The following is a 133,975-nucleotide window of genomic DNA, read 5'->3' on the forward strand; positions in this document are numbered from 1 at the left end:
AACTAACATCGCGCGCCACTGGGCTCACCTGCAATGTCTCTCTCGGTGTCGTTGGATGTCGTGAAGTGAAATAAACCTAAAAGCAATCATGGATGGAAAATATTATTCACTAAATCAAGCAGAACAAATTATACATCTTGCCACAATCCTCACAAACCAAACATCGGTTGCACTTATTTGCACGTGATATGACATCATCGGTTTTGGCAAAGTGCATGTTAAAAAATCGGCAATGAAATCGTACCCGCATGTTTATTGCCAGCTTTTAAGATATGCAATGATCAGCTACCTACCTTGACAGCCTCAATGGTGAGACACTTGGAACTTTCAAATGGATTCGCCCTTATGGATTCTGTTTGTCAATCATTGGATTTCACCTATGTTTACCTAGATGACACACTGATTGCGAGTTCCTCGTTAAAGGTTCACCGCACACATCTCAAACAACTTTTCAACGACTTGCAGCCTTGTCATTAACGTGAATAAATGCGTTTTCGGAAAAGCACAAATTGATTTTCTGGGACATCGAATTGATTGCAACGGTGCTCAGCCACTTCCTGACAAAGTTTTTGCCATTCAACGTTTTCCGCCCCCAACTACGATTAAGGGCCTACAAGAGTTTGCTGGTATGATTAATTTTTGTCATCGATTCATTCCTGCGGCTGCTAAAATCATGTCCCTAATCCATAAACAATTTTCTGGTTAAAATGTACAGCTGCAGTGGACACCTGAATTAAATGCCTCCTTTGAAAACGCAAAAATGGCTCTGCAACGTGCAACCATTTTGTGCCATCCGCAACCACGGGCTCCAACGGCATTAACCATCGATGCGTCAGATAAAGCTATTGGCGCGGTATTGGAGCAGCAAATCAATGGAATTTGGAAGCCGTTGGCTTTCTTTAGCAAGCATCTGCGATCCGCAGAAACAAAGTACAGCACTTTTGATCGTGAACTCTTGGCGTTGCATCTTTCTGTTCGCCACTTTTGATATTTTCTTGAAGGTCGAAAGTTCACCGCGTACACTGATCACATGCCTTTAACATTCGCACCGAAGAAGCAGTCGTAACCGCATTCTGCTCGACAGCAACGCCATAAACAAATAGTTGTTGCAGATGCATTGTCCCGGTCGTTCAATGCCTCTGCAGACCATGCACATATTGGCCTTGATTACAACGCCCTCGCTGCTGCTCAACAAAGCCAAGAAGTACAAGTATAGCGCACAGCGCTTACCAACTTAAAGCTTCAGGACATAAAGTTTGAACCCGGTTTAACGCTTTTATGTGACATGTCAACCGGTTCCCCTCGACCAATCATTCCACAACCATGGCAACGTCGTGTATTTAACGTGATTCACGGGTTGGCGCATCCTTCTGTTCGAACCACACAGAAGCTGGTATCAAGTAAATTTGTCTGGCATGGCATGAATAAGCAAGTTCGCACATGGGCTCAATTGTGCAATGCTTGTCAGAAGGCAAAAGTTGGCAGACACACGAGTGCACCATTGAAGCATTAGACTACAGCTGCAAGCCGTTTTCAACACATCAGCGTTGACATTGTTGGGCCTCTTCCACAACGCCAAGGTAACAAATACTTATTTACAATCGTTGATCGGTTTACTAGGTGGCCTGAGGCTATACCTATGCCCGATGCTACAACAGAAATTTGCGCACGCACTCTTATTCACCATTGGATAGCCAGATTTGGCGTTCCATCTCAAGTTACCTCCAATAGAGGTTCGCAATTTACATCGCATCTGTGGGCGACTCTTCCAATGTTATTGGTATTAAGCGCAACTGCACAACAGCTTTCCGCCCTCAGGCAAATGGTCTTGTGGGACGTTTTCACCGACACTTAAAAAGTTCCTTAATGGCCAGACTCAACTCTTCAAATTGGATAGATGAGGTGCCATGGGTGTTGCTGGGAATCAGAGCCATGCCGAAAGATGATCTTCAATCCTCCAGCGGTGAGCTGGTATATGGCGAACCGATCGCTGCACCGGGTGCTTGCATTCCGCACACCACCACTGCCGTTGAACCTCGCAATTTCTTAAAACGCTTCGCAGTTCCATTTCCCGTGTTCTACCAGTACCAATGTCCCGCCATCGAACTTATCGTACTTTTGTTCCTGATTTGCTTTTTACTTGCGAGTATGTGTTTGTTAGGATAAACGGATACCGTCCTCCTTTAAATTCACCATATCAGGGACCTTTTCATGTTGTAAAGCGTAACGACAAATATTTTGTGTTAGATATTTCTGGAACTCAGCACACAGTCTCCAATGATCGCCTTAAGCCGACCTTTATTGATGCAACACAGTCAGTTCTTACACCAAAGGCTAAAAAGAGAGGCCTAACTCCAAAAAATGAAAAACCCGCTTCTGGGGAGAAGTAATGAAGCGACATAATATGTTGTAAAGATGTACCGTCGCGGGTTGTGTTAGTTTCAGTGCGTGTTGCCTTTGTCTTGCGATTCTCTCACGTGTCATGTGTCACGCCATGTTCGCATCATTCGATTTACTGCGAATAAAGAGCAAGCACGCCACAGGTTACACTCATTTGCATGTGATATGACATCATCGGTTTTGGTAAAATACATTTTCCACTCTCTCTTTTCCATTCTGCAAATGCTTTCTTTGCAGAACTTTTTAAATTCATTGTTTTTCAACCCGGTGTCGAAGTACGGAAATCGTCGGATTGTCAGCATTACCCTTGGGTTGAAATTTACAAATCAATTATTATATTTTCATTAAAATCAAACCACCAGCATGAAGATCTCTTGATAACACATCGTCTCATTATCTTGAAAGAATAATGCGACACACCTGGAATGTGATTTTCCCATAACCTTCTTTGTTTGTTTAAGCAGTAAGACTGAAAATGACCCCAATTCATGCTCAGCATTCTCCTCAACCCTTCTTAGTGAAGCTGAAATTACGTCAGCATTCCAATTCGGACGTCTTTACTTTGAAGGAGAAGCAACAAAAAATCTCAACAAACTCAACACTGTCCTTAAACACGTGCTTTTGAGCAAAACATTTGCGTCGTTTTGGTTTCGTTTCCTATGCATTTTGCCTCATTTTTCCTGCTATTCTCGCAGCCTTGCGAACTTCTTGCAAAGAGACGGCGTAAATCCCACGTAACACAAAGAAGCGAATTTTCAAAAAATATTTTTGCTACAAACGTTCTTACGCAAAAGGTTGTGTAATGTCGACCCTGATTGACAACACGCACGTGGTTAAACGCACAGTTTTCATGCCGGGTCAAATTTCCTCACAAACGTGGTGACTTACTTTTCTTGATGTACTTCAAAACACACTTATCCCTCATCAATCGCTAAAGTACGCGTTGTAATTTCCCGTTCGCCCGATGCCCTGGAATGGGTTTCGTTGAAAATAAACACGTTGTATCGATTGTGTTAAGGTCGCTGTAAAAGTCACGGTGTAAATACACGAACGTACCGCGCGATCACTTTGTGTTCGTTTCAAAGATTTCAAATGACTGAAGTAAATCAAAGAAACCGAGAACCTCTAGCGGCCATGGTTTGAATATGAGGTTGGACGGCATTGCACGAAATTGCCTGAATATAATCTTGTGTCGGTCGCGAACGTGTTTCGCAAAGCAGGCGGAGATTTTGGACTTCTGTGATAAATGCAATAAAAACATTCAATTACAGTTAATAAGGAAACTGTCTTACACGAGGTCGCTCACGCTTAACGCATCCGCTAACGTGGTCCTGTTTCGCGTTTTTGGCTTTGACAAGCCTAGATTAGTCATCGCTTCACTTTATCGCCCGGTATTGGATTCGATTGCCCCGCATGCAGGAAACATGTGACTTTGATTTGGTTCAAAGAAGTCCACAACGTAGCGAAGTTGGTCCCGAATCGTGTTGTCCGAAGATGAAGTCACGCTACGTTAATGAAAAACCCGGGAGCTTTACCTCTTTGGGATTCGACTACTGATGTCGGTACCCGGTGTCGCACTGTCAGGCGTCAACGGGCAAACGCGAAATCGTTTCGCTGCACCCACGCCCCCAATGTGTTACAAAGAGGAAACAGGAAAATCACGATCAACTTACATCGCGCGCTTATGCGCTCAAGCGCGAACAAATTAAACGTACATCTTGCCACAGGTCTCGCATACCGCACATCGGTTACACTCATTCGCATGTGACAGACGTCATCGGTTTGGCAAAATGCAAATTAATTATTACTTGTTTGATTCATGTTTTCAACTTATTGTTTTTGATATCACTTATCTGTGTTGTTATTCACACTTTGTTTAACATTGATATTATTTTTTTCAGCTGAAGAAGCTCAAACTCTCCTACAACGATACAGAAGACCATGGTGCGGTTTACGTGGCCGACTGCATCCACACCATTGAACAAGTGGAACTGCATGGATGCCGCCTGACAAGCGCTGGTGCCAAACATCTATCCGAGAAGATTAAACTGTTAAAGAAACCGGTGAGTGATTTCATGTCTTAGTTGAATTATCAATGTAAAGCATCGAAATTAAAGCAACAAACTACGTCAGTTCAATGCTGACAGTATTCATGTCTCCATGTAACTTCTGACTGTAGTATTTACACTTATACCGAGACTAATAATGGACATTATATGACTCCCAGGACACTTAATGTGATGTTTCTAAATTAAAACCTGGAGTTTCGGTAAAAATGGTCGAAAAATGTTGTTGACCATTTGGCGCAGCAGTAACCACAATCGGCGACTTTAAGTTTGAAATTCTTGAGGGTGAAATTTACATTAGTATTTTACAACATGTGAGACGTGAAGCACACGTGGGTCGCTTTATGTATTTCCAGGGGTTACAATTGAGGGTGAATTTTTGCCCAAGATTTAATCAAAAAACTATAAAATAAACTGGTTTTAACAAAGACGGTTCTACATACGAAACAGGAAAATCTCGACCAACTAACATCGCGCGCCACTGGGCTCCCCTGTCTCTCTCGGTGTCGTTTGATGTTGTGAAGTGAAATAAACCTAAATGCAGTCATGGATGCAAAATATTATTCACTAAACCAAGCACAATCAATTAAACGTACATCTTGCCACAATCCTCACAAACCAAACATCGGTTGCATTCATTTACATATGATATGTCCTCATCGGTTTTGGCAAAGTGCTTGCCACAAAATCCGCAATGAAATCGTACACGCATATTTATTGCCAGCTTTTAAGATATGCAATGATCTGCTACGTACCCTGGCTGCCTCCGTGGTGAGACACTTGGAACTTTCAAATGGATTCGCCCTGATGGATTCTGTTTGTCAATCATTGGATTTCACTTTTGTTTACCTAGATGACATACTGGTTGCGAGTTCCTCGTTAAACCGCACATATCTCAAACAACTTTTCAACGACTTGCAGTCTTGTCATTAACGTGAATAAATGCGTTTTCGGAAAAACGCAAATTGATTTTCTGGGACATTGACTTGATTGCAAAGGAAATTTGCGATTAATTAGCGCACATTTTGCTACAAATTTTCCAGCGCAAAACGTTGTGTAATGCCGACCCTGATTGACAACACTCACGTGGTTAAACGCACAGTTTTCATACCGGGTCAAATTTACTCGCAAAACGTGGTGAGTTACTTTTCTTGATGTACTTCAAAACACTCTTATCCCTCATCAATCGCTAAAGTACGCGTTGTAATTTCCCGTTCGCCCGATGCCCTGGGATGGGTTCAGATGAAAATAAACACGTTGTATCGATTGTGTTAAGGTCGCTGTAAAATTCACGATGTAAATACACGAATGTACCGCGCGATCACTTTGTGTTCGATTCAAAGCTTTCAAATGACTGAAGTAAATCAAAGAACCGAGAACCTCAAGCGACCATGGTTTGAATATGAGGTTGGACGGCATTGCACGAAATTGCCTGAATATAATCCTGTGTCGGTCGCAAGCGTGTTTAGCAAACCAGGCGGAGGTGTGTGAGTTCTGTGATAAATGCAATAAAAACATTCAAATACAGTTAATAAGGAAACTGTCTTACCCGAAGTCGCTCACGTTTAACGCATCCGCTAACTTGGTCCTGTTTCGCGTTTTTGGCTTTGACAAGCCTAGATTAGTCATCGCGTCACTTTATCGCCCGGTAATGGATTCCATTTCCTCGCATGCAGGAAACATGTGACTTTGATTCGGTTCAAAGAAGTCCACATCGTAGCGAAGTGGGTCCCGAATCGTTTTGTCCGACGTCGAAGTCACGCTACGCTAATGAAAAACTCGGGAGCTTTACCTCGTTGGGATTCGACTACTGATGTCGTTACCCGGTGTCGCACTGTCAGGCGTCAACGGGCAAACGCGAAATCGTTTCGCTGCGCCCACGCCCCCAATGTGTTACAAAGAGGAAACAGGAAAATCACGATCAACTTACATCGCGCGCTTATGCGCTCAAGCGCGAACAAATTAAACGTACATCTTGCCACAGGTCTCGCAAACCGCACATCGGTTACACTCATTTGCATGTGATATGACATCATCGGTTTTGCCAAAATGCAAATTAATTATTGTTTGTTTGATTCGTGTTTTCAACTGATTGTTTTTTGATATCACTTATCTGTGTTGTTATTCACACTTTGTTTAACATTGATGTTTATTCATTCAGATGAAAATGCTCATGCTCTGGGGCAACAACATAGAAGACCGTGGGGCGGTTTACGTGGCCGACTGCATCCATAACATTGAACAAGTGGATCTGACGAGATGCGGTCTGACAAGCGTTGGTGCCAAACATCTATTCGAGAAGATTAAACAGTTGAAGAAACCGGTGAGTGATTTCATGTCTTAGTCGGAATAAAAAAGTAAAGCATCGAAATTAAAGCAACAAAATGCATCAGTTCCATGCTGACAGTATTCATGTCTCCATGTAACTCCTAACTGTAGCATTCTCCCTTATACCGAGACTAATAATGGACATTATATGACTCCCAGGACACTTGATGTGATGTTTCTGAATTGAAACCTGGAGTTTCGGTAAAAATGGTCGAAAAATGTTGTTGACAATTTGGCGCAGCAGTAACCACAATCGGCGACTTTAAGTTTGAAATTCTTGAGGGTGAAATTTACATTAGTATTTTACAACATGTGAGACGTGATACCCACGTGGGTCGCTTCATGTATTTCCAGGGGTTACAATTGAGGGTGAATTTTTGCCCAAGATTTAATCAAAAAACTATAAAATAAACTGGTTTTATCAAAGACGGTTCTGCATACGAAACAGGAAAATCACGATCAACTAACATCGCGCGCCACTGGGCTCCCCCGCAATGTCTCTCTCGGTGTCGTTTGATGTCGTGAAGTGAAATAAACCTAAATGCAATCATGGATTCAAAATATTATTCACTAAATCAAGCAGAACAAATTAAACATCTTGCCACAATCCCCACAAACCAAACATCGGTTACATTTATTTTCATATGCTATGACCTCATCAGTTTCGGCAAAGTGCATGTTACAAAATCCGCAATGAAATCGTACACGCATGTTTATTGCTAGCTTTTAAGATATGCAATGATCTGCTACCTACCATGACAGTCTCCATCATGAGACACTTGGAACTTTCAAATGGATTCGCCCTTATGGATTCTGTTTGTCAATCATTGGATTTCACCTTTGTTCACCTAGATGACATATTGGTTGCGGGTTCCTCGTTAAAGGTTCACCGCACACATCTCAAACAACTTTTCAACGACTTGCAGCCTTGTCATTAACGCGAATAAATGCGTTTTCGGAAAAGCACAAATTGATTTTCTGGGACATTGAATTGAATGCAAAGGTGCTCAGCCACTTCCTGACAAAGTTTTAGCCATTCAACGTTTTCCGCCCCCAAAGGGCCTACAAGAGTTTGCTGGTATGATTAATTTTTATCATCGTTTCCCGCAACCACGGGCTCAAACGGCATTAACCATCGATGCGTCGGATAAAGCTATTGGCGCGGTATTGGAGCAGCAAATCAATGGAATTTGGAAGCCGTTGGCTTTCTTTAGCAAGCATCTGCGACCCGCAGAAACAAAGTACAGCACTTTTGATCGTGAGCTTTTGGCGTCATATTTTTCTGTTCGCCACTTTCGATATTTTCTTGAAGGTCGAAAGTTCACCGCGTACACTGATCACAAGCCTTTAACATTCGCACCGAAGAAGCAGTCGTAACCGCATTCTGCTCGACAGCAACGCCATAAACAAAATGTTGTTGCAGATGCATTGTCCCGGTCGTACATTGCCTCTGCAGGTCAAACATATATTGACCTTGATTACGCCCTCGCTGCTGCTCAACAAAGCCAATAAGTACAAGTATACCGCACAGCGCTTACCAAGTTAAAGCTTCAAGACATAAAGTTTGAACCCGGTTTAACGCTCTTATGTGACATGTCAACCGGTTCCCCTCGACCAATCATTCCACAACCATGGCAACGTCGTGTATTTAACGTGATTCACGGGTTGGCGCATCCTTCTGTTCGAACCACACAGAAGCTAGTATCAAGTAAATTTGTCTGGCATGGCATGAATAAGCAAGTTCGCACATGGGCTCAACAGTGCTATGCCTGCCAGAAGGCAAAAGTTGGCAGACACACGCGTGCACCATTGAAGCATTATCCTACAGCTGCAAGCCGTTTTCAACACATCAACGTTGACATTGTTGGGCCTCTTCCACAATGTCAAGGTAACAAATACATATTTACAATCGTTGATCGGTTTACTAGGTGGCCTGAGGCTATACCTATGCCCGATGCTACAACAGAAACTTGCGCACGTGCTCTTATTCACCACTGGATAGCCCGATTTGGCGTTCAATCTCAAGTTACCTCCGATAGAAGTTCGCAATTTATATCGCTTCTGTGGGCGACTGTTACCAATGTTATTGGTATTAAGCGCAACTGCACAACAGCTTTCCGCCCTCAGGCAAATGGTCTTGTGGAACGTTTTCACTGGCACTTAATAAGTTTGAGACTCAACTCTTCAAATTGGATAGATGAGGTGCCATGGATGTTGCTGGGAATCAGAGCCATGCCGAAAGATGATCTTCAATCCTCCAGCGGTGAGCTGGTACATGGCGAACCGATCGCTGTACCGGGTGATTGCATTCCGCACACCACCACTGCCGTTGAACCCTCGCAATTTGTTAAAACGCTTCGCAGTTCCGTTTTCCGTGTTCTACCAGTACCAATGTCCCGCCATCGAACTTATTGTACTTTTGTTCCCGATTTGCTTTTTACTTGCGAGTATGTGTTTGTTCGGAAAGATGGATACCGTCCTCCTTTAAATTCACCATTTCAGGGACTTTTTCATGTTGTAAAGCGCAACGACAAATATTTTGTGTTAGATATTTCTGGAACTCGGCACACAGTCTCCAATGTTCGCCTTAAGCCGGCCTTTATTGATGCAACACAGCCAGTTCTTACACACCAAAGGCTAAAAAAAAGAGGTCGACCTCCAAAAAGTACAAAACCTGCTTCTGGAGGGAGTAATGTAGCGACATAATATATTGCAAAGATGTACCATCGCGGGTTGCGTTATTTTCAGTGCGTGTTGCCTTTTTCTTGCGATTCTCTCACGTGTCATGTGTCACGGCATGTTCGCATCATTCGATTCATTTCGAATAATGAGCATGAAGCACGCCACAGGTTACACTCATTTGCATGTAATATGACATCATCGGTTTTGGTAAAATACATTTTCCACTCTCTCTTTTCCATTCTGCAAATGCTTTCTTTGCAGAACTTTTTAAATTCATTGTTTTTCAATCCGGTGTCGAAGCTTTGCAATCGTCGGATTGTCAGCATTAACCTTGGGTCGAAATTTACAAATCAATTATTATATTTCCATCAAAATCAAACCACCAGCATGAACATCTCTTGATAACACATCGTCCCATTATCTTGAACAAATAATCTAACACACCTGGAATGTGAATTTCTCCCAAACTTTTTTGTTTGTTTAAGCAGTAACACTGAAAATGACCCCAATTCATGCTCAGCATTCTCCTCAACCCTTCTCACTGAAGTTGAAATTACGTCAGCATTCCAATTCGGATGTCTTCACTTTGAAGGAGAAGCAACAAAAAATCTTAACAAACTCAACACTGTCCTTAAACACGTGCTTTTGAGCAAAACATTTGCGTCGTTTTGGTTTCGTTTCCTATGCATTTTGCCTCATTTTTCCTTCTATTCTCGCAGCCTTGCAAACTTCTTGCAAAGAGACGGCGTAAATCGCACGTAACTCAAAGAAGCGAATTTTCGAAAAATTTCTTTTTATTTCAAATTTTCTAACGCAAAAGGTTGTGTAATGTCGACCCTGATTGACAACACGCACGTGGTTAAAAGCACAGTTTTCATGCCGGGTCAAATTCACCCGCAAAATGTGGTGACTTACTTTTCTTGATGTACTTCAAAGCACACTTATCCCTCACCAATCGCCAAAGTACGCGATGTAATTTCCCGTTCGCCCGATGCCCTGGGATGGGTTCAGATGAAAATAAACACGTTGTATTGATTGTGTTAAGGTCGCTGTAAAATTCTCGGTGTAAATACACGAACGTATCGCGCGATCACTTTGTGTTCGTTTCAAAGCTTTCAAATGACTGAAGTAAATCAAAGAATCGAGATCCTCAAGAGGCAACGGTTTGAATATGAGGTTGGACGGCATTGCACGAAATTGCCTGGATATAATCTTGTGTCGGTAGCGATCGTGTTTCGCAAAGCAGGCGGATATTTTGGACTTCTGCGATAAATGCAATGAAAACATTCAAATACAGTTAATAAGGAAACTGTCTTACCCGAGGTTGCTCACGCTTAACGCATCCGCTATCGTGGTCCTGTTTTCGCGTTTTTGGCTTTGACAAGCCTATATTAGTCATCGCGTCACTGTATTGCCCGGTAATGGATTCCATTTCCTCGCAGGCAGGAAACATGTGACTTTGATTCGGTTCATAGAAATCCACAACGTAGCGAAGTGGGTCCCGAATCGTGTTGTCCGATTTCGAAGTCACGCTAAGTTAATGAAAAACTCGGGAGCTTTACCTCGTTGGGATTCGACTACTGATGTCGGTACCCGGTGTCGAACTGTCAGGCGTCAACGGGCAAACGCGAAATCGTTTCGCTGCGCCCACGCCCCCAATGTGTCACAAAGATGAAACAGGAAAATCACGATCAACTTACATCGCGCGCTTATTCGCTCAAGCGCGAACAAATTAAACGTACATCTTGCCACAGGTCTCGCAAACCGCACATTATTTTATTCAGATGAAGATGCTCGACCTCTGGGGTAACAATATAGAAGACAGTGGGGCGGTTTACGTGGCCGACTGCATCCAAAACATTCAACAAGTGGATCTGCGTGAATGCGGTCTGACAAGCGCTGGTGCCAAACATCTATCCGAGAAGATTAAACTGTTGAAGAAACCGGTGAGTGATTTCATGTCTGAGTCGGAATAAAAAAGTAAAGCATCGAAATTAAAGCAACAAACTACGTCAGTTCAATGCTGACAGTATTCATGTCTCCATGTAACTTCTGACTGTAGCATTTCCCCTTATACCGAGACTATTAATGGACATTATATGACTTCCAGGACACATGATGTCATGTTTTTAAAATGAAACCTGGAGTTTCCGTAAAAATGGTCGAAAAATGTTGTTGACAATTTGGCGCAGAAGTAACCACAATCGGCGACTTTAAGTTTGAAATTGTTTAGGGTGAAATTTACATTAGTATTTTACAACATGTGAGACGTGAAGCACACGTGATGGGTCGCTTTATCTATTTCCAGGGGTTACAATTGAGGGTGAATTTTTGCCCAAGATTTAATCAAAAAACTACAAAATAAACTGGTTTTAACAAAGACGGTTCTACATAGGAAACAGGATAATCACGATCAACTAACATCGCGCGCCACTGGGCTCCCCTGCAATGTCTCTCTCGGTGTCGTTTGATGTCATGAAGTGAAATAAACCTAAAAGCAATCACGGATGGAAAATATTATTCACTAAATCAAGCAGAACAAATTAAACATCTTGCCACAATCCCCACAAACCGAACAACGGTTACATTTATTTTCATATGATATGACCTCATCAATTTTGGCAAAGTGCATGTTACAAAATCCGCAATGAAATCGTACGCGCATGGTTATTGCCAGCTTTTAAGATATGCAATGATCTGCTACCTACCATGACAGCCTCCATCATGAGACACTTGGAACTTTCAAATGGATTCGCCCTTATGGATTCTGTTTGTCAATCATTGGATTTCACCTTTGTTTACCTAGATGATATACTGGTTGCGAGTTCCTCGTTAAACCGCACATATCTCAAACAACTTTTCAACGACTTGCTTCCTTGTCATTAACGTGAATAAATGCGTTTTCGGAAAAGCACAAATTGATTTTCTGGGACATCGAATTGAATGCAAAGGTGCTCAGCCACTTCCTGACAAAGTTTTAGCCATTAAACGTTTTCCGCCCCCAACTATACGATTAAGGGCCTATAAGAGTTTGCTGGTATGATTAATTTTTATCATCGATTCTTTCCTGCGGCTGCTAAAGTCATGTCCCAAATCTATAAACAATTTTCTTGTTAAAATTTACAGCTGCAGTGGACACTTGAATTAAATGCCTCCTTTGAAAACGCAAAAATGGCTCTGCAACGTGCAACCATTTTGTGCCATCCGCAACCACGGGCTCCAACGGCATTAACCATCGATGTGTCGGATAAAGCTATTGGCGCGGTATTGGAGCAGCAAATCAAAGGAATTTGGAAGCCGTTGGCTTTCTTCAGCAAGCATCTGCGACCCGCAGAAACAAAGTACAGCACTTTTGATCGTGAGCTTTTGGCGTTGCATCTTTCTGTTCGCCACTTTCGATATTTTCTTGAAAGTCGAACGTACATCGCGTTCACTGATCACAAGCCTTTAACATTCGCACCGATGAAGCAGTCGTAACCGCATTCTGCTCGACAGCAACGCCATAAACAAAATGTTGTTGCAGATGCATTGTCCCGGTCGTACATTGCCTCTGCAGGTCAAACATATACTGACCTTCATTACAACGTCCTGGCTGCTGCTCAACAAAGCCAAGAAGTACAAGCACACCGCACCGCGCTTACCAAGTTAAAGCTTCAAGACATAAAGTTTGAACCCGGTTTAACGCTCTTATGTAACATGTCAACCGGTTCCCCTCGACCAATCATTCCACAACCATGGCAACGTCGTGTATTTGACGTGATTCACGGGTTGTCGCATCCTATTGTTCGAACCACACAGAAGCTGGTATCAAGTAAATTTGTCTGGCATTGCATGAATAAGCAAGTTCTCACATGGGCTCAGCTGTGCTATGCTTGCCAGAAGGCAAAAGTTGGCAGACACACGCGTGCACCATTGAAGCTTTATCCTACAGCTGAATGCCGTTTTCAACACATCAACGTTGACATTGTTGGGCCTCTTCCACAATGCCAAGGTAACAAATACTTATTTACAATCGTTGATCGGTTTACTAGGTGACCTGAGGCTATACCTATGCCCGATGCTACAACAGAAACGTGCGCACGTGCTCTTGTTCACCACTGGTTAGCCCGATTTGGCGTTCCATCTCAAGTTACCTCCGATAGAGGTTCGCAATTTACATCGCATCTGTGGGCGACTGTTACCAACGTTATTGGTATTAAGCGCAACTGCACAACACCTTTAAGCCGGCCGTTATTAATGCAACACAGCCAGTTCTTACACCAAAGGCTAAAAAGAGAGGCCGACCTCCAAAATGTGCAAAACCCGCTTCTGGGGGGCAGTAATGTAGCGACATAATATGTTGTAAGGATGTACCGTCGCGGGTGATGTTAGTTTCAGTGTGTGTTGCCTTTTTCTTGCGATTCATTCGATTTACTGCGAATAAAGAGCATGAAGCACGCCACAGGTTACACTCATTTGCATGTGATATGACATCATCGGTTTTGGTAAAATACATTTTCCACTCACTCTTTTCCATTCTGCAAATGCTTTCTTTGCAGAACTTTTTAAATTCATCGTTTTTCAACCCAGTGTCGAAGAACTGAAATCATCGGATTGTCAGCATTAACCTTGGGTCGAAATTTACAAATCAATTATTATATTTCCATTAAAATCAAACCACCAGCATGAAGATCTATTGATAACACATCGTCTCATTATCTTGAAAAAATAATGTAACAAACCTGGAATGTGATTTTCTCTTAACCTTCTTTGTTTGTTTAAGCAGTAACACTGAAAATGACCCTTGCTCAGCATTCTTCTCTACCCTTCTTACTGAAGCTGAAATTACGTCAGCATTCCAATTCGGATGTCTTTACTTTAAAGGAAAAGCAACAAAAAATCTCAACAAACTCAACACTGTCTTTAAACACGTGCTTTTGAGCAAAACATTTGCGTCGTTTCGGTTTCGTTTCCTATGCATTTTGCCTCATTTTTCCTTCTATTCTCGCTGCCTTGCGAACTTCTTGCAAAGAGACGGCGTAAATCGCACGTAACTCAAAGAAGCGAATTTTCGAAAAACTTCTTTTGTTACAAATTTTCTAACGCCAAACGTTGTGTAATGTCGACCCTGATTGACAACACGCACGTGGTTAAAAGCACAGTTTTCATGCCGGGTCAAATTTACTCGCAAAACGTGGTGACTTACTTTTCTTGATGTACTTCAAAACACACTTATCCCTCATCAATCGCTAAAGTACACGTTGTAATTTCCCGTTCGCCCGATGCCCTGGAATGGGTTTCGTTGAAAATAAACACGTTGTATCGATTGTGTTAAGGTCGCTGTAAAATTCACGGTATAAATACACGAACTGTACCGCGCGATCACTTTGTGTTCGTTTCAAAGATTTCAAATGACTGAAGTAAATCAAAGAAACCGAGATCCTCAAGCGGCCACTGTGTGAATATGAGGTTGGACGGCATTGCACGAAATCACCTGAATATAATCTTGTGTCGGTCGCAATCGTGTTCCGCAAAGCAGGCGGAGATTTTGGACTTCTGCGATAAATGCAATGAAAACATTCAAATACAGTTAATAAGGAAACTATCTTACCAGAGGTCGCTCATGCTTAACGCATCCGCTAACGTGGTCCTGTTTCGCGTTTTTGGCTTTGACAAGCCTAAATTAGTCATCGCGTCACTTTATCGCCCGGCAATGGATTCCATTTCCTCGCATGCAGGAAACATGTGACTTTGATTCGGTTCATAGAAATCCACAACGTAACGAAGTGGGTCCCGAATCGTGTTGTCCGACGTCGAAGTCACGCTAAGTTAATGAAAAACTCGGGAGCTTTACCTCGTTGGGATTCGACTACTGATGTCGGTACCCGGTGTCGAACTGTCAGGCGTCAACAGGCAAACGCGAAATCGTTTCGCTGCGCCCACGCCCCCAATGTGTTACAAAGAGGAAACAGGAAAATCACGATCAACTTACATCGCGCGCTTATGCGCTCAAGCGCGAACAAATTAAACGTACGTCTTGCCACAGGTCTCGCAAACCGCACATCGGTTACACTCATTTGCATGTGATATGACATCATCGGTTTTGCCAAAATGCAAATTAATTATTGTTTGTTTGATTCGTGTTTTTTAACTTATTGTTTTTGATGTCACTTATCTGTGTTGATATTCACACTTTGTTTAACATTGATATTATTTTATTCAGATGAAGATGCTCGACCTCTTCAACAACAATATAGAAGACAGTGGTGCGGTTTACGTGGCCGACTGCATCCACAACATTGAACAAGTGCATCTGGGTGCATGCGGTCTGACAAGCGTTGGTGCCAAACATCTATACGAGAAGATTAAACTGTTGAAGAAACCGGTGAGTGATTTCATGTCTTAGTCGGAATAAAAAAGTAAAGCATCGAAATTAAAGCAACAAACTACGTCAGTTCAATGCTGACAGTATTCATGTCGAATTATGAATCTGACGCTCTTCTGGTGGAGAACAACAAATATACACCTTTTGTTTAAAAAAGATTGTATTTTCTGACGTTTCGCCTGTACGTACGACTAGGCTTCTTCAGAGAATAAAACAAACACAGTAGCGAAGCGAACCCACAGGGCAAAGAAATTGAGCGACGAAAAACAAAAGGGCGTAACAGCTAAAACACAGCGGGACATAATTCAATGGACAACATCGATCATGGGTCAAACGGCCAAACATGGGAAACAAAAGTCACGAATTGTTACGGGCGAAATTGCGGAACACGGGCGAAAGTACTTTTCCATCGTTCCGATTTAAAACATTCGGTAGCGAATTAATATAATAATTTTCCACAACCAACCGTTTTGCCAAAATTGTTTCATGTTTTAATACTTTTGCTTCCTTCCTATGTAATGGTGGGAAACAAAATTGGAATTTTGTAAACGAATTTTGTAAACGAATTTTGTGAACAAAATTTGTTGGTCGACTTCCAGCCACATGATGGGGTAGAGGGCCATATTTGAAATTCGAAGCGTTACGCAAACGTGCTGTAACATATTAGGGAATAAAAATGCCATTTTTTCAGGGTCTACAGAGCTATTTGAATCAACACTATCGGATAAATTGGACAATGTGGGTTCAAACGTGAAATAGTGGGGCCGGGGATATAAAGGACTGTTCCAAAATCTTTAACAATTAATTTATCAAACTAAATCCGTTGGGACATGTCACAGGAATTAATCCAAAACACACTAGATTTTCTTCCACTATCATACGAAACAAACACTGTGTGAAATACGAGTAAATAAGTACGGCATATATTGAAGCAAAATGTTTTTTGACTTACGTCAAGTTCAAACGCCTCAGTAATTGTAGGTTACGGCTATATACGTCTATATACCTATATTCTGTGAAAACTCAAAGATCTGTTCAAAGATGCAAAAAGTTGCATAAAAGCAATATAGCATGAATCAAAATTTGTTTTCGAAACAAAATTCGTTCACAAATGCCTTCGGTACGTCACTCACTGTGTTGTACATAGTATGAAACAAAATTTGTTTTCGAAACAAAATTCGTTTACAAATACTTTTCGCAAGTCACTCACTATGTTGTACATAGTATAAAACAAAATTTGTTTTCAAAACAAAATCCGTTTACAGAGGCCTTTGGTAAGTTACTCACTATGTTGTACATGGTGGGAAACAAAATTTGTTTTCGAAACAAAATTCGTTTACAAATGCCTTTGGTAAGTTACTCACTATGTTGTACATGGTGGGAAACAAAATTTGTTTTCGAAACAAAATTCGTTTACAAAGGCCTTTGGTAAGTTACTCACTATGTTGTACATAGTGAGAAACAAAATTTGTTTTCGAAACAAAATTCGTTTGCGAATGCCTTTGAACCGTCACTCACTGTAGTGACCATAGCGGGAAAAACAATTTGTGTTTAAATCTTCATGTCTCAATTGATTTCAAAAAATATAGCAAAGTTGGCCAACCATTACAATTTCACAGTGGACATCATACCTTAGCAACCACCGTTTCAAATATGCGTTTTCGCCCAGAAATAAAAAAATACAGGACATAAGCTAATTTGGTTTTCACTGCCCGTTTTGTAGTGGCATCTAGTATTTTGGTGCAAAATATCAATTGGCATGAATTGAAAATGTCAAAATAGCAGGCGGACAAGTGGCAAAATTAGTTAAATCCGCCCAACTATGGCGCCATAGTTTAAAACATGCGTTTTCGCCCAGGAATTAAAAACTAAAAGATATACGCGAATTGGGTTTTCACAGATCGTTTCGGACTAGGCTCTAATATATGTGTGCAAAATATCAAGTCGCTCAATTTAAAAATGTTCAAATAGCAGGCGGACAAGTGGCAAATTCAGTTAAATCCGCCGAACCCTAGCCCGATATAGTTTGAAACATGCGTTTTCGCCCAGGAATTAAAAACTAAAAGACATACGCGAATTGGGTTTTTACAGCTCGTTTCGAACTAGGCTCTAATATATGTGTGTAAAATATCAAGTCGCTCAATTAAAAAATGTTCAAATAGCAGGCGGACAAGTGGCAAATTCAGTTAAATCCGCCGAACCCTAGCCCGATCTAGTTTAAAACGTGCGTTTTCGCCCAGGAATTAAAAATTAAAAGACATACGCGAATTCGGTTTTTACAGCTCTTTTCGGACTAGGCTGTAATATATGTGTGCAAAATATCAAGTCGCTTGATTTAAAAATGTTTAAATAGCAGGCGGACAACTGGCAAAATTAGTTAAATCCGCCGAACCCTAGCCCGATAGAGTTTGAAACATGCCTTTTCGCCCAGGAATTAAAAACTAAAAGACATACGCGAATTCGGTTTTTACAGATCGTTTCGGATTAGGCTGTAATATTTGTGTGTAAAATATCAAGTCGCTAAACTTAAAAATGTTTAAATAGCAGGCGGACAAGTGGCAAATTTAGTTAAATCCGCCCAAACCGAGCGTCGTAGTTTAAAACGTGCGTTTTCGACCGGGAATTAAAAACTAAAAGACATAGGCGAATTCGGTTTTTACAGCTCGTTTCGGACTAGGCTGTAATATATGTGTGTAAAATATCAAGTCACTTGATTTAAAAATGTTTAAATAGCAGGCGGGCAAGTGGCAAATTTAGTTAAATCCGCCGAACCCTAGCCCGATAGAGTTTGAAACATGCCTTTTCGCCCAGGAATTAAAAACTAAAAGACATACGCGAATTCGGTTTTTACAGCTCGTTTCGGACAAGGCTCTAATATATCTGTAAAAAATATCAAGTCGCTTGATTTAAAAATGTTTAAATAGCAGGCGGACAACTGGCAAAATTAGTTAAATCCGCCGAACCCTAGCCCGATAGAGTTTGAAACATGCCTTTTCGCCCAGGAATTAAAAACTAAAAGACATACGCGAATTTGGTTTTCACAGCGCCTTTCCGACTAGGCTCTAATATATGTGTGTAAAACATCAAGTCGCTTCATTTAAAAATGTTCAAATAGCAGGCGGACAAGTGGCAAATTTAGTTAAATCCACCGAACCCTAGCCCGATATAGTTTGAAACATGCGTTTTCGCCCAGGAATTAAAAACTAAAAGACATACGCGAATTGGGTTTTCACAGATCGTTTCGGACTAGGCTCTAATATATGTGTGCAAAATATCAAGTCGCTCAATTTAAAAATGTTCAAATAGCAGGCGGACAAGTGGCAAATTCAGTTAAATCCGCCGAACCCTAGCCCGATAGAGTTTGAAACATGCGTTTTCGCCCAGGAATCAAAAACTAAAAGACATACGCGAATTCGGTTTTTACAGCTCTTTTCGGACTAGGCTGTAATATATGTGTGCAAAATATCAAGTCGCTTGATTTAAAAATGTTTAAATAGCAGGCGGACAACTGGCAAAATTAGTTAAATCCGCCGAACCCTAGCCCGATAGAGTTTGAAACATGCCTTTTCGCCCAGGAATTAAAAACTAAAAGACATACGCGAATTCGGTTTTTACAGATCGTTTCAGATTAGGCTGTAATATTTGTGTGTAAAATATCAAGTCGCTAAACTTAAAAATGTTTAATTAGCAGGCGGACAAGTGGCAAATTTAGTTAAATCCGCCCAAACCGAGCGTCGTAGTTTAAAACGTGCGTTTTCGACCGGGAATTAAAAACTAAAAGACATACGCGAATTCGGTTTTTACAGCTCGTTTCGGACTAGGCTGTAATATATGTGTGTAAAATATCAAGTCACTTGATTTAAAAATGTTTAAATAGCAGGCGGGCAAGTGGCAAATTTAGTTAAATCCGCCGAACCCTAGCCCGATAGAGTTTGAAACATGCCTTTTCGCCCAGGAATTAAAAACTAAAAGACATACGCGAATTCGGTTTTTACAGCTCGTTTCGGACTAGGCTCTAATATATCTGTAAAAAATATCAAGTCTCTTGATTTAAAAATGTTTAAATAGCAGGCGGACAACTGGCAAAATTAGTTAAATCCGCCGAACCCTAGCCCGATAGAGTTTGAAACATGCCTTTTCGCCCAGGAATTAAAAACTAAAAGACATACGCGAATTCGGTTTTTACAGCTCGTTTTGGACTAGGCTGCAATATATATGTGTAAAAAATATCAAGTCGCTTGATTCAAAAATGTTTAAATAGCAGGTGGACAACTGGCAAAATTAGTTAAATCCGCCGAACCCTAGCCCGATAGAGTTTGAAACATGCCTTTTCGCCCAGGAATTAAAAACTAAAAGACATACGCGAATTCGGTTTTTACAGCTCGTTTCGGACTAGGCTGTAATATATGTTTAAAAAATATCAAGTCGCTTGATTTAAAAATGTTTAAATAGCAGGCGGACAACTGGCAAAATTAGTTAAATCCGCCGAACCCTAGCCCGATAGAGTTTGAAACATGCGTTTTCGCCCAGGAATTAAAAACTAAAAGCCAAACGCGAATTTGGTTTTTACAGATCGTTTCGGACTAGGCTCTAATATATGTGTGTAAAATATCAAGTCGCTTGATTTAAAAATGTTTAAATAGCAGGCGGACAACTGGCAAAATTAGTTAAATCCGCCGAACCCTAGCCCGATAGAGTTTGAAACATGCCTTTTCGCCCAGGAATTAAAAACTAAAAGCCAAACGCGAATTTGGTTTTTACAGATCGTTTCGGACTAGGCTCTAATATATGTTTAAAAAATATCAAGTCGCTTGATTTAAAAATGTTTAAATAGCAGGCGGACAACTGGCAAAATTAGTTAAATCCGCCGAACCCTAGCCCGATAGAGTTTGAAACATGCCTTTTCGCCCAGGAATTAAAAACTAAAAGCCAAACGCGAATTTGGTTTTTACAGATCGTTTCGGACTAGGCTCTAATATATGTGTGTAAAATATCAAGTCGCTTGATTTAAAAATGTTTAAATAGCAGGCGGACAAGTAGCAAATTTAGTTAAATCCGCCGAACCCTAGCCCGATAGAGTTTGAAACATGCGTTTTCGCTCAGGAATTAAAAACTAAACGACATACGCGAATTCGGTTTTTACAGCTCGTTTCGGACTAGGCTGTAATATTTGTGTGTAAAATATCAAGTCGCTAAACTTAAAAATGTTTAATTAGCAGGCGGACAAGTGGCAAATTTAGTTAAATCCGCCCAAACCGAGCGTCGTAGTTTAAAACGTGCGTTTTCGACCGGGAATTAAAAACTAAAAGACATACGCGAATTCGGTTTTTACAGCTCGTTTCGGACTAGGCTGTAATATATGTGTGTAAAATATCAAGTCACTTGATTTAAAAATGTTTAAATAGCAGGCGGGCAAGTGGCAAATTTAGTTAAATCCGCCGAACCCTAGCCCGATAGAGTTTGAAACATGCCTTTTCGCCCAGGAATTAAAAACTAAAAGACATACGCGAATTCGGTTTCTACAGCTCGTTTCGGACTAGGCTCTAATATATGTGTTAAAAATATCAAGTCGCTTGATTTAAAAATGTTTAAATAGCAGGCGGACAACTGGCAAAATTAGTTAAATCCGCCGAACTCTAGCCCGATAGAGTTTGAAACATGCCTTTTCGCCCAGGAATTAAAAACTAAAAGACATACGCGAATTCGGTTTTTACAGCTCGTTTTGGACTAGGCTGCAATATATATGTGTAAAAAATATCAAGTCGCTTGATTCAAAAATGTTTAAATAGCAGGTGGACAACTGGCAAAATTAGTTAAATCCGCCGAACCCTAGCCCGATAGAGTTTGAAACATGCCTTTTCGCCCAGGAATTAAAAACTAAAAGACATACGCGAATTCGGTTTTTACAGCTCGTTTCGGACTAGGCTGTAATATATGTTTAAAAAATATCAAGTCGCTTGATTTAAAAATGTTTAAATAGCAGGCGGACAACTGGCAAAATTAGTTAAATCCGCCGAACCCTAGCCCGATAGAGTTTGAAACATGCCTTTTCGCCCAGGAATTAAAAACTAAAAGCCAAACGCGAATTTGGTTTTTACAGATCGTTTCGGACTAGGCTCTAATATATGTGTGTAAAATATCAAGTCGCTTGATTTAAAAATGTTTAAATAGCAGGCGGACAAGTGGCAAATTTAGTTAAATCCGCCGAACCCTAGCCCGATAGAGTTTGAAACATGCCTTTTCGCCCAGGAATTAAAAACTAAACGACATACGCGAATTCGGTTTTTACAGCTCGTTTCGGACTAGGCTGTAATATTTGTGTGTAAAATATCAAGTCGCTAAACTTAAAAATGTTTAATTAGCAGGCGGACAAGTGGCAAATTTAGTTAAATCCGCCCAAACCGAGCGTCGTAGTTTAAAACGTGCGTTTTCGACCGGGAATTAAAAACTAAAAGACATACGCGAATTCGGTTTTTACAGCTCGTTTCGGACTAGGCTGTAATATATGTGTGTAAAATATCAAGTCACTTGATTTAAAAATGTTTAAATAGCAGGCGGGCAAGTGGCAAATTTAGTTAAATCCGCCGAACCCTAGCCCGATAGAGTTTGAAACATGCCTTTTCGCCCAGGAATTAAAAACTAAAAGACATACGCGAATTCGGTTTTTACAGCTCGTTTCGGACTAGGCTGTAATATATGTGTAAAAAATATCAAGTCGCTTGATTTAAAAATGTTTAAATAGCAGGCGGACAACTGGCAAAATTAGTTAAATCCGCCGAACCCTAGCCCGATAGAGTTTGAAACCTGCCTTTTCGCCCAGGAATTAAAAACTAAAAGACAAGCGCGAATTTGGTTTTTACAGATCGTTTCGGACTAGGCTCTAATATATGTGTGTAAAATATCAAGTCGCTTGATTTAAAAATGTTTAAATAGCAGGCGGACAAGTGGCAAATTTAGTTAAATCCGCCGAACCCTAGCCCGATAGAGTTTGAAACATGCGTTTTCGCTCAGGAATTAAAAACTAAAAGACATACTCGAATTCGGTTTTTACAGCTCGTTTCGGACTAGGTTGTAATATTTGTGTGTAAAATATCAAGTCGCTAAACTTAAAAATGTTTAATTAGCAGGCGGACAAGTGGCAAATTTAGTTAAATCCGCCCAAACCGAGCGTCGTAGTTTAAAACGTGCGTTTTCGCCCAGGAATTAAAAACTAAAAGACATACGCGAATTCAGTTTTTACAGCTCGTTTCGGACTAGGCTGTAATATATGTGTGTAAAATATCAAGTCGCTTGATACAAAAATGTTCAAATTGCAAGCGGGCAACTGTCAATTTGAGTAAAAATCGACGAACCTTAGCCACCATAGCGTCAAACATGCGTTTTCGGTCGCGAATATAAAACTAAAGGACATAGGCCAATTTGGTTTTCACTGCTCGTTTTGTACTGGCATGTAGTATTTGTGTGCAAAATTTCAAGTCGCTTGATATAAAAATGTTCAAATTGCAAGCGGGCAACTGTCAATTTGAGTAAATTTCGCCGAACCTTAGCCACCATAGCGTCAAACATGCGTTTTCGGTCGCGAATATAAAACAAAAAAACATAGGCCAATTTGGTTTTCACTGCACGTTTTGTACTGGCATCTAGTATTTGTGTGCAAAATTTCAAGTCGCTGGATATAAAAATGTTCAAATTACAAGCGGGCAACTGTCAATTTGTGTTAATTTCGACGAACCTTAGCCACCATAGTGTCAAACATGCGTTTTCGGTCGCGAATATAAAACTAAAAGACATAGGCCAATTTGGTTTTTCTTGTTGGTTTTGCACTGGCATCTAGTATTTGTGTTCAAAATTTCAAGTCGCTTGATATAAAAATGTTCAAATTGCAGGCGGGCAACTGTCAATTTGAGTTAAATTCGACGAACCTTAGCCACCATACAGTCAAACATGCGTTTTCGGTCGCGTACAAAAAGCTAAAGGACATAGGCCAATTTGGTTTTCACTGCTCGTTTTGCACTGGCATCTAGTATTTGTGTGCAAAATTTCAAGTCGCTTGATATAAAAATGTTCAAATTGCAGGCGGGCAACTCTCAATTTGAGTTAATTTCGCCGATCCTTGGCAACCATAGTGCCAAACATGCGTTTTCGGTCGCGAATAAAAAACTAAAGGACATAGGCCAATTTGGTTTGCTCTGCTCGTTTTGTACTGGCATCTAGTATTTGTGTGCAAAATTTCAAGTCGCTTGATATAAAAATGTTCAAATTGCAAGCGGGCAACTGTCAATTTGAGTTAATTTCGCTGAAACTTAGCCACCATACAGTCAAACATGCGTTTTCGGTCGCGTATAAAAAGCTAAAGGACATAGGCCAATTTGGTTTTTATTGTTCGTTTTGCACTGGCATCTAGTATTTGTGTGCAAAATTTCAAGTCGCTTGATATAAAAATGTTCAAATTACAAGCGGGCAACTGTCAATTTGAGTTAATTTCGCTGAAACTTAGCCACCATACAGTCAAACATGCGTTTTCGGTCGCGTATAAAAAGCTAGAGGACATAGGCCAATTTGGTTTTTATTGTTCGTTTTGCACTGGCATCTAGTATTTGTGTGCAAAATTTCAAGTCGCTTGATATAAAAATGTTCAAATTACAAGCGGGCAACTGTCAATTTGAGTTAATTTCGACGAACCTTAGCCACCATAGCGTCAAACATGCGTTTTCGGTCGCGTACAAAAAGCTAAAGGACATAGGCCAATTTGGTTTTCACTGCTCGTTTTGCACTGGCATCTAGTATTTGTGTGCAAAATTTCAAGTCGCTTGATATAAAAATGTTCAAATTGCAGGCGGGCAACTCTCAATTTGAGTTAATTTCGCCGATCCTTGGCAACCATAGTGCCAAACATGCGTTTTCGGTCGCGAATAAAAAACTAAAGGACATAGGCCAATTTGGTTTGCTCTGCTCGTTTTGTACTGGCATCTAGTATTTGTGTGCAAAATTTCAAGTCGCTTGATATAAAAATGTTCAAATTGCAAGCGGGCAACTGTCAATTTGAGTTAATTTCGCTGAAACTTAGCCACCATACAGTCAAACATGCGTTTTCGGTCGCGTATAAAAAGCTAAAGGACATAGGCCAATTTGGTTTTTATTGTTCGTTTTGCACTGGCATCTAGTATTTGTGTGCAAAATTTCAAGTCGCTTGATATAAAAATGTTCAAATTACAAGCGGGCAACTGTCAATTTGAGTTAATTTCGCTGAAACTTAGCCACCATACAGTCAAACATGCGTTTTCGGTCGCGTATAAAAAGCTAGAGGACATAGGCCAATTTGGTTTTTATTGTTCGTTTTGCACTGGCATCTAGTATTTGTGTGCAAAATTTCAAGTCGCTTGATATAAAAATGTTCAAATTACAAGCGGGCAACTGTCAATTTGAGTTAATTTCGACGAACCTTAGCCACCATAGCGTCAAACATGCGTTTTCGGTCGCGAAAAAAAAACTAAAAGACATAGGCCAATTTGGTCTTGATTGTTCGTTTTGCACTGGCATCTAGTATTTGTGTGCAAAATTTCAAGTCGCTTGATATAAAAATGTTCAAATTACAAGCGGGCAACTGTCAATTTGAGTTAATTTCGACGAACCTTAGCCACCATGGCGTCAAACATGCGTTTTCGGTCGCGAAAAAAAAACTAAAAGACATAGGCCAATTTGGTCTTGATTGTTCGTTTTGCACTGGCATCTAGTATTTGTGTGCAAAATTTCAAGTCGCTTGATATAAAAATGTTCAAATTGCAGGCGGGCAACTCTCAATTTGAGTTAATTTCGCCGATCCTTGGCAACCATAGTGCCAAACATGCGTTTTCGGTCGCGAATAAAAAACTAAAGGATATAGGCCAATTTGGTTTGCTCTGCTCGTTTTGTACTGGCATCTAGTATTTGTGTGCAAAATTTCAAGTCGCTTGATATAAAAATGTTCAAATTGCAAGCGGGCAACTGTCAATTTGAGTTAATTTCGACGAACCTTAGCCACCATAGCGTCAAACATGCGTTTTCGGACGCGAATAAAAAACTAAAAGACATAGGCCAATTTGGTTTTTATTGTTCGTTTTGCACTGGCATCTAGTATTTGTGTGCAAAATTTCAAGTCGCTTGATATAAAAATGTTCAAATTACAAGCGGGCAACTGTCAATTTGAGTTAATTTCGCTGAAACTTAGCCACCATACAGTCAAACATGCGTTTTCGGTCGCGTATAAAAAGCTAGAGGACATAGGCCAATTTGGTTTTTATTGTTCGTTTTGCACTGGCATCTAGTATTTGTGTGCAAAATTTCAAGTCGCTTGATATAAAAATGTTCAAATTACAAGCGGGCAACTGTCAATTTGAGTTAATTTCGACGAACCTTAGCCACCATAGCGTCAAACATGCGTTTTCGGTCGCGAAAAAAAAACTAAAAGACATAGGCCAATTTGGTCTTGATTGTTCGTTTTGCACTGGCATCTAGTATTTGTGTGCAAAATTTCAAGTCGCTTGATATAAAAATGTTCAAATTACAAGCGGGCAACTGTCAATTTGAGTTAATTTCGACGAACCTTAGCCACCATGGCGTCAAACATGCGTTTTCGGTCGCGAAAAAAAAACTAAAAGACATAGGCCAATTTGGTCTTGATTGTTCGTTTTGCACTGGCATCTAGTATTTGTGTGCAAAATTTCAAGTCGCTTGATATAAAAATGTTCAAATTGCAGGCGGGCAACTCTCAATTTGAGTTAATTTCGCCGATCCTTGGCAACCATAGTGCCAAACATGCGTTTTCGGTCGCGAATAAAAAACTAAAGGATATAGGCCAATTTGGTTTGCTCTGCTCGTTTTGTACTGGCATCTAGTATTTGTGTGCAAAATTTCAAGTCGCTTGATATAAAAATGTTCAAATTGCAAGCGGGCAACTGTCAATTTGAGTTAATTTCGACGAACCTTAGCCACCATAGCGTCAAACATGCGTTTTCGGTCGCGAAAAAAAAACTAAAAGACATAGGCCAATTTGGTCTTGATTGTTCGTTTTGCACTGGCATCTAGTATTTGTGTGCAAAATTTCAAGTCGCTTGATATAAAAATGTTCAAATTACAAGCGGGCAACTGTCAATTTGAGTTAATTTCGACGAACCTTAGCCACCATGGCGTCAAACATGCGTTTTCGGTCGCGAAAAAAAAACTAAAAGACATAGGCCAATTTGGTCTTGATTGTTCGTTTTGCACTGGCATCTAGTATTTGTGTGCAAAATTTCAAGTCGCTTGATATAAAAATGTTCAAATTGCAGGCGGGCAACTCTCAATTTGAGTTAATTTCGCCGATCCTTGGCAACCATAGTGCCAAACATGCGTTTTCGGTCGCGAATAAAAAACTAAAGGATATAGGCCAATTTGGTTTGCTCTGCTCGTTTTGTACTGGCATCTAGTATTTGTGTGCAAAATTTCAAGTCGCTTGATATAAAAATGTTCAAATTGCAAGCGGGCAACTGTCAATTTGAGTTAATTTCGACGAACCTTAGCCACCATAGCGTCAAACATGCGTTTTCGGACGCGAATAAAAAACTAAAAGACATAGGCCAATTTGGTTTTTATTGTTCGTTTTGCACTGGCATCTAGTATTTGTGTGCAAAATTTCAAGTCGCTTGATATAAAAATGTTCAAATTACAAGCGGGCAACTGTCAATTTGAGTTAATTTCGCTGAAACTTAGCCACCATACAGTCAAACATGCGTTTTCGGTCGCGTATAAAAAGCTAGAGGACATAGGCCAATTTGGTTTTTATTGTTCGTTTTGCACTGGCATCTAGTATTTGTGTGCAAAATTTCAAGTCGCTTGATATAAAAATGTTCAAATTACAAGCGGGCAACTGTCAATTTGAGTTAATTTCGACGAACCTTAGCCACCATAGCGTCAAACATGCGTTTTCGGTCGCGAAAAAAAAACTAAAAGACATAGGCCAATTTGGTCTTGATTGTTCGTTTTGCACTGGCATCTAGTATTTGTGTGCAAAATTTCAAGTCGCTTGATATAAAAATGTTCAAATTACAAGCGGGCAACTGTCAATTTGAGTTAATTTCGACGAACCTTAGCCACCATGGCGTCAAACATGCGTTTTCGGTCGCGAAAAAAAAACTAAAAGACATAGGCCAATTTGGTCTTGATTGTTCGTTTTGCACTGGCATCTAGTATTTGTGTGCAAAATTTCAAGTCGCTTGATATAAAAATGTTCAAATTGCAGGCGGGCAACTCTCAATTTGAGTTAATTTCGCCGATCCTTGGCAACCATAGTGCCAAACATGCGTTTTCGGTCGCGAATAAAAAACTAAAGGATATAGGCCAATTTGGTTTGCTCTGCTCGTTTTGTACTGGCATCTAGTATTTGTGTGCAAAATTTCAAGTCGCTTGATATAAAAATGTTCAAATTGCAAGCGGGCAACTGTCAATTTGAGTTAATTTCGACGAACCTTAGCCACCATAGCGTCAAACATGCGTTTTCGGACGCGAATAAAAAACTAAAAGACATAGGCCAATTTGGTTTTTATTGTTCGTTTTGCACTGGCATCTAGTATTTGTGTGCAAAATTTCAAGTCGCTTGATATAAAAATGTTCAAATTACAAGCGGTCAACTGTCAATTTGAGTTAAATTCGACGAACCTTAGCCACCATACAGTCAAACATGCGTTTTCGGTCGCGTATAAAAAGCTAAAGGACATAGGCCAATTTGGTTTTCACTGCTCGTTTTGCACTGGCATCTAGTATTTATGTGCAAAATTTCAAGTCGCTTGATATAAAAATGTTCAAATTGCAGGCGGGCAACTCTCAATTTGAGTTAATTTCGCCGATCCTTGGCAACCATAGTGCCAAACATGCGTTTTCGGTCGCGAATAAAAAACTAAAGGATATAGGCCAATTTGGTTTGCTCTGCTCGTTTTGTACTGGCATCTAGTATTTATGTGCAAAATTTCAAGTCGCTTGATATAAAAATGTTCAAATTGCAGGCGGGCAACTCTCAATTTGAGTTAATTTCGCCGATCCTTGGCAACCATAGTGCCAAACATGCGTTTTCGGTCGCGAATAAAATACTAAAAGACATAGGCCAATTTGGTTTTCACTGCTTGTTTTGTGCTGGCATTTAGTATTTGTGTGCAAAATTTCAAGTCGCTTGATATAAAAATGTTCAATTATGTTTCCCACTATGTACAACATGGTGAGTAACGGATCAAAGTCATTTGAAAACGAATTTTGTTTCGAAAACGAATTTTGTTTCCGCTATGGGCAACATAGATAGTAACGATCCAAAGGCATTTGTAAACGAATTTTGTTTCGAAAACGAATTTTGTTTCCCGCTATGGGCAACATAGATAGTAACGATCCAAAGGCATTTGTAAACGAATTTTGTTTCGAAAACGAATTTTGTTTCCCGCTATGGGCAACATAGATCGCAACGATCCAAAGGCATTTGTAAACGAATTTTGTTTCGAAAACGAATTTTGTTTCCCGCTATGGGCAACATAGATAGTAACGATCCAAAGGCATTTGTAAACGAATTTTGTTTCGAAAACGAATTTTGTTTCCCGCTATGGGCAACATAGATAGTAACGATCCAAAGGCGTTTGTAAACGAATTTTGTTTCGAAAGCGAATTTTTGTTTCCCGGTGTAGACATCATGGTGAGTAACGAACCAAAGGCATTTGTAAACGAATTTTGTTCCGAAAACGAATTTTGTTTCCCGCTATGGGCAACATAGATAGCAACGATCCAAAGGCATTTGTAAACGAATTTTGTTTCGAAAACCAATTTTGTTTCCTGCTATGGGCAACATAGATAGTAACTATCCAAAGGCATTTGTAAACGAATTTTGTTTCGAAAATAAATTTTGTTTCCGCTATGGGCAACATAGATAGTAACGATCCAAAGGCATTTATAAACGCATTTTGTTTCGGAAACGAATTTTGTTTTCCGCTATGGGCAACATAGATACTAACGATCCAAAGGCATTTGTAAACGAATTTTGTTTCGAAAACATAATTTGTTTCCCACTGTTTACAACATAGTGAGTAACGTACTAAAGGCATTTGTAAACGAATTTTGTTTCGAAAACAAATTTTGTTTTCACAGTTTCATTTTTGATACTTCAAAATTTGGGCATTTCAAAACGGTCTTTGATTTGTTAACAAAATTTGTTTACAAAAATATGTTTTTGAATACTGACGTCATTATATTAAATATCAGCTCTTTGTTTCCATCAAGCGATATTCACTTTTAAAAAAAAGTTTTTACAAAAAATTTGTTTCGAATTTCGTTTTTGACCATAACCACCTTTTCTGAAATTCGTTTTGAACTCTGTTTCGAATTTTGCTTTTGGAAACAAAATTGATTATTTCAAAACAAAATTTGTTTCGGGAAAACGAAATTCGAAACGAATTTTTTTTTCTTATGGAAAAATGTATAGGCCACCATATCCAATTGATACGGTGGTCGGTGTTAAGCATGTGGGCACATAGGGCAGATTTATTGGGTTCCATATTGCGTATGGCTGCCTTGTGTTCTTTAATACGGGACGTTAAATTGCGCTTAGTCTGGCCAATATACACAGTGTTACAATCAAGACAAGGGATTAAGTAAACTACACCGGTCATTTGAAGCATGGGAATACGGTCTTTAGGTTTGGGAAACATGTTTTCTAAAGTACATACCGGTTTCATGGCAACTTTTACGCCAGTGGCGTTGAGTATTCTTGATATCCGCTCAGAAATTCCCTGTACATATGGTATGGAAGTGAATGCTGTGTATGTTTGTGTGGGTTTGTTGTGTGTGTGGGGTGTGAGATTTAGGTTAGTGGGAACTCCTAACTGTAGCATTTCCCCTTTATACCGAGACTAATAATGGACATTATATGACTTCCAGGACACTTGATGTGATGTTTCTAAATTGAAACCTGGAGTTTCGGTAAAAATGGTCGAAAAATGTTGTTGACAATTTGGCGCAGCAGTAACCACAATCGGCGACTTTAAGTTTGAAATTCTTGAGGGTGAAATTTACATCAGTATTTTACAACATGTGAGACGTGAAGCACACGTGGGTCGCTTTATGTATTTCCAGGGGTTACAATTGAGGGTGAATTTTTGCCCAAGATTTAATCAAAAAACTATAAAATAAACTGGTTTTAACAAAGACGGTTCTACATACGAAACAGGAAAATCTCGACCAACTAACATCGCGCGCCACTGGGCTCCCCTGTCTCTCTCGGTGTCGTTTGATGTTGTGAAGTGAAATAAACCTAAAACCAATCATGGATGGTAAATATTATTCACTAAATCAATCAGAACAAATTAAACATCTTGCCACAATCCTCACAAACCGCATATCGGTTACACTCATTTGAACGTGATATGACATAATCTGTTTTGGTGAAATACCTTTTTCACTCTCTCTTTTCATTCTGCAAATGCTTTCTTTACAGAACTTTTTAAATTCATATTTTTTTCAACCCGATGTGGAAGTACTGATATCGTCGGATTGTCAGCATTAACCTTGGGTCGAAATTTACAAATCAATTATTATATTTCCAATAAAATCAAACCACCAGCATGAAGATCTCTTGATAACACATCTTCTCATTATCTTGAACAAATAATGCGACAAACTTGGAATGTGATTTTCTCCTAACCTTCTTTGTTTGTTTAAGCAGTAACACGAAAAAATGACCCCGATTTATGCTCAGTATTCTCCTCTACCCTTTTTACTGAAGTTCGCAAGTAATTAGCGCACATTTTGTTACAAACGTTCCAACTCCAAACGTTGTGTAATGCCGACCCTGATTGACAACACTCACGAGGTTCAACCCCACAGTTTAGGTTTCTTCCATGTATTCTGGCTGTCCCTGGTTTCTCTCTTCCCTGTTACGTGGGACTCGTATCTCTGTGTTTACGATAAAAGACATCAGTTGTAAGTTTGAGTTTTCATGCCGGGTCAAATTTTCTCACAAAACGTGGTGTCTTTCATTTGTTTCTTACTGATTTCATAACTACTGCAGCGTTAACAACGTTAATTTTCACAACTATTCACTTACAATCCACAGCTACGTCACGCTATTGTCACGTGATTGGTAAAAATCTGAGAATTCTCCACATTATTCTTTTCCAAGTTTGACTCATTTTGCAAAACAGGGTTTTCTATTTTTATTTGGTTCTCGACGTGTTTTTTCTTTGGTTTCGAAGATTTTTGGGGATTGAATGTTTTGAGTTGCATGCGTCAGTGTTTGTACCCCTAACAATCGTGAAAACAATTGTTTGTAGTTCTAGAGAAAAGCAGATAACAGTAATTTGAGTTACAGAAACAGCGTAAGTGTAACGGATATTTTGCTGTTCTCTTTGCATTCTCTCGCGTTTTTAAGCGATTTGCAGAATGAAGAGCAACTCGCTTCACTGTGACGAGGAAAGACACGTCACGAACACTCCAAGTTAATAGCTTGATGTTCTGAGTATACGTGGATTTTCTTTGTTTATTTAAACAACGCCCAGCATTATTCCCTTGCTTTCACGTTTTCCATCAAAAAAGTTTACACGTTTTATAATTTTTTGAGGTAAAACAGATATTTAGTGAAATCAGTTCGAGGTATTTTTGGAATAAAAACTGCGAGATTCGCTTAATGTCGGTTGTTACGCGACAAAATAAAAAGAATGGAAAGTGAATACTTCACATTCCACGACTTCATGACAAATTTTCATCACGAAGCAAACATAAAGATCATATGGACGATCAAAGCTGGACGATTTTACACAGATAAAAAAGCTCACAAAGTAACCCTGAATTTTACTGTAACAAGTTTGACTCAATTATTAACAAACCATTGTCTACATGCAAACAATGTCAGTTGTTTTGAAACAATGACCACTATTTCCAAAATCCTTGTGATTCTCTTGGTGACAAATATTTGAACCCAATGTTGTAGGCCGCATCTCTCAATTAAATCCTAAAAATTGAGTTTTAGAAGTCATTTGTTATTGTGCACCTGGTTACAGTTTCTTTTGTTTGCCAAAAACAATTGCCGGGTCTGATGACTCATGAAGGGGGACTACTATTGCTGAACAGAAAAAAAATTGATTGCAGTTGCATTAAGACAGCACATTGGGGGGTTTTGCAAAGGCTAACTGCTAAATTGTCAGTCCTAGGGGGTGTACAAACAGCCCCGGTGGGGCCCCAAGACAATTACAAGACATCTAATTCTTCATGAATTGTGTAGAGGAGGGTTGGTGGCTTCACTTAATCGCAAATGGAGGTAACTTTCTGTGATTCATTTTTTCATAAAACAAACCTACACTTTTTTCTGCTTTTTTGGCCAAAATAATGGCCAACAGAGGGTCAAAATGCCCCCGGGGGAGCAGTTTAAGTAGTTATTTCCATTATAAATTTGGCCACAATTCCTTGCCAAGGGTCGGCACTAACAGAAAATCACAAATTGAACATACTTTCTGTGATTCATTTTTTCACAAAATCAACCTCAATATTTGGGTAGTTTTTCAGCTACATGTACAACAGCACCCTCTACCAATTTACTGCCTGACTAATAACCCTGAAAACCAAAGTAAAACTGCCCCAAACACGCTGAAAATCGCCCTGGCAACAGCCTGTTCATCTGCGCTCATTCAACCAAAACACTGGCGCCCATGCATGACCCATTGCATTGTTACACACAATTTTACTCTGTTACGCAGGAGTTCGAGAAGGGCATTTCCCAACCGGGAAAGTCTTTTCCATAGAAATACAGAGATGCGGCCTGTAAACAACGATGAGATCACTGACGTAATAATCTGATGAGAAAAAACTTGCCGTGTTGATTTTTGACTTTTTAGTTTATGTTATTACAAATCCACTCTGGCCATTTTACAACAACATAATTATATATTTACGACCATAACATGATCCTAACCTCCAAGCTTAAGTTATTTTGTTGTTTAGATGGAGTTGCTTATTCTGTCTCAGAATAATTTGACGGATGAAAGTGCTGAGTCATTGGCTGCATGTGTTCACAACATTAAGAGGTTGCGTGCTTCTTATTGTGGCTTCACACAAGCAGGGGAGGATCTCATCAAATCAAAGTCGCGAGGAAATGTTTTCATGTTGTAACTATCAATTCTAGCTTGCAGTTCCTTAAGTTATTTCCGATGAAACATTTGATGTACATTCAACTGAATATCGTGACGCTACGCTAATTCAATGACACGTGATGCAATGTTAACCAGGATTTGATGAGTGTTGGTCATATAACATTGTACCGCATAATTAAACCTGGTTCCATTAAACCTTTCTGTGATTTCTGTCAATTTTTGTTTGTATAAACTTAATTCGTCATTTCTATGATTTTTTTTGGCGGTTGTTGAAAAAACATGATAAATAGAGGAAAGGAAAACAACATAGTGACAGAATGGCAATTATCATGTAGTTGTTAATTGACCCCCGATCTCCAATTATTCGTAGTTTGTTTTTGTTGATTACGGCTTGAATGGATTGTAGTCGTATAATCTGTTCCTTTGGTTGTCATGCCAACCGATGTAGCAGTACAGAATAATTATCTCAGTAATATTTTGTGCTGATTCTTTTACTGAATTAACAAAATTGAATTGTATTGTGTGATATGAAATATTATGGAATAAATACGTGTTGATGAATTATGATGTCATTATTACGATATCCGCTATATCCCGTCATTATTTTTTCGTTTACACACGAATGGATTCCTTCGGTTCTCAGTTGCGCCACAAGTTTGTTTATTGTTACGTCAGAGCATGTTCTGCATGATTAACTGCACGTGTTTAGAGCATAGAGCGAGGCGCATCGGGCGCTTGATCGATGTTGCCTTAAACCACTTTTTATGTTTTTTTTTTAACACAAACACGCGCTACCACAGTACAGGACACGATTTACACATAAGGAAAATGGAGCAAAGCGAAAAGATAAAACAAACATGACAAATTACTTTCACATTTCAGACAGTAAACGACCATTTAGTTTTATGCAAGTCCAAAAAACATTGTTCAGAAAACTAACAAATTTCGTATAGGTCGGGTTTGTTTCCGCGTACTTGGTCATGTAAATAACATATCTTGCACATAACATCGCACAATTTTAAAAACGTTTGCTTGGTATATCAAAAATGAATTCTAAATAGTTTTTCCGCATCTGTTAAATTTAGATTTTGTCGTATTCTAGCGCTTAAAAATGAAATAACATCTTCCCAGTACACAATGACGATGAGGCACGAACAAAAAGATGACACACAGTTTTCATCTGCTCTTTGCAAAAAACGCACATGTTACTATCTATTTTCCCAAAGGAATGCAATTGCAGGTTGGTTTTCACGGCATTGAGGTTCAATTTTAATTTGGAAGCTTCTTAATTTGGTTTCTATATAGGAAAGCAGTTTCAAAGAAGCTTTTAACGAACTTAACCGCTTTGGTAATTATTCAGGGTGTTATGTGAACATGGCAAAATCCAATGCAATGTAACTGCATTAAGAACTGCATTAAGAACTAATTAACTGCATTAAGAACTAATAAAGTGAATGAATTTAAATTGAAATGGACTAGTTTGTAATTTAATGTTGATGTGTGTAGTAGCGTATGTTTCTTGAGCTCGTGTTTTGTTTCTCTTTTCTCTGTCGTTGTTGTAGTTGTTGCAATAATAATAAAAAAAAAAAAAAAAGATAACCGATAATGTAAGAGCTGAAAGAATATTGAGAAAGAACCCAAATTTTTCACAAATAGAGAAAAAAGGAAATATGGTAAAAGGAGGGGGGACCATTCTATGGGAAGTTGCGTTTGTGAATTTTAATCCGCAACCTTGCCAACTGTGATATCGTTGATAGCTGTTATTTGTTAAACCATCAAATATGAAATAGCTTGGCTTTGTGACATTGGTGTAATTAAACGGTTTCACAGTTGTTTTTACTTGGAAATTTTGTCGTTTCTTTTTTAAAAAAGTATAAAGTTTATGACGAAATGTGCTCCCAAAATAGAATGTAGGCATCTAATTTTTTTTGGTTGTGTCACCAGAAGGTAAAATTTTATGTCTTTTTTAGTACAATTATCTCCTTTTTTTCTGTTTCCTCGCTCTAGTTGTTTTCGAAAAGCTGTTTGCAGTTAGATTGCTTCAATAGTGCAAAAATTTGTATTGTGAATTTGCTTCATCTCTGAATAGCACTGTAGTGTTGCTAAATTTGCAGCAGTTTCCTTCGTATAATTTTGTCATTTTTCATCTAAGATATGACGGTATGTTTGTCTACCATCCGTTTTTCAACTTATGCATCAAACATATGCAAGACAGAGTAAAAAAACAATGAGGTTTATTCTGGAAATGTATATTTACAGATTACAATTTCAAGTAAAAATGAAAATTGATTTAAGGAACATGATGATGGACATATGTTACCATTTAGCATGGGACCACAAACCATTTTTAGCGCCATGGGTCACCTTCTTGTCGCCTAATTGCGTCAAAATTGTTGTGTTAAATCAGAGTGGTGAGAATAAACTGGAACTTTTTGAAACCTTTCAAAGCAGACACAATTGTTTTTCCTCAACTTTGTTTTGACATTCAAGAGTGGTCAATACAAGTCTTAAAGCGATTTTGGGCGTTTAGCGAAAGTCAAACAATTATGCCGTGTTTTATCCCAGCGTCAAACAATTATGCACAGTTTATCTCAATTGGTCATGTTTGCACTAATGGTCAACTTGCATTAAAGACGAACACTATTACGATGTCTTAAATTCCGTGGCATTGTAGTTTCATGCATTTTTGCATTCCTTCCAATAAACATCGTTATCTAAGTAAGAATTTGTTATATAGGGTGTTTGTTTGCAAACATTCTATCCCAAAAATTCTTTTGGTTTGTAAATGTGCTGTTAAATTTTACAAAACATCACACTTAATGTTTTTGCTGTCTTGCGTAATCAAATAAAATTTCATTTGGACCCAAATCACTATTTCGAAACCAACGTCAACGAAACGCTGATTCTGTGAAATATTCAAAGCTGGAAATTACTCATTGTTTTTGCCACTTTATTGAAGTCGTTCTTCGAGGCAATGTCGTCATCAACAACAATGCATTTAGTTGGCATTCCCAGTCGTTAACGAAACAAGGAAGGAAAAAATCTGCTTGCCTTGACTCCTTTTTCAATATAACGCCAGTAAGTGCTGTTTCATAAACGGGCTATCAACGCAACGGTATGCAAAGTCTTGTTGAATCATGCATGAAGAAAATAAATACGGAAAGTGGTATTTTGTTTTACCACCAACAATTATTAAATGCGAGTGATGCAGAACAACATTGTCAGGATGATCATGGGGCAAGGTTAGCAGTTTTAAACACAAGACAGAAGTTTATGGACGCAGTGAGTCACATTCCATCGGAGAACGTGTGTACTGCTTTCCCGAATGGAAGAAAATACTATCGTATTGGACTAAGGGAAAATGCAAGTGATGTAGACTTGATTTGGATTACTGGAGAGCGATTTAAAAAAGTAGTGGAATCCCAGGAATTCGTGAAAGAAAGAGCAACAAACTTAAAGAACAATTACGGGGAAATCAAAATAAATTCACTAAAAATTTGGCAAGGCGACCCAACACAATCAAGGGCATATTTGCGTTATAAGCCACACAGCATATATTCGAAACCGTCAACCAATCAGGATTATACATTTACCAATTCCAACCCTACGGAAAGTCTCAACTTTCATCATTGGAACTTAATAGTTGCCGTTGCATCAGTTTTAACCACCTTACTTCTTGTTATTGCTGCTTACTTTATTTACAAGAAAATGCGAAGTTGGTCAACCAATAAGAAACATTGGTCAAGTTGTTGACGTTGCAGATCATTCTCACAAGGAAAGGCAACCTGAGCAAAGTGACGTAACCAACGAATACGATTACATTGTACCTCGTAAATTCAAAATTGAGGAACAGGAAGATGGATATCTGGCACCATCAACTTCGCATCTGGCAAAAAATGAAAAAATGGGATAAACGTAGCCTACAGTGTTTCGTTGTAAATACGTCAAAATAAGCATCTTCTTTGAAAGACGTCTTCAAATTTGTTGTACATATATTTTTACCCGAAAACGACAAAAGGGATATATATATATATATATATATATATGTATATAATCTGTCCTATCACGCTTGTATGCCAAAAGTTCTGTTACTTGTATCAACAATATTTGTAAGCCTATATATGTGCAAAAAATTTTGCGATAATTTGTAAAATTCTGGTTAAAAATGTCTTAACTATTTACTTCCGCATAATGTAGTTGCTAATGTTAATTGCTTTAAATAAAAATTGATCATATTTTTGCTTAAAATTGTAAATGTCAAAGTAATAGTGGATAAAATAAAACTGATGTTAATTTAATTCTATGTGTCAACTGTACATGCAGAGCTATTTGAGGTTGAACTACAACCATAGCATAGCCTGGTAATTTATTTGATTTTAACTTTGTGGCTTCACAGATGAAAGTAGTGTGTAATGTATGTCTACGCTGCAAGTTGCTCGTTTGGGAGTTAAATATTCTTCGAACGTCACAATTTCCTCCAATTGTTTCAACGTTTTGTTCGTGTGGTGAATCAGTGTGGTGAAGATAAGACGGAAATTTGTGGATCCAGATATTCAGGAAATGAGATTCTATGAAACGTGGATAGAGTTTGAACGGGTTAAAATATTTTTTATTATAAATCCTCGTGCGCTTGTTTATTACGTATTAAACGGATCGAATACTTTGAGTTTAACAGTAATCTGTTTGTCCGATAAACGGCGGTGTTATTACTTGTGCAGACGTTTTAAGAACGCCCCAAAAAGTCAAAGATGAAAGTGAAATGCGAATTAATGTTGTGGGGGTTTTATTTTGAATTGATTATTTTTTTTAGTTTTTTTTTCACATCATTAACGCTGTGTCGTTGTGCGTTGGTATAGGGGTATTGAAAGACATTGTATATATTTTATCATGTCTTTGGAAGGGCTTAAAAGTCGTAAATAACACAATAAAGCGGTTGATGCTTTATTGCAAGAGTCAAAAGAGAGCGAGCAACACAAAAACACGAGTATATAAGACAACAACCGCGACACGAGAAAAAGGCAATAGCACGCTTTGATGCACAGGCGAACACTGCAGTTCGGTCGCCACAGGACTCCCTCCAAAAGCGGGCAAGTGTCACGCTGAATGACGTTGCGGTGGCCGTTCGCGGTCTGCCTCTCCCAGGGGGTACCGCAACCGGAACTGGTATCGTAAGGTTGACGTGAGCCGGCTTAAGGCGGTCGACTGTAATCGTTGTGGACGACCTCCGGCAGTCAAAGTGAAAGTTTTGCCTGACGCCTGCAACACCTTATACGGGCCATCGTATGGCCTGGTCAGCGGAGGTCTATGAACATCGCGACGAACGAATACATATGGGCTGGTTCTCAACGAGGAAGGGACGAACGCCCGACGGTTGGCGAGACGTAACATCGGCTACGGCAAAATTCTTTGCAAAGTTTCCTGCGATGACGTCAAAAACTTGACAGTGGAGTCGCCTGCAGGGGCAATAAAATCACCAGGAACTTTCAGTGGTACCGTAACAAGCTCAGCGGAAGAGGCTTGCAGGTCATCTTTGGGTGCGGTACGAACACCAAGTAACACCCACGGTAACTCATCAAACCAATTTGAGTCGGTTAGACAAGCCATTAACGCTCTCTTTAAATGGCGACGAAAGCGCTCCACCAGGCGTGAAGACAGATACCCAGCAGTTGACCAATTGTTGTCCACAGTTCGGACGTAAACTGAGGGCCACGGTCTGGCGAAACGTAACTGAGAATGCCGAACCTCGCACCCCAATAAAAAACAAAAGCACATGCACAAGGGATGGTGGTGGCATCATCGATTGGTATCGCTTCCGTGCTTTCATGGTGTTTAACTGCTAAATTAGTACAAAGCCTCTCGATGAAACACCATTGTGGTACAATCCAAGTTACTTTGCGATTAAAAATATCCAGCTAGGTTTGTGTCGTCGATTGCGAAATCGAACTCTAGGAAATCAAACTCTAGTGTGCACGGTTGAGTGGACAAATAATTTTGGTGTAAATTACAAAATTATGTAGGTAGATTTTATGGCGTGTATACAGGACGCAACATACATGTAGCTTTCTAGTGATGCATATATTCAGTTGAGGTCAATCCTAAACCTGTTGCGTTGTTAAAATATAGAACGCGGCCTAACCACGGAGTACATTATACTCAAGCAAGTTAAACACTTTCGCGCTTCCCTTTCGCGCGAGAAGCTTTCGCGCGAGTAATGAAAGATTTTATACACCCTGTATAAAAGACGTTTACTTGTGAATAATTTTGAAACGTTATAGTTTTATTCAAACATCTAAGTAACGTCAAGTGCAAGTTTTACGTGTCAGTGTACACTGTAGATACTATCCCTATTTAATGTATTTTCCATTTGTAACCGTTGGATTGGTCGTGCGACTCTCCTACGGATCGAAAAAAATTCCATATAACGTAAAGTTGATATGAAATCTGTTCCATTTCTTCCAGTATCCACAATGCAAACGCTCGTCCACTTTATGCAAAGCCCATAATTGCAGCAATTCTTCGCAAATCAACAAAGAGATTCTCTATTGATGAGGTACAATAAGCAAGCAAAGGCATGACAACGAAACTATATCACTTTGTACTATCAGCAACTTCGTCCTTCCGCAAGTAGCGACAGTGCACAATCGTTTCAAAAGCAATCTATCGAAAAAACGCTAGACACTACTACTTTCAAATTTAACGGCCTTTACATATGATCCTTCCTCCAGGTCTCTCTCTCGTCCCTTGAAAAGCGTGTGATGTGATTTTTTGATCGCGGCGAATTGAATTTAACAACACGATCCTAATTTTTCCCACAGGTGGTTGCTGAACTTGCTTTCAGCTTTCGTTGAGGGGTAGTGCTCCTTCATGCGAAAGGCAAGATTGCGCGTGGTTTCGCCAATGTAAGTGTCCCTACAGGAGAAGTTGAGTTGGTACACAACATTACAGCGATGGAGAAGCTGTTGCTTGTCTTTAAAGCTGAAAAGTGTTACGAATTTTCTTTCCTTCACGTCACCTTTCACTTTGGTTAGTCATTGTATCTATTTCATTGTTTTCACCTCTCTTGCTGGCACCTTGTAATTTCACTGTTTTCTTTCGTTGTAACCACTTATTTATAAATTATATCGCTTCTCTCACTTCACTTTCACCACACTAGTTTATTACATTCGTCTCCCCTTTCCTATTATTTCACGCTCCGTTTATTTTTGTATGCCCCGGATGTGCCGCGTGTCGGCAAGGCGCATCCTGATTGGTTGGCGATTGCATGTAACGAACGATTTCCCTAAAACGGGCGAGTCTTCTTCTGGGCGTCGCGTGGTTAGCATCTCTGTTACAGTGTTGTGAGTTATTGGGAACTTGATTACTGGCGTTTTGTATTGTTTTTAATCGTTTTAGTTTAACACGACGTCCAATAAGTTAAATCAGCCTGGGTTACTTTGGCTTTGTGGTGAGCCGTTATTGCAGGGTTCTGGGCAGTATCAGAATTAGGGAGGCAGCTTTGTGAAAAGTACCGAATTAGGTAGAAGGGTTAATTGGGGGATAACATCGCCACCCAAAAACATCTGACCGCCGAATTGCAAAGCTGCCGAAATAATTCCGTAACAACTTGGCGAGCACGCCAGGACCCTGTCACCACACCCGGCTGGTTTTACTGGGAAGACTCCCTACGTGTATTTTGGTTTTATGATATTTTAAAGGTTGGTTTTTCTTTACAATGGCTTTTAATGTTTTAATGCAACCTCCGCCTTTACGGCCGGGAGCTCACCTAGGACAGTATTTTAATGTATTTGAGTCATATTGTACGAGCGTCGAGGCCTCAGAAGAAATGAAACGACACCTGTTCCTGGCAAGCATTGACAACGACTTGAAATGGATAATACAAGAAAAAGACGCAAACTTGTTCGAGGTTTCCTACAAGGACCTCAAAGAACGCGCATTGCGCCAAAGGGCTACTGGTCAACACGCAGAGCGTCAACGCGCCGAGCTGATAAGGCGCGTGCAATTACCTGGCGAATCAGCACGTGAATTCGTATACGCCCTACAGGCACTGGGCGATGGCGCCTACAGCAACTCCGCTGAAGCTGCCCTTAAAAATGAGGTTCTGTACATTACCTTATTGCGAGGCTTGCAAGACCGGCGCCTCGCGGACACTATCCCGATCACCATCAAGTATGAGCGATCATTCAGAGCCGCAGCTCAAGTCGTTGTCAATACGCAAACACCGAACTTTGTCCAAGTCGCTGCAGTGAACACAAGAGCATCAGAGATGGAATTAGTACTAAAAAAGTTAGAAGACATGGAGAAACGGTCCAAGGAAAAGAACACACAACTCGAGGACACCTTAGCGGCGTTACAAGCTCAAGTGGATGCCATAAAGCGCGAACGACCACAATACAACAACGTGCGAGCACGGACTTGCTATGGTTGCGGTGGACTGGGCCATATGAGGCGCGACTGCCCGCATACGGGTATGCGCACAAAGGACGTCGACACGAGACGTCAAAACATACCATGTACACCTGCGTTTCCCAGATCGATCCGTCGCGCACCGGAGATAAAATGTCACTTCGACCAAAAACGTATAACTCGAGATGCACCCAAATGTTTGGCGCCAAAGTCGGTACAAAAACCCGCTACACCCGCAGCGCCGTTGCGGTTTGTCAACCTACTGGTCGACCGGACGAGGATGTGTGCGTTGTTGGACACCGGGTCCAGTGTCTGCTTGATTAATACCCTAAAGTGGCATTCCTTAAGCGCCGAGCATCACGACCGGGTAAAGAGGTGCTCAAAGAAGAACTTGGTCGGGGCTGGCGGACACCAATTGGCGGTAAAAGGCTGCGTCGAGCTTCCCCTCCGAGTGGGAGGATTGATGACTCACGCGAGTTTTTACATTGTGGACAATCTTACACACGACCTTATTCTAGGATTAGATTTCCTCCAGTCAAACAAAAGCCAGATCTGCTACGAAGCCAACGTGCTAACAGCAGGGGATGCAAGCGTGCCACTCTCGCATTCTCCGGTGCCGTTGCCACAACCTTCCGAGGTGTACGTCGTCGACGATGTCACCGTCCCCGCATTTACCGAGGTATGTGTAACAGCAAACTTTTGCCAAAAGCCGCACACCAGGGAAACCCCTTTTCTAACTGAGAAGATAGACGGGTTTGTGGAAAAATATGGGTTGTTGACGGCTACGAGTATAACAATGGCGCAGAGTAACACTGTTGGGGTCTATGTCGCGAATTTGGGGGACGAAGCGGTAGAAATATCAAGCGGCTCAAGGATCGCCCAGGCATCGCCTGTTTATGCCTTTGGCAATGTCCAATGTCCAATGTCTGGCGCATGTGTGGTAGTCGATGGATCGTCGGCGAAATGTAAACACCCGGATTGTTTTGGCGGCTGCGCTGAAATTTGTTCGGTGTCACCACACGAAACAGCGGATAACCGTGACCCGTTTAAGTGCATTATAGAGCAAGCTCAGATCGGAAACCACCTAACTGAAGAACAAAGAGGAGAGCTGTTTGCCCTTCTTCGCGCCAACCAGGACGCCTTCTCAACATCTGACGTTGACCTTGGACGCACGGATGTGGTGCGTCACGTGATCGACACAGGAAATAACGCTCCAGTGCGACAGCCACCCCGCCGCATGCCCCACCACAACAAGGCGAAAGTGGAAGAGATTTTGGCAGAAATGGACAAACAAGGACTGATTCGGCCGTCTAAATCGCCGTGGAGCAGTCCGATCGTGTTGGTTCGGAAGAAATCCGGTGAGACTCGTTTTTGTGTCGATTATCGCAAGCTAAACGAGCTAACTAAAAAGAACAGTTACCCGATCCCCCGGATAGACGACAGCCTTGACCAAATGTCGAACGCGGCGTATTTTTCTACGCTAGACCTGAAATCTGGCTATTGGCAGGTCGCTATGGATGCCTCTTCCCAAGAGAAAACTGCGTTTACCAGTCACGTCGGCCTGTTTGAATTTAAAGTAATGCCTATGGGTCTATGCAATTCGGCAGCGACCTTTCAACGCTTAATGCGCATGGTATTAAGCGGGATCGAGTGGCGGGGTGCCTTAGCGTATCTGGATGACATTATTGTTTACTCCAATACTTTCGAGCAACACTTAAATCGACTAGCTGACGTCCTAGAGAGAATTCAAACCGCGGGGCTGACGTTAAAGCCGTCTAAGTGTTCGCTTTTCAAAGAGGAGGTGGCTTTTTTAGGTCACGTGTTGTCGAAGGACGGAATACGATGCGACCCCAACAAAGTACAGTCGGTTTCCGAATGGCCAACACCGCGTAATGTGAAAGAGATCCGGCAGTTTTTAGGCCTAACATCTTACTATCGCAAATTTATTCGTGACTATGCGAAGATCGCAGGTCCCCTCCACAGGCAGACAGAAAAAGGAAAGCGGTTCCAGTGGGACGACCAATGCCAGGAGGCCTTCGCTCAATTGAAACGGTACCTTACGACCGCTCCGATCCTTTGTTACCCTAACTTCAATAAGTCATTCATACTTGACACGGACGCATCCGATACGGCCGTGGGATGCGTCCTTTCCCAGGAAGTTGACGGTAAGGAGTGTGTTGTGGCTTATGGCAGCCGTACCCTAAATAGGTCAGAGCGCAACTACTCGACCACGCGAAAAGAGCTGCTCGCCGTAATATTTGCGACCAAGCTTTACCGTTGCTATCTCCTTGGTCAAAAATTTATGTTACGGACTGACCATTCCTCGTTGAGGTGGCTGTGGAAGTCAAAAGAATTATACGGGCAATGCGCGCGCTGGGTCGAACATCTCTCCGCTTATGATTTTGATATACATCACAGGGAGGGAAGCAAACACCGTAACGCGGACGCACTTTCTCGTCTAGACTCCCTGGAGGATGATCCAGAATGTCCATACAAGATAGTGGATGAAGGCCGAGGGATTGAACAGGTTAACGCCGTGGACTTGAAAGCAACCATCGGATATGAACAGAACGAGCTGCTGGAGCGGCAGAGTAACGACCCGAAGCTAGCTGCCGTAAGAGAATGGGTCAAGAGAGGTATACGCCCGAAATTTAAAGCGATCAAGCGAGAATCCGCCGCGATTCGCCACTACTGGTCCCGCTATAGTGGCTTGTTACTGAAGGCGGACATTCTTTGCTGCCGCGGAAACTCCTCTTGGGAGGATGATTTAAAAAACGTTTTGCCGACAAGCCTTGTCGGGGAAGCGACGTCCACCTTACATGATGATGTACATGGAGGGGGACATTTGGGCATTGCCAAAACGTTAGCCAAAGTTTCCGAGCGGTTTTATTGGCATAAATGGCGCGAATCTGTCGAGACGTTTTGTCGCAACTGTATAACGTGCCAATACAACAAAAAGCCAACACAACATTTTCAAGCGCCGCTTATACCTTCGCATGAGGATAAACCCATGCAAAGGATTGAAGTAGATGTTATTGGGCCACTACCACTTACCCGTTCGGGTTACCAATTTATACTGGTAGCCTGCGACCTTTTCACGAAATACGTTAGAGCGTGGCCGATGCGACACCAAACCGCAAATGAGACCGCTAGCTTGCTTTACCGCAATTGGTTTACGGTGCACGGCGTCCCGGAAACGGTCCATTCCGATAGAGGGACAAATTTTGAAAGTCACCTGTTTTCCGAGCTGCTGCGCCTGATGGGCTGTAAGAAAAGCCGAACTACGTCATATCACGCGCCCGGAAATGGCGGTGTCGAACGTAATAATAAGACCATAATAACAATGATAAGAAATTACATACAGAAAGACGAACGACGATGGGACGAGGCGTTGCCAGGAGTAGTCGCGGCTTACAACGCAAGCGCTCATGAAGCAACGGGAGATGCTCCGCACACCCTTCTGACCGGCCGACCGTTGCGCCTTCCGGCAGATTTATTGGGATCCCTCCGAGAAGATTCAAGACGATCTTACGGAGTGGAGATCGACCAGTTACGCGACGGCCTAGAGCTGGCCGAAGAAATTGTCAGGGAAAGTCTTATGACACAGCGCAAGCGTATGGAAGACCGCTACAACTTGCGACAACGGGGAAAGCCATACTCGATGGGAGACTATGTGCTGTTAACGAACCCGGTCGTTCCCGTAGGTCGGTGCAAGAAATTGCAGTATCCCTACAAAGGTCCGTACCGAGTGGTCGAAGTACGCGGGCCTGTGAACTATGTCATTGAAGATGGGACTGGTAAACAACAGACTGTCCATTTCAATCGGCTGAAACCGGCCACAGATACATTCCCAATGCCCGCTGAGCAAACGGCGGAACCTCCGCAGGCTGAAGATCAACAACCTACGTTGGTGTATGTATTTAGGCCAAATACAACCCGAGTGGACAATGGAGAGGTATCGAGTTCACCGGATAATTCGGGCGGATGCAGAAGGTCTACACGGACCCGGCGCCGGCCAGTTCGATTCTCGTCGGAGACACACGTGTAGACCAATGTCCAACAGGAGTAGGACAATTCTTGGGTTGGGGGGAGTGTTACGAATTTTCTTTCCTTCACGTCACCTTTCACTTTGGTTAGTCATTGTATCTATTTCATTGTTTTCACCTCTCTTGCTGGCACCTTGTAATTTCACTGTTTTCTTTCGTTGTAACCACTTATTTATAAATTATATCGCTTCTCTCACTTCACTTTCACCACACTAGTTTATTACATTCGTCTCCCCTTTCCTATTATTTCACGCTCCGTTTATTTTTGTATGCCCCGGATGTGCCGCGTGTCGGCAAGGCGCATCCTGATTGGTTGGCGATTGCATGTAACGAACGATTTCCCGAAAACGGGCGAGTCTTCTTCTGGGCGTCGCGTGGTTAGCATCTCTGTTACAGTGTTGTGAGTTATTGGGAACTTGATTACTGGCGTTTTGTATTGTTTTTAATCGTTTTAGTTTAACACGACGTCCAATAAGTTAAATCAGCCTGGGTTACTTTGGCTTTGTGGTGAGCCGTTATTGCAGGGTTCTGGGCAGTATCAGAATTAGGGAGGCAGCTTTGTGAAAAGTACCGAATTAGGTAGAAGGGTTAACTGGGGGATAACATCGCCACCCAAAAACATCTGACCGCCGAATTGCAAAGCTGCCGAAATAATTCCGTAACAAAAGCTTGGAAAGGGAAGGGGTTTGGATCATGCACAGTTTTATGGAGGAGAATGCTGCGTGTGTTAATAAAGTGTCCTATCTCTTGCCATATGTAGCTGTTTGCAGGACCAAGGAAGGGCAGTCGAAAAAAATCACCTGTGGGAAAAATTAGGATCGTGTTGTTAAATTCAATTCGCCCAAAGTTCTACTCAATTGTAACATCAAATCTAAATTGCTAATTCTGGAAACACTTTACTTCCAGCAACATAAACCATTACTGAACATAGATGACAGCTCCAAACACCTATGCCTGATCAATCTAGGTCTGCATCTTGAAACACCGCTAATGATGACGTCGCTACTGTGCTATCGATGCTGGTGTCGCGCAACACGCCCGCCTGACAACTTCCGTCAGGCGCCTGAGTCCCATATACCAAAAAAACGACCGTAGCCAGGGCGGCCTAATTTCGGGTTCCGATGTAGTAAAAAATGTACCGGAAATATGAAGAAATCCGATGTGGATAGCTAATAAAGACAGATATTTCGAAATAAATCACAAAACACGCGATCAAAAAATCACATCACACGCTTTTCAAGGGACGAGAGAGAGACCTGGAGTAAGGATCATATGTAAAGGCCGTTAAATTTGAAAGTAGTAGTGTCTAGCGTTTTTTCGATAGATTGCTTTTGAAACGATTGTGCACTGTCGCTACTTGCGGAAGGACGAAGTTGCTGATAGTATAAAGTGATATAGTTTCGTTGTCATGCCTTTGCTTGCTTATTGTACCTCATCAATAGAGAATCTCTTTGTTGATTTGCGAAGAATTGCTGCAATTATGGGCTTTGCATAAAGTGGACGAGCGTTTGCATTGTGGATACTGGAAGAAATGGAACAGATTTCATATCAACTTTACGTTATACGGAATTTTTTCGATCCGTAGGAGAGTCGCACGACCAATCCAACGGTTACAAATGGAAAATACATTAAATAGGGATAGTATCTACAGTGTACACTGACACGTAAAACTTGCACTTGACGTTACTTAGATGTTTGAATAAAACTATAACGTTTCAAAATTATTCACAAGTAAACGTCTTTTATACAGGGTGTATAAAATCTTTCATTACTCGCGCGAAAGCTTCTCGCGCGAAAGGGAAGCGCGAAAGTGTTTAAGTTGCTTGAGTATAATGTACTCCGTGGTTAGGCCGCGTTCTATATTTTAACAACGCAACAGGTTTAGGATTGACCTCAACTGAATATATGCATCACCAGAAAGCTACATGTATGTTGCGTCCTGTATACACGCCATAAAATCTACCTACGTAATTTTGTAATTTACACCAAAATTATTTCTCCACTCAACCGTGCACACTAGAGTTTGATTTCCTAGAGTTCGATTTCGCAATCGACGACGTTTCGCCAGACCGTGGCCCTCAGTTTACGTCCGAACTGTGGACAACCATAGGTCAACTGCTGGGTATCTGTCTTCACCGCACGACAACTTTTCACCTACATGGGAACGCCTGGTGGAGCGCTTTCATCGCCATTTAAAGAGAGCGTTAATGGCTTGTCTAACGACTCAAATTGGTTTGATGAGTTACCGTGGGTGTTACTTGGTGTTCGTACCGCACCCAAAGATGACCTGCAAGCCTCTTCCGCTGAGCTTGTTACGGTACCACTGAAAGTTCCTGGTGATTTTATTGCCCCTGCAGGCGAATCCACTGTCAAGTTTTTGACGTCATTGCAGGAAACTTTGCAAAGAATTTTGCCGCAGCCGATGTTACGTCTCGCCAACCGTCGGGCGTTCGTCCCTTCCTCGTTGAGAACCAGCCCATATGTATTCGTTCGTCGCGATGTTCATAGACCTCCGCTGAACAGGCCATACGATGGCCCGTATAAGGTGTTGCAGGCGTCGGGCAAAACTTTCACTTTGACTACGGGAGGTCGTCCACAACGAACGGCCACCGCAACGTCATTCAGCGTGACACTTGCCCGCTTTTGGAGGGGGTCCTGTGGCGACCGAACTGCAGTGTTCGCATGTACATCAAAGCGTGCTATTGCCTTTTTCTCGTGTCGCGGTTGTTGTCTTGTATACTCGTGTTTTTGTTTTGCTCGCTCTCTTTTGACTTTTGCAATAAAGCATCAACCGCTTTATCGTGTTATTTACGACTTTTAAGCCCTTCCAAAGACATGATAAAGTATATACAATGTCTTTCAATACCTCTATACCAACGACACAGCGTTAATTATGTGAAAAAAAACGTCTGCACAAGTAATAACACCGCCGTTTACCTGACTTCGGACAAACAGATTACTGTTAAACTCAAAGTATTCGATCCGTTTAATACGTAATAAACAAGCGCACGAGGATTTATAATAAAAAATCTTTTAACCCGTTTAAACTCTATCCACGTTTCATAGAATCTCATTTCCTGAATATCTGGATCCACAAATTTCCGTCTTATCTTCACCACACTGATTCACCACACGAACAAAACGTTGAAACAATTGGAGGAAATTGTGACGTTCGAAGAATATTTAACTCCCAAACGAGCAACTTGCAGCGTAGACATACATTACACACTACTTTCATCTATGAAGCCACAAAGTTAAAATCAAATAAATTACCAGGTTATGCAATGGTTGTAGTTCAACCTCCAATAGCTCTGCATGTACAGATGACACATAGAATTAAATTAACATCAGTTTCATTTTATCCACTATTACTTTGACATTTACAATTTTAAGCCAAAATATGATCAATTTTTATTCAAAGCAATTAACAATAGCAACTACATTATGCGGAAGTAAATAGTTAAGACATTTTTAACCAGAATTTTACAAATTATCGCAAAATTGTTTGCACATATATAGGCTTACAAATATTGTTGATACAAGTAACATAACTTTTGGCATACAAGCGTGATAGGACAGATTATATACATATATATATATCCCTTTGGGCGTTTTCGGGTAAAAATATATGTACAACAAGTTTGACGACGTCTTTCAAAGAAGATGCTTATTTTGACGTATTTACAACGAAACACTGTAGGCTACGTTTATCCCATTTTTTCATTTTTTGCCAGATGCGAAGTTGATGGTGCCAGATATCCATCTTCCTGTTCCTCAATTTTGAATTTACGAGGTACAATGTAATCGTAGGTTACGTCACTTTGCTCAGGTTGCCTTTCCTTGTGAGAATGATCTGCAACGTCAACAACTTGACCAATGTTTCTTATTGGTTCAATTGATCGACTTCGCATTTTCTTGTAAATAAAGTAAGCAGCAATAACAAGAAGTAAGGTGGTTAAAACTGATGCAACGGCAACTATTAAGTTCCAATGATAAAAGTTGAGACTTTCCGTAGGGTTGGAATTGGTAAATGTATAATCCTGATTGGTTGACGGTTTCGAATATATGCTGTGTGGCTTATAACACAAATATGCCCTTGATTGTATTGGGTCGCCTTGCCAGATTTTAAGTGAATTTATTTTGATTTCCCCGTAATTGTTCTTTAAGCTTGTTGCTCTTTCTTTTATAAATTCCTGGGATTCCACTACTTTTTTGAATCGCTCTCCAGTAATCCAAACCATGTCTACATCACTTGCATTATCCCTTAGTCCAATACGATAGTATTTTCTTCCATTCGGGAAAGCAGTACACAAGTTCTCCAATGGAATGTAACTCACTGCGTCCAGAAACTTCTGTCTTGTGTTTAAAACTGCTAACCTTGCCCCATGATCATCCTGACAATGTTGTTCTGCATCACTCGCATTTAATAATTGTTGGTGGTAAAACAAAATACCACTTTCCGTATTTATTTTCTTCATGCATGATTCAACAAGACTTTGCATACCGTTGCGTTGATAGCCTGTTTATTAAACAGCACTTACTGGCGTTATATTGAAAAAGGAGTTATATTGAAAAAGGCAAGCAGATTTTTTCCTTCCTTGTCTCGGTAACGACTGGGAATGCCAACAAAATGCATTGTTGTTGATGACGACATTGCCTCGAAGAACGACTTCAATAAAGTGGCAAAAACAATGAGTAATTTCCAGCTTTCAATATTTCACAGAATCAGCGTTTCGTTGACGTTGGTTTCGAAATAGTGATTTGGGACCAAATAAATTTTTATTTGATTACGCAAGACAGCAAAAACATTAAGTGTGATGTTTTGTAAAATTTAACAGCACATTTACAAACAAAAACAATTTTTGGGATAGATTGTTTACATACAAACACCCTATATAACAAATTCTTACTTAGATAACGATGTTTATTGGAAGGAATGCAAAAATGCATGAAACTACAATGCCACGGAATTTAAGACATCATAATAGTGTTCGTCTTTAGTGCCAGTTGACCATTAGTGCAAACATGACCAATTGAGATAAACTGTGCATAATTGTTTGACGCTGGGATAAAACACGGCAAAATTGTTTGACTTTCGCTAAACGCCCAAAATCGCATTAAAACTTGTATTGACCACTCTTGAATGTCAAAACAAAGTTGAGGGAAAACAATTGTGTCTGCTTTGAAAGGTTTCAAAAAGTTCCAGTTTATTCTCACCACCCTGATTCAACACAACATTGTTGACGCAGTTAGGCGACAGGAACGTGACCCGTGGCGCTAAAAAGGGTTTGTGGACCCTTGCTAAATGGTAACATATTTCCATCATCATGTTCCTTAAATCAATTTTCAGTTACATTTTTAGTATAAACCTCATTGTTCTTTTAGTTTGTCTTGCATATGTTTGATGCATAAGTTGGAGCGAGGAAACAGAAAAAAAGGAAATAATTGTACTTAAAAAGACATAACATTTTACCTTCTGGTGACACAACCAAAAAAAATTAGATTCCTACATTCTATTTTGGGAGCACATTTCGTCATAAACTTTATACTTATTTTTCCAAGAAAAACAACTGTGCAACCGTTTAATTACACCAATGTCGCAAAGCCAAGCTATTTCATATTTGATGCTTCAACAAATAACAGCTATCAACGATATCACAGTTGGCAAGGTTGCGGATCAAAGTTCACAAACGCAACTTCCCATAGAATGGTCCCCCCTCCTTTTACCATATTTCCTTTTTTCTCTATTTGTGAAAAATTTGGATTCTTTCTTAAGATTCTTTCAGCTCTCACATTATCGGTTATCGCGTATAAACGATATTTGCGTTCGTATAATTGCGACAGCTGGCGGTAAAATAATCTGCAACGCTCCAACCACTTGGGGTTGACAATGGGTCCTGGTAGATGAATTTCGAGGCCGAATTGTCGTACGCATTTGTACAGACCGGTGTCCAGCAGCTCTTGCATTGTCTGAAATGTTTAACAATACCAGTTGCGTATTTAAGTTAATTTACTTAGTGGACTGATTACGACAGAAGATGTTAGATGAACGAACCAAAGTCAATCCTAAACGCGGACAACACTAAGCACAATCAATCATTTATCGTCGCGTGTACATAATTTTATGTGCAAAAAAGCCATAATATTGCAAAGCTGCAGACAGGGTGTGTACACGCACTGTTTCGCACTATCGGTTACCAAGCAGTTCCGTTTGGCCATAGTGCGCTCCACAGTGGTTCGTCGTCTCTGTTGTTCGGTACCTAGTATAGGGTACCCTGCAGATCGACGTTGACCGAAAGGTACCACAAAGTGGAGACTAGTGTGCCTGCTAGTGTGAAAGCTAGCACAGTGCCACACAACAGCTGCACTGATGAGACCTTACAGGTCGAAACAGTGCGTGTACACACCCTGTTTGCAGCTTTACATAATTTTGTTTTCTTATACCTTTAAGACAAACATGAACATCGTTTCCCTTTTTTACACGCGCATTATAAATCTCCAAATGAATTACTAGGTTTAGTCAGGTAAATTTACTTGTGGGCATTAGAATTCATGTATCCGTTGCCATAGAAAGTATGTCATTTGAAAAGAATGTTAGAGGTTTTGCAGCAAAACTCATAGTTGATAATTAAAACCTGAATGGTTGATACAATTTACCTCATGTTCAAATCCTCCACCATCGGGACTGTCTGTGTCGATTTTCAGGAAATCTAAATACCTTCCTTTGTGTCCAAGCTCCTTCAGTAAGGTTCCTGTAAATGCAAAATGTGTTTGGTAATGCTTTGTGCACATTGCTAAAAGCAAGACAGCATTTACTTACGCAGAGTTCTCATTTTCCATCCGTGCGCATCTTTGTCGTTGTCTTTGGAACTGATGCCGATTTTGTGAAACACAACCCCAGATTCACGTTTGAAACCATCATCGAGGTTGGTGGCTGCAACATTTCGCAAATTATTTTGTATACTGAAATGAGTGAGGTTAAATTAGTTGACAACAGAACCTTAATGACACTTTTTCGTTCCTCAGCAAAGGATAATAAAAATTTTACAATATCACACTACCAAACACGTAATAAAACCTGCAACGGGCGAACTGGCAAAACAGCCTGTGTGTATGATCTGACGTCAGAGCCCAAGAGCTAGTCAGAGTGTGGCACTGATAACCGTTATCGTGCGTTGCGAAACTTTTATGACTCCAAGTCCAACAAAACGTCAACCGCAACGCCTAATCAACTTTAGTCGAGCGTTTTCAACGACATGCATGGTATTTTATCCAAGCGTATTGTATCTATCCGTTGGGGGTACTACTTTGAAAAGTCAAAGAAAAAACCCTGCTGTTTAACGACATATTGAGCGGATGTTAAATTTATCTGCTCCATTTGTATTCATCACAAAACACACTCTTTTTGGTGGCCTTTTGGACAAACTTAAATAACACCCAATATTATTTCCATTTCAAGGCACGAAAACTTTTATTAATGTGTGTCAATGATAAGAAGGGTAAAAAGAAATATCTCTGTAATGTGCTAAGTGTCACGAAAATGTCGTTTTCAGTGATAAATTTCCAGAAATAACAATGCCATTCTATTACCTTACTGTTGCATTAGAAACAAGCAGCATTTTTCAAACTCACAATCAAAGAGCGTTAAATACATACTTAAAATACTTTAGAGGACAAAACATTGATCGGTTGCGTGGCAATAACACTACTAATGCTAAAGCTCTACCTTAAGGTTATTGCATTGCAAATACCAAACATTTTTTCCAAACAAAAACAGCACGAACTTACTGGGATCAAAGGAGTGCACTTCACATCCTTTCTTGGCCATTGCGTCATCAAAACTAAAATCTCCTCCCACACCGAATGAGTAAAGCAAACATTGGTAACCATCAGCAGTTTTTCCCTTCCAAAATTTAGGCTCCAAACATACTGGATACGAACCGTCGCCATCGCCGTAACTTCGACCTCCAAGTGTTTCCACATTCGAACAATTATACTGAAATTTGACAGCATAACACCCTTTAATTTCAAACATCTTGCTATTCGACCATGATATGTTCTTAACATGTTAGAAGCCAATAACGTATAGTGTTTTCTTATTCCAAATGCATCTGAAAGCACTCTTGATTCCCAGAACAGTGCGCCAATTATATACAAAAGACAAAACTTACCAATAAAGCTTTGTTTGTGTTATGCAATGGTTAAGCGAGTACACTCATGATTAAGCTATAGGCAAACGTTTCGAAGTTAGTTCACAGAACTAATGATGATAAGCAAATCAAATCAAATGTATTTAGCGCAAAAAGCAACTACGCAGATAAACAGAAATATAATGGCATGGGCACAGCAGTGTTCGCAACCTTATATTGATTAGAATATTAGCTTGGGCTTTTCTATTTTGTCATGCGGACAACATGATTGATTATGATATCACCTGTAGTTTGTAGACATAATTCCACAAACGCTCAAACTCCTCTTCTGGAGGGGAATTCCCCGGTGGACCAAATTTTAAGTTGTCCTCGGCTGAAATTAAAAACGATTTTAGAACTAATGTCTTTATTTCTGAGATTATTAATATTCTTACTTGAGTTTTTTAGTTAGTTTGTTGTTTTCTTATTTATTTGAGAAGTAATGGCCATCACCTCGATTGAATTACAGAATGGCTGTACTAATATAACCCATGTCTGTACTGTGCACTATTGTATTGTACTATTAGCGAATGGTTTTCAAAGTAAACATTTATCACCAAATATACGTTGTGTTAACATACGCTGTAGAACGTTAGGTGGGGTTTCCGGAACTGCATTAATTAAATTTGAATTGACATCAGCGGTTGGGTATGCTTGTTTTTGAGCTATGTAATTCGAAAGAATTTCCCGGATCTCATCTGTAACAAATAAAGAGTTTGACAACTTTCTTTTTTTGGCCTTTTCATTTTAATCGTTGAGAGACATTTTCCATCAGACCAATGTACTTGGGCCTGGATTATAAATGTAGAAGCACTCAAAAGATGTAACAATCCTTTTCTATGGACAAAGTAGATTACATTTGGGTTACAGCTCACTTGTTACATTGTTTTTTAACAACGAGCAGGGTTTCTAACTTGGGACACAGTTTTGTGAGTTTTAAAACGCCTACCAAAAATTGGAATAGGAAATTGATGGTGGATTTAATACAAACGTACTAAGTAAATAGTGGTAGGTATAGTAAATGAAATTGACTTAACTGAGTGATAAAGTTTATTTGAGGTTTGTCCTAATGCATAATTGGGGAACTTCACGCAAAGAGTCGCATGTAAATGCATGTGCAAAAACCCACTTTTTATGACATATTAAGGGAAAATTTGTAGTATAAATGTTAATTTGACCCACCTGTTTTATTACTTTGCCAAGCAACAAACATGATCAACACCACCAGCACTAAAATTCCAAACAAAATTCTTAAATCTCTTCTTAGTAGCTGCATGGTAGAATCTTCCGATTTCAATTCAAATCCGAATGTTAACAGATAAATTACCCCAGAGAATCTAAGGACCACGCCTCACTGCATTTGAGTCAATAGATTCACAACAAACGTTTCGAAATGAAGCAAAGAGAAAAAAGAAAAAAGCTTTTTTCTGACGCTTACTATTGGAGCCTTTGAATTGACTGAGGGCAACGCCTCTTTGTACCTGTCTGGACGGAGAACAATATATCGTACGATCAAACGGCATATATGCTATAAACGAAAATTTCATGCCATGAATAAACAAGTTCCTTTTGTCGTTCGACATGTTCCGCTATTATTGGCCCAGTTTTTGCTAAGGCAGGAGGTCATGTTCAGTTAGGTTTCTCATTATTTTGCTGCTTACGTGATGCCACGTCCCACTACTGGTAAAGTTGCGATGAATCAGCATTGTTTGAATCCAACAATGTCTACTTGAAGTCAACACTATTTAAACCACAAAACACATATATCCTGCCACTACAACATGACTTAACTTTACTGTTTCGGTTTTAACACATAATATTTTGCCTTGTTCTGTACATATCCTAGAAGTACACTTTTGGATACTGATGATATTTACCATTACGCGTCTTTTAAAAAAATGTTTTATACTGTAAGCTAGCTGCGCCACGAAGCATTGGCAAACACCATAGTCTTGTTTACAGTAAGAGTACATACTCATAATGTCAAGTTAAAAAGTAATTTTTGAAAATAAAGTTCAATCGAACGCGAATTCTCAACTTGTGACTGGAAATATTCCTTTGTAGGAAACTAAGGATGGCGATGAAATGCAAGCAAACGATTATAACTTAAAGCACTGATGGTGAACATAACAGTGTTCGAAACGTTTATGATTAGCTTATTAGCTGTGGCTATACTTATTTTGTACAGTTATCTCCACGTTTTCCTCACCGAAAGACACAAATTGTTTCTTATTTAGAGTGTGTACCAAAAAGCCCATGTCGCTTATCTAGAGAAAGTGGTTGGAATGATAACAAAGCTTGCCATTGTGACAACATTAGCGGTGCGACTCGAACAATGCGACTTGAACAGTCTGAAGTGTTGCACTCTTCAATTAAAGGATCAAATTTCGTCGTTTAAGGAGTTTTGTGTGTAATGATCAATAGACACAAAATCGAATTTTGTAGTCTGCGGCAACATTTGTATTTATGAAGTAAAATGTCATTATACTGTTAATAAAACCATAATAATACTCATATTAACCAACAACAAGTCGGAGTATTCATTATCAGCTACACGAAAACACAATTGCCTCAATACATGAAGTGAGTACAACAACAGACCAAAAACTACGGTCAAATACTTCCACGCGGCAGCTGTCTGTAAATGGTTCGATGAAAGACAGACATAAAATATATTCCTGTCCGCTATCTAGAATATGTATCAGATACCGGTACTAAATAACATTTCCGTAGTATTTTGGATTTTCCTGCATCAAAATTAACATTCATTCACCACGTTTCAGTTACCCGTTTGTTCTCAACAACTATTTCCAGGCAGATTCTTTCACAACTGAATTGCTCTCTGCCAGGTAACGTCATTTGAACAACCGCCATTATTGCTACCCATACAACAGTCGATATGACCTATGTTATTTTTAGTAAACAGTGAGTGTTATTCTAGAAACACGTCTTGCAGTGCTAGTTTTGATTTATGTCACAAATAACTGTCTTTAGACAATTTGGAGCTTCGCAAACAATACAGACAAATTATAAAGTCATGTGTTACGCGACAGGTCATAAAAATACTTCAAGATATGCTGGAACGCTTACGGTTTGCTACGTCACATCAGCACAAACTAGCAACCTGGCAATTACCATACTAATGTAAACCTATGTTAGAACGTGACCTCGTGCCGTGTTCCTTGCAAAGTATAGGAATACTTGTATGACACAACATCAGTTCTCTACTGCCACGAACGCAATCTCAAAAATAAACACGTGTCCTAAACAACCTTTGAATCATAAACGATGCATACATATAAGAATTCAATGAAACTAGCAGAAGTTTCGAATTGAGTCAGTTGATTTATTAGTAAAAAATCGATTTCGCCTGAACTGGCATCCTCAGTTTCTTATTCAAACAGAAACTGAGGATGCATACATATAAACGTTTATGTGTCAAGGCGACACAACCAAGTAAGTTTGTCATTTTCAATTTCACCACAGGTTATCAGTAAACGGTAGCATTTGCTTTCTTGTATCTTTCACCAACCACGACCCTAAAACGAAACCATACTCATGACAAGCGAATATTTGACACGACGTCACGTGTGCCCGACGCCACAAAGGCAGCGTGCGGGATCGCAAGCAAACAATAGGTCGTAGGCAGTAAAGAATTGGTCGTCGCGAACGAATATCAAAGGTTCAGGGATATCAAAATGGTGTATCTTGGGCCAGACAGCGGTGTTGTGTCAGTGAATGTTCAATGATAAATTCACTATTTTTTCACATTCTATTACTGTTGCTGACAGGCATATTGTATTTCAATAATTCTGTTCAAATTATACTTTTATTCACCGACGTTCCGCCTGGTTTTAGTGTGGCACACAAACAAGTATCAAGAACCGTATACGTTGAATGATTCAAAAATATACATTTAATTGTGCCAGAAGAATAGATGTAGGCACAGTTAAAGTGTACCCACAAATACCCTTTTTAAATGTCATTTCCTCATGGAGAATCAATATCGCAATAGCACTATGAGATAAATAAAGCTTGGATTCCATATTAACACACATTTTAGCACAGCGTGGATTCGTTACTTGGCAACTATTGTGGCAAGTACGTACACCAAGTACATCCATAAAGGTTTCGTAACTTGCGTGACAGTGCGACGCACGTGAGGCGACACGTGTGACCCAAGGCACACAACAAGATGCCACAGACACAAGGTGACCAATTGTGATCGCCTGTTCGTGCGTTGTTCGTTCTCGTTTTTAGTGCCGATACTTCATTTACTTTGTTACGCCATTTGTAGCACCTGATGAAGCGAGGAGAAACGAATAAAGTTTATTAGTAGTCTGTCTGTCACTATTAGTGCACCAGTAACTTTTAAAGTAATTATAGACCTGAGAGTGACATGGCGTATTGCAGAAATTGGACGACAAATCTATAAGATAAAGTTGTCAAATACACGCAGTGATCTACAGACAAAGCCACGGTTTCTACCTAACGGGTCTCATCTGTGCACCTTCGGTTTGACTTACAACGATCTTGCCAGTAAATTAGCCAACACTTTGCGATGACTAAACAGTCATCGTCAACCGTTGTGTACCAAACACGTGCAACCCGCTAGAAACAAGCCAAGGTAGAATTTAATGGAAACAGTAGCCCTGTCTGTAACTCAGAATAGCGCATACAATTTTTTGGCTATAACGCATCAAAAATTATTATATATTTGCTGGTTTTTGGGTATCTGGACAATTTTATCAAAATATCTTAAATTGTTTCCAAATTTAACTAGCTAATGCTTTGAAATGGCGCACATATTTAGTAAAATAATCTGGGTTTTGCACCTTAATTTTGATAAAGTTTCATGATGCAAAAGTTTGATGGTGCTGCGCTAACAGACAAGTATTAAACTATACGAATATACTTTAATATATTTTGATTTTTAACCGCACCGGTGATGTTGCAAAGTTATTCAATAAAAAGAGAATAAATTTAAGTGAAATATAAAATCAAAAGGGTCCTTGAAAAACAACATTAATATTATAGCCAAATGCATTTGATTAAAAATTAATTGGATAGAAAACCGACTTCATCAAACAAGGTTATGCTCAATGATTACGAGTGTAAGTATTACAGTTGACAAGGCCGTGGGTCGAGGTTTACGAATGCAACCTCCCACAGAATTGTTTCTGCTTCATTCAATATCTTTCCCTTCTTCTCCTTTTGTGAAAAGTTTGGATTTTTCTTCACGATCCTGTCCGCTCTCACATTATCGGTTATCGCGTATAAACGATACTTGCGCTCGTACAACTGCGACAGCTGGCGGTAAAGCAATTTCAAACGCTTTAACCACGTGGGGTTGGTAAAGGGTCCTGGCAGGTGGATTTCCAGTCCGAACTCTCTAACGCATTTATACAGACCTGTATCGAGTAGCTCTTGTATGGTCTGAAAGTATGAAAGCCTTTATTTTTTAAGTGACATCAAACAAATGGATTTCACTTTATAATTGACAATTTTTTGTTTCAGTGGTTAAAACCTTTTTTTTAAAAATTAACCTTTACTACTTTACAATGACAAATATGATAATATTCATGCTGACGTAGGTTTTTGCAATTTGTGTAAATTTGTCGCTAGTTTTCCAAACCAAACTGAATACATTCGTGACAATGGCAAACAAAATCTGTTGTTACCTCATCTTCAAACCCTGCACCATCCGGGCTGTCTGTGTCCACCTTCAGGAAATCCAAATATCGGCCATTGTGTGAAAGTTCCTTGAGCAGCGTACCTGCATATGTACAAACATTTTAAATTCCTTCCATCGAACAGAAAGAAGCATTTACTCACGCAGAGTTCTCATTTTCCATCCGTGCGAATCTTTGTCGTTATCTTTGGAACTGATGCCGATTTTATGAAAAACAACCCCAGATTCACGTTCGAAACCGTCTTGTAATTCTGTAGCTAAGAAAATGAAATGGGGGGGTTGAAACCACCAGTGATCATTATCGTTGTAAAACAATAAAAGTATCGTTTAATACCAAAAGTACAGTATATATTTATTTTCAAAAGGTAAAGACGGTTTTTCAAAAGACATCACTAAATTGCCGATCAGCTAACCAAAAAATGTCAAATTTTCCAGAATCAATAGTTTTGTTCTAACAAAGCTGCAAAACGACTAATGACATTCAATACAAGAATTGAGCTTTTAGCTTTTAGAATCCCTCACTTGGATCAAACGAGTGAACTTCACATCCCTTCTTCGCCATTTCATCGTCGAAACTAAAATCGTTTCCGACACCGAAAGAGTAAACCAGACAGCGGTTACCATCGCCAGTGTTTCCCTTCCAAAATTTCGTCTCCATACACACGGGATAGGATCCGTCGCCGTCACCATGACTACGACCTCCAAGTGTTTCCGAAGTGGAGCACTGGTACTGAACATTGTGAAAGTAACTTGTTATACTAGTGGTGACCATTTTTGTGATTCATTAAACCTTTTCATTGAATCGGAAATTATTTTGTATTATAGTCAATATATTCAAGTAGCTCAAAGCACATTCAAAATGTCTTGATAATCCACTACTGGACTATTTGGCCATAACCCGCAGCTTGTTAACCACTGTCCGTTATATACTAACGACACAAATATTCAGTGCAAGTCCAGAAGCGTTGTGCTGCTGATTGTTAAAGAGAGTTAATTAAATCAAGCTAAATGTGCTGGTCGACAACACGGCAAATGCTTGGTTGCTGGTTTGTCACGCAGCTGTACAGCACACCGGCGGCACCGGCCCATTGAGTGGAAATGCACTGAAGCGTGCTGTGTTAGTACTTTGACGTCACTCCCCTTTTTTCCTCGTCTCTCTCACCTAAATTGCGTCTGTCTGGTTGTCCAAGCTTTTAATCCGTAAATTAAATACCACAATTTCTACTGCATTTAATATACTTGTTGACTGAATAAAATATGAACTAGTCTGACTTTTCGATACTAGGGCATACATACTGAATAGCTGAAATAATGTAAGGTTCATCATCTACAGCAAATGCGAAAATAAATTTATTCTGCTTGGAACAATATCGCCAAACAACTAAAAGTAAACATTTTAGAAGTTTCGTATATGAGTTTTTCTGCCTATGCACAATTAGAAGTACAAATTGGCGAATATTTTATTGCCGTGCGTCACAGACGTTGAAAGAGTTTGTGCCTTCTGTTTGCTTCAGCGCGTTTCAAAAGGTACTTGAAGCAATAAACGAGCATGAACAGAGCAGAAGCCGTACGTTAACGGAAAACATAGTGCTAATATTAGGTTAAAATCTATTTCTACGTTCTCCCAATGTGCTTCAGGCGTGTTTATGTAATTTACCATGCTGAAAACACTCCTGTGTGTCGTAATTAATCTGTTAAGTTTATCAATACCTGTATTTTGTAAACATAATCCCACATTTGTTCAAACACCTCTTTGGACGAAGCTCTTTCCAACTCCAATGATGTAAGTATTAGATTTCCGGACTCTGAATGAGGAAGTTTCACTTTATCCAAGGTAGATTGCACAAGTTTCAGTTCGTCTGGCTGAGACGGCATAGTCTTCATTTCCACGAAAACTGGTTAAAAATGTAACAAAACGCGTATTAACTGATTGATTCATTATGTTTTCTCACTCCGTGTGCCTTCTGCTCCTGAAGGTAATTTTGCTTTTTCAAAGCTGTGAGCCAAATACAGACGTTTTTAAGAATTGTGTAGCATAGTTGTTTTTGAACATTTTTTCTTTGTAATACTGTATTTCGACACGACGTTATTTAAATTTTTATTTCAATAAAATCTTACTAGTTTTGTTGTTTTGCCAAAGCACAACCATCCCGACTATGAACACCAGGAGTAACCCAAAAATCAATCTCACATTGTTTCTTAACATCCTGTTTCCAATGTTCCATACACCCATACTAACTGTACGTTACTGAGCAGTAGTGATTGTAAGCATAAGGTTTGCCTGTGGATGAACTATTTCTAATCAAACAGAAGTAGGTTATGCCAACTATTATCTTCACACATTTTAAAGCAACCAGTTTCTTTCTCGACACAACTTTGAACCTGGTCCAGCAACATTTGCACGAATGTCGCCATAAATCTATTGCATTGTCTGATTTCCATTTCTTGCTCAATTTGTTCGAATCGTACATACACACGACTGCTAAAAGTGCAAACACGCACTGTTCACTAAACGGTGTTTAAACTTCTGAATAAGTCTAGTTAAATAACGGCGTTGGCACAAAAGCAGAACAACGTTTGTTAAATCTGCACACAATAATTGTTTAGTACCTGTACTCAATAATTTAGTTCCTTTACAACCATAATTTCCTGTTTTGATTGCACATAGGGTCGTGTTTACATAATACCTACAAATGGCCCTCGCTAGAAACCAACGTTGATCCACAGAATTCCAAGAAACTACAACACCGCACTTTGTATTGAGAGATGTCTGCCCGGTCGCTGGTACTAACTTTCAAACAGTCAAAGGAGCCACAATATTTGATGTCGACGTTTCCCGGCTTGAACAAAACAATTTTATGCTCGGTTTGCTTCCTATATACACGCCTTGTGGACAAACCCTTCACATTTTCTGGCCGCAGGACATGAATGGGAGAAGGGTGTGTGATGAGTGCCCGCCATCGTTTCGTGCTTTGACAACGACGAACGGGTAAACAATAAAAAAATTAAAATATCTTCACAGAGAGAAGAACATTTTTTTGTCATAGAACCGCTTTGAACAGAAAGACGCGAATTTAAACTATTAATTGGACGCCGAAGTAACTGCATGCATATAGAGGACAACTAAATTTAATAAAAAGAATCAATGTGCCTGCAACAAACTTTGTAACACCAATGTAGGTTTTCTTATAACCAAAGTCAAGTGCCAGCCATACGAAAATAATCGCTTATTACTAAACAGCAAAATTTTTCGAAACCATTTTTCGGTTATGATGCTTTCTCAGAGCTGATGCCGATTTTATGTTAAACTGCACATTCAATTTAAAAAAAATCTTTCAAATTCGATTGCAGCATAAAAACTGTTGGTGTAGCTATTGGCAACATTCAACTGGAAACAAAAGAACGTTTTCTGCGTGACTTATTAAGCGAAAGGCTGTTACGGAAGGTATGGGCATTTACTACACTGAATAACGCCGCTGTGGCAGAAAAAAGGCCTTGTGAAATTGATTTTCGTTTATCGCTGCTTTCTTTGTCAGGCGCAAGTTGGCTGTCTGTTTGTCCAACGACCAAAATCGCTATAATTGCGTCACGACGAGTTTTTAAATAGCAACCGCTCCCCAGAGAAGAGTATTTCTGGAACCACCCCCCCCCTACAGATCCAACAATTATCGATGCATCAAAAAAAATTTCGGATTCACTACCTCAATCTTAAGCCTTCTAAAGTCTATGGTTTATCAATGGACTGTAATAGGTTTTTTGTTGCACTGAATGGAATCTTTGATTATAGCTGTGGTGTCGATGATAGTTCATGAAAACTTTGGATATTTCTATCGAACCTATTTGCATCATTTAACATAGTATTTATTATAGTTTGACGGCATATTGGTAGTTTCCAACATTCTCCTGCATAGTTGCTGTGTTTTGACTACATTAATATGTACCAACTACCTTTTCAAAACAAATAACAAATAATATAATATTCAAAAAACTGCATTATGTCAAGGGATCAAAATTCCTTTGGTAAAATATTAACATGTGCAATTTGTTTTTGCCCCAAAACTAAATAAATACGTCATGCATAGCGATATGTTGGTGTGTAGGTATGCAATTACTTTTACAAAAAAACGTTACATTTCAAGCCAATTGCTGTGGTTGGTGTGACGTTTTGGTCGTTGTGTAAATTAAAACGCTATTTTAGACACTGGTGCTCACGATAACAATCTTCACATAAACATCATATTTGACTATGAAACAAATACGGATTTTTTGGACTTCAGTGTCACACAATTTAAACATTTTGAAAGCACATAATTTTAGAGTTGACAAGGCCGTGGGTCGAGGTTTACGAATGCAACCTCCCACAGAATTGTTTCTGCTTCATTCAAAATCTTTCCCTTCTTCTCCTTTTGTGAAAAGTTTGGATTTTTCTTCACGATTCTGTCCGCTCTCACATTATCGGTTATCGCGTATAAACGATACTTGCGCTCGTACAACTGCGACAGCTGGTGGTTAAACAATCTGCAACGCTTTGCCCACTTGGGGTTGCTAAGGGGACCTGGCAAATGGATTTCGAGACTGAACTGTCTCACGCATTTGTACAAACCGGTGTCAAGTAGCTCTTGTATTGTCTGAAATACAAAGTAAGGATTTGATGAAGGCAGATTACCTGATGTGTCGGTTAGTTTGCTGTATACTGTAATTACATTTAGACATTAGTGATGCTTATTTACCTTGTTGTTATTTCTTGATATTTGGGAATGAATTGTTTACAAATTTTATTCTTTTCGGAAGAATAAAGTTCTTTGTTTCACTGATATTAAGTTCAACAACGATAGCTTCTTACCTCATCTTCAAACCCTGCACCATCCGGGCTGTCTGTGTCCACCTTCAGAAAATCCAAATATCGTCCCTTGTGTGAAAGTTCCTTGAGTAACGTACCTACAAATAAAAACAATGTGTCGAATGGGATAATCGACATTCTGTCATATACTTACGTAAAGTTCGCATTTTCCATCCGTGCTCATCTTTGTCGTTGTCTTTGGAACTGATGCCGATTTTATGAAATACAACCCCAGATTCACGTTTGAAACCGTCTTGTAACTCGGTTGCTGCATAAAAAGTTTTTTGCTACCATTAAACTGTTGAATGTGAAATCGTTTTTCGCGTAATTGTTGTTGCGGGAAGCAACAGTGTTGAAAGAGATGTAAATAGAACTAACAAATGTGTTCTCAAGACAATTACAATCTCCAACACTCACTTGGATCAAACGAGTGAACTTCACATCCCTTCTTCGCCATTTCATCGTCGAAACTAAAATCGTTTCCGACACCGAAAGAGTAAACCAGACAGCGGTTACCATCGCCAGTGTTTCCCTTCCAAAATTTCGTCTCCATACACACGGGATAGGATCCGTCACCATCACCATGACTTCGCCCTCCGAGTGTTTCCATTTTAGGACACTTGTACTAAATGTCGACAACTTTTGACTGACATCGCAATACGGAAAAATAATTTTATGCTAACGGAAAAATTAGTGGCCATACTAATTTATGAAGTTAAAATAGCTCAATGGCACACCTCTGACAACAAACCCCTTCTATTTACCTGAATGTTGTAAACGTAATTCCATAAATGCTCGAACTCGTCTTGTAGTGGTGAACTGCTTTGCACTTCAAACTTCAAATTTTCTTCGATTAAAAGCAAATATCAAAAATTCCACATTTTTTGGCAACGAAACAAATCATTGGTTGGATTACGTAACCATATATCCAGACAAACACCATTTTTGTTGACTTACCAGTGTTTTTGTGTCGAAATAGAAACATGATAACAGCAAAAACCACGATTAATACAAATACTAGCCGGAAATTTTTTCGCAACAACCAATTTAAATTATCCACTGTATTCATTTTTATCAGCAGGTATTTTGTCCGTTGTTCTGTGAAAAAGGAAAACAACACAATATTACTTGATCATAATAAACTTGCAACTGTTAAGTGCTCGGTTACAAACTGGTAATCTTCTTGGTTACAACCATAGGCGTCAATTTCTCAACGTTTTGTAAAATAATAAGGGTGACTTTTCCAGGTTTTGGTTTTTCTGACAATAATATTTAACTTAAACGAAATACAGGGGTGATAATACATGCGATGTCACCCCTGTTTGTTTGTGAGGGGTAACATGTCACCCCAGTAACCCCTGAATCGACGCCTATGGTTACAACCGACACCTATAGTAAAGTTATACCTAACGACAAGGCTTAATAAAACATTGTTATGAACTGATAATACACAACTCCATCTATCTGCATAAGTAAACATGTTGTACCGGCGTCTGTTAGATAGTAAGCCACGTATTTACCACTCAGTTATTCTTGTTTCTAATGCAAACTAGCACAAATCATTACCTACATCAGAGATATATGAATTCGTTATTTTCAAACAGTTCGAGAAAATCCGTTTGGCGCTGCTCAGTCCAGGGTAAGTCAACACCTGGTCGTTACACCGCTGTATTGTCTGTTTGTGAACGTTGCGCACCCAACACTCGGGCGATGTAGTCCTTTTATTATTGAGCTTAATACGATCACACACGCTCCACAATCACAGGCACAGTATAGGCCTCTCGCGCATATATCATGGGCTTTTTCTTTTCCTCTAATAACTTTACCATGCAAAACAAATAATATTTATTGGATAAGTGCAGTTTACACACGAGTATAGGTTTCAAAACATTCTAAATACTGCCAAGACTGCTAGTAACCAAAACTCTAAACAAAAATTTGATAACGTTTTGCTTAAATAAGTGTTTGTTCTACGAATGACGTGTTTTATTACGTTCAATTTCGTGTTGACCCGCTGTGATTTTAATTTCTTGAAACTGCCCACGGTTGTATAATTTCAATGAAGCATAACGACCCCACTCTGTCCAAATTGCCACGGTTTATAACCCGACGGTGAAAGGAGCAGCCATGCGTGAAGCCCGAGAAAAAATCTCCCAAAGCTGAAAGCGTTGCGTTGACTTTCTTGTTCTCCTGCACGCTCAGTGCCGAAGGTTGTTCGAAAGTAGTGGAATTGAGGTAAAGTACAATGATTAGTCATCAGAAAATATGGACTTTAAACCAGCACAATGAACTCAATGTCGCCGCAGCTATATTATGTTTGTACATATATTTACTGTCGTATCTGATCACCGAAGTAAATGTTTCAACAACGCTTAACATTTCGCTATTAATCACGTTTAGTTCGTCACATTTATTGGCGGTCGATGTTTTGGCCAAAGACACTTGTACTCGCTTGTACCCAAAAATATTTTTGGAACAACCACTTTTTCCCGAATAATTGGAGCGAGATCTGAAAAATCAAGCTCCTGGTGAAGTTTGAACTCACGACCCCGGGCTAACTAGGTACCAATGCTCCACCAACTGAGCTGCATCTTGATACGATATCTGTAATCGCCAAGTAAGGACTTGCCCAGTGGGGCAATCCTGCCAATCACGCCGTTGCGTAAAACAGTAGGTACTGCTGATTCGTTAAATGTGCGCTGCCATTGTCGTATATGCGCGGGACAATAAAATTTTTTATTTGGTTTGTGATAAAACCAAATTACCACATATTTATTATAATAACAGATATCATTGTATCGCTGCCATGACTGAAATTCGAACAATACAGGAGTTTGACAGAAAAGCGATAAACACACAGAAGCGAAAATATTTTGTGAAAAACTGTTTGATTTTTTTAGGAGAAACACTGTTTAACTGCAAAATGGCGTATTCATTTTTTTAGGAGAAACTCTGTTTAAGTGCAAGATGGCGTATATATGAAAGTCAAAGCTGTTAGTTTCTTGTCTGACCATTCAATTAACAACTAGCACTGATGTTGAACTCAAGATAGAGTTTAAAAATTTTGCTTTCCGATGCTCACGAGTAGGTTTGACTTTGATTTTTTTACAAACTGTTTTCGGAAAGCCAACTTAGACAGGTTGATGATTGGTTGCCTTTATCGATACCACGTGACTGAGTCGTCAAATCAAATCCCTCGTATTTCACAGGCCACGGACAATTTTTCAACGCACTCTCTGGGTAATTTCCCGTTTTGTGGTTGCGCAAGTTTTCTTTTAAGTAGATGACGTCACCAAGACGTAGGTCTACACTTTCTTCTGTGGTATTGATGTTGGATTCTACTGTCACCTGGTGGTAACGAAATGAGTTGTACAGATAGTTCAAATCAAGCGAAACCGCTTCGATTTTGCCAAAGTTTTTCGCATACATCAGTTCGTAGGCAAGACGGCCGACCTATAAAAAGCAATACTTTATTGTGTTTATTTGTAATTGTTAAACTTCTTATCATCATCGACGTTGATATCTGACCACATTTTTAAAGCAACCTGCTGTTTTTTGTTTAGTCATTCTACTGCAACTAAAGGTTGTTTTCCTATGTAAAATATTCTGTTATTTATTAATTATTGAAATAAAACTATGATTTTCAGTTTCATTGCGTATGTAATACAAGATAAACGAGTACACTTATTAAAGTATTAAGAAATACGTATATTTTGCGTTTGGGTATCGCAATTTTAAAATTACAAGGCAATTTGACTATGGTATTATGTGCAGAAACTTACATTGGAGCTGAACGTGCAAACAAGAAAATCGCAGGAACTAAGAAACTCCAGGTCGTAAGCGATCCCGCGCATACCCTCACTGGTGTACCTATGTTTGTTGGCACTGGCAATGTGGTTGGGGATGGCATGGAACGTGTATTGTGGATATCTGTTGAAGCATCAAGAACATATCGTGTGGCATAAAGTTAACTTTAAAGCATATCGTCGTCGGATTTAAATTAAGAGGACAACAGATGTGTTAACATTGCGATACCAGTCTCTCTCTTAAAATCGACAGCAAAATGCGATGGATCGTACTTTTTCAATGCCTCTTGATAAACTTGCGGTTCATCGGTTGCCAGAAACACTCGTTTTATCACGTGTTGCTGATTGGAAGTATGTAGGTAGTCGTTGAACCACTTCTCAACGTGAACCATGTAATCAGATAACTCAAACTTCTTTCCCTCTTTTCTTGATGTTTTATCAGTACGTCGAACTTGGACCCTGTGAACAAAACTTGACTAGCAACATGTACACTGCAACGATAGTTAGCGCTTCACTATATTTACGTGATAATTGTTAGTTGTAGAGTTCGCCGTGAACCTCAAATTAAAGATTATTGTCTGTTTCAGGGGGAAATATTGCCACGGTTCAGAAAACCCTGCTTCCTGTTACCTTTTTCAGTAATACAATGGTGTCAGCCTTCCGATAAAATGTTACATTACATTGTGCCTCGCGAGGTTAAAATAGCCTGACCAAATAGCAGACTACAAACACAGGCACTCCAGTGCAGAGGAAACAATTAACGCTGAACAATGGACCGCCATTTAACTGTTCGCATGGGAAACAGGATTTGCTTTCTGCGCGCTTTACGCACACACATTTCTAAATTAACTCCATAAGTTCGTTGCAACGTCTTTAATAATGTAGTAGTTTATATTTTAAAAAATGCATTCGCTGTCATAGAGTTGTTAAAATTGCTTATTTATGCTTTATGTGTTGCCCTCAATCATAAATACGAGCACGGATTTAATTTAAAAAAAAACAGTACCTATAGCCCTTATTATAAAAACCCTTTAAAATTTAGGAACACAACTCACGGGTTTTCTCGTAATTCTTGACAGTGTTAATAATAATATGGGCCAGTCCTTTAAAATTTAATTTGGGGTTTACACTTTGGATTATGTAAATTCACTTTATTTTCAACTACAGGTTGTGACGCCAAAAATGCTTACCCTACTATTGGATGAGTGAAGTTGAGGTTCGCTTTTATTTCATCAAATCTTCGTTTTACTTCAGGTTTAAATCTTGTCAGGTAAGCATGTATTTGCCCCACCCACCACATATCGGGTTTGGAATGAATGCCCCATAATTCTTGCAGCAAAACGTCTGGAACTGTGAATGGTGTCCATTGGGTAAATGGTCTGTAAAAGTTGCGAACATTTTGGACGACAACTCGAGCCGAAGACGCCGCCTCATCTGCAGAAGTTGAAAAGAACAACAAATTTAAGGTGAACAAAAGATGTAGTAGCATTATGCAACGACGGGTGCAGTAGGTGTGACTTCATTTAAGCTGAGTGATAATTGTTAGTCTGTTATTTCGTGAACCTTTTTCATTGTATTTTGCAATCATTGGCCAGGGTCAAAACACCAGTTACCTTCCCCAGTTATACAATATTCTTAGTCGGTTCATCCGATCAAAATTGTACTTTACGCCATCAAGTTTTGTACTAGGTATAAGTTATAAATCATTGACTCATGATACAGAATAGTTAAGTCACCAGTTTCAAACCACAGGCAGCGTAAAACATAGAGGAAGCAATATACGCTGTGACATCGACTGACATTGCAATTAGTAATGGGAAACAGGGTTTGTTTTACGAATTGAATATATAACACAGCGTAAAATTATGATGTTTCTGCACTAATTTATACATACTGGAAATATCAAAATATTAAAATTGAAAGGTATCGTTTGATTCTGTATGAGGTATGTTTACAACAAAATTTTTGGTGGTCAATTTATATTTGGCCGAAAACAAAATCTCATTACCTGTTACGTCAACAGGGGCAGATTTGCTTCCACCTGCAAGGCAAGTTTCACTAAAAGGTTGATAGACGACTTCCATGTCTTTCGGAACATTGAACCAATCGTTTAGATGTTCCACAACCATAGTACGATTCATTCCAATGGCGTTAAAGAAACAGGGCCCGATATGGTGAAGAGTGCAACCCAGACCGCAAGGTGAATGAACCCGGCAGATGTATAACCGCGATGCAGAACAATCCTTCGGGTTCTGCAATAAAATTGTGTTTACTTTTCGATCGTGCCCAGTCTGGCGAATGTAATTATCGTTTGTTGCCTTGAGGATCGTAAAACGTAACAGTGGATGGTAGAACCAGTGCGAGGCCGCAACATCAAACATACCTGAAGTTGACGTAACCTGTTTTGTACGGATTGCGCCAAATCTTTAAGTTTCTGTTTTCGGCCATCTTCAGTAGTAAGTGCATCTTTTAGAAAAACTGTAAAATATGCAATCTGTGATGACAATTAGTTGCACCCGTGTACTTTATGTTTACATGCTTTCATAAATGTTGTAACATAATGAATAGCAAAAAAGCAGCATGAAGTGGTAAGTATGTGTAAAGCTGTAATTGTACTCCAGCACCCCAGCTAAAGTGTCTCGCCTTCCTTTTCTCCTTGTTACAATAGAAAAGGTAATTGATACTGCGAAAAGTGTGAAGAATTGTCATCCTGATAACCAGAACTTAGCAGAACAAGTGGTGAAATGTTTGAAACGGGATTGTTTGAACACTTGGTTACCTTGAGGACTTTCCCTCTGCATATCAGCTTTGTGACGTACAATCGTGCTTGAATTGAAACTGCAAAGAACATGTTTTATTTGCACAAAATAAAGTCGTTTTAAATCTAGCCAATATAAAGCTCTTCTGTAAAAGGAAATTATTTATTTGATTGACGTTTTTGTCGTCGTGCAGTCGACCATCATAGGGATAAAATGCGTGAGTGCGAACAACACGTTTAGTTTCTGCTAAGTTCGTATCAAACCATGCTACATAATAAGTGTAAAACTGTAGGGTTGTTAATTAGTTGCTGTACGGCATCTAATGATGTAACGCGAAAACCGACAATAGGACGGCGTAGGTGCATTTGTCGAAAGCTTTTAACGTTGCTCAATATTGTAACATTAACGTAATTGTGCGGAAAACTTATCATCATTTTTGAAATGTCATATATATAAGAAGCATTTACATGCGCGCGGTAATTGGTGACCACTTTTAGTTGTAATGTAACAAATTATCAAATTGTGTTGGACTTACCCGCTATGATAGACAGAAAACATAATAACGAAAACCAGAGACCCAAGTCCAACAAAATAGACTTTCAGCAACTTTCTTGTCATTGCCCTCTTCTTTTTATTATCTTAACTGCGTATTAAAGCTTCATATTAAAACAATTTATCCCTGTTAACTTGCTTGCTTAGGTTAATCCAATGTGAATGTTTCTGCTTACACATGCCGCGTATTAAACTTCTGGTGTTCGCTACCAGGCGTTCAGCAGCGACCTGATTTCTGTTTGCCGCCGATAACGAACAGTTATTCAAGCAAACATTACACGCTTCGCTGGATTTGAGTACACATATTTTTTTTCATTCCCGCGAAGAAAGCTATAGTGTGATTCCAACTTTGATATAACCACGAAGACAATTGTCGTTCATTGCAGTAACTTTGAATTCTTTTGGCGTAACCTTAAATAACCATCATGTTGAGTCGTACTTTCATGGAGGGTCCGGATTAGTACTTTCGTTAATATACCGCAAAACAGCCATATGTCGACATCGCCTTTCAGCTCGAAGGCATAAAACCACGCTTTGGCTTGTAAAACATTACCAGTATGTTAATTACAATGTCACGTGACCACCACCCAGGTCCACAAAGAAAATGTACTTCATATGATAATCTTTTAGGGCGTTATTTAAAACGTGTACACAAATACTAACACTGCCGTATATCTGACTCCAGAAGGCTATACTCTCTAATTTAAAGTCAATCCATTAGTTTATGCATAAGTAACAGTCGCACGAGGATTAACAATAAAACGTTACAAACCACGTGTACACAAATCTCTGTCTGTTAGTCTGTTGTTCGTATCTCGCATATTCGTGATTCGTCTGTTCATTGTCTTTTACCAAACGATATGTGGCTTGAGTGCATGCAGAGTTATTTCGGATTATCCCGCGACTCAGTTGGAAAGGCAGCTGTCATGAAATAGGTCGGCCGGATATTTAATTGTCTTCATTGCATACAAACGAATAGTAAATGAGTTGATGTGGGTTTGCAGCGTGATTATTATCCGACGTTAATAAGAAACCGGTTTATGCCACAAAAACACAACATAACACATGAGAAATATGACCTTGTGGATACAATCCATCAAGCATTTTCGTTTCATTCACTATAGATTTAATGCCTACATAACGAGGAAATTGGTTTAGTGCAAACAAGTTTAATCAATTGTTGATTTCCGGTGTCGAAAATTGAGCATTGTCTTATGTTGTGTGTGGACGGAACCCACCTTCAGAGGCAAATTTTGTAAACAGATTTTCGGTACTGCCATGGGGTCCCCACTCTCCGTTGGGGTCGCGAACATTGTTATGGAATCAGTTGTAAACAGGGAGTTGGCAACGTTTGTTAACCCTTCTTGTTTTTGAAGGGCGTTATGTGGACGGGGCTGTACCCCAAGCCCACCCACTTCAACAGATATCATTCTTATCGTTCGACGCACCCGATCGCACACAAGAGGGCGGCAGTACGCTCATTATATACACGTGCCGAATCGCTAATAACTGATGACGCTGAACGACAATAAGGGTTGGGTCTTGTCTTCCTTCTGTTATCCTCGTTCCTTTCTCCGGCCTAATCGAAACTTGACGCGGAGAAGTGATGAGGGGCAGCCCGCGGGTATAGTTTTATTACCGTATATTTCTGAACTTTTCGAAACGTTAAAACGCCCGCTTGACGACTTTAACATTCAGGTTTTTGATCGGCCGGCCGCTACCCTGCGTTCCTTCATATCTCACCCGAAACACTGCGTGCATGATAAGCTGGACACGAGGGGTGTTGTCTATAGCATTTCCTGTGGTGGTTGCAGCGGTGTGTACATTGGGGAAACTGGCAGTGCTCTAAAAACAAAGTTAAATGACCACCAAAGGGGCATGAAAACCATGAGGATAAAACAGCTCTTTCTCAACATGCGGCCGAAACAGGATATAAGGTGGACTTTACAAAAACGATGATTTCGGAACGCGAGTCCGACAGGTACAAGAGGTTTTTTTTGGAATCATTGAACATTAATACGCATGCGTTGTCACTCAATGACAAAAAGCAAACTCTGTTTTCGAAACAGTGCGTGCACATCCTGTCTGCAGCTCTCAATTATTATTATGACTATTTCACAAAAATTGAAGTAGGTTTTAGCCTTTAGCACCATCGGCTACCAAACAGTTCTGTTTGGCCATAGTGCGCTCCACGGTAGTTTGTCTCTGTTGTTTGGTACTCATTGGCATGTTGACTTAACGCGCAAGTGACGGCGAAATACAGGAAAATGGAACGATCACGTTTAGTTGCTGTTCGAGGATAATTTCCTCGTTAGAAAAATCATAACAGTGGTTCGCCTGGTCACGTTTTTAATGATTCGTCACCAACAGCGAATATTGTCGAACTGACAACGAAAGGAAAATACTAAAGCTTGGACCCATAATCACAGAAACCTGTGTGACTGTTAACTGTGTAAAAAGTATAATGGTATTTAAACTTATAAGTAAAAATAACAAGTGGTTGCTTTGTTTACATCTAACCGTAAACATTTGTACAGATTTTTGTGTTGCTGACCTGTCTGTGGGTCGAAATTAACAAAAAAACTCTCACGAGTAAAATGTTGAAAAATTAATTATTATATTTATTTGTGACTTCTAACCCTGCACACATTCTGATAATGTGTTTTACAAATGCCGGACAAAAAACACACAAAGCAAAAATCGTTTTTGCAGTTTGTTTTATTATCTGTCCATTGCAGATTATTCATCGATTTCCAACATTTCCCGCAAAATGTCCTGTTTTATTTCTGAAAATATAAAATAAATGCATAAAATTCAGTTGGCATTTCGTTTTACGCACCTTAATACGGTGTTAAGTATATTTACCATCACTCTTCTTTGTTTTGGATTTTTTTTCTGGTGGAACCACCCAAGGAACTCCCCATCGAATCCACCACCGCGCCCTACAAGCAGCAGCTCGACATCTTGACTCTCCAGGTGTGGATATAACAAGAAGGATGCCGAAAAGCATGCACATAAACCAAAGCTTGTTCATCTATAGTAGACATAAACCCAAAACTTAGTGTGCACAAATTTCAGATAACAACCTGACTTTTTAAGTATCATTTGCAAAATAATAGTTATTCTATATCGCCAATTGAATAATAAACAAACCTTGCGTCCTTAAGTGTTGCAGTATGACTTCAATGCTCACCATGTACAGCTACAACGCTCTGGTGTCCACCCTTATAAACAGCGTATGTTCGAATTATTGTGCATTGAGTCACTTCCCCTAAAATTATAATAGACTCCGTCCCGTCTATTCCGATAGGTCATAGACTGAAAGTCCGATGTTAATAAAATAAGATTTTGGGACGGAAACGACTCAGCCGGGTCAATGAATTAAATATGCATGGTTCGTTTTAAAACATAAAGTTCTAAAATTATATGACTGGATATTAAAGCCACAAGGAGCAATGATTTTTTTTCCTGCGGGTTTACAACAACTTGTTGCGCCTCGTTGAACTCACTGTCACGTGACGTTACAAATGGGCCAACGTTATCCGTTTTCTGATGTGTTACTTGCGTTTAACGGTATTTCTGTCATGTTCAACTTCTGTGTCATAGCCATATCTGCGTAACATTTGTGCTTCTGTATATTTCGCAGATAAAGTACCCATGAAGCTCCATGCACTTCCATTGGTGGGTGGTGTAGTTGGTTGGAAAACTACCAAAATATTGCGGTGGACAAAAAATACAATCCATTTTTGATTTTGTGTCAATAATCTAAAAAAACTCTTGTCAAGACCACCACCTTAACCTCTCCCCCATGGGCATTGTGCCCCCTGGTGGACATTATTTTGCCTTAAAAGGCAGAAACTTTTTTGTTGGCTTTGCAAAAAAATGAATCACAGAAAGTATCCACCATTGGCAAGTAAAGTCACCAACCCTCCTTTTCGCAATGCATTCAGAATTAGAGGACTTATAACTGTTTTGTAGGCCCCCGAGCTGTTTGTACCCCTCATAGGACATGTAGTTTTCTGGCAAACCTTTGCAAAACCTTTCCATATGCTGTCTTAACGCAGCTGCAATTAATCTTATCACTGTTGAGCAATAGTAGTCCCCCTTCATGAGTCACATGACGACCCAGCTGTTGTTTTTGAAATAAAAGAAAACAGTTGTGCGTGAATTGTTGCACCATGCAGTCAATGTTTTGTGACGCAATAAAACAATACAACGCTTTAATATCATTTAAATAAACAATGATGCATAAATATCGTCAACGTGTATTGATTTAACTGCAGTGCAATGTGCAATCCACTTCTGTGTTAAACATACAAAAATTAATGCTTAAAATTGTTTTTTTTTCTGCCAAATATAAACAAAATGCGTCAGTATTACACATAGCTTTCTTTTAAAACAGTAGGAGCTGTATCGTTTTCTGTATGTTTGTTCATGTGTAGTAGCAGGACACATCTCCAAGTAAAAGTCTCTTCGCATGTCCCACATTGGTAAGGTCCTTTGCCATTATATGTTCGAATGTGCTTCACTTTGCTGGTGTAATGGGCGAATTTCCTCTTACACATCTCACAACTGTACGGCTTCTCACCAGTATGTGTGCGCTTATGCGTTTTGAGAGCAGAAGCTTCGCCGAATTTTTTCTCGCAGTAATCACACCTGAACGGTTTAATTCCATTGTGAAAGTTCATGTGCTTCTGCAAATGTTCCTTTCTGGCAAATCTCTTCTCACAAATAGTGCATGGAAAGGGTTTAACACCAATATGCTGTGCCAAGTGATTTGTCAGTCCCTCTTTCCTTGCGAACCGTTTCTCGCATACTTCGCATTTGTAATGTTTTTCTCCTGTGTGCGTAAGCAAGTGATGTTGTAAGCTGCCTTTCGATCTACACAATTTGTCGCACACAGTGCACTTGTGTAGTAAGTTTCCGGTGTGAACTCGCATGTGTTCATTTAAAGCACATTTCTGGCTGAAGTCCTTATCGCAAACGTCGCACTTAAAAGGCCGCGTCGCTTGGTGGTTCAGCATATGTTGACTAAATCTTCGACTTTGCCCGAATCTTTTGCCACACAAGTGACACCTGAATGTTTTTTCAGCAGTATGCATCAGCATGTGAAACTGCAGAGATTCGCCTTTCACCATTTTGCCACATGTTTTGCATTTGCAATCCTCTTTGCCAATGAAAGCGTAGTTGTTCATAAATCCAGCAGTGGATTGTTCTATTTGATCATTAGTATTGGAGACTGAAATCGTGGGGTTGCCTCGTTTCGAAGCGGAGGCCATTGACTGCGACATTGCGGTAAATTACAGTAAACACAAACCCTGCAAAGCAAAAGCAATAAAAGTATAGCGGGAATTTGATTTAATCTTGATTTAATCTGACAAAACTATACAAACTTGGCTGTCTCGGAATTTACTATGGTTTAACTATGGAGAAATTACAGAGACGTTACGTTACACAGCAACATTTGTGCTAAGGCATCCGCATATTGTGCCCAGTAAGCGCAACAAGACGTACAGATTCTGGTTTCTTCGAGCTTGATACAAAAGTGCCTTGCCTGCGTCCCCTCCACTTTTCCTCTTTGGAAATGCCTATCAATGAGTAACGTTCTCCTTCCGCTTGTGCTGTTGTACACAGAAAAAAGTCTACTGCGATCGCTCACCAAGACATTTGTGAAACCTTTCAAGTCCTTTGCAAAGTGTTTGCCATGTTAACTTTCACATTATGAAACATTTACTGCAATGATTTTGAAACATATAGGCTAAGCAATTTGCACAAAACTTCAACAGAAACTAAGCGAAACTATACAACCAACTTGTCCTGTTGACCAGCTGTGACGGTAAAATCAATGATACGGAACGAATGAAGAAAAAGGGCAAGCAACGAAGTTCTGTTTGTTTTGAGGAAAGAAATCAGCAAAAAGATCTATGATTTATCACAATCACACGTGTGAAAGTTTTCAATAAACACAAGCACACAGGTTTATCAATAATGCTAGTTTCAAAAGTTTGGTTTACTGAAAATGCTTAAATGATAATTAACACGTCGCAGGTTCCATGCACTGTGTATCGAAGGGCATTGAAGCGTTAAGTGACGTCAAACAGAAGAAATTTTGAACCAGTGCTCTCAGTTGTGTGTTTCTGGCACTAATCACACTGGTATCCTCTAACGTGAATCTTCATGTGATTTTTTAAGTGTTCTTTCCGAGTTAACCTTTTGCCACACTGGTCGCATTTGAAGTTCTTGATCCCTTTATGTGTCAGAATGTGTTTCCTCATATTGCTCAGTTGCGTGAATTTCTTTTCACAAGTTTCGCACTTGTAAGGTTTCTCTCCTGTGTGTGCCAGCAAATGTGATTTTAACGAGTAGTGACTTTTCAACTTTGTTTTGCATATTTCGCAAACATACAACTTTACACCAGTGTGTGTTCGCTGATGGATTTTTAAAGCACTGCTTGTGATAAACTTTTTTTCGCACACTTCACAACTATAAGGTTTGTCTCCAGTATGAGTACGCTTGTGTGCTGTTAGTGCTTGTGACTGAGTAAATCGTTTCTCGCATACATTACATAGGTAAGGCCTTTCACCAGTGTGGGTTCTTTTATGCATCATTAAGTGTTCTTTTCGAGAAAACCTTCTCTCACAAATATCACATTTTTCTGATTTCACGTCCATATGACTGAGTAGATGTTTTTTCAGGTTTCCTTTTTGACTAAATCCCTTCTCACACACTTTGCATTTGAATGGTTTTTCTCCAGTGTGAATGCGTTTGTGTACTTGCAGCATTTGTCGGGCACTAAACTTTTTCTCGCAAACGTTGCATTTGTGAATTGTTGTCTTTGTTTTATCTTGCGAATGGACGATTCTGTTGAGCCTTTTACTGTTTTTGTTCCAACTTTCACCACCTTCAACCATTTGAGAAAACATGGTCACTTGTTTTGATGATTTCAATTTAAATCAGATTGTAAATCAATTAAACTACTGGACTTGCGGAAATATGTCATACACTGGATTATGCACACACAGAAGTACAATAATATGAACTTCGTAACATAATGTTTTGGAGTTTAACAAGCGCAACCGCTATTATTTACAAGGATTTGGGATTGTAACTCCCAGCCGTTAGTTCAGAGGAATGTTGCTAGCCTTGAACTGCGGAACAGTTTCCTGCTGGAAGACATGCGTTGCGATAAAACTCCCACAACAGTTATGGAAAACCATACCTTCACAAGGTCGGCTCAAACACGTGGAATGCGGACCCGTGTACTATAACAAAACGACAAAACAACGGGTATTTTTCCACATATTCTTACTAGGACAAGCTGCAGCTTTGGTAGATCGTGGGTCACATTTGTTTCTTTCTCCTGTACATTGTGATACAACGGCATTGAAAATAAGGCGCGAAACTTTCCTTAGTACCAAAAGATGTGATTTAATGCAGATAACTGGTGGAATCAGCGGTGATTCTTATGCCCGATACCACGTTAATAGAAAAGCGTATGTATCGACTTAATAACAACGTGTAAACCTATTGCCCATACGTTAGCAAATAGGCAGTTCTTGCAACATGACCTAATTTTACAAAAAATAGTCTCTGGTTTTAAAGCATGTGAAACAAATCTGATCTGTTTACTCCTGATCACCATGATAGTCTTCTTAATCCTATGTTTAAATAATCACTGAGCAAATAAACTTGCCCTTTCTCTTTTCGACCTAGCGATAACTACGTCACGGTTGAATAAGCAACGAATATATTTGTGCCCTATGGTCTACTTGTCGCCACTGCAGGAAAGTTTAAAACTATTATTAATATTGTATTTTCACATTAGAAACATATCATTTTAAACAAGTCAGTGCTCAAAGACGTTATCGCATAGAGTTCTGTGGTTGACGTAAATTTTAATGATATTCTTTTTCAACAAAGAAACAAAAGTAGTTTAGATAGCCTGGCGTTTAACAGGTCAAAACCTAAGTTTTTGAAGCTGACTTACTTGCAAGTAAATCCATAAAATTACAAAGGAATACCGACATAAAAACGGAATTATAGACAGAACACCGGTTACGAAAACTACTGTCGTTCCCACCATAGGTGTTTGCCATAACAGTGTTTCCAATTGAAAATTCACGCTTTTTTGATATGAGGTAATCTTTTTGTTGTGTATAGCAAACTTCAACAATTTCAACGTAGGTTGTGTGGGTTAGTTTTCTAAACCTTCTTCACAACATTTTGTTTTTCCATCTATGGAAATTTTTTTTCACTATTTTTTCATGTTATGATGCCTGAAATTTCTGAAAGATATTTGCCATAAAACCAATAAAAAGATGAAAACTTTACAGCAATGGCTTCTCAATATGTACATTCAAACGTACTGATAACCATGTGCTATCTCACATTGCTTTTAGCTTAAAACTTACAAAGACATGCATTTTGTAGATAACTGGAATATTTGCAAATAAAACCACACACATGAGTGAAATTCTAAATTCAACGCAAGCACTTCTTTAACGAAATTGTTTAAAAGTGGTCGTTGCTGATTCCCAATACATTGTGTCAAAGTGAACCAAAGAGGGCTGTGACGTCATGACGTAGCCGTTTCAAAGAATGAAATATGTTGATATCCGTAGTGAATTTCTTCCACTAATCCAACTTGTATCCGCTTTCCTTGGCGTGAATCTTCATGTGATTTTTTAAGTGTTCTTTCCGAGTTAACCTTTTTCCACACTGGTCGCATTTGAAATTCTTGATACCTTTATGTGTTAGAATATGACTTTTCATATTGCTCAGTTGCGTGAATTTCTTTTCACAAGTTTCGCACTTGTAAGGTTTCTCTCCGGTGTGTGCCAGCAAATGTGATTTTAACGAGTTTCTACTTTTCAACTTTGTTTTGCATATTTCGCAAACATACAACTTTACACCAGTGTGTGTTCGCTGATGGATATTTAAGGTACTGCTTGTGATAAACTTTTTATCGCACACTTCACAACTATAAGGTTTGTCTCCAGTATGAGTACGCTTGTGTACTGTTAGTGCTTGTGACTGAGTAAATCGTTTCTCGCATACATTACAATGGTAAGGCCTTTCACCAGTGTGGGTTCTTTTATGCATCATCAAGTGTTCTTTTCGAGAAAACCTTCTCTCACAAATATCACATTTTTCTGATTTTACGTTCATATGACTGAGTAGATGTTTTTTCAGGTTTCCTGTTTGACTAAATCCTTTCTCACACACTTTGCACTTGAATGGTTTTTCTCCAGTGTGAATGCGTTTGTGTACTTGCAGCATTCGTCGGTCATTGAATTTTTTCTCGCAAACGTCGCATTTGTGAAATACTTTCCTATTTCTAACTTGCGAATGGACGACTGGAATTCGCTTCTTTGTGTGTTTGCTGCATGTTTCACTGTTTTCAGCCTTAAGAGACGACATCGAAATGTGTTGAGAAGATTTTAATGGCAATTTTCTAAAGTTCTCCTTTTGTTTTCATTCTTCAGGTGTTTCTGCAAAAGATATATTGGAGAAAGTGTTTGAAAAGCTACCAGTCGAAAAACTTCAAAAAAACATAATAAAGCAAAAAAGGGAGAGACATAATTTAATGCAGGGGTGAACAACACATGCACGCGAATCAAGTATATTTGTTAAAAAAATAATCGCGGGGTATTTTCACCTACAATATATAATCCAACAACTTTATTAAACACAGGTGTAAGATGAACAACCTTTATTATGGCAGGTTTAAATTGTGCTCCACTGAGCTTATGTCACAAGTTTCCCATTTACCATATTTAATGCATGGCAACGGTACAGCAGCTGTTTAGAGGTTTGGAAGAGTGACCACTTACTATGAGAAATTTTGGAAGCGGTGTGATCCTAAACAACTTCCTGTTCGTGGAAATGTGGTACCATTGCATACCCACGACAGTAATGTTATACCACGTATACAAAACGTTTGGTAACCATATTTCTACATTATTTATGTTATTTCAAAAGTATAAACGATATTTTGTAAAAGTTGTATGTAAAGAGTTTGCATGTATTAATACAACTTACTTTTGAATGTGTTATCACGAAACAAGTTCTGATTTGCCAAATGTAATATTGCAAGTTGGAATTTCTATTTGCAGCTTGGCAATCAAATCTTTCAAAAACTTGCTTTATATATCATATATTGTGACGAAAGGAGAAAGATATATCATATATTGTGACGAAAGTTTGGGCTAACGCAATCTCTGGTCACGTTTCCGACCATTGTCAGATATATAACACGTTTTTTTTCGTTTTCTTGGTGTTGGTTTGTGTTGTAGTACCATTACCCTGATGAAGCCTTATTGGATAACAGGCGAAACGCCCGGTAATAAAGTTACGTTTTTATTGTGCCAGAAGAACAGACTATTAAATTACAATATGCCTGGCAGCAACAGAAACATTATATATATAGCAGGTGTATAATTATTCCTTTGGTTCAAAAACAGCTTGCTGGCATAATACTATACAGTAAAACCTGACCAAGGACAAAAACAATAGCAAACAACCTAAGCTTGGGACACTTCCATTATAAAATATCCTTCAATTATAAGCTCACAACATAAATCTGCTCTTAATCGTTTCGACCACGCTGAAATTTCGTTGCCGTCACGGTCTACTGCGCATCGATTTTCCCGCTTTCTTTGCTTGGTCCCCGTGTTGTTTTCCGCCGCACTGCTCTTGCATTCGAATCTGTGCAACCGTGTTTATTTCTGTGGTTACTTCTTCAGCCAAGTGCAAACCTGCATTGTTTCAAGGAAAAGCGTTCAGGACGCGGTTACTTAACTCCACTAACGCACGTGCTTAAAGCGGCAATGCGGAAAAAACATCTTTGCGACCTCAAGAATGAACAAGCACCACAACACGTGTTCTAAACTTGTGACTTGAGTAGGCGTGCATTGGGCGGCTTACAAGTCTTATTGATGAAAAACAAGCAACTGTATAACTTGGCTTGTTGTACAAATCAAATTAGGAATATTGGATGCAAAAAAGAAATCTTTTTTTCGAATTGGCGAAAATCCGGAGTCGATATTCCTGATTTTTCGAAGACGTTTGTTAGCCGAAACATTATAATTTGTACAACTTTCTACAAAGCAAAACAAATGTATGAAAGGGTAAACAAGATCTAGACTCGTACTCTAAACCCGTCTGATATTCAGATTGTTTCGCTCCAGCATGCTTTTAAATCAACTGTCACAAATGCAACGGCGTTTTATGGTTTCAACGAATATTAATTTCGATTACATATTTGTACAGACCATACGAAAGCTATTGGATACTGACTTGTACATATGCGTCAGACAGTTTGCCCTCGAAGCTTGCTTGCCAGGACCCATAACGAGACCCAAGTGGTTGAGACGTTACATGTTGCTCTACCCCCTGTTATCGCAGCTAAACGATCGTCAGTATCGATTGTTTGCGATTACCGACAACTTGAGGTACGACAGGATGATTAGAATGAATCCAAACAACTCACAAATGGACGAAAGGGAAAATATTCTCAATTTTTGGGGGAAGTTTTTACGGGAAAGTACATTTATAAACCTTGACCTTCAAAAATGCAAACTCAATCAAAAAACACTCAACCCGTGAAACTTTGTACGGGAAATACCCTCTTTGACCAGAAGGTTTGGTGAGTGCGTCTTAAGTTCATCTTATATTCATGAAATTATCAAAGATATTCTTGAGGTCAGATTTATACAATCTTTCTCTATTTTAGCCTAGTCTGCAGTTTTCTTAATTGAATTTTTTGGTAGTGGTGACATAGCTTCTTGTAAATGATTCCTTATGCTATTGTTATTTTGTGCCTTCACATTCTGTATAATCAGGGATTCCATGCATTTCTTTTCTAGAGATTTATCCCTAATTTTGGGGCGATGACACAGAAAATATGACCGTCCGTATATTTCAAAGATTTGTTCTAATTTGTGACTGGGTGTCACTGTTTAAGACCACATTGGGCTGTTTTAGCCACAGGTGTCCTTATTTTTATTATGATCGCGAGTATAAGATCCTCAATTATTAACAGAAATATTAATTTCGCCTATTGGCATCCTCAGTTTCTGTCTAAAAGAATAGCAATAAAATAGAAACAAGCATTAACTTGTTATAAGTATTGCATATTTTTTGCATTAGACTTTTGCCAGTCTATGCTCGTGGCTTTTGCCTATATCTTTTTATCCTCCACAGGCCAGAAAATTTCCTGCGAAATTTCTCGTCTCCAATAGTTGCTGTTTTGTCGCCGACGTAAGTTAACAATAAAATATTATCTACTTGTCCCATTTGTTCCGCTTCTCGTTCCTATATAAAACGGTAACGTGATATTGCGTGTTTAACGCTTTTTTGATAGATGACAAAGTCATTTTTTTATCTGGTCCAAAGGCTGATAACACTTTCATGTCATTGCAAAGTAAAGTTTATGACGTTTGGCCACCATTGTAATTCTTGCTAATCGGGTCTACGCGTTGTTGGTCACCTTCTTTGATCGTGTGCGCCCTCAAGCGGAATGTTTTCTGCCTAAAGATGACATATGGATGTCGCACCATCTGCATTTTAACGTACTCCAACCATCTACCAAGTGGTGATTGCCAGCATTGGTCAAAACCTGATCGGGATTCGTGGCCAGGAAATCCGAGGATTAAGCCCCGGCTCTGTATATTTTCTTAACACTCATGTCTCCGTGCTACGATTTGCCGCTGAACTTCCGGTAGCCAAAACAAACCGCTGTAAAATTAAAGAGTGAAGAGTTTGCGGTTGTTGCATCAATTGTTCTTTAAAGGAAATGTAAGCAAGCTGTTGGCATGTGTCCAAACCCGTTATCTAACATCAAATGTATTACTACGACACTGGCTTAGTAAGTGGAATGCTATGATAACTAATATTTCTTTCCTTATACTTACAGAAAACAGCTTGTTTGACAAAAGATTTAAAGTAAGGCTGTCGGTATAACGCGACTGTGATAACAAACAAACCTTTTCAGACTGTTTTATTTTCTTTAGTGAATTATGGACGGGGCCACTTTTTCGACCTAGCAGTCATCAGTGCAGTTCAGTGTGACTTTTGACTATATTGTCAGCCGACAAGACTTCCACTTTGTGTTGACTATACAGCTATCATTATGCCTTGGGTAAAAACTTTTTTTTTAATATGTTTTTTTAGCACTTCGTAACATGGCGTTTCAACCAATTCTTAGTGGGATTTTTTTTTAAAATTACCATGCCAAGTTTGAAGAAAAGGAAAACTTGCACAATTTCGCAATCCAAACACGCTCATACTTAAACGGGTCTTACTGTGGAATGTTAAAAGCCGCCCGATTCTCCAAACGAACAGAAACCAGATCCGCTTGTAAGAGAAAAGTTCTCAGGAAAAAAAACATAGCACTTACTTGCTAACTGAAGGATAAATGGTATTCAGGTTTTTCACGAGACGGCAAGACAGAACATGTAAAAAAAATCCAGGAGGTGGTTGGTTGTGATGATGCCTTATACAAAATATGATCCACTTGTCACATTAAACTTTGGGCGTCACATTTTCCCTTTCTCGTTATCAACGTATTTTAGGTAACTAAGTTAGAAAACAAACAGGAAGTCAAACCACACAAAGATAACCCAATCCATTAAGCAAACCACTCCATTAAGCAAACAAACTACCTCCATAATCAACGCGGCGAAATTTGCTGGCGTGGTAGGTTGTCCCCAAAACTAGAAGATAGCAATACAGCTACACCAAAAACACTCATAAAGCAGAAAAAGCAGAAATTTATTTTAAAATATATCAGACTTTGCAAGTCTTACCCCAGTTCGGGCTCTTTTTTTATCTCGGGCCGTTATTTTTTTCCGTTTTTAGCTTCAAACTTACAAAGAGATGCATTTTGTAGATAACCAGAATATTTGCAAATAACACCACACACTTGTGTGAAAGTCTTAATTCAACGCAAGCACTTATTTAACGAAATTGTTTAAAAGTAGTCGTTGCTGATTCCCAATACATTGTGTCAAAGTGAACCAAAGAGGGCTGTGACGTCATTTCGTAGCCGTTTCAAAGAATGAAATATGTTGATATCCGTAGTGAATTCCTTCCACTAATCCAACTTGTATCCGCTTTCCTTGGCGTGAATCTTCATGTGATTTTTTAAGTGTTCTTTCCGAGTTAACCTTTTGCCACACTGGTCGCATTGGAAGTTCTTGATCCGTGTCAGAATGTGTTTCCTCATATTGCTCAGTTGCGTGAATTTCTTTTCACAAGTTTCGCACTTGTAAGGTTTCTCTCCGGTGTGCGCCAGCAAATGTGATTTTAACGAGTTGCTACTTTTCAACTTTGTTTTGCATATTTCGCAAACATACAACTTTACACCAGTGTGTGTTCGCTGATGGATATTTAAGGCACTGCTTGTGATAAACTTTTTTTCGCACACTTCACAACTGTAAGGTTTGTCTCCAGTATGAGTACGCTTGTGTACTGTTAGTGCTTGTGACTGAGTAAATCGTTTCTCGCATACATTACAATGGTAAGGCCTTTCACCAGTGTGGGTTCTTTTATGCATCATCAAGTGTTCTTTTCGAGAAAACCTTCTCTCACAAATATCACATTTTTCTGATTTTACGTTCATATGACTGAGTAGATGTTTTTTCAGGTTTCCTGTTTGACTAAATCTTTTCTCACACACTTTGCACTTGAATGGTTTTTCTCCAGTGTGAATGCGTTTGTGTACTTGCAGCATTCGTCGGTCATTGAATTTTTTCTCGCAAACGTCGCATTTGTGAAATACTTTCCTATTTCTAACTTGCGAATGGACGACTGGAATTCGCTTCTTTGTGTGTTTGCTGCATGTTTCACTGTTTTCAGCCTTAAGAGACGACATCGAAATGTGTTGAGAAGATTTTAATGGCAATTTTCTAAAGTTCTCCTTTTGTTTTCATTCTTCAGGTGTTTCTGCAAAAGATATATTGGAGAAAGTGTTTGAAAAGCTACCAGTCGAAAAACTTCAAATAAACATAATAAAGCAAAAAAGGGAGAGACATAATTTAATGCAGGGGTGAACAACACATGTACGCGAATCAAGTATATTTGTTAAAAAATTAATCGCGGGGTATTTTCACCAACAATATATAATCCAACAACGTTATTAAACACAGGTGTAAGATGAACAACCTTTATTATGGCAGGTTTAAATTGTGCTCCACTGAGCTTATGTCACAAGTTTCCCATTTACCATATTTAATGCATGGCAACGGTACAGCAGCTGTTTAGAGGTTTGGAAGAGTGACCACTTACTATGAGAAATTTTGGAAGCCGTGTAATCCTAAACAACTTCCTGTTCGTGGAAATGTGGTACCATTGCATACCCACGACAGTAATGTTATATACCACGTATACAAAACGTTTGGTAACCATATTTCTACATTATTTATGTTATTTCAAAAGTATAAACGATATTTTGTAAAAGTTGCATGTAAAGAGTTTGCATGTATTAATACAACATACTTTTGAATGTGTTATCACGAAACAAGTTCTGATTTGCCAAATGTAATATTGCAAGTTGGAATTTCTATTTGCAGCTTGGCAATCAAATCTTTCAAAAACTTGCTTTATATATCATATATTGTGACGAAAGGAGAAAGATATATCATATATTGTGACGCAAGTTTGAGCTAACGCAATCTCTGGTCACGTTTCCGACCATTGTCAGATATATAACACGTTTTTTTTCGTTTTCTTAGTGTTGGTTTGTGTTGTAGTACCATTACCCTGAGGAAGCCTTGTTGGATAACAGGCGAAACGCCCGGTAATAAAGTTACGTTTTTATTGTGCCAGAAGAACAGACTATTAAATTATAATATGCCTGGCAGCAACAGAAACATTATATATATAGCAGGTGTATAATTATTCCTTTGGTTCAAAAACAGCTTGCTGGCATAATACTATACAGTAAAACCTGACCAAGGACAAAAACAAGAGCAAACAACCTAAGCTTGGGACACTTCCATTATAAAATATCCTTCAATTATAAGCTCACAACATAAATCTGCTTTTAGACGTTTCGACCACGCTGTAATTTCGTTGCCGTCACGGTCTACTGCGCATCGATTTTTCCCGCTTTCTTTGCTTGGTCCCCGTGTTGTTTTCCGCCGCACTGCTCTTGCATTCGAATCTGTGCAACCGTGTTTATTTCTGTGGTTACCTCTTCAGCCAAGTGCAAAACCTGCATTGTTTCAAGGAAAAGCGTTCAGGGCGCGGCTATACTTAACTCCCCTAACACACGTGCTCAAAGCGGCAATGCGGAAAAACATCTTTGTGACCTCAAGAATGAACAAGCACCACAACACGTGTTCTAAACTTGTGACTTGAGTAGGCGTACATTGGGCGGCTTACAAGTCTTATTGATGAAAAACAAGCAACTGTATAACTTGGCTTGTTGTACAAATCAAATTAGGAATATTGAATGCAAAAAATCTTTTTTTCGAATTGGCGAAAATCCGGAGTCGATATTCCGGATTATCCGAAGGCGTTTGTTAGCCAAAACATTATAATTTGTACAACTTTCTACAAAGCAAAACAAATGTATGAAAGGGTAAACAAGATCTAGACTCGTATTCTAAAATCGTCTGATATTCAGATTGTTTCGCTCCAGCATGCTTTTAAATCAACTGTCACAAATGCAACGGCGTTTTATGGTTTCAACGAATATTAATTTCGATTACATATTTGTGCAGACCATACGAAAGCTGTTGTATACTGACTGTACATATGCGTTAGACAGTTTGCCCTCGAAGCTTACTTGCCTGGACCCATAACGAGACCCAAGTGGTTAAGAGGTTGCATGTTACTCTACCTCCTGTTATCGCAGCTAAACGATCGTCAGTATCGATCGACAACTTGAGGTACGACAGGATGATTAGAATGAATCCAAACTACTCTCAAATGGACAAAAGAGAATATATCCTCAATTTTTTGGGGAAGTTTTTACGGGAAATTACATTTATAAACCTTGACTTTCAAAAATGTAAACTCAATCAAAAAACACTCAACCCGTGAAATACCCTCTTTGACCAGAAGGTTTGGTGAGTGCGTCTTAAGTTCATCTTATATTCATGAAATTATCAAAGATATTCTTGAGGTCAGATTTATGCCATCTTTCTCTATTTTAGCGGTAACGTGATATTGCGTGTTTAACGCTTTTTTGATAGATGACAAAGTCATGTTCTTATCTGCTCCCAAGGCTGATAACACTTTCATGTCATTGTAAAGTAAAGTTTATGACGTTTGTCCACCATTGTAATTCTTGATAATCGATCTACGCGTTCTTGGTCACCCTCTTTGATCGTGTACGCCCTCAAGCGGAATGTTTTCTGCGCAAAGATGACATATGGATGTCGCACCATCTGCATTTTAACGCACTCCAACAATCTACCAAGTGGTGATTGGCAGCATTGTTCAAACGCCCGACCCATATACCAAGAAGAAAACCTGATCGGGATTCGTGGCCAGGAAATCCGGGGATTGAATCCCAGCTCTGTGTATTTTCTTAACACTCATGTCTCCGTGCTACGATTTGCTGTGAACTTCCGGTAGCCAAAACAAACCGCTGTAAAATTAAAGAGTGAAGAGTTTGCGCTTGTTACATCAATTGTTCTTTATGGGAAATGTTAGTGAGCTGTTGGCATGTGTCCGAACCCGTTGTCTAACATCAACTATATTACTACGACACTGGCTTAGTTAGTGGAATGTTATAATAACTAATATTTCTTTGCTTATACTTACAGAAAACAGCTTGTTTGACAAAAGATTTAAAGTTAGGCTGTCGGTATAACGCGACTGTGATAACAAACAAACCTTTCCAGACTGTTTTATTTTTTTAGTGATTTACAGACGGGGCCACTTTTTCGATCTAACAGTCATCAGTGCAGTTCAGTGTTACTTTTGACTATTTTGTCAGCCGACAAGACTTCCACTTTGTGGTGACTATACAGCTACCATTATGCCTTGGGTAAAAACTTTTCTTTTTTTTGATGTGTATCTTTAGCACTTGTTTATCAACAGCAAACATGGCGTTTTAACCAATTCTTAGTGGGATTTCCTAAAAAAATTACCATGCCAAGTTTGAAGAAAAGGAAAACTTACACAATTGCGCAATCCAAACACGCTCATACTTAAACGGGTTTTACTGTGGAATGTTAAAAGCCGCCCGATTCTCCAAACGAACAGAAACCAGACCCGCTTGTAAGAGAAAAGTTTTCAGGAAAAAAAGCATGGCACTAAGTTGCTGACTGAAGGGTACATGGTATTCAGGTTTTTCACGAGACGACAACACAGAACAAAAAATCCAGGAGGTGGTTGGTTCTCAATGATGCCTTATACAAAATGTGATCCACTTGTCACATTAAACTTTGGGCGTCACATTTTTCCTTTCTCGTTATCAGCGTATTTTAGGTAACTAAGTTAGAAAACAAATAGGAAGCCAACCACAAGATAACCCAATCCATTAAGCAAACCACTCCAATAAGCAAACAAACTGCCTCCATAACCAACGCGGCGAAAATTGCTCGCGTTGTAGGTTGTCCCCAAAACTAGAAGATAGCAATACAGCTACACCAAAAACACTCATGAAGCAGAGAAAGCAGAATTTTTTTTTTAAATATATCAGACTCTGCAGGTCTTACCCCAGTTCGGGCTCATTTTTTTTATCTCGGGCCGATATTTTTTCCGTTTTTCTTATATTTTTTATCACAACAACACAGCGGTGTTTCAGGTTCCTAGGCGCAGCGTGAAGAACAATTAATTGCCTCCCATAAGCATTTTAATGTGATATGTTTTCCGTTATCACGCTATACACATTTCACAAAGTGTCAACCTCATGTGTGATGTAAAGAACCATCACATCCAGTGAGGGTTTGAAGCAAGGTCGAGAATGATATCGACATAAACCCCCTCCTGTAAAGCTAAACCTAAAGCATCGTCTTCGTGATATCCAACCATGATACAGAAACACAGAACGAAAGAAAAATACTTAAAGCAATTAGAGTGAGAATCTAAATTGGACGCCAGCACTCGTTCTGCAAGTAGCGAGGAAAGGATGTCAGAACACGAATGCGCCACAAACGCGTTGAAAGAAGAAGGCCTATACCGTCTTGCTGGTTAATGGTCTGGATCGAGGCAAGTGAAATATTGATGATCAGTGTTGGGTTTTCAGGAATACGTAGCGCATGTAGAACAGAAAAGGATAAAGAAATTTTGTATTTAAGGTTGTGTAAAAAGCATGTCGAAAGCAATTAACTTAATAAAGCTGAGATTAAAGCTCTCTATTCGGCTGAACACGGTTTATAAACACGTCATAGTTTGACGCCCTGCTGAATTGTAACAAATCGTTGCTAAAAAATCTATTGAAATGAAAAGTTCTCTTATTTAAGCAAGTGTTAATTGGTTACGCTCTGAAAAACCCGTACTCTGATAATGCGTTGGACTCGCGTTCCGCTGTTCAACGAAGCGATTCGTAGTGGGGAGCTCGTAAAGTTGTTTGCGAAGACTCTCGCGTTTAGATGGAGCAAAAATTACAACATGGTAAAATTATGGATGTTCTCGTCAGTTACTCTATATCTCAGACATTGGACGAAGAAAGCGAAATTTGATCAATAAGTTACAAGATATGTTTTGCAATTTGCCAGAAAGTAGTCACAAATTTCAAAGCGATTTGCTGCCAAAGGTGTTGTATTTTTAGACATGAATGTTTCAATATTTTCTATCGTTCGGAATGTGTGTAATACCGTAAAGATTGCCAGTTAGTTACGTTCACGTAATCGCTACTTTCGTGTGTAGTAAAATGGATCTTTCTCAATATTTGACAATATACCATGCAGAAAGGAGGACTTTATATGATTGCAAACTTCCTAATGAACTTGTTCGCCCTTAAAACAACTACATATTTCATCAGGGTTGCAATTAAATAAGAATGTCTTTTCCAAAATTACAAATGAAACCTGTGTTCAGTTTTCTGTTGTTAATATCCGGGATACTGTACGTGATCTGGCAAATCAACTTAACAGGTTAGTTTGTTTGTGTTTGTAATAATTTTTTAACTTCAGTACGATTGGGGGGACGGGGGTGGTTTCCAATGTTCGTGTGTGTGAAAAACATGTACATGTAAAATATTGTAGAGGGCTTGATGTATTTACTTCACTAGTTGGTAAGCTATCAAGGAAACTATTCTTTCACTTCGTGGCATACAATCCGTTGAGTAAACATAGCTATGTACTAACTAGGTTGATATAGTAAGCATGAAAGCCATAATCGCAAACAACGGGAAGCAGACTTTGGTGCGCATTATTTTTGTATCTGCACTTTTCACCTCACAAGCGCGCCGTGTTTGCCAAGTCTGATCTGTGTTGATAAATTTATCCTTCTCTCTATGTTGGAGGTTTGTCTTGAGTGGGAAAACCCGTCGCATATCAGTTGATTACACAGAGAAATACGATAACGGTATATCTAGTTCAGGTAAAAAATGTGCCGTTTTTTGTTGAATGTCATATGAAATTATAGGTGGAACCCTACCTTTACGGAAGAAATCCCTTAGTTTTAAGGCAAACAATGGTGTAGGTCCCCCTTTTATATTTATTGCCCCTAGATTGACATGGGCCTTGGTGCGCAGCACCGGCTTCACCCTCTCTCGTGTCTGGTTACGCAGACACTAATGGCCCAAATCTACCTACGTGCAACTGAGAAACGAAACGCTTGAGTAAACATACTGCTTTGTTAGATGTTTAAATACATTAATTCAATCCGGGACAAATGTAAAGTTAAGGTTATTTCAATTTTTACTATCGTCACTTCATAAAACTACATAAGTTACCATGTTATATATTTCAGTCGCTGATATTTTTTACGCATAAAACTGACGTTTATTTTATTTAGCTGAAAGCAGTAAAGTTGCAAACGAAGAATTGGAAACACTGTGGAATTATGTCTATACTTTACAAGTACTATTGTGTTGAATATATTTCGCCAACTTACAGCAGCCTACAAACGTTTCAGGAAAGCTGATATTTCCGCTCAATTTCGACATTTCCTATAACGTGCTGCCTTATGTAGTCTACGGATGATTTCTTATCATTTGTTCAAAGTCAATAGAAACAAATGAGTTTCCTGAACTGAAAGTACTAAAGTCCTCATCTTTTATCCAACTTCTGTTTTGAATTTTTACTTCACTTCAGAGGGATATATTTGTACAGCTTGTCATTATTTTGCCAATAATGTAATAGTAATTTACGTATACGCGAAGGTTTTCAGAAATATAGTTTGTCAAATTTTGTTCAGTATCGTTACGTTCGGGCATTTTTTTGAAAACATAATGGACAAAAGGCACAACCTCTTCCGTCAGGTGTAATTATAATTACTTACTTGAAAACAGCTGAATTTTTGTTATAAAATTAGATGTAACACATATTTTTATTATTAGTATCAGTGTTCTAAAGAGGAAAACGTCGGTGGTCGAAGTTACGACGGAGATGGTGTGTATCCTGTATGCATGGAGCCCCAATTCTGGAAAGGAAACGTGTCTGGTAACCGTTGTCTGGTTTACTCGTTCGGAATCGAGAAAGATTTTAGTTTTGATGACGCAATGGCAAACAAAGGATGTGAAGTTCACTCGTTTGATCCAAGTGAGTTTATTGAAACTGAATCTCGCCGTATAATTTGTTGTAGAAATGTTTGATTTTGAAGTGATATACACAAATAAAGACATATTGACTTAATCTAACTTACTTTGACTGAATCTTACTTACATCTGAAATGAAATCACACGTTGTATTTTTAAAGTATTAAATGCAAATATACCTGGGAAAACTGAATTTGAATAAGAAACTAAGGATGCCCTTGCAGGCGAAATGGTTTGTTCAAGATTGCTAATAAATCAGCAGCTGACATCAGTTTGAAACTGATGATAGTTTTATAACATTGACTCATTCCTGGAAAGATAGGTCTATACGTAAGTTGTAAAACGGCTGCGTTCGTTCCATCGTTGAAGATCTTTCCGCAAATAGTCCAGTTTTCTACAGGTAACCTAAAACACTGTGTTTCATTCTGTGTTGTAGCGACGCCTCTCGATGACGGTTTCAAACGTCAATCTGGGGTTGTTTTTCATAAAATTGGCATCAGTTCTGAAGACAACGACAAAGATGCGCACGGATGGAAAATGCGAACTCTGCGTAAGTAAATACTGTTTTGCTTTAAGCAATGAGCACAAAGCATTACCAAATACATTTTTCATTTACAGGGACCTTACTGAAGGAGCTTGGGCACAACGGAAGGTATTTAGATTACCTGAAAGTAGACACAGATAGTCCTGATGGTGCAGGGTTCGAAGATGAGGTAAGCATTGCTCTTCACAAATTATTTGTAATCCTGGACGGCCCATTTGTAAACGTGTTGCTTTGCAGACCATACGAGAGTTATTGGATACCGGCTTGTACAAATGTGTCAGGCAGTTTGGGCTTGAAGTTCAATTGCCTGGACCCATAACCAGACCCAAGTGGTTGAGACGTTGCATGTTGCTCTACCGCCTTTTGACGCAGCTAAACGATCGTCAGTATCGATTGTTTGCGATTACCGACAACTTGAGGTACGACAGGATGATCAGAATGAATCCAAACTACTCACAAATGGACAAAAGGGAATATATCCTCAACTTTTGGGGAAAGATTTTGTGGGAAATTGCATTTGTAAACCTTAACCCTCAACCATGCAAGCTATAAAACCTGAAACCGGCCATTGTGCTTATCCCCGTCCGCTGTATGGCGTATGACACGGCACTTGCTTGACTTGTTCCGTAATCTACCAACCAGCGCCGTGGAGAGCTGTTAAGACACCTATCATGTTTCACTAATATGTTTGTATGCATAAATGAACAGTATCCTTCAACCAATATGCATTAGACAAAGCTGTGGCAAAGTTGCTAACATACAAAACTTTGATATAATGCTTATAAAAACAGCATTTGTTTTAAAACGTGTGAATTTGTGCTTCTTATTGAAAAATGTTTATTTTTAAATTTTATAATAAAAAAAAATTATTTTTGAAATAGCCAAGTATACCAGAAGTGCAACGTCACACAACCTGGTCGGTACAACGTTTATTGTGTGAATAAATGCAAGCCGAAATTTACTATTTCTTACAATTCGCGTTAACTGTGCTGCGGTCACATTTTCTGACATACTGGGATACTTAAGGGGAAACAGTAACTTGATGATTTGCAAAGTAACGCTTGAGTGCAATTGCACGCCGGTCAAGAAACCGTAAACCGATGTTTTTTTGCTTGGTATTTTGCCTCTGCTGAATAGGTGACAAATCAACGAGGTACCCAAAGAGATGTCATTACTTTCAGACTTTTTTCATTAAATAATTTTATGGAGCCTACTCTTGTTTAGCATTATGTATCCGACTTTAAAATCTATAAAATCCACGTCGAAAGAAAGCTTCATATAAAACATGCAAACACTTAACATTTAATTGACATAAATAAATTTCGATAAAACACAAGTGCTAAGTTGTGTTAAAAAGTTGTTTCAATAACGGAGGTGGTGGGTAACCGAATAACATGTAATCGTCCAATAACAAGTTGTAGAGCTGCATCACTCGCTCACGTGGTTTCACGGTTGAGTAGTAGCGCAGAACCATGTCGTCATCGGTTTTGTTTTGATAAGCTGAGCGCAGTTCTAGATCTGGAGGTGCTCCTATGGTTTTGAGAACATATCTGTGTTGTAAATATTTGAAAGAAATTAGGAATTTTTGTTCTCTCCTTTTGCACTCCTTATCCATAAATACAATTGTTGTTCTGGAACATATAGTGGATATAGAAGTTACTTTTTGTTGTATATAATAGTAACTGACCTTGAATCTTCGCCCACTGTATCTTGATGTCCAATGATGTCATATTTTACGTCACAAGGTTGGCAGAGTGAAGAATACTTTTCCCAGTGCATGTTGTCTTCGGTCAAAGAATTCGGATAACCGAGGACTAGATAGTTGATAAATGTGTTGAAGGTAGGTCGGTCACGTGCTGAAAACAATTTTATTGTAACTAAGGCTCACAAGTAACATCTTGCAGTGAACAGATGGAAAAAATAGATTTTATCCTGTGTTTTAATATCATTTTTTTAGGAAAAAATAAGCAAAAGTCGACGTTAATTTATAAATTATTTTGGTTTCGAATTTTAGTTTCAGTTTTGTTCGTTTAGATTTAAACAGTTTTGTGCGTAAACTTAATTAAACGTAAGCAGTAAAATGCAGTCAAAACGCTGGTAAAAATTCCAATTGTGATTTGACACAGGGATTGGAACCCATTATATGTTGGTCACGAATTCCAATCTGTTTTTCTACTTTGTATATAGGTAGGGCGCTTGACCTCCTCACTACGGACTTTATGTACATAATTACTGAGTAACGCCATCTGTGCTGGTCATACCAAGAAAAAGTTTCCGCAAGGTGGCGCAACTCTGGGCTCCACAGCCATATTTGTATTTTAAGCACATGTGATACAACCGGAATGAACAAATAAATGCGACTATGTAATGTTAAGGGCAATGTTGTCAGTTTCGCCTAGGAACATACATCGGAGACTACGCATCAAGAGGTGTGTGCACCTCCAGCCACAGGCCAAGTTTATGCATTTTTTACCATTATTTTTCATTTCGTGCTGAGTTGTGCAAGATTTGCTTTCCAGATGTACACGTGGATCAATTAACAAACCGACATCACCTGTATAACCTGCTTCTTACGTCGCTGCTTTCGACTTACTAAAATAGTTGGAATCACTTTTGTTTCCGTAATGAAAGTGAATTGATTCAGCAAAGGACTTAAGTTTTGGGGTAGGATTAGCGAGTTTTGATCTGAAAGCCGAGAGCAGGCGTTCCATCGGTTCTCGAACCACCGTCATTTTCAACCAGTCATCTTTTAGTAAGAGTTCTTGCCCCTCTTCTCCATTCAGTTGGAATTTATCTTTGAACATACTGGTGAACTGCAAATCCTGAAAAGCGAAATGCTTGATTTCAACACATACATAACTCCCATCATAACCTTTTCTTTGTGAAGCACAGGTTGTATGATAGAATTGCATTATCTAATGTAGGGAAAAGTAAAAAGGCGGAAAACATTTGCAACTGTTTGAATAATAGGCACTCTTTTAAAAGGCACTCTAAATTCTCTTCGTTATGCACTCTTTAGTGAAAGACTGACTTTCGTATTATAAAAAGTACACTAGCTTTCGCGAGTTCCCCTCGCTTCATCAGGTGAAAATAAACACAATGCAATACAAGAAAACAACAAGCGCAAGGCGGTCGAAGAAAAAAGGGCACTGTAAACGATAAGCTGTCGTTAGTTGGCGTCGTCGTCTTGCGGCATCGTCGTGTTGATAAATGGCTCATGAACCCCCAATCTCTGTTGAGCCCATCTTTGTACGACATACGGGTAATGGTATTGCAAAAAGTCCATTTGCAAAAAAGAAAAGAAATATTGCAAAAAGAAAAGAAATCAAGACTAGCAAGGGAGACGGCCGAGCAACACCACATCAACCGCTTCAACGCCATCAAAGATGTGCTCAACAGAAATTGGGGGTTCATGAGCCATTATCAACAGGAACGATGCCGCAACACGACGACGCCAACTAACGGCAGCTTATCGTTTTTCTTCGACCGCCTTGCGCTTGTTGTTTTCTTGTATTGCATTGTGTTTATTTTCACCTGATAAAGCGAGGGGAACTCGCGAAAGCTAGTGTACTTTTTGTAATACTTAAGTCAGTCTTTTACAAAAGAGTGCCTAACAAAGAGAATTTAGCTCGTATACACATATAGACTGACACGGCACGTCTAATAATTTGTTTGAATAATGTAGCCTTTTAAAACCACAATTCTATTTCTTAATGTTTGTAAAGAAATAGAATGAGGCAAAGAAATAGCAACTCTATAAATAGTTCAAACTGTTCACATGTATTTATATATACTTGGCAGTTTGAACCACTCCAATCATATAATTACTACGTTTGACAGCCAATACCACAGGCACATTATTTTCTGTATGATACTTTACATCAAGTTGAATGAGAAAATGTTAATCTTACGTCAAAATGTTCGCTGTTCATATCAGTAAATAACTGCTTCCATCGAGTTATTCCGGTCTTCGGAATTTGACAAAATATTGTTTTGTATTTGGTTGAATAAATCATCGAGTTTCTTATTTTGTTTTTGTCGTGATGAAAACCTTTTTGGAAAAAGCATTCTAGTTACGCAAGCGAAGTATTTAAAATCCGTTTCAACAAACGTTCCAGAAGCAATGTTTAGTCACCGATTGCAAATTTTGCAAACATACTACTCACCAAATTTGTTGCAAATATCTTGAACTTGCCGTCGTCTATTTTCCATTCTAAGTTCTAAACGCCCTCTAAAATTATCAAATGAATCCAACGAGTCATTGGAAAAGCTTTGGCTTGATCCAGATTCTACATAGTCTTTGGTTCGTTTCCAGTGCGTTTTCATTGGATTGTTGTAAGAAACAATGTAAACAACCCAAACAGACACAAAACATGCGAACATAAACAACGTGACTCTCCTGCCCATAACTGGTTTTCCTTTCTTTCTTTTCAATGTGTGTATGCCAACTCATGGAAAGTCCTGACCATATTTGCGCGATCGAACCTGTTCAAATACCTAATATAGGTATGTTATGCTGCTCAAAAATAAAGTTTAAGAATATTAATCATAGTATTATTTGCTATAGTTTTATAGTTCTATTTGTGTAACACAGAAACTGACAACGCCATTTCTACCATCCAAAATTAATATTTCTAATTTTCATAATAAAAGATCGTGTGCTGATGCTGGTCATCTTCCACCCATTTTGCGTTGCATGGATTCTGAAGATACTAGTTTAAAAATCTACAATTTGCACTGCTTGCTATTTAAAAATACTAAACGACCTTTTTCGAACTAATTACCTTCACACCAACGTCTCTGCTTGTTAACTGTGGTCTGGAAACTTGCGAGATCTCGATGCGGTCGGCTTGATTCGTATCGCCCCAGGGCGGTTAGCCAGAATTAAACTCATTATTTCGCGACGATTAATGAGGTTTGTCGAATGAACAAAAAGATGATGAGGCAAGTAGTTGTGACATGATTATTCTAATTTTGTGTAATTTTTTTTTCTTCGCTTTGCTTAAAAGTCACATTATCGATCTCCCACGAAAGCAAGTCATGCGTAATTTCAACCGACCCACTGAGTAAAATCAAACAAATACGATTCGTTTCGGTCATGCGAATATTATCACGTGTATAACTTCACTATGTGTTGATTTGTTCTCCTCATATGTGAACATATTGCGGTTTGCATTACGACATCAAGTATTGAAATTTTTGCGGTTGGTATGAGACGAAATGAATGGTCTTGTTTCATATTTATCGCTTTTAAGACGCCACGCTGCTTAAATTTTACACATCAATGATTGCGATATTTTCAATTAAGATTTTACCAAATGCAACATTCCGCTATACTTTTAGTATAAATATTGACGTGCGTGCTCCTGTGACTTTGTGTTAAAATATTTGTTGCACATCGTCATATCAGTAAGATTCATCTCCTCTGCGATTTCCGGGAGGATTAAGAACTTTTTCTTGTTATTGCTATTCGCATACCAGTGAGTTGCGCCACTAAAACTTCGTCTCAGGAAATCACCTTCATATTGGCGCCCAATGAGCTTTATGGCTTTATCGGTGCCCATTCCACTATATTTCTTGTGTTTAACGTTGATGCGCGTAGTTGTGTTATTCCGCAAAATACAAATCATATGATACTAGACAAGAATAATTTTATGAAGCAGAGATGGGTAGTAAAAATACGTACGTATCACCAGCGTTCAACTTGACAAACCACGATTCCATACCTTACAGAAGAATTTAATACCAAGATTTCTTCTTCGCAATAAACTGCGTAGCAATTTTAGCTACATCTCAATTATCACAAAGCATTGAACAAAAGCTTCCATAGGGGTAAAAGCTACACTCAACACGCATTTCGACGAATTATGTGCTGCTAACTCACTGAACGCCTGTACGATATATATTTATCTGAAAAACTATTATGCGCAATACACCGTGTCGAAAAAGCTGATTACCGCTGACGTAGTGCAAATAGCAAACAAGCCGCGGTGTCTGGTTAACACACTGAACCAACCCGTCCAGATATTCCTGGACAAAAAAAAATATATAACTGTCGTTGTGATACTTGCGTTACATTCACTGAAGTAAATGATAAGCAGTGTGCATTTGTACAAGTCTTTGCGTTAATATTCCGATAAAAGATTACATTGGCCCTGATTTGTAGAATTGTTTTTGCTTGTTGCATCACGATACACTAACAATACGTTATGTTACGCCCATTGTGATCACCAGAAAGTTACCAAACTGCTTTTGTACAGTCGCCTAGTTTCTTGCGTTTACAGCAATACACTTATTTTGTCAACCGCTTTCTAATGTTATAATTAGGTTCTGTTTGATCAAGTCGCGATGCGTTGCGTCTACTGCCTCTGTACATGAGTAAATTGTTCGTCGAACAGGCGCGAGAACAGTTTGCTGTGGAAAGCATAGGCTGTAATTACACCTAATTTTCTTTGCATTTGCAAGGACCGAAGGTACACTATACTAAGGGAGAGATAGTGCTGCATGATGCTGAAATTTTGGCCGTGTTGAAAGTTGTACATGAAGCAGATTTGTCCTAGTTATTTTGGATGGATTTAAACTAATAAAACTAACTTGCAGTAAAGTTATTTGAAGTTGTGACTGGTCACGTGGTGTACATGAATGCGCCTTGCAAAAACGCCCTCAACTAGAAAAACCCATCTCTGAATGCTTTCATTTAAAAAATATGCATATTTAAGAACACTATTTACCGATATGCTCAGAACTTTTCTTCATTTCTGAGAATGAAGAGACCGGCCCATACTGTTGTCAACATTTTCATGATTCATACGAAACACGTTTCGGCAAGAACTTATGCCATCATCAGTTGAAATGACGCGGTTGATGTAGTTCCATCATAACCTGCTATAGCTGAACTGACTAACGTCACAGATAAGGCTCGCGCGGTTGGTGACGTCATGTTGTTATCGGCCCACACCACTAAAGGCGGAAAATGCGCAGCAAACGACACAAAACGCGAATAAGTAGCCTACACAACAAATGTACATTTAAATGGGAACATTCGTCATGCATCAGTGCACTTCATTCCTACTGCATTTAAATACTAAGGGTGGTAAGTAATTTGCAAACCACTAAAAAAGTTACGGCTGATATTTGGTGAGATTTTTGTTTTGCAAGTATGTATAATGTTATTACTTTCTTCAACCTTTCTTTTCTCCATCATTTTTAACATTGTCAAACATAAAATAATATTCATTACAAACACTGTCTATGCTTCGTTACTATGCTTATGAATTTACTTGTTTTTCCAGGAAATCGTTAACTTTATACATCTGTGTCTAAATATGTCTTTGTCCAAAACATGCGATGGAGAGAGCAGCAAACCAGTTTCAAAATCTTTACAACAGGATGCTAAACTTTCATTTGGAGATAAAAACTTTCAAACACGCAGTAAAATGTCGGACAAACGGCAGCTTTTTGACCTTCTGCAAGCTCAACATGAGAGGAAACTTTTCGATCCGACCAATTTGGACGACAGATCAGGAAAATGTGTTGTTTGTGAGAAATTCTTTGATCGAAAGACAAACCTGGCGATTCATATGAGGACCCACACTGGTGAAAAGCCTTTCCAATGTAACGTATGCGAGAAACGATTTACTGAGGCACAAACTTTGACTTCCCACATGTATACTCATACGGGAGAGAAGCCTTACGGTTGCAACATCTGCGGAAAAAAGTTTAGCACAGGCGGCAACTTAACCTCACATCAGCGAACGCACACTGGTGAAAAGATATATATGTGCGACATCTGCACGAAAAGTTATACCTCCCATGATGCTTTGAAGGCGCACTGGCGAAGACATTTGGGAGAAAAACCCTATACCAGTGCAGTAAAAGCGAGAAGAAATTCACGCAACGCAGTAACTTGAGGCAACATATGCTTACCCGCGGCCCAGTCGGAATTTATGGCCGGTTTATAATCGATCATGTGTGAACTCTTTTGGATTATATTCGATTATCTTTGACAAAATATGTCTATGATAATAACTAAATAAACATACTTGGATTTTCACCGAATATTAGATATGACTTAGTCTTCCGATTTCAAAGATAATGATCAAATAATTATGCACTTTTGATTTCTGAACCTCGACCATCGCTTTATCCATGAACACGGGACCATAAGAATATTTATCATTAATATAACAATAGGTTAAAAAATGGAAACTATGTTTCGTATTATTACCAGAAGTTCACAGATTAGGCTATTTAAAAGTTTGGGGTAAAGAAGAATTACTTTATCAAATAATTTTTACTGACTGAAAAAGTGTGTTGATTTCTATTGCACATTTTATAATGTTTAATGTTTGCAAACAATGCAAAACATTTTGTTGATTTGTATCGCTTTATCTTATGTCGTGAATAATTAATTTTTTTAAACGGTTTCAACCGCGCTGTCGCATCACGTGACTTCTTTAACCAATAAGCGATTTCCTCGTTGACTCGGCAGATACGGGCAAATGACTACTGTCATTCTGGCAGAATCCAAAATTATTGTTTCGCGAAATGCGTTCCGCATCAATGAGCAGCATTGCACGAGAAGGTTTAACTTATACAAAGGAGTTTATTGCGGGTATATATCATACAAGTAAGCATTATTTTGCAAAATATTTCACTTGTTAATCATTTCGTACCAATACCTCTGTAGAAGTCCCAAGTTTATATTCAAAATGACCTGAAATACGGATCTTTTACCGCTTTTTTGCATTGCCGGTGACGTCACTTTCAATCAAGTGCCAAACCACTTTCCGCTTTATAGGATTTTTTCAAAATCTCAGTATCTGTCAAGGATAGAGTGGAAAATAGCGTGAAAGTAATAACAATTGGTAGAGATCCCACGTATTCTATCAGAATGACCTGAAACACGGGTGTTTTTGCGCTTTTTTGCCTTGCTGGTGACGTCACTTTCAATCAAGTGCCAAACCATATATTTGTCTCGAACGAAAGCCAATAGATTTGAACCCACAAAACATATTTTTCCATAATGTCGTCATAAAATGTAAATCACATTCTCTTCCACTTTCCGCTGATGAGCATCGTGTAATCTTACATACCACAATTGACCCCGCGGCTATTAGCGAAACGTGCAGTTTTGTTGATTCTCATATTTAACTTACAAGCTGTTGGAGCAACGTCGTTCCGCTGTGCAAAAAAATTTTGTTCGATTAATGCAACAGGAAAATGTGTAAGTTGTATTTCAAAACTTTTTCTTTGAGCATTGCTTTGTATAAACAGGATTGCAAAATGTCAGATTTTGAGCGCCGAGCAGAGGGTGAGAAAATACAAATTAACTTATTTCTAAAAAAAGCCAATCGTTACTGGCAATTAATAAGCCTGTCTGTCACATGTTATTCAGAGAATGTAGCTAATGTGGTTATAGGCACTGTTCTAAATCTTTAGGCAAAGACTCTCTGGCTAAATTTCTGTAAGAAAAAACAGATTGAGTCAAACAAAACATGAGCAGCAGGATTTCTTTGTTGCTATTCGGATTCTTTGTAGCCGTTGTTGTCATAATCATGTTTTCTTATGAAAATCAACTCAAATCCTGGTCCAAACAATCCGATTTATTTTCTAATAACACCATGAAAAGTTGGTCAAATGTGTCAGAACATTTTATGGAACGTATGCAAATGAGAATGGATGAGCGTCGAATCCGAATTCGGGAGATTTGTAACAAACTAGGTAAGAAAATAATCTGTCCTTCTTATATAATTAACGTGACTTTTATTGTCCGACAAGCTGCATAGCAGGTGAAACACCGTATAGTAAAAGTCGCGTCAAATGTGCCAGATGTAGACAGATTATTAAAATATAATATGCTTGGGGGCAACAGCAACCTACTATAGGTAAAAAAAATGAATTTGACGCAACCTACTTTTAACATCACGCCTCATATCTCAGCTATCAAGTAATTTTTTCGGTAAGAGAGTTTCAACAGCTGACTTTAAAGCTGTCATACATTTTTTAAGTTAAACAGTTGAACTATAAAGTCTATTTTGTGAAGGTTTTCATCACGACAAAAACAAAATAAGAAATTCGATGATTTATTCAACCAAACACAAAACCATCTTTTGTCAAATTCCGAAGACTGGAATAACTCGATGGAAGCAGTTATTTACTGAAATGAACGGCGAACATTTTGAAGTAAGATGTATTCGAGTAGGCCTATACGTAAAATGGTTTCATGTAAGTTATTTCAAATGTGGAAAAACTATTGGAGTTGAAAACAGGCCTCGTGAATCAGGGTAAAACAATTTATAATTCAATGCACCTCTGCTTTTCAGGAATCCCAGTTTACCAAAAACTTTAAAGAGCAATTCCAACTGGTCGGAGAAGAGAGAAAAGTCCTCTTGTTAAAAGATGATTGGTTGAAAATGACGGTGGTTCGAGAACCGATGGAACGTCTGATCTCAGCTTTTAGATCAAAACTGGCTAAACCTGATGGCACTGTATATAAGCCCATTGCCGAATCAATTCAATTTCAATACGGAAACAAAAGTGATTTAAATCCACAGTGTAACAGTTTGTTTTTGCGCAAAATTTTTACCAAACAGTTTAATCATGATACTAAATTTTGAATTTGTATCAAAAAAATTTTAGAAAAATATATTTAAAATCATTTAAACAAACCAAAAAAAGAATATTTCATATTTGACCCGTCAAACCTACGTTGACGCCTAAATCCAATATAATCCAAAATTGAACGCCTAAATTATCTTAATAGGTCCTGGGAGATTTAAGTATTCAGAATAATTAACTTTAAAGCTAAACTCGATTCTTTTATTTCAAAACCAAGAAAACCTTTTGATCTCACAGCACGTGGTGGACTTGACTTCAATACATTCATCAACTATTTAGTACTCGGCTATCCAAACTCACTACTGAAAGACGACTACCACTGGAAAAAATACTCCACACTTTGCCAACCATGTGACGTAAGGTATGACGTCATAGGGCACCAGGAAACCGTCAGCGAAGATTCGAAGTGGGTGCAAATTACCAAATGGCAAGTTTAAGACTTGTCTTCTATGTATTGCTTAATGTCATTTGCTTTTTTGAATCTTAAAAAGCCATAGATGGGGTAAAAAAGAGCACTCAAAAATTCTTAATTTCATTCAAATATTTGCAACACAGATATGCTCTCAAAACCATAGGAGCACCTCCAGATCTAGAACTGGGGTCAGCTTATCCAAACAAAACCGATGACGACATGGTTCTGCGCTACTACTCAACCGTGAAACCACGTGAGCGAGTGATGCAGCTCTACAACTTGTTATTGGACGATTACTTGTTATTCGGTTACCCACCACCTCCGTTACTGAAAAAACTGTTTGATAACTGACATTGCAGTTAGCCTCGAAATGCAAGCGAAAAATTTTTTTGGCATATTATTCGACAAAGACAAAGTTATCACGTTATCTGTTATGTCGAACAAGCGAAATTGAAGGTTGTGGTGTTGCGATAGCTGTCTGTAGAACATCATACATCGCCGTAGCCATTTGGGTCTGGCAATGGGCCCTGCTAGATGTATTCCTAAACCAAATTGTCTCACGCATTTGTACAAGCCTGTGTCAAGCAGTTCTTGTATGACCTGTAACACAATAATTGATTGTTATAATTTTTCATTATTTGCTGAGAAACTCAAACAATTTGTAGAAAATAATCTGACCTCGTCTTCAAATCCACCACCGTCAGGGTTGTCAATATCCACCTTCAAGTAATCTAAATACCTTCCGTTGTGTCCAAGTTCCTTGAGTAAGGTACCTGAAATTTCGGGTATGATAAACATGCACAGCACGTATACCGAGATCATTAAGACTTACGCAAAGTTCGCATTTTCCATCCGTGGTCATCTTTGCCGTTGTCTTTGGAACTGATGCCGATTTTATGAAACAAAACCCCAAATTCACGTCTGAAACCGTCATCGAGAGGCGTCGCTACATGAAAGACAGAAAATTATATTTTGTGGAAAATGTTCAAGAAAAAGAAGCTGTCGAATCGCGCAACTAAATGCTATTCAAATATGATTTAAATTAGTGCAGGAAATGCGAAATGCTTAATATAATCACCAAGTGGCCAGAAAAAATTGCATTCGCTGCAAGAGATAAAGTTTCATCCAACCTCAAGCTGTCGTTACACAAAATCATTCAAAACACATGAAAAAAATGGGAAAAAATCCCACTTGGATCAAACGAGTGAACTTCACATTCTTTGTTGGCCATTGCGTCATCAAAACTAAAATCTCCTCCCACACCGATTGAGTAAAGCAAACATTGGTAACCATCAGCAGTTTTTCCCTTCCAATATTTAGGCTCTAAACATACTGGATACGAACCGTCGCCATCGTCGTCCTCCAAGTGTTTCCACATTTGAACAATTATACTGAATTTTTTTCAGTAAACTTGGACGATTGTAACGCAACTTGGGCTTACAAATTTTGGCAAATTTGCGAGTAAATTTTTTTCAAGGGATGCAAACATACCCGAGGCTGGTAGACGTTGTTCCACAAAGTATCAAATTCCTCTCTGGCGATCGTGTGAACTTCAAGTTTTAAACAAATATTGCCAAGCGAGATAATTTGTTCGATACATTGCAATCGTGCAGCATAGTGGTGTTAACCTTAAGGTTGTATTGTATACGCCACGCTTTTGAGGTGTAGGAATAATGTTTAAATGGGAATATTCATCACGCGTGAGTGCACTTTATTTCTACTGCATTTAAATACCAAGTAATTTGCAAACCACTAAAAAAGTTACGACTGATATTTGGTGAGATTTTTGTTTTGCAAGTATGTATGATGTTATTACTTTCTTCCACCTTTCTTTTCTCCATCATTTTTATCATTGTCAAACATAGAATATTATTCTGTGCTTTCTCTTTTTTTCAGGAAATTGTCACCTTTATGCATCAGTTTCTAAATATGTCTTTGTCCAAAACACACTGTAAAAATACTTGGGTATAAATGTTTTGTGTGGTTACGTTTTTTTGGGGCAGTTGCTAGATTTACACAAAATTCTTGGATGGTGTTTTTGGGTACTACATTTTTGTCCTCAATTTGTGAACATTTGGGTACTTTCAATATGGGTTTGTTGTTTGGGGTGGTCTCTAATAGTACCCAAATGTAGAATATAGCTGATGTTGTGGTCAAGAATGAATCGGATCGGTATCGATTTGTTGCGTGTGGCGGTCTTGCTGCCATGTTTAGTCGTACACGATGAAGTCATCAGTTATGTCTAGGTACTTGTGCAATAATTTTTTGGTGCAGTTCTATGGTTAATAGTGCTTGCCTTTTATCTAAATAATAGTGTTTAAGGTTGAGCACAGTCACTCAATGCTACAATGTTAATTGTGTTTACTGCGTCCAGTATTGAAGCAGTGTATGGTGCTGTGAACTGGACCAGTTAATTGTCTCCGTGGACTTGTTTTTACTATAGTCGCATTGAAACGTCACAATCCCGTCATAAATCAATTATACTGTCATAAAGTTTTAAGCGTATCTTATCGCAGTCTCGCATATTCATTATGGACAGGACAGGACGGAGACGTCACATCAGAGAGAAGAAAGGCAGTACTGCACAACATGGGATCGAACCAACCGTCTAGTGAGCGGTGATTCCGCATTAAATTGATAGGGCGCATGGATTGAGTTTGTGCCAGTTTTTCCTGGCGTGTTTGAGTGCAAGTTTATGTTAGTTTCCCAGAGCCATTTTGTTTCGAAACGGTTATTACTATACCACATACATAGCTAGGCACAAAGCCAATCAATTGAGACTGATGTTTAAGTTATCTGTTTGATGCAGAATACGTTTTCAAAAGGACTATGTCATAAAAATGATCCGTTTTAGGCAGTCCACACAAAAAGTAAGTTTAGTGAACAGGTAGTTTGTTGCGGTTTGACAGGACAGCAGATTATTTGTGCTACTGCAGAACGAAAGTCACTTCAAATAGACTGATTAATTAATTTAAGCATATCTGAATCATATTCAAACACCAGTACGGAATAACTTATTGAAATGGTTTCAAATTTTGTCGGCATTTTTTTAACTTTAACGGCGCGAGCAGGACAAATGCCGCCCTTTTTCTTCCTTTCGCCAAAAAGCGCGCCGCCGCGCCTTTTCCCAGAGGAGGAGCGCTCCGGAGAAACTCGCAAGACGCTAACTGTTTGTCTTTTGTGTGTTTTTAGAAATTGTAATTAAACGTGGTCTGTCTGCTTTGGATGGGGGAGCCATGTGAAGACAAAGAAAAAGTTTACAGCGTGTTTCATGGTATGTATAGCACAGTATACGTGTATTGACAAAAGCTAGCCTTTCCAGTTTTTAATAGACTGGCTATTGTGTTTTTTCAGATAACAAAACTGATGAGAAATCTTGGAGTGCAGTTGGGCAGCTGGATATGTACAACTATTTTTGCCAGAAGAGCCATTCTCGTTAACCCTTGCAGTTTTAGCGGTGTCCATGTCATTTTATGTATATCGTCAATTTTTATGTGCGCAGTAACTTGTAAAGAATGCAAAATATAAGTGACCCAATCTTTATTTGTGCATTATTTCAGTTGCAGAGCCAAAACAACTTGAGAGGAATTTAATGACCCAAATTACTCATTGGGCACAGTTAAAATAACCCAAAATAGTAATATGGTATAGACATATGGTACCCAAAATGCCGCCTTTGGGTATGAGCCACAGGTACCCAACAAATTTTGGGTACTATATATACCCAAAGAAAAAGTTTTGGGTTTCTCAACGAAAGTACCCAAAACTCAAGGTCATATCTACCCAAAAACTATTTTTTGCAGTGCACGTGATGCAAAAAAATGCGATGAAGAAAGCAGCAAACCAGTGTCAAAATCTTTACAACAAGATGCTACTTTCATTTGGAGATGAAAACTTTCAAACACGCAGAAAAAGGTCGGACAAACGGCAGCATTTTGTTCATCTGCAATTGCAGAAGCTCAACATGAGAGGAAACTTTTCGATCCGACCAATTTGGACGACAGATCAGGAAAATGTGTTGTTTGTGAGAAATTCTTTGATCGAAAGACAAACCTGGCGATTCATATGAGGACCCACACTGGTGAAAAGTCTTTCCAATGTAACATATGCGAGAAACGATTTACTGAGGCACAAACTTTGACTTCCCACATGTATACTCATACGGGAGAGAAGCCTCACGGTTCCATATCTGCAGAAAAAAGTTTAGCACAGGCGGCAACTTAACCTCGCATCAGCGAACGCACACTGGTGAAAAGATATATGTGTGCGACATCTGCACGAAAAGTTATACCTCCCATGATGCTTTGAAGGCGCACTGGCGAAGACATTTGGGAGAAAAACCCTATACCATTGCAGTAAAAGCGAGAAGAAATTCACGCAACGCAGTAACTTGAGGCAACACATGCTTACCCAGGAGGGGACAAGAGTTTTCAATGCAATTGACCATTGTGGTAAAAGTTTCAGACTTGGGAGTCACTTAAAACGCCACTTACTGAGTTATACGAAAGAAAATGCTTACAAGTGTGACGTGTGCGACAAAAAGTTCTGTTTGTCTTACACTTTGAAAGAACACATGCGAAATCACACCGGAGAAAAACCGTAACAAGTGTCATTTGTGCATCTTTAAGAAACCATTTGCAAAAACTCCACAGAGAAACTATTCAGAAGAATGGCAAGAAATAAGAAATTTATCTATGAAGTAAATACTTCAAATTGTTTGTCTGCATCTTTTCTTTCTGCTCTTGTTCGATTTAACGTTCACATTTTCATTGGTTTGATGACGTAATATCCCTCCTAAACGCATAACGACCGCAACGTCTATCACATAAAATAGTTTTTTTTCAGAATTGCTTTTTCAGTGATCTTAATACCTTAAAGTTGCATCGTTTTTTTTAAACCATTTAACTTACAAATTCTAGTTGAATACGCCGGTAATAAGTTAACTTAAAGTTTTGCTGTTGAGTCGTATTCGAATTCACCACCAACTTCCCCATCATGTCCACTGATGCCAAACCAAGCTTGACTGAAGTCGAACATTTCGAAAAATCCTCTCTGCATTCCGTCCAAACCCAGGAGAAGAACAAAGGCGCTTTTGAAGGTTACGCACAGGAGAAAGCTTTGAAGGAAGCATGTCGACACTGCTGAGAAGAATCAGCTTCCAACGCAACAGGAAATTGAAGCTGAAAAGAAAAGTGGTTTCTAAAAGTGACGTTTCCTTAGCTCTCTAGCCCCACCCACCGCTTCGCATTGAATATTTGCTACATATCGAAAAGGCACATTTGTATTGTTTGTTATTCAACAATTACCGCTTTTTCCCCAAAAAAACTCACTTTGTCTTTGCGTAATGTACATTGTACGTGTGAATGTCCCCTTGTAACCCCCCACCCCATAGTAGTGCTGGTGTTTCTTCGTAATTACAACTGCTTTCGTTGTTTCCTTTCAAAAAAGCTTTAAAAACCTTTGACCGTCGCAACTTCAATGTTAAACTACGTTAAACACTGTAAAAAAATGTCTGATCAACGCAAACCTTCGTTGTGTTGCGCTGTAGCGCCCTTTGACGGACAAAAGAAAATGTAGCATCAAGCCATTTCTGCCCGCTAGATGGCAGTGTGGTACGGGGCTTTGCACGTGAAACCGCCTAATTTCTGTGAGTAATTTATTCAGATGCGACGTGTAAATACAACTGCAAACCACTTTAAAAAAAAAAGAGTGACTTGTGCGACAAAAAGTCTCACACTTTGAAAGGACACACCGGAGAGAAACCGTACCAGTGTCATTTGTGCAAAAAACGCCTTTCCTCCGGTGCATCTTTAAGAAATCACTTGCAAAAACTCCACGGAGAAACTATTCAGAGAATGGCAAGAAATGAGAAATTATCTAAGAAGTAATTACTTCAAATTATTTGTTTGCATCTTTTCTTTCTGCTCTTGTTCGATTTCAATTTAAGATTTTTATTGGTTTGATGACGTAATATCCCTCCAAAACGCATAACGACCGCAACGTCTATCACAACAAATAGATTTGTCAGAAAAGCTTTTTCAGTGATCTTTATACCTTACAGTTACATAGTGTTTTTGGACCACCCAAGTTACAAATAGCAAGCATGAAAGTTATGGATTTTTATGTATTGCAGTTACGACTTAACGTGTTAGAAACCAACACGACGAGATCAGCTTTAAAAATTAAAATTTGGTCAAAACAACCTAACTTTAAGTACACAATATACGGGAGTGTCACATTGTTCTAATATTTCCAACATATATTCGTGGTTCAAACGAGTAAAGAAAATACGAGCTTTCTTATTAAGGCATGTCTTTGTCGCTGACCGAACATCGTTATTATGCAGTATTTTAACTGTTTCTCCTGTGATGTCCTAATTTTTAATATTAATCATTTCAAATAATATCAAAGCCAAGTCTTTTTTGTTTTTGCCATGATATACATATTTGAAATTCTCCCATCCCCACTGAAAACAATAAGGTATTAAGTTTATCATCAATAAATGTTCTAAGCCCAACTGCATGGTGACGTACACAGGCAAATCAATGTGTAGTACTGGGAGTCTATCCCTACGGGCATTGCGCCGTATGCGAAAAAAAAAACCTCGCACCAACAGATAGAATATAGCCGAGGATAAGTGGCTTAACAGAATTGGAGCCACAATAAATATCAAGAAAATGAGTTTGTATCGTTTGCATATAATAAGTTTTCTGTTACGCAAGAGTGATCTTATCTTTAACCCGCGTGTTCTCATCTATTACTGTTATACGTGTCCTGTGTAGTTAGTTGTGAGAAGGGTTGGGTGCAAACAGAGCGTCCCAAAGACAAAGATAAGTTTTGAGTGTATTTTTTACGTTGTTTTCACGGACACTGAAGATGCTTTATAGAGAAATATATTTGTGTCAAACGAAAGCCAATAGATTTTAACCCAGAAAACATATTTTCCCATAATGTAAATCGTATTCTATTCCACTTGCAACCCTGACAATGGTTTAGGTCTATTTCCTTTCATAGGCCTATTAAGCGAAAATCGTCCTTTTTGTAAAATTCACTTAACATCTTAACATTTACCCCGCGGCTATTTGCGAAACGTGCAGTTTTTTTTTCTCATACTTAACTTACAAGCTGGTGGAACAACAACGTTCCGCTGTGCAAAAAAATTTTGTTCGATTAATGTGACAGGAAAATATGTAAGTTGTATTTCAAAACTTTTTCTTTGAGCATTGGTTGGTATAAACAAGATTGCAATATGTCAGATTTTGAGCGCCGAGCACAGTCTGAGAAAATACAAATTAACGTATTTCTGAAAAAAGCCAATCGCAACTCTGGCAATTAATAAGCCTGTCTGTTACATGTTATTCAGAGAATGTAGCTAATGTGGTTATAGGCACTGTTCTAAATCTTTAGGCGAAGACACTCTGGATAAATTTCTGCAAGAGAAATAGATTGAGTCAAACAAAACATGAGCAGCAGGATTTCTTTGGGTCTGTTCGGATTCTTTGCAGCCGTTGTTGTCATAATCATGTTTTCCTATAACAATCAACTCAAATCCTGGTCAAAACAATCCGATTTACTCTCTAAAAACACCATGAAAAGTTGGTCAAATGTGTCAGACCATTTTATGGAACGTATGCAAATGAGAATGGATGAGCGTCGAATCAGAATTCAGGAGATTTGTGACAAACTAGGTAAGAAAATAATCTGTCCTTCTGACATAAATAACGTGACTTTTATTGTCCGACAAGCTGCATAGCAGGTGCAAAACCGGATAGTAAAAGTCACGTCAAATGTGCCAGAAAGACAGAATATTATATGCCTGGGGGCAACAGCAACGTACTATAGGTAAAAAAATGAATTTGACGCAACCTACTTTTAACATCACGCCTCATATCTCAGCTATCAAGTACATTTTTTTGGTAAGAGAGTTTTAACAGCTGACTTTAAAGCTGTCATACATTTTTTAATTTAAACAGTTGAACTATAAAGTCTATTTCGTGAAGGTTTTCATCACGACAAAAACAAAATAAAAAAATCGTTGATTTATTCAACCAAACACAAAACCATCTTTTGTCAAATTCCGAAGACTGGAATAACTCGATGGAGGCAGTTATTTACTGAAATGAATGGCGAACATTTTGAAGTAAGATGCATTCGAGTAGGCCTATACATAAAATGGTTTCATGTAAGTTATTTCAAATGTGGAAAAACTATTGGAGTTGAAAACAGGCCTCGTGAATCAGGGTAAAACAATTCATAATTCAATGTACTTTGCTTTTCAGGAACAGTTTACCAAAAAATTTAAAGAAAAATTCCAACTGATCGGAGAAGAGAGAAAAGTCCACTTGCTTAAAGATGATTGGTTGAAAATGACGGTGGTTCGAGAACCGATGGAACGTCTGATCTCAGCTTTTAGATCAAAACTGGCTAAACCTGATGGCCCTGTATTCAAGTCTATTGCCGAATCAATTCACATTCATTACGGAAACAAAAGAGATTTTAACTTGAGTAAGTCCACAGTGCAACTGGTGGTTTTTGCGCAACATTTTTACCAAATCTTTGAAATCATAACACTCAATTTTGTGTTTGTGTAAAAAACGTTGCTGTGTAATTTAAACGATCTAACAATTAGATATTATATCATTTAATTTAAATTTGACTCGTCAAACATATGTTGACGCCTAAATCCAAGGTAATCCGAAATGGAACGCCTAAATTATCCAATGAGACTTGAGTATTCAGAATAATTAACTTTAAAGCTAAACTCGATTCCTATATTTCAAAACCAAGAAAACCTTTTTATCACAGCACGTGGTGGACTTGACTTCAATACATTCATCAACTATTTAGTAGTCGGCTATCCAAACTCACTACTGGAAGACAACAACCACTGGAAAAAATACTCCACACTTTGCCAACCATGTGACGTAAGGTATGACGTCATAGGGCACCAGGAAACCGTCAGCGAAGATTCGAAGTGGGTGCAAATTACCAAATGGCAAGTTTAAGACTTGTCATCTATGTATTGCTTAATATCAGTTGCTTTTTTGAATCTTAAAAAGTCATAGATGTTATAAAAAAAGAGCACTTAAAAATACCTAATTTCTCACAAATGTTTGCAACACAGATATGTTCTCAAAACCATAGGAGCACCACCTGATCTAGAACTGGGCTCAGCTTATCAAAACAAAACCGATGACGACATGGTTCTGCGCTACTACTCAACCGTGAAACCACGTGAGCGAGTGATGCAGCTCTACAACTTGTTATTGGACGATTACTTGTTATTCGGTTACCCACCACCTCCGTTACTGAAGAAACTATTTAATAATTGACATTGCAGTTAGCCTCGAAATGCAAGCGAAATATTTTTTCGCAAATTATTTGACAAAGACATAGTTAATTATAATTACGTGCGGTTGTTACTCGACAAGGGACGTGGCGTTATTGGGTTATCATCGACCACCGTTGTCAAAAAAACTGTTTGAAGCAATTCAACGTTGTTCATATTACGGATTTATTCCAGTCATCAGCGCCGAAATACGTCGTTCAACATCTCACGCAGCGAAACATATAATCGTAATGGTGAAGCAAGCAAGCAAGCAAGCAGAAAATAAGCGTTGTTTTCTAAGACACTGCACTCAAACACAATTAAAAACCATAGAAAAAATCCCAGCATGTGGCATAAATTTGCATAGTGGAAAATAAAATTGATTTATTTTTGGTGTTCGTTTAAAACCAGGATTCATAAAACAACCTACAAATAGCTTCATGCGACTTGTTTGGAAAAATGCAATACAAACATACAACAAAAATACAGGCACGTTTTTCTTATTTCATCTCAAATTAACTGGAACAGCGATCTTGGACTAAAGTGTCCAACATTGTTATATTCAATAATGGTGATTTCCAAATAACTCCATATTAATGAAGTGATTTAACTTTAAAATTTCAAATTTGGCACGGTTGAGGGTCCAAGTTTACAAACGCTACTTCCCACAAGATAGTCCCCCCGATAATTACCATGCTGTCCTTCTTGTCTAGTTGGGAGAAATTTGGGTTATTTCTCAGAATCCTTTCAGCTCTCACGTTATCTGTTGTGTCGAACAGGCGAAATTGAAGGTTGTGGAGTTGCGATAGCTGTCTGTAGAACATCATACATCGCCGTAGCCATTTGGGTCTGGCAATGGGCCCTGCTAGATGTATTTCTAAACCAAATTGTCTCACGCATTTGTACAAGCCTGTGTCAAGCAGTTCTTGTATGACCTGTAACGCAATAATTGATTGTTATAATTTTTCATTATTTGCGGAGAAACTCAAACAATTTGTTGAAAATAATCTGACCTCGTCTTCAAATCCACCACCGGCAGGGTTGTCAATATCCACCTTCAAGTAATCTAAATACCTTCCGTTGTGTCCAAGTTCCTTGAGTAAGGTACCTGAAATTTCGGGTATGTTAAACATGCACAGTACGTATACCAAGATCACTAAGACTTACGCAAAGTTCGCATTTTCCATCCGTGGTCATCTTTGTCGTTGTCTTTGGAACTGATGCCGATTTTATGAAACACAACCCCAGAATCACGTTTGAAACCATCATCGAGAGGCGTCGCTACATGAAAAACAGAAAATTATATTTTGTGGGAAATCTTCAAGAAAAAAAAGCTGTATAGTAGCGCAACCAAATCAAATCTGATTTACATAAGTGCAAGAAATGCGTAATGCTTGATATCGTCACCTAGTGGCCAGAAGAAAAAAAACGCATTTACTGCAAGAGATAAAGTTTCATCCAACCTCAAGCTGTCGTTACACAAATTCATTCAAAACCAACGAAAAAGAACATAAAAAAATCCCACTTGGATCAAACGAGTGAACTTCACATCCTTTCTTGGCCATTGCGTCATCAAAACTAAAATCTCCTCCCACACCGAATGAGTAAAGCAAACATTGGTAACCATCAGCAGTTTTTCCCTTCCAAAATTTAGGCTCCAAACATACTGGATACGAACCGTCGCCATCGCCGTAACTTCGACCTCCGAGTGTTTCCACATTTGAACACTTATACTGAAATTTATTCAGTAAAATCGAACGATTGTAACGCAACTTGGACTTACAAGTTTTGGCTAATTTGCGAGTAAATTTTTTCCAAGGAATGCAAACATACCTGAGGCTGGTAGACGTAATCCCACAAAGTCTCAAATTCCTCTCTGGCGATCGTGTGAAGCTCTAGTAAAAGTTTTAACAATTATTACCAAGCGAGATAATTTGTTTAAAACATTGAAATCGTGCTGCGCAATGATGTTACCCATAAGGTTGTATTGTATACGCCAGGATTTTGAGGTACGCTTTGGTGTCGAAAACCTCGTGGAAGCCAGACAGCAGAAGGGAGAACTATGTTCAAATACCAGCGAATGCGGATCACAATATATACGCGCCGCAAATCAGTCGTGTTCTCCACTCTCCATTTCTAAGAGAAACCGTTGAGGTCTAAAATCAATAACGTTTTTTCTTTGGCAAACACGGGTCCAGCGCAAGGGGTGATTCGTAGGTTGGTGTAGTGAAACTTGTGTTTATTTTACCATCTAGATTCAATATTGATTCTAATTTTACTTCCTACCTTGCTGTAGCCAGCCTCACTAAGTGTGTGAATTAATATAAACACTGATCTTTCGCAAATGAAAACGCAGTCAAATTCACCCTCTTTCAAAAAAACTTTTGCGTCAGTTTTGTTTATGACAATGAATGTTTATACCGGAACAGTACAACCCAACAGTGTAAATCGGTTGATTTCAAATTTGTTTTAGTGTCAAATGCATTACTTTTGTGAGCGAAAAGCCGCATAAAAGCAAGGTAGTCAAAAACACTCCACAAAGCCACCACAGCACAGCAATTTGAATTTGATTTTTAAATTTTGTAAGATTGCTGTCGGAAAACTGTGTGACCAAATCGCATGGGCTCACTGTGATGACATGACAACAACAGGCGCTGATGGAAGAGGTTGGTGGATATTTTTTGAATTTTGCCCATGCAATAAGTTAATTAATAAACAGATATAACGCAACAAACCTGTAAGGTTGACTTGCCAAAACATGTACAAAATTGAGGCAACCACCAGCATGAGCAGCATCACAATCCATTGCCATCCTTTACGCAACATCACCATTGTAACCTATCACAGTCGTGACCTTCAGCACAACATAAGTTAGTTATTCAAGAAATTATTATGAGAAACTGAGCAGAAACAGAAAACTAAGCTGCTGTCTCTGCGCTGATGAGGAAATCCCTACTGCAGTAAACAGCCTGACGGCAAAAAATTTCTCAGTATTATCCAGGCCAGGCGTAGACATGAAAACTGATATTATTATTCTGAGTAAACACAGCCAGCCTATTAAACCTATTAACGCTGCCAAACATTTCACTTGAGAAAAAGACATTTCAATCCTTCCTCTGCATGCATGTTTTGGCATTGCCCACATATGCAACCTTACTTTCAAAAACAGTCATAGCCATTAGTATGGGCAGAGAAAAGACTGATCCTATCTCACTTATTTGACAAAGGTAAGTGTTTCTAAATTATGACGTCTGTTTGGCGTCTATGACCACGGTTGAAACGCAAACAAACCAATACATTTGTTAACCATTGGGTCTCATCAATATTAGTTGTAACATTACCACATTGGTTTCGCTAAGTTGATTGCACCCAATCTGCAATTATCGGCGACTGCATGGTCACCACAAAGTAACAGTATTCGCCTGGTCGTTGGCGGACAATATAAGCTACACAGAGTTAGATCGAAACTGCGGCTCACTCAAAAGATACTTTTGGCTCTTCCATTGCTTTTAAACCTTATAAAGTTACTCTAAATCAGGACAAGTTTGTACTTATCTGATGTAGACATTTCATGGACACACCATAGCTTTCCAATTACGGGAATGGTGACAAAATCTTGTTGCAAATAGTTTCATGGGACAAAAAATCTTTTGATTGTCTAGTTTAAACTGTAGCAGTTAAGATTGGTCCCTAAATCTGCAACGCCCACAATACGACAACTTCCATGACAAACTGTGTTCTATATCCAGGTTTGGCGAAAAATAATTTTGCAGTTTCTGATACACAAATCGCTGTTTCTTAAGACTGTGTGCCCTAGAAAGTTGCATAGTTCGCCACCGTGCCCTACTTTTCCTCTTTACCACATTGGCAGGCATTGACATAGCGACCATTCTCCATTAAGTATAACGATATCAGCACTCTGCTTTGTCAGCAATACCACGCATCACGACTGCTGTATTCTGTTTGGGCATTACCTACAATATTTCCTGTTCGGGGAACATTGATCTGGTTGAACATTACGTGGTCAAAACTATAGCCGTTTTGGACAATTTAAATCGTAGCCTATTCCACATTATACCACAATAAACCTTGGTTAATCCAAATCGATCCTTATGAATTTCAGATAAACTTTGCTGTTTCTCGTAATTCAGATTTGGGTCGATTTTTCTGCTTCAATCTTTTTTACTAAACCACGTTGCACTTACACGTTTATTTGTAACAACCACTTGCACCGAAATACTTGCTCGCTGGACCAATCTCCATTGAATCTACTTGTTTGTCGCCCAGCACCCTTCGGGTTATCGGTACTAGGCGCTATAAGCACGGGTAATGGTACTTTGTCTGCATTTTTGTCTGTGTTTGAACAACGCTCTATACCAGTGTTTCCCAACCTTTTTCAGTTCGCGACCCACTTTTAATGCAAGTTTTATTGTGCGACCCACAATGAGATATGACCAAACAAATGTTACATAATGATAATGCAATAATTTCGTGATCTAATAGAAAACTGTAACAATTACAAATACTTCGCGACCCACTGGTTGGGAAGCACTGCTCTATGCCACTAAAGTTGCCTGTTTTAGTCATAGACACACCGACGGTTCTCCATTAATATCAGACGGCATCACAACATTCAAAGATTACCAGTTCTCAAGCATTACCGGTTCGACCAAAAACCAGCAAACTGCGGCCGACCTTCGTGACTCCCCACAATGATGGCCTCATTGTGTACACAGCATTGTGTGCCAAGTCTGTATTCAAACGACAAGAATGTTTGAGCCAACGCTGGACGGAACCTCAGTACCAGTAAAACAAATATTTTTCTTAAAACCAATGGATATTTAAATTACTGAATGTAAGACACAAATTCAAAAACAAACAAGTCGCACAAAACTAACTCAGATATCGCAGCATAAACCTTGGGGAATAACAGCAAGTAACAAGACAACAGAAAGTAAGCAAATCTGACTAGCATTTTTTGGCTCTTCTGTTGATGATTTACAATCACAATTATAATGGTTAGGAGCCGCATCCTAACTGTTGAAGCTGTGACTGGAAAACACCGCCACGAACCTCTTCGTTGTGATACGACCCCAAGCCACTTTACAAATTGATGTCAAGCTATGAAATGAAGTGATTTTCAGGTCACTATGACAGAAACAAATAACTTACAGAAAAAAAAATACTCGTTCAATTAATTGGTGTCTAGTGTACAATCGTACGTATAACCAAGAAAGCTTTAAATATACTGCCCTGTAACTTTTAATTGCTAACGGGTAGTCTAATACTACTACTATATAGTAATCACTACCCTAGCAGCAGCACTTACAAAAGTGGCCGAAGTTTGGGTAAAAGCTGTCCGACAACGCAGTCTGTCTTATCATCTTTGTTTGACAACACAGCAGCCTGTCGAAAAATATATAAACGATGTACTCCCAAAACCGCATATACATAGCATAAGAAGGCGGCAAAAAGTGATTTCGGTGTCAGAAAGTGATATTTGTGTCATTTCATTCCCAGTCAATGTCCAATTGTTTATCCGCAGTCTTTCAACAATCGAAGCTTTATGATGTCATTGAATAAAAGCTAAATTAATATGACTTTTGCTGTGGTCTTCTGTAACATTACGGTTTTATAACCGGATGATATAGGCGAGTTTACCGACATCCTACTAACCTTCACCAGGCTTAAAACAAGCGTCGTGTTACAAACTGATAAAAAGATCAAAAATTATTGATACCTACAATTTCAATTGAATTAGTAAAGGTCCAAACAAACCACATCCGAAATCAGCGATGTTTATTGTGCTTGTTGACACAAACAACAATCATATAATGCAGCTGTATACTGACAATTTGCACTTATTCTTTCAAACATCGGTCCACATCAAATATAGAGGATTTGCTGCGAAGTTCGGTTGCGTGCCTGTTATACAGGAAATTAATAAACAACAAACGCACCAATAACAAATGGTGGGCAGAAGATTTAACGGGAACTGCTAATTACATTGTTGTATGTCTAAATTTACCGCCAATGTAATAATAAACATTGAATACAGACTTAGTTAAATAGGAGTGAAACCTGTCCTCTGTTTAATAAAACTGCTTTATCCCTGCTTTGACACAGTGTTTCACATGTCAGCAACAATTTTAGTAACTCATATTATCATTAATTATCATAGATTTGAACATCGCAACACGTCCTGTTGCAAAGGCAGTGCATGATTAAAAGCCAGTTAATGTTGGTGTTTACTTTGGTGTTGTGGTGTATGTAATTACCTTGATATAGTTTCTATAATTAACATTGAAAATGTCTACAGGCGCGGATTCTCTTGAAAAAAAGACGCTATTTTGAGTTAACAGATTCTTTCTTTTTACATTAACTTTAGATCCAGAATATTAGCGTCCTACGCCAAATGCGAGCGAAACAAATATATGCCAACGTTATACCCCTACAGCTCAGAAGGTTTTTAAAAGGTTTGGGGCTCAGACGACTTCGCAATCTTAATTCCACTTATTTAAGAGGAACATATATCTAACAATGAAAACAAGCTCATAACATCAGTTTTTACTTTTTACTATGGCATTCTGAAACAGCAATTTGCATTAATCAGTCACCTGACAACCGTTTTATGAAATAGGAATATCAAAACAGCATAATGGTTGTAAGATCTAATACGTTTGTTTTGGCTTAAGCACCTAATTACAATGTTTTATTCTATATGCTAATAACAGAGAGGATTTTACCATCAACGAAGTAAACCTGCATTATCTGAATACCACTGAAACACACAATCGTTAGTTTTAAGTTGCTTTGTTTCATTGGCATGGTTTCCTATATATTCCTGCTCACTTAACTTTCCTCCGTTGGTGATCGCACATTGGCTTCGCTTTTAAACCCTGCACACTGTTAGGTCAATATATATAATAGTGTTTCGCTGAGCGTTCAACTAACAATGCAGTCAATGAGTTCGCTTTTTGTTGGATACGCGTGGGCGGTATTCTATTTCCGAGCGTGCTAGCGTGCGCTATAGCCTACTGTTCAGCGCTGGGCTATGAAGTTCGCTGGTAGTTAACGGTTCTCTTCCCCGTGTTGGTTGGATGTGAAGTACCATCAGAATTGGGGTCAATGGTCTCAAGATGCGAATTGCGCGGACTGATAAGAATTGTGATATTTTGGCATACAACAGATCAGAACTAATGGGTGTCAACATGTGCAATTATTACGTGAATAATCAATTACACAAGTAAGATTTACTGGGATATCAGCCAAGGCATTGCAGTCTGGGTGGATCGGCCAATTTTTCGACAAATCTGAGCGAGATCTGAAAAATCAAGTTCCTTGCGGGGTTTGAAGTAACGGGGCGAAACATTCTACCCACTACATAAGGTCAACACATATGTGTTTCAAGGAAAATTGTGATCTCGATACGATAGCTGTATTCGTCAAAGAAGGTCCTGCGCCATAGGGCCATCCTGTCAATCACATTGCTGCGTTGCCTGATTGTAATGGTAATGACAGAGTAGCTCAAAGAAGGAGGCAATATGGCATTCAATGCAATTCTATCAGCATTGGACTACGCTTAATATGGTATTCAAAATAGTATAAATTAGTCGACAAATAAATTTTAAATCGTTATTTTGCGACATTTTCGAGGCATAGGCCTACTGATCTTGACCATAATATTACACATACGCCATTCAGTGAGTTTGATCTGCCCCGACTGAAAGATTTCGTTGATACAGAAAACTTGTTCTATCGACGCCCACAGGTGTTTGCTTTCAAGCAGGTCGAGGATCGGATCGCGCAGCCAAGAAGAAATTACTCTCGGATATTTACTACTTCTTAAATACTCAGTCCTTACTTTTGCAGTCTAAGACAGATGAACGAAGTAAGAAGAAAACAAAGTGACCGAAAGTTGTTCGGGATCCCGGCATGACATTATATTCGGTACTTACATTGTTGACAGAGCCGTTATAACCACCAGACATAACACGCAGCATCTGCGAAAATACACACGTGTGACATGTGTCGTAAGCAGAGGAATTTCACAACCAGTGCGACACATGATGGGTGATATGGTATATTACGCCACGACACGCACTAATGCACACATGTTACACAGTAAAAAGTGCAATGTACGAAATACTTGCTATCTTATTATTGTACTGTAAGTTATTGACTTTATATTTGACGCGACCCACTGGTTGGGAAGCACTGCTCTATACCACTAAAGTTGCCCGTTTTAGTCATTGACACACCGACGTTCTCGATGAATATCAAACGGCATCACAATTCACAACGTTCAAACATTGCCAGTTCTTAAGCATTACCGGTTCGACCAAAAACCAGCAAACTGCGGCCGACGTTCGTAACTCCCCACAATGATGGCCTCATTGTGTACACAGCATTGTGTGCCAATGCTGTACAACGACAAGATTGTTTTAGCCAACGCTGGACAGAAGCTCAGTACCAGTAAAACAAATATTTTCCTAAACCAATGGATATTTAAATTACTGAATGTACAACACAAATTCAAAAACAAAGAAGTCGCACAAAACTAACTCAGATATCGCAGCATAAACCTTGGGGAATAACAGCAAGTAACAAGACAACAGAAAGTAAGCAAATCTGACTAGCATTTTTTGGCTCTTCTGTTGATGATTTACAATCACAATTATAATGGTTAGGAGCCGCATCCTAACTGTTGGAGCTGTGACTGGAAAACACCGTCACGAACCTCTTCGTTGTGATACGACCCCAAGCCACTTTACAAATTGATGTCAAACTATGAAATGAAGTGATTTTCAGGTCACTATGACAAAAAACAACTAACTTACAGAAAAAAAATACTCGTTCAATTAATTGGTGTCTAGTATACAATCGTACGGATAACCAAGAAAGCTTTAAATATACTGCCCTGTAACTTTTAATAGCTAACGGGTAGTCTAATACTACTGCCATATAGTAATCACTACCCTAGCAGCAGCACTTACAAAAGTGGCCGAAGTTTGGGTAAACGCTGTCCGACTACGCAGTCTGTCTTATCATCTTTGTTTGACAACACAGCAGCCTGTCGTAAAAGATATAAACGATGTACTCCCAAAACCGCATATACATAGCATTAGAAGGCGGTAAAAAGTGATTTCGAGGTCAGAAAGTGATATTTGTGTCATTTCATTCCCAGTCAATGTCCAATTTTTATCCGCAGTCTTTCAACAATCGAAGCTTTATGATGTCATTGATTGAAAGCCAAATTAATATGACTTTTGCTGTGGTCTTCTGTAACATTACGGTTTTATAACCGGATGATATAGGCGAGTTTACCGACATCCTACTAACCTTCACCAGGCTTAAAACAAGCGTCGTGTTACAAACTGATAAAAAGATCAAAAATTATTGATACCTACAATTTCAATTGAATTAGTAAAGGTCCAAACAAACCACATCCGAAATCAGCGATGTTTATTGTGCTTGTTGACACAAACAACAATCATATAATGCAGCTGTATACTGACAATTTGCACTTATTCTTTCAAACATCGGTCCACATCAAATATAGAGGATTTGCTGCGAAGTTCGGTTGCGTGCCTGTTATACAGGAAATTAATAAACAACAAACGCACCAATAACAAATGGTGGGCAGAAGATTTAACGGGAACTGCTAATTACATTGTTGTATGTCTAAATTTACCGCCAATGTAATAATAAACATTGAATACAGACTTAGTTAAATAGGAGTGAATCCTGTCCTCTGTTTAATAAAACTGCTTTATCCCTGCTTTGACACAGTGTTTCACATGTCAGCAACAATTTTAGTAACTCATATTATCATTAATTATCATAGATTTGAACATCACAACACGTCCTGTTGCATGGGAAGTGCATGATTAAAAGCCAGTTAATGTTGGTGTTTACTATGGTATTGTGGTGTATGTAATTACCTTGATATAGTTTCTATAATTAACATTGAAAATGTCTACAGGCGCGGATTCTCTTGAAAAAAAGACGCTATTTTGAGTCAACGGATTCTTTCTTTTTACATTAACTTTAGATCCAGAATATTAGCGTCCTACGCCAAATGCGAGCGAAACAAATATATGCCAACGTTATACCCTTACAGCTCAGAAGGTTTTTAAAAGGTTTGGGGCTCAGACGATTTCGCAATCTTAATTCCACTTATTTAAGAGGAACATATATCTAACAATGAAAACAAGCTCATAACATCAGTTTTTACTTTTTACTATGGCATTCTGAAACAGCAATTTGCATTAATCAGTCACCTGGCAACCGTTTTATGAAATAGGAATATCAAAACAGCATAATGGTTGTAAGATCTAATACGTTTGTTTTGGCTTAAGCACCTAATTACAATGTTTTATTCTATATGCTAATAACAGAGAGCATTCTACCAGCAACGAAGTAAACCTGCATTATCTGAATACCACTGAAACACACAATCGTTAGTTTTAAGTTGCTTTGTTTCATTGGCATGGTTTCCTATATATTCCTGCTCACTTAACTTTCCTCCGTTGGTGATCGCACATTGGCTTCGCTTTTAAACCCTGCACACTGTTAGGTCAATATATATAATAGTGTTTCGCTGAGCGTTCAACTAACAATGCAGTCAATGAGTTCGCTTTTTGTTGGATACGCGTGGGCGGTATTCTATTTCCGAGCGTGCTAGCTTGCGCTATAGCCTACTGTTCAGCGCTGGGCTATGAATTTCGCTGAAAAATCAAGTTCCTTGCGGGGTTTGAAGTAATGGGGCGAAACATTCTACCCACTGCATAAGATCAACACATACGTGTTTCAAGGAAAATTATGATCTCGATACGATAGCTGTATTCGTCAAAGAAAGTCCTGCGCCATAGGGCCATCCTGTCAATCTCATTGCTGCGTTGCCTGATTGTAATGGTAATGACAGAGTAGCTCAAAGAAGGAGGCAATATGGCATTCAATGCAATTCTATCAGCATTGGACTACGCTTAATATGGTATTCAAAATAGTATAAATTAGTCAACAAATAAATTTTAAATCGTTATTTTACGACATTTTCGAGGCATAGGCCTACTAATCATGACTATAATATTTCACATACGCCATTCAGTGAGTTTGATTTGTCCCGACTGACAGATTTCGTTGATACAGAAAACTTGTTCTATCGACGCTCACAGGTGTTTGCTTTCAAGCAGGTCGAGGGTCGGATCGCGCAGCCAAGAAAAAATTACTCTCGGATATTTCCTACTTCTTAAATATTGAGTCCTTACTTTTGCAATCTAAGACAGATGAACGAAGTAAGAAGAAAACAAAGAGACCGAAAGTTCGGGATCAAGGCATGACAATAGAAGTATATAAAGAGCCCAAATTTACCAAAAGAGCCCCAAAACAAATTTCAATCAATAAAGAAGAAATGTTAACAGTAAATGTCATGGCTTTAGTAATTTCCGTACATACATTGTTGACAGAGCCGTTATAACCACCAGACATAACACGCAGCATCTGCGAAAATACACACGTGTAACATGTGTCGTGAGCAGAGGAATTTCACAACCAGTGCGACACATGGTGGGTGATATGGTATATTACGCCACGACACGCACTAATGCACACATGTTACACAGTAAAAAGTGCAATGTACGAAAAAATTGCTATCTTATTATTGTACAATAAGTTATTGACTTTATATTTGACGCGACCCACTGGTTGGGAAGCACTGCTCTATACCACTAAAGTTGCCCGTTTTAGTCATTGACACACCGACATTCTCGATGAATATCAAACGGCATCACAATTCACAACGTTCAAACATACCAGTTCTTAAGCATTACCGGTTCGACCAAAAACCAGCAAACTGCGGCCGACGTTCGTAACTCCCCACAATGATGGCCTCATTGTGTACACAGCATTGTGTGCCAATGCTGTACAACGACAAGATTGTTTTAGCGAACGCTGGACGGAACCTCAGTACCAGTAAAACAAATATTTTCCTAAATCAATGGATATTTAAATTACTGAATGTAAGACACAAATTCAAAAACAAAGAAGTCGCACAAAAATAACTCAGATATCGCAGCATAAACTTTGGGGAATAACAGCAAGTAACAAGACAACAGAAAGTAAGTAAATCTGACTAACATTTTTTGGCTCTTCTGTTGATGATTTACAATCACAATTATAATGGTTAGGAGCCGCATCCTAACTGTTGAAGCTGTGACTGGAAAACACCGCCACGAACCTCTACGTTGTGATACGACCCCAAGCCACTTTACAAATTGATGTCAAGCTATGAAATGAAGTGATTTTCAGGTCACTATGACAGAAACAAATAACTTACCGAAAAAAAAATACTCGTTCAATTAATTGGTGTCTAGTGTACAATCGTACGTATAACCAAAAAAGCTTTAAATATACTGCCCTGTGTAACTTTTAATTGCTAACGGGTAGTCTAATACTACTACTATGTAGTAATCACTACCCTAGCAGCAGCACTTACAAAAGTGGCCGAAGTTTGGGTAAACGCTGTCCGACAACGCAGTCTGTCTTATCATCTTTGTTTGACAACACAGCAGCCTGACGTGAAAGATATAAACGATGTACTCGTAAAACCGCATATACATAGCATAAGAAGGTGGTAAAAAGTGATTTCGAGGTCAGAAAGTGATATTTGTGTCATTTCATTCCCAGTCAATGTCCAATTGTTGAAAGTTTATCCGCAATCTTTCAACAATCGAAGCTTTATGATGTCATTGAATAAAAGCTAAATTAATATAACTTTTGCTGTGGTCTTCTGTAACATTACGGTTTTATAACCAGATGATATAGGCGAGTTTACCGACATCCTACTAACCTTCACTAGGCTTAAAACAAGCGTCGTGTTACAAACTGATAAAAAGATCAAAAATTATTGATACCTACAATTTCAATTGAATTAGTAAAGGTCCAAATAAACCACATCCGAAATCAGCGATGTTTATTGTGCTTGTTGACACAAACAACAATCATATAATGCAGCTGTATACTGACAATTTGCACTTATTCTTTCAAACATCGGTCCACATCAAATATAGAGGATTTGCTGCGAAGTTCGGTTGCGTGCCTGTTATACAGGAAATTAATAAACAACAAACGCACCAATAACAAATGGTGGGCAGAAGATTTAACGGGAACTGCCAATTACATTGTTGTATGTCTAAATTTACCGCCAATGTAATAATAAACATTGAATACAGACTTAGTTAAATAGGAGTGAAACCTGTCCTCTGTTTAATAAAACTGCTTTATCCCTGCTTAGACACAGTGTTTCACATGTCAGCAACAATTTATGTAATTCATATTATCATTAATTATCATAGATTTGAACATCACGACACGTCCTGTTGCAAAGGCAGTGCATGATTAAAAGCCAGTTAATGTTGGTGTTTACTATGGTGTTGTGGTGTATGTAATTACCTTGATATAGTTTCTATAATTAACATTGAAAATGTCTACAGGCGCGGATTCTCTAGAAAAAAAGACGCTATTTTGAGTTAACAGATTCTTTCTTTTTACATTAACTTTAGATCCAGAATATTAGCGTCCTACGCCAAATGCGAGCGAAACAAATATATGCCAACGTTATACCCCTACAGCTCAGAAGGTTTTTTAAAGGTTTGGGGCTCAGACGATTTCGCAATCTTAATTCCACTTATTTAAGAGGAACATATATCTAACAATGAAAACAAGCTCATAACATCAGTTTTTACTTTTTACTATGGCATTCTGAAACAGCAATTTGCATTAATCAGTCACCTGACAACCGTTTTATGAAATAGGAATATCAAAACAGCTTAATGTTCATAAGATCTAATACGTTTGTTTTGGCTTAAGCACCTAATTACAATGTTTTATTCTATATGCTAATAACAGAGAGCATTCTACCAGCAACGAAGTAAACCTGCATTATCTGATTACCACTGAAACAAACAATCGTTAGTTTTAAGTTGCTTTGTTTCATTGGCATGGTTTCCTATATATTCCTGCTCACTTAACTTTACCCCGTTGGTGATCGCACATTGCGCTTCTCTTTTAAACCCACACTGTTAGGTCAATATATATAATAGTGTTTCGCTGAGCGTTCAACTAACAATGCAGTCAATGAGTTCGCTTTTTGTTGGATACGCGTGGGCGGTATTCTATTTCCGAGCGTGCTAGCGTGCGCTATAGCCTACTGTTCAGCGCTGGGCTATGAATTTCGCTGGTAGTTAACGGTTCTCTTCCCCGTGTTGTTGGTATGTGAAGTACCATCAGAATTGGGGTCAATGGTCTCAAGATGCGAATTGCGCGGACTGATAAGAATTGTGATATTTTGGCATACAACAGTTCACAACTAATGGGTGTCAACATGTGCAATTATTACGTGAATAATCAATTACACAAGTTAGATTTACTGGGATATCAGCCAAGGCATTGCAGTCTGGGTGGATCGGCCAATTTTCCGACAAATCTGAGCGAGATCTGAAAAATCAAGTTCCCTACGGGGTTTGAAGTAATGGGGCGAAACATTCTACCCACTACATAAGGTCAACACATATGTGTTTCAAGGAAAATTGTGATCTCGATACGATAGCTGTATTCGTCAAGGAAGGTCCTGCGCCGTAGGCCATCCTGTCAATCACATTGCTGCGTTGCCTGATTGTAATGGTAAAGACAGAGTAGCTCAAAGAAGGAGGCAATGTGGCATTCAATGCAATTCTATCAGCATTGGACTACGCTTAATATGGTATTCAAAATAGTATAAATTAGTCAACAAATAAATTTTAAATCGTTATTTTGCGACATTTTCGAGGCATAGGCCTAGAAATCATAACCATAATATTACACATACGCCATTCAGTGAGTTTGATCTGCCCCGACTGACAGATTTCGTTGAAAACTTGTTCTATCGACGCTCACAGGTGTTTGCTTTCAAGCAGGTCGAGGGTCGGATCGCGCAGCCAAGAAAAAATTACTCTCGGATATTTACTACTTTTTAAATACTGAGTCCTTACTTTTGCAGTCTTAGACAGATAAACGAAGAAAGAAGAAAACAAAGAGACCGAAAGTTCGGGATCAAGGCATGACAATAGAAGTATATAAATTGCCAAAAAACACAATGATAAGTTTATGCAACAACAAATTTCAACCAATAAAGAAGAAATGTTAACAGTAAATGTCATGACGTTAGTAATTTCCGTACATACATTGTTGACAGAGCCGTTAGAACCACCAGACATAACACGCAGCATCTGCGAAAATACACACGTGTAACATGTGTCGTTAGCAGCGGAATTTCACAGCTAATGCGACACATGGTGGGTGACATGATATATTACGCCACGACACGCACTAATGCACACATGTTACATAGTAAAAAGTGCAATGTACGAAATATTTGCTATCTTATTATTGTACTGTAAGTTATTGACTTTATATTTGAAGTAAATTTGACCTAACCAGCAACGGAGAAAGCAGATCAACGTTATGCCACATTACACAAATTTATTTTACTCTATAAAGCGAGAGAACGACAAGTGAAACGTAATGCTTTGCAAACGTATATATTCCTAACAACAGCCATGCTGTTTCTATTGTTAAAAGCTACTGCGTGTGAGAATAACATATGATGTATTTCAATGTTTTTGTCAGGTAATTTTGTTCGTTAAAACGACACGACCGAATAATTGTTACCCACATGACACAATTGTTCAACACCTGTGAATTTTGTGAATAAGTTCGAATAACTTAACAATTGCAAACCACGCTCATCAATTATCCAATTTGGGTGGAAGTATTTCGCCACCAACAACTTCCCTATAACAAGTCTGGAAAAAAATAGATTGGGAAAATCATTCAGCCGATGTCAGTCACACAGCATAGTGTACAATTCAACTATAGTACCGCTGAGGGAGAATAGATATAGGTACATATAGGCAAAGTAATGGGACTTCAATAATACAATTAGGTGCAATTCAATATCTGGAACACCATTAATTGTTATATATTGCAGATGTAAATATGACAGCGCTGCCTGTATGTGCTGCGTTGTGACTTTGCAATAGTTTTCCGTCCTTATATCAATCGTTGAACCTCGATCATGGTGAGTCACTGATTATATTACCATATTCATGATTCACGCTAACTTTATGATTTACTAGTTTTATTAGTATCGGTTTGGGCAGTTAGTAGATGTTTCAAACAAGCCAGTGGTTATGTAAGCTTTAGTAGTTAATGTAGTAAAAGGTCGACATCAAACAGTTACCTGCTAAAATGCCACAATTGTTCCAATAAGAATAAAAGCAGCAGTAAACACAGCGTGGTAAAACTAGAATTTATACAATTTATAAAACTAGAATTTATAGAATTTATAAATTACCTTAGACACGTATGTAGACACCTATATTTTGGCATTACTGTATTGGGAATGAAAATGCTTTTACCATTGCAGCATCAACCGAAAATGTTTAAACGATTTCGGTTTGTGAACAAACGTAATATTGCTGCCGCACTTTGTGCCTTTTTCATGCTTACCTTAATCAGCATGGAAATATACAAAGTCACAACTGAAACCCGCCGTCATATTCCTGAATCCTTTCAAAACTTTTTGTTCGTCCTTGCCAACAAAAGTAAGACAGCGATTTTTATTGACAAAAAACTTGATCAAGTTCGGTCAAGAATGCACGAGAGGAAATCACATCTCCGAGACATATGTGCGAATTTAAGTAAGTTATTAAGTAGATACTATACATTTTACTCAGTACACAAGTTTTGTTGTCTCTCTGACTGGGAATAACTGTTCGTGTCGTGGTAAGTTTCGACGTTTTCAAATGATTTCAAACTGCATTTCTTACTGATTTTGATTGTCACACCTGTATTTTCAAGTTCACCGAATACCGTACCCATTCAAATTACATAGTTATCGTGCAATATCTTTACCTGCACTTCCCTCATTTCTCTTTTTTGTAGGTTTTCATCATAACAAGAGCAACATACGAGAAGCTCTGATATATTCAGAAAAATACAAAACCATTTTCTGCCAAATCCCCAAAACTGGTATAACCAACTGGAAAAAACTTTTTACGAATATGATTGGAGTAAATCTAACGGTAAATTTCAATATTATGTCAAACATAAAATTTGAGACAGCTAAATTTATACTAAATTTATTAGATTTTGAAACATGATAAGTGTGTATTCGGGGTTCTTGTTTTGCTTTAGTAATAATGAAATGATAATACTTATAATTAGTATAATTATTAGTCCCTGAAATTGATAACTGATACCTATTATATATATTAGTAAATCTTGAACAAATTTTTGTTAAATGCAAATTCAAACTGTTTGAATGATCTAACAAATACGCCAGAAACAAACATTAAACGTTTTTCCATGCAATACAAAATCTCACTAGTTTCTTATGATTTTTTTTGTAACTCACTGTTCTACTGGACCATAAAAAACGTTTTGATTTTCAAAATAAATTCAACTATCTGTTGTTCAGCTCACCTAAATTGATACAAAACCTTTTGTCCAAAACTTAATTAAAACCTCAAATGCTGTAGAGTTGCAGAATCATTTTTTAATAATATTATTATTGAAATTGCAAATATTTGTGATTGTTACAGGGCAGAAAATTTAGTTCAGAATTTAAGAAGTTATATCAGACGAAAAGATTTGAAAAAGATTCGTTGCTAAGGAAAGGTTGGTTTAAAATGACGGTGGTTCGCGAACCTATGGAACGTTTGGTTTCGGCGTACAGATCAAAATTGGAAGGACCTGCAGGAAGCATGCGAAAAATTGCTGAAAGAATTCAATTAAAATATGGGGATAAAACCGACCTGGTTTCTAAAAGTAAGTGTCAGTAAATTCTCAATAAGTTGAAGTGGTCAACGTAATCCTTTCTATAGATTTGCATCCATGTTAGCCAAAGTTCCCAAAAATATATATAAATGTGAAAAAGTTTGAACTTCTGTATTTCATGGCAGACACATCAATCCAACTCAAACATGACACAGAAAAATTGTTTTGTTACAGAAAGCAAAGCTCCAGATTTTAATACGTTCATCAACTACTTGGTTCTCAACTACCCAGCCTCTCTCCACACTGACAACCACCACTGGGGAAAATATTCATCACTTTGCCAGCCCTGTGATTTTTATTATGACTTCATAGGACATCAAGAAACAATTGATGAAGATTCCGAGTAAGATTTGTTATTGTTTTTTTTCTGGACATTATTACGTCTAATATTCCGATCTACGAAAGTGCAAAACTGGAAACTTTTACCCTCTGATCACCAAATTAGAACCTGATATTGATTGAAACATGTCCGTGTATGGTGAAATATTTAAAACAAAAAGCTCACCTTCCACAATTACTAGTTTTTTGAACCAGCAAGCTGATTTCGTCAATTAGCAGGAGATAAATTGTTTGCTTTAAATTCTCAGATATATTTTGCGAATGATTGGAGCATCTGAAGAATTGCAACTCAGGCCTCCATACCAAAACAAAACCGATGACGACATGGTTCTGCGCTACTACTCAACCGTGAAACCACGTGAGCGAGTGATGCAGCTCTACAACTTGTTATTGGACGATTACTTGTTATTCGGTTACCCACCACCTCCGTTGTTTAAAAAACTATTTGAAAGCAACATGATCAAATTAAACCTGTAACTTCCGCTATGAGGCGTGAGTACAAACTATATGCTGCAAAATTAAATTAACACAAATTCGTATATTAGATTTTGAGAAATTTTTGTATATGTTTGAAGAAATGTTGGCATATTTCCAGTTTGTTACAAATGCGAACATTCGAATGCCTTCTAATAAATATCAAACTATTTTGACAAATCTTCGTGTAATGTGCTCTTATGAGGCTGAGCATCGAACACAATAACATTTACTTACGCCATGAAAACATGTGCTTTCGAACCGAGTGTTATTTTTTACAGCGCCACCCTCAGTTTCTAGAGACTATTGCAGTTTAGAAACCAGACACTGATTCGCCCACTACAGAATTTTAAAGTATACATACCGCGAGTAGAGTTTTTTTGCCGGGATTAGCTTTAGTTGTTTATGTGGCATTGGGTATTCGTGTAATGAACACATCAGTGTACTAAACATGCCTTGTCTAAA

At 38.8% G+C, this 133,975-nt stretch overlaps 13 protein-coding genes, 1 long non-coding RNA gene and 1 pseudogene across 17 annotated transcripts; 5 read left to right on the plus strand and 10 right to left on the minus strand.

The window, feature by feature from the left end:
• Positions 1-45,499: 45,499 nt before the first annotated feature.
• Positions 45,500-46,440, plus strand: LOC145905397 (uncharacterized). The gene is made up of 2 exons (XM_082992586.1): positions 45,500-46,025; positions 46,191-46,440. Exons 1-2 carry the CDS (start codon positions 45,631-45,633, stop codon positions 46,417-46,419), a joined length of 624 nt encoding a protein of 207 aa, XP_082848712.1. The 5' UTR covers positions 45,500-45,630; the 3' UTR covers positions 46,420-46,440.
• A 5,514-nt stretch (positions 46,441-51,954) lies between these two features.
• On the minus strand, positions 51,955-55,954 carry LOC145905380 (putative methyltransferase-like protein 24). The gene is made up of 7 exons (XM_082992568.1): positions 55,789-55,954; positions 55,188-55,304; positions 54,852-54,940; positions 54,206-54,413; positions 53,238-53,351; positions 53,075-53,169; positions 51,955-52,387 (listed from the first exon to the last, which is right to left on the minus strand). Exons 1-7 carry the CDS (start codon positions 55,880-55,882, stop codon positions 52,073-52,075), a joined length of 1,032 nt encoding a protein of 343 aa, XP_082848694.1. The 5' UTR covers positions 55,883-55,954; the 3' UTR covers positions 51,955-52,072.
• Positions 55,955-58,003: 2,049 nt separating this feature from the next.
• Positions 58,004-63,093, minus strand: LOC145905379 (putative methyltransferase-like protein 24). Of its 3 annotated transcripts, none has more exons than XM_082992567.1 (7): positions 62,909-63,093; positions 62,417-62,780; positions 62,048-62,193; positions 60,821-61,028; positions 60,442-60,555; positions 60,288-60,382; positions 58,004-60,042 (listed from the first exon to the last, which is right to left on the minus strand). In XM_082992567.1, exons 2-7 carry the CDS (start codon positions 62,529-62,531, stop codon positions 59,728-59,730), a joined length of 993 nt encoding a protein of 330 aa, XP_082848693.1. In that variant the 5' UTR covers positions 62,532-62,780; positions 62,909-63,093; the 3' UTR covers positions 58,004-59,727. The 3 variants fall into 3 exon arrangements, with proteins under 3 accessions (XP_082848693.1, XP_082848692.1, XP_082848691.1); XM_082992566.1 differs by having other exon boundaries at positions 58,005-60,042; positions 62,009-62,193; positions 62,417-62,579; positions 62,909-63,092; XM_082992565.1 differs by having other exon boundaries at positions 58,005-60,042; positions 62,009-62,193; positions 62,909-63,092.
• Positions 63,094-64,198: 1,105 nt separating this feature from the next.
• LOC145905390 (putative methyltransferase-like protein 24) lies at positions 64,199-66,762 on the minus strand. Its single transcript, XM_082992578.1, has 7 exons — positions 66,705-66,762; positions 66,096-66,236; positions 65,903-65,985; positions 65,556-65,763; positions 65,293-65,406; positions 65,142-65,236; positions 64,199-64,926 (listed from the first exon to the last, which is right to left on the minus strand). The coding sequence occupies exons 2-7, from the start codon at positions 66,205-66,207 to the stop codon at positions 64,612-64,614; spliced, it is 927 nt and encodes a 308-aa protein (XP_082848704.1). The 5' UTR covers positions 66,208-66,236; positions 66,705-66,762; the 3' UTR covers positions 64,199-64,611.
• Positions 66,763-67,935: 1,173 nt separating this feature from the next.
• LOC145905375 (alpha-(1,6)-fucosyltransferase-like) lies at positions 67,936-72,458 on the minus strand. The gene is made up of 8 exons (XM_082992561.1): positions 72,239-72,458; positions 71,724-71,782; positions 71,328-71,422; positions 70,953-71,196; positions 70,135-70,378; positions 69,218-69,403; positions 68,921-69,068; positions 67,936-68,591 (listed from the first exon to the last, which is right to left on the minus strand). Exons 1-8 carry the CDS (start codon positions 72,319-72,321, stop codon positions 68,244-68,246), a joined length of 1,407 nt encoding a protein of 468 aa, XP_082848687.1. The 5' UTR covers positions 72,322-72,458; the 3' UTR covers positions 67,936-68,243.
• Positions 72,459-74,963: 2,505 nt separating this feature from the next.
• LOC145905404 (uncharacterized) lies at positions 74,964-75,472 on the minus strand. The gene is made up of 3 exons (XR_014402736.1): positions 75,409-75,472; positions 75,121-75,289; positions 74,964-75,041 (listed from the first exon to the last, which is right to left on the minus strand). It is a non-coding gene; the product is annotated as an uncharacterized LOC145905404 (long non-coding RNA).
• Positions 75,473-76,442: 970 nt separating this feature from the next.
• On the minus strand, positions 76,443-77,826 carry LOC145905392 (uncharacterized). The gene has a single exon (XM_082992581.1). The coding sequence runs from the start codon at positions 77,544-77,546 to the stop codon at positions 76,632-76,634; it is 915 nt and encodes a 304-aa protein (XP_082848707.1). The 5' UTR covers positions 77,547-77,826; the 3' UTR covers positions 76,443-76,631.
• Positions 77,827-78,398: 572 nt separating this feature from the next.
• On the minus strand, positions 78,399-87,130 carry LOC145906970 (uncharacterized). The gene is made up of 4 exons (XM_082994417.1): positions 86,424-87,130; positions 80,900-81,637; positions 79,565-79,662; positions 78,399-79,156 (listed from the first exon to the last, which is right to left on the minus strand). The coding sequence occupies exons 1-4, from the start codon at positions 87,128-87,130 to the stop codon at positions 78,399-78,401; spliced, it is 2,301 nt and encodes a 766-aa protein (XP_082850543.1).
• A 5,062-nt stretch (positions 87,131-92,192) lies between these two features.
• On the plus strand, positions 92,193-95,408 carry LOC145905394 (putative methyltransferase-like protein 24). The gene is made up of 6 exons (XM_082992583.1): positions 92,193-92,309; positions 93,175-93,239; positions 93,719-93,920; positions 94,353-94,466; positions 94,535-94,629; positions 94,698-95,408. Exons 1-6 carry the CDS (start codon positions 92,216-92,218, stop codon positions 95,010-95,012), a joined length of 885 nt encoding a protein of 294 aa, XP_082848709.1. The 5' UTR covers positions 92,193-92,215; the 3' UTR covers positions 95,013-95,408.
• A 391-nt stretch (positions 95,409-95,799) lies between these two features.
• LOC145906971 (carbohydrate sulfotransferase 9-like) lies at positions 95,800-98,831 on the minus strand. Its single transcript, XM_082994418.1, has 5 exons — positions 98,627-98,831; positions 98,372-98,511; positions 97,054-97,282; positions 96,148-96,316; positions 95,800-96,010 (listed from the first exon to the last, which is right to left on the minus strand). Exons 1-5 carry the CDS (start codon positions 98,784-98,786, stop codon positions 95,800-95,802), a joined length of 909 nt encoding a protein of 302 aa, XP_082850544.1. The 5' UTR covers positions 98,787-98,831.
• A 5,030-nt stretch (positions 98,832-103,861) lies between these two features.
• Positions 103,862-105,866, plus strand: LOC145905387 (carbohydrate sulfotransferase 9-like). 2 transcript variants are annotated; one of them, XM_082992575.1, is made up of 5 exons: positions 103,862-104,183; positions 104,506-104,645; positions 104,786-104,999; positions 105,318-105,486; positions 105,636-105,866. In XM_082992575.1, exons 1-5 carry the CDS (start codon positions 103,958-103,960, stop codon positions 105,841-105,843), a joined length of 957 nt encoding a protein of 318 aa, XP_082848701.1. In that variant the 5' UTR covers positions 103,862-103,957; the 3' UTR covers positions 105,844-105,866. The 2 variants fall into 2 exon arrangements, with proteins under 2 accessions (XP_082848701.1, XP_082848702.1); XM_082992576.1 differs by having other exon boundaries at positions 105,318-105,441.
• Positions 105,867-105,894: 28 nt separating this feature from the next.
• LOC145906972 (putative methyltransferase-like protein 24) lies at positions 105,895-107,336 on the minus strand (annotated as a pseudogene).
• Positions 107,337-112,859: 5,523 nt separating this feature from the next.
• On the plus strand, positions 112,860-115,011 carry LOC145905385 (carbohydrate sulfotransferase 9-like). The gene is made up of 5 exons (XM_082992573.1): positions 112,860-113,180; positions 113,493-113,632; positions 113,772-113,997; positions 114,298-114,466; positions 114,617-115,011. Exons 1-5 carry the CDS (start codon positions 112,955-112,957, stop codon positions 114,822-114,824), a joined length of 969 nt encoding a protein of 322 aa, XP_082848699.1. The 5' UTR covers positions 112,860-112,954; the 3' UTR covers positions 114,825-115,011.
• Positions 115,008-120,240, minus strand: LOC145905393 (putative methyltransferase-like protein 24). Its single transcript, XM_082992582.1, has 7 exons — positions 120,150-120,240; positions 117,556-117,674; positions 116,654-116,715; positions 116,346-116,553; positions 115,988-116,101; positions 115,834-115,928; positions 115,008-115,755 (listed from the first exon to the last, which is right to left on the minus strand). The coding sequence occupies exons 2-7, from the start codon at positions 117,650-117,652 to the stop codon at positions 115,441-115,443; spliced, it is 891 nt and encodes a 296-aa protein (XP_082848708.1). The 5' UTR covers positions 117,653-117,674; positions 120,150-120,240; the 3' UTR covers positions 115,008-115,440.
• Positions 120,241-131,378: 11,138 nt separating this feature from the next.
• LOC145906973 (carbohydrate sulfotransferase 12-like) lies at positions 131,379-133,513 on the plus strand. Its single transcript, XM_082994420.1, has 5 exons — positions 131,379-131,559; positions 131,804-131,943; positions 132,463-132,692; positions 132,876-133,040; positions 133,285-133,513. Exons 1-5 carry the CDS (start codon positions 131,379-131,381, stop codon positions 133,511-133,513), a joined length of 945 nt encoding a protein of 314 aa, XP_082850546.1.
• Positions 133,514-133,975: the final 462 nt, after the last annotated feature.

The sequence above is a fragment of the Ascidia mentula genome, chromosome 6, assembly GCF_947561715.1.
Source record: "Ascidia mentula chromosome 6, kaAscMent1.1, whole genome shotgun sequence".
NCBI lineage: Eukaryota > Metazoa > Chordata > Ascidiacea > Phlebobranchia > Ascidiidae > Ascidia > Ascidia mentula.

Coding starts and splice junctions, on each gene's coding strand:
- LOC145905397 (XM_082992586.1), top strand. CDS start 45,631: ATGGGCTGTAAGAAAAGCCGAACTACGTCATATCACGCGCCCGGAAAT. Junction 46,026..46,190: donor TTGCGACAACGGGGAAAGCC/ATACTCGATGGG, acceptor GACTGTCCATTT/CAATCGGCTGAAACCGGCCA.
- LOC145905385 (XM_082992573.1), top strand. CDS start 112,955: ATGAGCAGCAGGATTTCTTTGGGTCTGTTCGGATTCTTTGCAGCCGTT. Junction 113,181..113,492: donor GGAGATTTGTGACAAACTAG/GTAAGAAAATAA, acceptor TATTTCGTGAAG/GTTTTCATCACGACAAAAAC. Junction 113,998..114,297: donor CAAAAGAGATTTTAACTTGA/GTAAGTCCACAG, acceptor TTTTTATCACAG/CACGTGGTGGACTTGACTTC.
- LOC145905390 (XM_082992578.1), bottom strand. CDS start 66,207: ATGAATACAGTGGATAATTTAAATTGGTTGTTGCGAAAAAATTTCCGG. Junction 65,407..65,555: donor AGTTCACTCGTTTGATCCAA/GTGAGTGTTGGA, acceptor CTTTTTATGCAG/CAACCGAGTTACAAGACGGT. Junction 65,237..65,292: donor ATGGAAAATGCGAACTTTAC/GTAAGTATATGA, acceptor TTTTATTTGTAG/GTACGTTACTCAAGGAACTT.
- LOC145905392 (XM_082992581.1), bottom strand. CDS start 77,546: ATGTCGCAGTCAATGGCCTCCGCTTCGAAACGAGGCAACCCCACGATT.
- LOC145905394 (XM_082992583.1), top strand. CDS start 92,216: ATGTCTTTTCCAAAATTACAAATGAAACCTGTGTTCAGTTTTCTGTTG. Junction 94,467..94,534: donor ATGGAAAATGCGAACTCTGC/GTAAGTAAATAC, acceptor TTTCATTTACAG/GGACCTTACTGAAGGAGCTT. Junction 94,630..94,697: donor GTGCAGGGTTCGAAGATGAG/GTAAGCATTGCT, acceptor GTTGCTTTGCAG/ACCATACGAGAGTTATTGGA.
- LOC145905380 (XM_082992568.1), bottom strand. CDS start 55,882: ATGCAGCTACTAAGAAGAGATTTAAGAATTTTGTTTGGAATTTTAGTG. Junction 54,941..55,187: donor CCCACCTAACGTTCTACAGC/GTATGTTAACAC, acceptor TTTTAATTTCAG/CCGAGGACAACTTAAAATTT. Junction 53,170..53,237: donor ATGGAAAATGAGAACTCTGC/GTAAGTAAATGC, acceptor TTGCATTTACAG/GAACCTTACTGAAGGAGCTT.
- LOC145905393 (XM_082992582.1), bottom strand. CDS start 117,652: ATGGTGATGTTGCGTAAAGGATGGCAATGGATTGTGATGCTGCTCATG. Junction 115,929..115,987: donor ATGGAAAATGCGAACTTTGC/GTAAGTCTTAGT, acceptor CCGAAATTTCAG/GTACCTTACTCAAGGAACTT. Junction 115,756..115,833: donor GTGGTGGATTTGAAGACGAG/GTCAGATTATTT, acceptor ATTGCGTTACAG/GTCATACAAGAACTGCTTGA.
- LOC145905387 (XM_082992575.1), top strand. CDS start 103,958: ATGAGCAGCAGGATTTCTTTGTTGCTATTCGGATTCTTTGTAGCCGTT. Junction 104,646..104,785: donor TGAACGGCGAACATTTTGAA/GTAAGATGTATT, acceptor TCTGCTTTTCAG/GAATCCCAGTTTACCAAAAA. Junction 105,487..105,635: donor ACCGTCAGCGAAGATTCGAA/GTGGGTGCAAAT, acceptor TTTGCAACACAG/ATATGCTCTCAAAACCATAG.
- LOC145906970 (XM_082994417.1), bottom strand. CDS start 87,130: ATGTCGTCTCTTAAGGCTGAAAACAGTGAAACATGCAGCAAACACACA. Junction 81,638..86,423: donor TGCGACCAGTGTGGCAAAAG/GTTAACTCGGAA, acceptor TGAAACATGCAG/CAAACACACAAAGAAGCGAA. Junction 79,157..79,564: donor CAAAGCTGCAGCTTGTCCTA/GTAAGAATATGT, acceptor AAATGGTTGAAG/GTGGTGAAAGTTGGAACAAA.
- LOC145905379 (XM_082992566.1), bottom strand. CDS start 62,531: ATGGGTGTATGGAACATTGGAAACAGGATGTTAAGAAACAATGTGAGA. Junction 62,194..62,416: donor TTGGCAAAACAACAAAACTA/GTAAGATTTTAT, acceptor ATTTTTAACCAG/TTTTCGTGGAAATGAAGACT. Junction 61,029..62,008: donor ATTATGTTTACAAAATACAG/GTATTGATAAAC, acceptor CACAATGTTCAG/TACCAGTGCTCCACTTCGGA.
- LOC145905375 (XM_082992561.1), bottom strand. CDS start 72,321: ATGACAAGAAAGTTGCTGAAAGTCTATTTTGTTGGACTTGGGTCTCTG. Junction 71,783..72,238: donor TTTTCTGTCTATCATAGCGG/GTAAGTCCAACA, acceptor TGTTCTTTGCAG/TTTCAATTCAAGCACGATTG. Junction 69,069..69,217: donor TATCAAGAGGCATTGAAAAA/GTACGATCCATC, acceptor ATGCTTCAACAG/ATATCCACAATACACGTTCC.
- LOC145906971 (XM_082994418.1), bottom strand. CDS start 98,786: ATGAAAACGCACTGGAAACGAACCAAAGACTATGTAGAATCTGGATCA. Junction 98,512..98,626: donor AGATATTTGCAACAAATTTG/GTGAGTAGTATG, acceptor TTTTCCAAAAAG/GTTTTCATCACGACAAAAAC. Junction 96,317..97,053: donor AAGTGATTCCAACTATTTTA/GTAAGTCGAAAG, acceptor AATTGTTTTCAG/CACGTGACCGACCTACCTTC.
- LOC145906973 (XM_082994420.1), top strand. CDS start 131,379: ATGGAAATATACAAAGTCACAACTGAAACCCGCCGTCATATTCCTGAA. Junction 131,560..131,803: donor AGACATATGTGCGAATTTAA/GTAAGTTATTAA, acceptor TCTTTTTTGTAG/GTTTTCATCATAACAAGAGC. Junction 132,693..132,875: donor GACCTGGTTTCTAAAAGTAA/GTGTCAGTAAAT, acceptor TGTTACAGAAAG/CAAAGCTCCAGATTTTAATA.